This window comes from Pogoniulus pusillus, chromosome 33 (assembly GCF_015220805.1).
Source record: "Pogoniulus pusillus isolate bPogPus1 chromosome 33, bPogPus1.pri, whole genome shotgun sequence".
Lineage (NCBI taxonomy): Eukaryota > Metazoa > Chordata > Aves > Piciformes > Lybiidae > Pogoniulus > Pogoniulus pusillus.
The window spans coordinates 2,641,430-2,784,746 of NC_087296.1; the positions used below are offsets into that span (position 1 = coordinate 2,641,430).

At 47.7% G+C, this 143,317-nt stretch overlaps 1 protein-coding gene across 1 annotated transcript; it reads right to left on the bottom strand.

Annotated features, from left to right (window-relative positions):
- Nucleotides 1-305: 305 nt before the first annotated feature.
- On the bottom strand, nt 306-61,615 carry PREP (prolyl endopeptidase). The gene is made up of 15 exons (XM_064170221.1): nt 61,364-61,615; nt 59,014-59,088; nt 55,530-55,663; nt 53,324-53,454; nt 50,852-51,061; nt 49,921-50,042; nt 43,188-43,293; nt 36,901-37,092; nt 28,284-28,481; nt 25,997-26,100; nt 14,821-14,957; nt 9,763-9,857; nt 6,532-6,663; nt 3,112-3,268; nt 306-1,135 (listed from the first exon to the last, which is right to left on the bottom strand). Exons 1-15 carry the CDS (start codon nt 61,562-61,564, stop codon nt 841-843), a joined length of 2,289 nt encoding a protein of 762 aa, XP_064026291.1. The 5' UTR covers nt 61,565-61,615; the 3' UTR covers nt 306-840.
- Nucleotides 61,616-143,317: the final 81,702 nt, after the last annotated feature.

The window sequence follows — 143,317 nt, forward strand, 5'->3', positions numbered from 1 at the left end:
CCTCCAAGCTCATTCAGTCCAACCTAGCACCCAGCCCTGTCTAATCAACCAGATCATGACACTAAATGCCTCATCCACTCTTTTCTTGGTTCTTACTGTTACTATTATCACATGAGTATAATTGTTATTATAATTCTCATTATTATTAGACTATGTAGAATAAGAGTCTGAGATTTCTTCAGCTCTTGCAGCTTCCATTTTGCCTCTCCTGCGTGGAAATAAACGACAGAAGAGAAAACTGAAGCCTGTCTGGAAAGAAAGAACAATTTAACCACATTGTTACTATTATAGAGAGTGTACTACACTTCTCAGCAGCATGTAATAGAAGCTTTTTAATGACAGTTAATTCTCCAGATGACTCCCTCTTTAGGATTTTATGGGCAGCACTGACCACCTTCAATTTACATTCTTAAATAAGCTCCTGTGTCAATGAAGTATGCTCACAGTCCTCATATGTAGGGCAGTGCTCACATGTAATTATGGGTGATCTGGGTGAGCTTATAGGTGTAAAATGCATTAAAATTGTTTACAGGAGAGAAGTTCACCTAAGCACTAACTCTGCCATCTAAAAGGTTCACCACGGCACTGACAGCAGCTATTTACCTCAACATGCTCGTCAAAGGCAGGCAGTAGAAAAGAAAGTCAAAAGAAATGCCAAAAATAAAGAGAGAAACAAATCAAGAGGGAAGCACAGAGGATCAAAACTCCACAGCAGGTTGGGTCAATAAAATATTAAACTGCAGTTCTTAAATGTAAGTACTAGAGGGAGGAGCAGTCTGCTTGGTCTGAGCTGGTGTTAAAGCCCTTGTTCGCTAGAGGAGGCAGGGAGCAGCTCGCTGCCTACTCGATCCACTCCAGGTTTAGGCACCGTGCTATAAAAGCAAACATATCTGAGACCTCTTCAATGACTTTAGCAGTTGGCTTCCCTGCCCCGTGCCCAGCCTTGGTGTCGACGTGGATGAGGAGGGGGTTGGTCTGCTTGCGGCTGCGGCCCACCACGTACTGCAGGGTGGCGATGAACTTGAGCGAGTGCAGAGGCACCACGCGGTCGTCGTGGTCTGCGGTCAGCAGCAGCGTGGAGGGGTACTGGATGCCATCCTCTTCTGGCAGCTTGATGTTGTGAAGTGGAGAGTACCTGAGAAGAGCACAGAGGCGTTCACAGCTTTCATCTGCCCCCTCAAGATGCGACAAGAAGATTCTCTCATACTGAAACCACAGACTGGTAGAATGGTTGGGCTTGGAAGGGACCTCGAAGGTCACAGAACCATAGAATAGGTCAGAGTTGGAAGGGACCACAAGGATCAGCCACTTCCAGCTCTCCTGCCATGGGCAGGGACACCCTACCCTAGAGCAGGCTGCCCACAGCCTCAGCCAGCCTGGCCTCAAACACCTCCAGGGATGGGGCCTCAACCACCTCTCTGGGCAACCCATTCCAGCCTCTCACCACTCTCATGCTCAACAACTTCCTCCTCACATCCAGGCTGACTCTCCCCACCTCCAGCTTTGCTCCATTCCCCCCAGTCCTGTCACTCCCTGATAACCTGAAAAGTCCTTCCCCAGCTCTTTTGTAGGCCCCCCTTCAAATACTGGAAGGCCACAATGAGGTCACCTTGGGTTATTATTATCATTATCATTTAGTTCCAACCCCTTGCCAAAGAATGGCTTAGGTTGGAAAGGACCTTGAAGATCATCCAGTTCCAACCCCTTCCCATAGGCAGGCTGCTCAAGGCCTCATCCAACCTGGCCTTGAATAACTCCAGGGAGGTTGTGGAGCACAGAAGCACAGAATCTCCACAACCTCCCTGGGCAACCTGTGCCAGTGTCTCAACACCCTCACTGCAAAGAACTTCTTTCTAACATCCAGTTTACATCTCCCTCTGCCAGTCTAAACCCATTCCTCCTCATCCTGTCATTACAAGACCTTGACAATAGTCCCTCCCCAGCCTTTCTGTAGCCCCCTTCAGATACTGGAAGGCCACTCTAAGGTCTCCTCCAAGCCTTCTCTTCTTCTCCAGGCTGCAGAGTCCCAATTCTCTCAGCCTGTCCTCATAGCAGAGCTGCTCCAGCCCTCTGAGTATCTTCATGGTCTTTTCTGGACTCATTCTAACAGTTCCATGTCCTTCCTCCCTGCCATGGGCAAGGACACCTTCCACTACAGACCAGGTTGCTCAAGGCCTCCACACAGTGGCATTGTTGGTACCACTGAGAATACAGCTCTCAGTTGCATCCATCAGAGCTGCACAGAATGGTAGGGGTGGGAAGGGATCTCTGGAAATCATGGAGTCCAACCCTGGAGCTGGTGTGTGGCAGTGGCTGCAGCTGTCTGGCTCTCAAAGGTGAAGTAAGAACCTCTCTTCAGGTTCAGAGAGCAACATGCACACATCTCATACAACACCAAAAGGCAGCAGGAAAACTGCAGCAAAGGCAGTCCAGCCCTCATCCTGCTGGTGAACAGGGCAAAGAAGACTTCATGCCAGCACATATGTGTGGTGCAGGTCTGCATGTCAATGGCTTCCTCAATCCTGGAAACAGCTTCTGCTGGTAAGGCACTAAACTTCCCCCCTCCTTAGCATGACCCCAAAGGAACAGCACGCAGGAAACTGAAGGGAGACCTGTAAGTCTTCCTGCTTTCACCAGATCACCTTCAATTCCTGGCTTTTGAGCAATAACCAACCAGAATTTCCTTCCTTTGCAGCAGAACTTTGGTGTTCTGCTGTTCCATTTCTACAAAGGAATTCTATCCACACTGTCTAAACTCATTCCCAGTGGCGCTTGCCTCTCCTCCGCTGTAAAAGACAAGAAACAAACAATTTCTGTTGTGGTTCACTTGAGAATATTCTTTTGGGACAGCCCACAGGAGTCCCTATTCAGAAAGAAAACCTTGCAGGTTGTTAAAACTGACAGTGCAAAGATCTGTGGAAAGGTGACCAGCTGTCTCAAGAGGGCTCTGAAGATAATTCTTCCACGTCAAAGTGACTTTGGGAACGCTGAGCTCCCCAGACCCAGCGTGGGAAAGGATGAAGTAACTCTACAGAACAAATATTGATCATGCCAAGCTGAAGCTGCTGAGCAGAGGATGCTCTTTGGAAGCCTTGATTTCAAGTCACTTACTTGCACAGCCACTCAAACTGCTCTTTGCAGTCGGAGCAGCCATAGTCAGTGGTCCAGGCGTGGCCAATAGTGTACTTGTGGAACTTGAGCATGTCCATCACTCCCACCTGGGCAATGGCACAGCCAAACAGGTCAGGGCGCTGGTTAGCACAGGCAGCTTGGATAGGAAAACAACTCTGTTAGCTTTCATAGCTGAAAGGATTGGGAGCTTCACAGTGAAAAAACATACACTGCACTGGGCTGGAAAGGACCTCCAAAGGTCATCCAGCCTGACCCCCTTGCAGTAATCAGGGACAGAGAATGGTTTAGTTTGGAAGGGAGCTCAAGCATCAGCCAGTTCCAACCCCCTGCCATAGGCAGGGACATCTTCCACTAGAACAGGTTGCCCAAGGCCTCATCCAACCTGGTCTTGAACACCTCCAGGGAGGTTGTGGAGCACAGAAGCACAGAATGTGATCAAAGATTCAATCACATTTGGTGATTCTGTGCTCCACAGCCTCCCTGGGCAACCTGTGCCAGTGTCTCACCACCCTCATTGTGAAGCACTTCTTCCTAACATCCAGTTTCAATCTCCCTTCTGCCAGTTTAAACCCACTCCTCCTCACCCTGTCATTACAAGGCCTTGTCAATAGTCCCTCCCCAGTCCTCTTGTCCCTCCCAGTCCCCTTCAGATACTGGAAAGCCATTCCAAGGTCTCCTCAAAGCCTTCTCTTCTTCTCCAGGCTGAAGAGCCTCACCTCTCATAGCCCAAACAAAATAATCTGCCTGCTCTAGGTTAAAACCACTGCCCCTTGCCCCTTTCCTTCTATCTCCTCATTTCTGTCTGCTGGGAAAATGGATTCTTTATTCCCATTCCCTGCCTCCTGCTCACCAGGATGTTGCTATGACATGACCTTGCTTGCAGCTCAGCCAGAACTTTCAAAGGACCTTGGCAAGAGCTTCTGAGTGTCCAAGAGTGACTCCTCACCTAGATCACTACTACAAGCACCATATGCTGCCTGACTCCTCCCCAATAGCAAGATGCAACTCCAGCCTGCAAAATCATTCCTTGTATGTCAGCTATTGTTTATTGGTCTCCATTGGTTTACTCCCGGGAGAAGTCAGATTTACTCATCTGCAGCCTGTGGATCACCATGAACCCTTTAGAAATTGGCATTACCCTTGCCCCCTTCTGCTCCTCAGATACTCAGGCTTTAGCCTGCAGTTTCATTCTGGAGCCTGCTTAGGATCTGGTGTGTGCACCATCTGCTCCTGGCAACACTCTGCTTCTCATCTGACTGATTCCAAAACCCCTTCTGCTGATGCTTCAGCTTGAGTCAGCTCCTCAGAGTATTCCCCAGGAAGAGAGACTCTGGTGCAAGGAACTCCCCATGCTCCTTGGGAGGGAGCATCAAAGCAAACAGACCATTTGCTTGTGCTGCTCTTCAGTGCTCCTTTCACACCTCACTAACCTTCAAGGCCCACAGATCCTCTGGCCAGCTTCCTGCTTCTGATGTGCACAGAATGCTGACCTTTACACTGTAAGCAAATAGCTCATTAGTGTCCTGTGGTCCATCAGTCTCTGCTGGAATTTAGCCCAGCCTCTTCATCTGAATGTGATTCCTGTTTCCTAAAGGATGTGATTTTATTTCTGGTCATCTGTGCTGACTCTCCCTGAGTCCTTCCTGAGCCATCTTCATACAGAGTGCCTTAAGGAGCTGTCAGGTAAATGCTCTTTAACCTTTCAACTGAAGCTCTCCTTCATATTATTTCCTTTTGTGACCATAAATTATATTCTGGTAGGAAAGAAAAGAATCCCAAACCAAACTATCACAACATTTAATCTGAGCACTCCTTATTGCAGTGTCTCCTGAAGCACTGTGTGCTGCTCAGGGTTTTGCAAATCATTGCTGTTGCTGGCTCCCTAAATAGTTACTTCAGCAAGAAGTCCCTTGTGGAGACACTCAGCCATTGCCACTGCACCCCTTTCATTAGCTATAATACTTAATTTTATGCCTCAATAAATGGGAACCTTTTGCTCCTCTGTACATTGAGTTTTACAACTCACCACAAAATGAAGACTTCAAGCCCTCAAGAACTGTTGGTGCGAGCAAACAAGAGGTCAGGCACAGGCATGAAGGAGATTTTCAGCCCAGGGCTGTGCTGCCCTGCTCGGCTCTGGGATCACACTGCAGGACAAGGAATTCTTGTTTCGCAGCTGAATGAGCCAAGAGCCCAGGGCTCTGCACCCTTCAGAGACACCTCCTGTTAGCCTGACTCAAAAGGAAACAGTATTTTGGAAGAGTGACTGTGCTCTTCCTTGCCAGCTTTGTCTGCAGTCAGTGAGCACTGAGGGCACCTGGCAGCAGGTCCCCGCACACAAAGCACGAGTTATGCTCACTAGGGCTGCACCAACAACTACTGCAAAGTTCTGTTCTGCTCTGCTGAAAAAGCACTTTGAGGAATTTCCTCAATTCACCTAATTCCACCCAGTGAAGGAAAATCTCTGCCTGGCTCATTAAGAAGATGGAAATCCACCTGGACTGTAATCCACCTGCAAGTGCGAGGGAAGGTTTCTAACCAGAGATTATTCAGAGCAGGGAGGTCTGGATTCCTGCCACTCAACTGCCACTGGAAAGACAGCACAGAGCCTCCTGCAGCACAGGAGGCTCCAGCTCAACACAAGGGGGAACTTCTTTCCTGTAAGGGTCCCAGAGCACTGGAGCAGGCTGCCCAGAGAGGTTGTGGAGTCTCCTTCTCTGGAGCCTTCCAAGGCCTGTCTGGATGTGCTCCTATGTGCCCTGAGCTAGACTGTATGGTCCTGCTCTGGCTGGGGGGTTGGACTCTTTGGGTCCCTTCCAACCCCTGACATCCTGTGAGTCTGTGATCCTGTAATCCTAGAATGGCTCAGGTTGGAAGGGACCTCAGAGATCATCTCCTGCAAGCTCCCCACCATGGGCAGGGACACCTCTCAACTAGAACTGGTTGTCAAAGGCCTCATCCAACCTGGACTTGAACACCCTCAGGCAGGAGGCATCCACAGCCTCCCTGGGAAATCTATTCTGGAGTCTCTTGCTGGGGAACTTCTTCCTCAGCTTCAGTCTAACCCTGCTCTACTTCAGCTTCAAACCATTCCCCCTTGTCCTGTCTCTAGACACACTTATGAAAAGTCCCTCTGCAGCCTTCCTGGAGGAAGGCAGATCTAGGCCTCCCCTGAATCTTCTCTTCTCCATGCTGCACACCCCCAGCTCCCTCAGCCTGGCCTCACAGCAGAGGCACTCCAGCCCCTGCATCATCTCTGTGCCTCACCACTCTCTCAGTAAAGAAGCTCTTCCTCAAGTCCAATCTAAACCTCCCCTGGCATTCTGGAACTTCTGAAACGAGGCTCTCTGGTTACTTTGACCAACCCAGCAGCAAACCCAGGCCATGAGCAGTTCTTACCAACCAAGAGGCCTCCATTTGAGCCTCCATTAATAGTCAGCTTCTTCGGGGACGTGTAGCCTTCCTTGATGAGGTATTTGGCAGCACACTGGAAGTCATCAAAGCAATTTTGCTTGTTGGCCAAGATACCACCTAGCAGACAAATAAAACCAATCAGTTGATGCCATCCAATCCATTTGATACCCATCCCTTCAAGACAACCACTGCAAAACTACCTGGGCACAATTCCAGTTCCATGAACCTCTTAATAATTGATGTGGGGCTCGGAAAGACAGCAAAACTGAAAGATTCTTTCAACACAGAGAGGGGATAAGATGGTTCTGTCAATAACTGTAAAGCTTTCAAAAGCTCTGAATAATACATACCTGACACCACTGAGTGGGTGCCAGGTTCCTAACCAGTAAAATTAAAGCTAAAAGCTTTGCATTGCTAAATACACACAGAATGACCACATCCAATGTACTGGAGGTTTGCTCTAATTGGACTTTTAACAGCACTAAACTCAGTGACAGCCTCTTCAGGCAACAAAGCTTCAACTTCTAAATCCAGCTGTATAAAAGAAGCACTTCAATATTCTAGAGGTAGAATATGTGGCTGGTGGTTCTGTCCTAGTGTTTGTTTCCACAGCTGTATATCATAGAAGCACAGAATCAAGCAGGTTGGAAGAGAGCTCCAAGCTCAGCCAGCCCAACCTAGCACCCAGCCCTACACAATCAACCAGACCATGGCACCAAGTGCCCCAGCCAGGCTTGGCTTCAACACCTCCAGGCACAGAGACTCCACCACCTCCCTGGGCAGCCCATTCCAATGCCAATCACTCTCTCTGCCAACAGCTTCCTCCTAACATCCAGCTTAGACCTCCCCTGGCACAACCTGAGGCTGTGTCCCCTTGTTGTGTTGCTGGTTGGGCTCTGCTGTCTAGGCTGGATGTTAGGAGGAAGCCTGGCTGGGGCACTTAGTGCCATGGTCTGGTTGATTGGCTAGGGCTGGGTGCTAGGTTGGCCTGGATGATCTTGGAGGTCTCTTCCAGCCTGGTTGATTCTGTGATTCTAAGACCACAGCAGATGAGCACACTGGGACCACAGAAAGTCTCCAAATACGTGGCAGGAAAGGAGAAATAAATCCTATTCTTTGCTCCAAGTTGTGGTTTGGTGTAAGCTCAGGATCCTAGCTACAAAAGTTCAACCTAAAAAAGCAGATTTCTGCATTGCTCCAGGAATTACCACAGATAGAGCTGTTAGTGTGGAACTGCAGTGACAGGCTTGGGTCAAAATCATGCAGGAAATAGGTGGACCAAAGAAGCATTATGGTATTAAGATAAATTTTATTAAGCCCTATTACAAACCAATTGTCAAATGAAAATGAATGAAGGATGCTTGGTCTTTAGCAATAATATCCTGTTATCTGCAAGCACAGAGAGCTTCTATTTCTGAAACTATTACACATTTAACTCAATTGTGAGGAAATGATCCAGCCAGAAAAGTTAGTGCAGATGAAATAGTAAAAGCAAGATGTAATGATCCAGGAATATTGTTTTGTCTGATACAAAGTTATTTTAGGTTGCTCCCAGGGCAAATTGCTGCACCAGAAACACCATTGTTTTGGTGCATTTGCCTTGCTGACACCTCCAGCAGCTTATCCATCAGATTCCTGGGATGGGAGTTTGACAGCACCATCAAATAATGCTGGGTGTGTTACAGACACGAGCAGGGCTTTTTGCAGCTTCTTCCTGCATCCAGTTCTGGAGCTCCTATTACAGGAGGGATGTGGAGATGCTGGAGCATGTTCAGAGAAGGGCCAGGAGGATGCTCAGAGGGCTGCAGCAGCTCTGCTGTGAGCACAGACTGAAAGAGTTGGGGCTGCGCAGTCTGCAGAAGAGGAGGCTCCCAGGTGACCTCATTGTGGCCTTCCAGGATCTAAAGGGGGCTCCAAAAAAGCTGGGGAGGGACTTCTTAGTGTGTCAGGGAATGCCAGGACTGGGGGGAATGGAGCAAAGCTGGAGGTGGGGAGATTCAAGCTGGACATGAGGAGGAAGTTGTTCAGCATGAGAGTAGTGAGAGGCTGAAATGGGTTGCCCAGGGAGGTGGTTGAGGTGTTTAAGGCCAGGCTGGCTGAGGCTGTAGGCAGCCTGCTCTAGGGTAGGGTGTCTCTGCCCATGGCAGGGGGATAAGACAAACCTGGGATAAGGCAGAGGGGTGGAAAGGAGGTGGAAGGGTGGTTGGGAGCCCCTCCTGTGGACCCTGGTTTCTGGGAGGGCTGCTGTGTTTCTGTATTACCTTTAACTTGACTATTTCTGTCTATAGCCATAAATATTGTAACTATCTGCTTGTATCTTGTGCTAAGCTGTGACTACAAAGCTTCATTCCTTAACTTCCAGATTGGCTGAGCTCAGTTTGGGTGATTTCATAAGAGTAGGGGGGTGGGTAACTCCCACACTGTCACACATGGGAAAGACACAGAGAGAAATGCAGCACAGGTGCTAGGAAACCAGGACAAGTGATTGAGAGGATTTTGTGAGGGAGGGACTCGCTTCCCCTGCAGCTTAGAAGTCAGCTTTAATGAGTCAAAATGGTCAAACACTTGCCCATAAGATGCTGAACTCCCTAAGAGAGTGTGGAGGGAAGGCCTGGCGCTGCACTCATGGAGCTGATTGTTTCTATGTGCACTTCACTCACACTCACTGACTACAGCAGAAAGATCTAGTCCCAGACTGTGCAGAAGCAACCTGGAGGAGTCACATTCTGAACTCAAAACTTCCCATCTTCTGTAAGGCTCTGGAAATGGTTGGGGTTTTCTGTGTGCTTGTGATACCCAGGGAGCCTGAACAGTGTTGTTGCCTTGGGGATCTAGAACTGTGGGGCACCTGCAACTAAAGAAAGTGAAAAAGCAACAGAGACAGACACTGTTTTGGTAATCAGCTCGAGATAAAGAGCTGCATTTGCAAACCCTCTGAGGGACTGCAGCTCACTTCAAAAGAACATCAATAATCTTCTTGGAAAGAAAACACTGTGTTTGTGCAAACCTCCTTTTGAGCAGCTTGCAAAACTGAAGTACTCCAAGGAAAACCATCAGACAAACCCAGACAGTGCACAGACCTCATGTGTGAGCAAGGAAAACACTGACTTTTTTAGAGAGTCAGGGCAAAAGGAGATGGAAGAGGGAGCAAAGAGAAACTGTTGTGCTGGTCCTTGCTAAGCCTGCAGGTTTGCTGCTCTGCTGAGCCTGCTTTACCTTTGTGCCAGGTCTCTCCGTATTCGCCTCCGCCCCTGATGTTCGCCACTGCTAGGACCCCCCCCAGGTGTCGCACGAAAATGAGCCTTGAGACACTGAAAAAGGCAAAAGGTACAGGGTTAGCTCCCCCAGCACCAATGACAAGTGGAGAATGGAGTCCCTTTTAGTGACAAACCTGAGTAGCCAGGCTTTTTCCAATGGTTAACTTATCACAGAATCAACCAAGTTGGAAGAGACCTCCAGGATCATCCTGTTCAACCTCTCACCCAGCCAATTAACCAATGCTCCACGAGGGAAAGGAACCAGTGCTGGCCCATTCTTCCTCCTTTAGCTCTGCACTGCAGAGGAGAGTGACCAATGGCTCTGGCTAACAGAAAAGTGCTTCTGGCTAACAGAAGACTCCCCCCAGGACATGCCTTTATTATCTTCAAAGCCTTCAACGTGGGGCCTGGAGCTATGCATTTCCACTGGATCCCCACAGCCTTCTGAATTGCTCCTCTGCTAAGGGTCATAGAATCACAGGATGGTTTAGGTGAGAACAGACTTCAAGGATCATCCAGTTCCAACCTGCAGAGTCCACCACTTTTTCAGAGCAGAAGGGAGGTCTCAGCCCAAATGAAGAAAGCAAAGAATTAAGGCATGAGATCACCACTTCATGTTGGCTTATGAGCAAGTCTTTCCAACTTCTGCTTAATGTACTTTCTTTTTGGGACCCTTCTAAAACTGTATTTGCAAAGAAAAACTCTGTTTCTGCCATCGTTTTGTGCCAGGCCCTGCAGTCAGGTTCTGGCCAATCCCTTTCTTATTTGTTTTCCACTCAGCACATTGCTAAATCCAAAACAAATAGCAAATAAATAAATAAATAAATTTACATCCCAAGTTCTGCCTTCTTGAAAAGCTAAAGCAGCATAATTTTAAATGCCAAAGCACCAAAGCTATTAAGCCATCTATATAAAAGGAACTGAAGTAATTTATTTAACCATTAAGAAGAGAAATAGACCTCTGATCTGTCGAGGCAGTAGCTTAACAAAGCAGAAGCTGAGGACAGCAAACCACACAAAACACCAAACAGGCCAATAAAAGATTAGAATTTAATCCCAACAAGTCTTTTTCCCCCCTCCCTCTCCTCTTTTTTCCCTCTAGTAGGTGTAAATTTCATGTTTACTTGAAATCTTTGCTCATACAAAAAGCCACTGACTGCAGAAATTAATCCTATTCGACCACGAGAGCAAAGATTGGGAGTTTTCACCTGTTAGTCCTCCTTATCTCCTCCTTGCTGCTTATCAGGAAGGTCTTCAAAGTCTGCATATGGATGCAGCATTAAACCAGAACAATGTGAGGAGCAAGAATGCTTCACAGCATGGCTGCTCTGCTGCCAGCTATCACAGCTGCCAGAGGAATGCAGGCTACTGCACTGGTGATGGGGAAAATAAACTCCCAGTCACTGAACTTGGTTTTCTGTGGAGCAGGAGGCAGTGGTAACAAAGGACCAGACTAATCTTGTCCTCTGCAGATTAATCTCTCCAGACTAATCTGTCCTCCCCTGGCTGACCTTTCTGTAAGCTTACAGCCTCTTCCTCCACTGTTTCTCTGTTGAAAGGGTTGGTACAAGCTGCTCCTGCAGTAGTGAGATGCAATTTTATAACCAGCTGCATTCCAGGATACAGGAGAAATTGCCTGTCCTGCACCCAAGGCACAGACAGAGCCATGATGGGAAACACAATGGTCCCTGCAGGGTAATTAGCTGCATGTGAGGTCATTAGTGTTGGGGCTGTGTGATGGCATTTCCTCAGCAGCTCTGCCAAGCCACTGGTGTCAGTTCCATCAGCTTTCACTTGCACTTCATGCAGGCTGTGTAATTGATGACAGTGCTCTAGCGGGCACCACACTCCAAAGGCTACCAAATGCAGCTCTTCAGTCCAGAGGAGCATATAAAAGATGCAAGCTTGCACTCCAAAGTAAACCACCACTGTAACTGGCTTAATGGCTTTGGCCAATCATTGTCACAGCTATCTCTGGATCCTCCAACCTATTGGTTTGGTTCTGCTGCTTCCACTGAGAAAAGAGCTCCTTTTTTTCGTGTGTGTGTATGTGTGTTGGGAAGAGAAATGAAATGAGAAGCAACATCACTTTCTGATTTCTAAGCAGAAATAAGCTCCCCAAGCAGTGAGCTGACTCATGTTAATGGATTCAAAATAGTGGTAGTGGCTTGGAGGAATAAAGGACAGAGACAAAGCACTGGGAAGGAGAGGATGCAGGGCTTTGGGGAAAGCTGCAAGAGCCTGAAGCTCAGATGAAAGATGAGGTCTGTTTATACTCTTGTGTGGCTGGCTTGCTTGCTTCTTGGAGGGGTTTTGGTGTGCTTGCTTATTTGGTTCTTGCTTGGCTGGTTTTCCTGTTTGGTTTTCTTTGGGGTTTTGGGGTTTGTTGGCTTTTTTTTTTCATGTTTGTTTGGGGAGGTTTTGTGTTGGTTTTGTTTGTATTTGCTTTTTAGCCCCCAGGGAAATCATGACTGCATTTCCACAGCCTCAGGATCAGGTGAGTGATGTAGAAAAGCTCAGTCTTGACCATCCTGTGGCTGCTTTCTAACACTGTTGTCATCTACACCCAAAAAAACGATCAAATGGTGGTGTTGGGCTGGGGCTGGAAAGCACTTGGAGCTGGGAACTCCCTGTGGAATACTGCACTAGGTAGCAACAGGGATGCAGTCAAACACTGCTTGAATCTGCCAGGTGAGCAGGGAAGATGATGCCTCTCTGGCATAAATCCTCTGCCATAATCTCCTGGGCTGCCTGCTTCCTCACTGAGCAACAATTCTCAGGTTATTAACCATAAAGATGCATTTGAAGGCTTTGGTTTTCCTTATTTTACTTTCAGGAAGGCTGAAAGGGGCTGGAATGATATTACAGGAGAGACTGAGCAGGAGGAGTGGCTGATGGTGGTTGATTTACACTGCCAGTGGGATAAAGCACTTTTGAGCTGGAGCTGACTGATTGTCCTCTCTGCATTTATTTTTAAGACAGTGTTGCAGATTTCTGTTCTTGTTTTATTTCATGGGCTTCAGGAAGACACAGGTCACTTTCCCTACCTCCTGCCTTCCTCTCTTCTGACTATCATCTGCATCCTCTTGCTGCTGTGTGCTGGACTCCTACAAGAGTCAATTTTTAACTTGCCAAATCACAGAATGCTAAGGGGTTGGAAGGGATCTCCAGAGACAAAGGGCAAAAGCCCACCAACTCTCTTCTGTTTGGATCATTTTCTGCCATTCTTGCAGTGTAAATCAGCTTAGAAAAGGCTCCAGCAAGCACCCAGCTCAATGGGTGGGAGGCAGGAGGAGGCACTTGGAGATACCTTCTCCTTTTTGCCAGCAGCCAGCTCTGCAGCGTGTGAAATTCTACCTTATTTACCTCAAGAAAAGAAAACATGCTTAAGTTTTATCCCAGTTTTCAGCATCTACAACAAACTGCAATAAATGAATGCCCGAGTCTACTCTAAAAAGGGATTTAAAACCTGTTCTGATTATGTAATTGTGTCTCTCTCAAAAAAAAACCAACCCAAACACACAGGAAATTAAAAAGTGTAGCTTTACAAGGCAGATAAAAAAAGCTGTCAGATAATCAGAGAACACAAGATGAAAAGCCCATTGTTAGACAAGAGATTTGCCAGGAAGGATGAGGAACTGTAAATGTCATTTAGAAATCCAATCAACAGTGACCCGGGAAAGCATTACAACGGGTCCTGAAATGTGCTGACTCGAGAGCAAGGCTGGGAGCACCTAAACTTAATAGGATTGTTTTGTAATGGATTGGCTTTGTGTTCTCCTAACAGCTGAGAAACTGCTCTCCATTCAGCCCTCTCCATTCCTGTTTTCCCCTGCCTCACCTAGGAGGAGTATTTTTTACTTCCAGCAGACAACCACTGCCTCCTGCCAAGACGATTCAGACTCCCTTGCTGAAGAAAAGCCTTTTCTTTAGAGAGATCATAGAATCAGGCAGGGTTGGAAGGGAACACAAGGCTCATCTAGTTCCAACCTGCCATGGGCAGGGACACTCTACCTTAGATCAGGTTGCACACAGCCTCATCCAGCCTGGTCTCAAACACCTCCAGCCATGGGGCCTCAACCACCTCCCTGGGCAACCCATTCCAGCCTCTCACCACTCTCATGCTCAACAACTTCCTCCTCACTTCCAGCCTCACTCTCCCCACCTCCAGCTTTGCTCCATTCCCCCCAGTCCTGGCACTCCCTGACAGCCTAAAAAGTCCCTCCCCAGCTTTTTTGGAGCCCCCTTCAGATGCTGGCAGGCCACAAGGTCACCTGGGAGCCTCCTCTTGTGCAGACTGCACAGCCCCAACTCTTGCCGTCTGTGCTCACAGCTGCAGCCTCTGAGCATCCTCGTGGCCCTTCTCTGGACATGATCATCTACTGAATCAAGCTGATGGCTTTTGAGGGCTGCAAAGCTCGTCTGGCACACAGCATTTTTGGTTTACAATGCTTTGCATATGCAGAGGCTGTATTATGTGCACCTCAAGGCATAGTCATCTTTCCTCTGCCCTCATCATAGGGGCAGGATTTTGCTTCTGAAGTAACCTCCTCAAAAGTCTAAGATGGAAATGCAGCCAAATGTTAAGTATTTACAATCATTTCAAGAAATATTTTACTTTCTAGGCAGAGGTAGTTGTGTAGCTTGTAAAAAAGGAAAGCTTCCCATGTTATTAGCTCAACAAAGGACTCAAATCCTACTTTAATATATGTCCATGTGCTTTTCTGTCAAGCTCAGTGACAGAGCAGGAAGAGGTCATGGTGTAATCCAAAGAAGAGTGCAGCATTTCCTTGCTCTGACAGATTTCTTCTGTGACCCCAGGCAAATCCCTTCAATTCAGAGCTAACAAAACAGACAAATGATGCCTGGACACTGATGTGCAGTCCTTATGGCCCCCAACTTGTTTCTCAGGGACCTTAAATGCATCACTTTCTCAGCTCTATGGCCCACTCTGCCTTCAGTCTGTGAAGAGTTTTTAGTACTAGATGCTTCAGAAGATATCAACCAGCCTGCTTACCTGTAGCTTGGTGTAATTGATATGTTGAAGCCTCCATATCCATACAAGAAGGCAGGATGAGAGCCATCCAGTTTAATTCCTTTCTTGTGAATAATAAACATTGGGATCTTAGTACCATCTTTGCTAGGGTAGAAAACCTAGGGCAAGAGAAAAAGAAAACTGAAATGCTGGTCTTAACTCTCCACAAGTGGTGTTAATAATCTGAGGTGATCACTGCTATCATGCCCAGGTCAGGTGCAGTGATGGTCATCACCAGCTCTGGGGAATGTAACAAAATGAGACAACACAAAGGGTCTGACAGAATCATTTCTGTGTGTTACCAATCAACTCTACAGACAAGGAAGTGAAGAAAATGCTGCAAACCCAAGACACATCTCTGCAAGGGAAGGCTGGTGGTGTGGAAACACAAGAACTGCATGGGCCATCCTATTTTTAGAGGTACAGCTGAACCTCCCCAGTAACATGAACCTGTGCAAGATGTTTATTCTGAGCACTGCCTGTAATGTGAAACATGGAAAGCCACATGCCTCGTGGAAAACAAAATCATCACATTTCATTTGAGTTAAATCAATGCTAATGGAACCTGAGAAAACAGCAAAAGAAGCCACATCGACCTCCAAAGGCTTCATCAAAAGCTGGAGATACCAATCCAGATCCAAGTCAGTATTTTGCAGTTCATAGATTCATAGAATGGTTTAGGTTGGGAGTACCTTAAAAATCATCTAGTTCCAACCCTCTTGCCATGGGCAGAGACATCCTCTACTAGATCAGGTTGCTCAGAGTCTTATCCAGTCCATCTGTGAGTATCTCCAGGGATGAGGCCTCAGCTACCTCCCTGGACAATCTGTGCAGTGTTCCAACACCCCAACACTTGTTGCTAGCATCCAAACTAGATTCCCTCTTCTCTCGTTTCAGACCACTGCCCCTCACCCTGTCACTGCAGGCCTTTGAAACAGTTCCTCTGCAGAACTCACTGCAGCAGAACATGAGGAGTTTTCATTTAAGTATTTAGCTGAACTCCGTAAAATGAAACATCTGATGGACAGGAGAGTTGCTGAGGCTGCTGCTGAGGAGCTGCAAATGCTCTTCTCTACGATGCCATCCTTCAGCTTCTGTTCTTGCTGGCACACCAAGTGAGCACTTGGCCCTCCCACATCTCCAGCAGCTTTCTGATGCTGGACAAACCTTGCCAGGTGATTCAAGGCTGCCATTACTGCTTCTTTCTGAACAAGAGGTTCTTTCTGTTACAGTTGATGCTAAAACAACTCCCAGAAAATTGACTTCAGAAGGGCTTTGTAGAAGGGATTATAATGACAGGACAAGGGACAACGGTTTGAAAGTGGAGCAGGGGAGATTTAGGCTGGGTATCAGGAGGAAGTTCTGCACAAAGAGAGTGGTGAAACACTGCAACAGGCTGCTTGGGGATGTGGCTGAAAGCTCATCCCTGGAGACATTCAAGACATGACATGGCCCTGGGCAGCCTGATGTAGATGGAGGTGTCCCTGCTGCCTGCAGGGGGGTTGGACAAGATGACCTTGGAGGGTTCCTTCCAACCCAGTGCATTCTGTGACTCTGTTACCATCACCAGTTAAGATTCAATAACAAACCACTAGGTGAAAGCTCCACACAAGAGGTGCAGGTCCAGGTGGAACTTGCAGTGTAAGAGTTTGCACTGCTATCTTTGCTAAAATAATGATCACCTCTCCTTCCAAAATTAGCAAACGTGAGGGGGGCTGGAAATTCAGTGAGACACAGAGATAGGTGAAGCTGTTTAAGCTCCTCCAAACAAGGCCACTTTCAACAACTGATTCATCTCACCTTTAAACTAGGGGATACCTCTGAAGCAAGCCCAATGGTTTATTCATATAACCAATAAAGGGCTGCAGATCTATCTCAAAGATTAAGGTAAACTGGAAAGAGCAAGCCCTAAAAAGAATTTCCCAAGGTGGTGTTTGATGCCTGATTTTAGAAGCTGTCAGCTTTTACAGCAGTAAATGCTCATAAAAGGGTACTACTGTCTACTGCTTTATCAGACAGGAGTGATCCACTTGTACTGGTCATGTTCTATTGCTCATTGCTCAAATACTTTCAAACAGACTCATCCTACTAATGCCATTAGCACATGGAAGAGAAGGACAAAGATTTGAGATGGAAAAGGATGGAGAACAAAGCTTCAGACACATGGTTATGAATGCTGAACCCCACCATTCAAGGAGGCATACCCTAAAAATAAGCACTTTCAGCCTCTAGGAATGCAGCAGCAGAGCTGTGTGGTTAACAGGGCACACTGCTGCTGCCTGCAGCCCTTCCTGCTAACCTGGGAGCAGCACAGCAGCCCTGCAGGAGCTGAGACTTTGTCTCACACTGCTGTTCCTATCTGCCACATGGCAGAGCCAGAAAGAATCACTTCCAATACAGATTCCAGAACCTGAGGCATAATTTTATAGCTCCCATTCCTCTTCTTAGGACCCAGGGAGAACGCAACCCTGTTCCCAGCTTTACTCCTTACTAGAAGGCACACGAAGGTTAGGCTGCACAAGCTAGGCGAACAGCAGTCTCAGTCACTCCTCTTCAGTGCACACAGCTGTATTATTCTTAGCAAGCTCCTAGTGTTGCTAAAAATGGCTCTCTCAAGCTCTCTTTCAAGATTAGGTAGCACATACCAGAGATAGCAATTCTTGCCATGTGTGCCTGATCAAAAGCAGGTAAGGCTTACCCTTGGCGTTAGATTGACATCCACTGGGGGAAACACTGAGGAACTTTACAATGAGCAACTAAAAAGGCATAGAAATCATGCTGGAGTGCTGATTAAAAAGGCATGTTCAGCGATTTAGGCTTAATTACACGAAGACAATGCCTTTGTGAGCTTTGTTCCAATGTCTGCTAAGTAGTTTTACTGAAGCGATTCCTTTGAGTTTGAAACAAAACAAGGATGGAGCAATTGTGAAACTTAGCAACTGTTTCTGCTTCTAGGCAAGAAGGATGAGAGGAAATGGCCTGGAGCTGCACCAGGGGAGGTTTAGGATGGATATCAGAAGAAACTTTTTCCCTGGAAGGAAGTTCTTCACAGTGAGAGTGGTAAAACACTGGAACATGTTGCCCAGGGATGTGTCCCTAGGGACATTTCAGACTAGACTTAATGTGGCCCTTGGAGGCTGGCTCTAGTTGGAGGTGTCTCTGCTGACTGCAAAATGGATGGACAAGATGACTTTGGAGGGTGCCTGACAACCCAGTGCAATCTGTGAGCCTGTAAAAGGGTTCTCAAGGGCTGGAACAGGCTCCCCAGAAAGTTGATTGGATCCTCATTCCTGGAGGTGTTGCAAAGAGGCAGAGAAGTGGTGCTGAGGGACGTGGTTTAGCACCACATTGCTTAGCCAGGTAATGGTTGGACTTGGACAATCCTGAAGGTCTTTTCCAACTGACACAATCCTAGGACTCTGTGATTCTAAGGGCCTTCTTGCAAGGCTGCTGCAATTCCACTGCCACATCATTGGAGGCATCACTGGAGATGCCCAACGTCCCACCCAGTCCCGGCACCCACTGGCACAAAGATGGATGCACAGTGTTGAGCAGCCTATAAAAGGGAATAACTACTCCAGTTTCTATTTCTTGGAGCTGCTATCAGGCCTCTAGTTTCAAATAAAATGTTTCCTTCATGAAGTGCAAGATGGAAGATTTTTCATCACAGTTACAGTAGCATTTCTGGTTTGAGATCTGGGGAGGAAAAGCATACAGGATTTGTAGTGAATTACCCAACCTCACACTCGTTTACCATGCAAATACTTTGCTAGAGGCTCACCATTGGGAAAATCCAACTCAGCTCGTTCTGACAGATGTCTGGAAGAGTAAACTTCAGGGAGTAACTCCTGGAGAAAGCTTTCTTACACAGCAGGGAATAGAAACCTGAATTCAGGTACAAAGACAACGGTGCCCAAGGCTGAACAGTGCTATGGCAACACCTCCCACTGACAAATCCTCAGAGCTGCTGCTCAGGGCTTCAGAAAGGCAAGCCACAAAGACCCTGCCCTCACACCAGCAAGTCTCAACACCTCGGCACTGGCAGGCATGGGGAAACCTTCTCCTTGAGACGCTAGGGCAGAAGAAAGCTCATCAGCTCAAAGAGCATCATCCCTTCCTTCCACAGCCCATTCGATCTCTCACCATCTCCAACTTACAAAACCCTGATACTAGCCTGGGGCTGAAGGCTGCACAGCACACAAGCAGCAAAATGCTTTATGTACTGCAGCAAGGGCTTGGAGCCAAGCAGAAGACCACCAGTAGCCACAGCCAAGGGCCACCTGCAAAAGCAGCTCTTGCTGACCACCAGGTTTTGTACCCCTGTGTAAAGAACAAGCCAGCAGCTATCAACAGCTCTCACTACAGGCCGGCAAAGCCACGGGATCTGAGGTTTCCTTTCTGCAGAGGGGAATCCTCATCAATCTTCTTTAAGCTTCTTAAATTAGCTTCAAAGCAATTTTGTGTGGGCTGCAAAGCTGCTTAATATAAAACTGGACAGGGGCCAAAGTAACTCAGATTCGTGCAGGTAAAAGCCAGCGAGAAGAACATCTACCAGGGACATCTGCACAAGCACGATGGAAATGAGCAGGAAGCCTTTTAGGAGAAATTGCTTCATCACCCACTGGGACAAAAAGCAGCCTCATGCTGACAGAGGCAGAGTGCCAGGAGATGGTCTTTTAGAAGAAATGCCTCTTTACTAACTTCAGCTGCCTAGCTGCAAATGGCTGCAGGGAGCTATCTCCCAGGGTGGTGGGAGAAGGGAGGGGAAGGCGAGAAGAAAACAGAGCTGAATGTTCAGAGAGCCTCCAAAACCACAGCAGAAACTGCTATTTCCTGGGGAGAAAGTGAACTGCTGCCTGCCTGCCTTCTCCCTGGAAAAACTGACATCCTTTCAGAATGCCTGAATATTTTGTGGGGTCTTTTTACTGCTTCTGGTGAGGGTGGACAGGAGCAAAGTCTCCTGAAGGTTCCCACTCACGTGTGTTCATCAGAACTCCTGGTGTTTAATTTGTCCTCTCTCTGCACTATGTTTATTGGTCACAGCTCTGATTTAATCCATGTCATTTCACATTGGGTTCTAAGAAATTCTCAGGGAAAACAAAATAATGGAGCCTAGGATAAACTTGGGATCAAGTATGCCAAATTAGATCTCCATTCACTAGAAGAGTGGAAACCAAACCACTGTGAGCTCAAACAAATGCCCTACAGAGCAAGGCATATGAATATTTCCCATCGAGTTTCAGTTCTAAGCCTTCTCTCACAGGCTTAAAACAAATGAACATCTTTTGTAGTATCTTGAGCATGAAGGTTCCACAACTTTACATTTTAAGAAGCTGTGTCCAGTTCTGGGCCCCTCAATTCAAGAGAAATGCCGAGGTGCTGGAAGGTGTCCAGAGAAGGGCAGCAAGGCTGGGGAGGGGCCTGGAGCACAGCCCTGTGAGGAGAGGCTGAGGGAGCTGGGGGTGTGCAGCCTGCAGCAGAGGAGGCTCAGGGCAGAGCTCATTGCTGTCTGCAGCTACCTGAAAGGAGGTTGTAGCCAGGTGGGGTTGGGCTCTGCTGCCAGGCAAGCAGCAACAGAAGAAGGGGACACAGTCTCAAGCTGTGCCAGGGGAGGTCTAGGCTGGATGTTAGGAGGAAGTTGTTGTCAGAGAGAGTGATTGGCATTGGAATGGGCTGCCCAGGGAGGTGGTGGAGTTGCCATCCCTGGAGGTGCTGAAGCCAAGCCTGTCTGGGGCACTTGGTGCCATGGTCTGGTTGACTGGCCAGGGCTGGGTGCTAGCTTGGACTGGCTGAGCTTGGAGGTCTCTTCCAACCTGGTTGATTCTATGATTTTTCAGTTCCCTGCACACTTAACAGGAATAACCAATCTAATGTTAAAGGCTCACAAAGCCTATGTGACGATCCAAATGGACACTGAGCCTGGTACTGGGTATTGTTCCCCCCCCAGCTCTATGTTCTGCTATTGTGCTAATTCTTCCCAAGTGCTCTCTGCACTCCTCCATCCCAAACCACATGGCCACTGTTCTGCATTCTGTTGAACAAAAGCTCCCCATGTCCTCAGCTGTGCAAGAAAGGGACAAATCAACCCCTGACATCTGGCCACTAAACCAGGGTTTTCACTGGATGGGTGCAGAAAGCAATGCAAAGTCCTGGAACTTCATCTTCTTACTTGGAACTGAGAGATCTGTTTTCTGCTTGGGATGCTCAGGGCCTGTTATTGTTTGTAAGAAATGCTGGTCTGAATTATCTTAAGTGCATTGAATGGGACTGCTTAAATAGAATGGGTGGAGAGCCAACTGCCACTCCCCTGCTCACTCAGGCATAAGGATTTCAAAGCTCAAGAGCATGTAAGGTCATTACAGGAAATACTTCACTTGATACTCCCCTAGACATGAAGTACTTCATGCTGACAATTTACCCCTTAAAATAGAGAGTGGCTGCAAACAGGCACCATTTCTTACCCAGCCTCTTTGCTTCCAAGCAATGCAGGACCTTAAACTGAGAGGGCCACATCTCCAGTTAGTGCTTCTTCACTACCTTGCAATTAGAAGAGGTAATGGCAGATTAAAGTGGTGTGTGCTACAACCAGATGCCAAGGGTGTGAGATGCTAAAGTCACATAGGCAAGCAGCCAGCACTGCCACAGTTGTCACTGTGATTTTGTTGATGTCCTCCAGAGAGAGACTGCTGTCTTGGTGCCAAAGCACAGGCAGAGAGCAGGGCTGAGGACTTCAGTCTTCTGCCTAAGAGCTCTGAGGGAAGCAGCTCATAGCTCCATTTCCCCCTGCAAGAGGGCTGGTGTGTGCCATGCTGTGTGGCAAGCACCTCAACCAGGTCGTTTGTTCACACTCCCTCCTCCCCTCAGCCTTTCTTCATTTTCTTCTTTACTGCAATATGGAACCACAAGGAAATCAAAGGAATAAAATGGAAACAAACTACAGCAAGCAATCTGTCTGCCCCAAGTATTAATTCTACCTTCATTCTGTGACATGAAGGCAGGATTCAAACTCCAAATGCTGTTAGAGGCAAGGAAATAAAGAGACAAAAACCCCAATCCCATCTTGGTTGTGCTGAATTCTCAGGAGGGGGAAGAAAATGATGCCAAAACAACTTAGTCCCGTGGAGGAAAGGGGAGAACTCTGTTTCTGCTCAGAATCATTGTAAAAATGCCTTTCTTCTCTGCCATGGGAGTGCTTTTTCTCAACTCCAAGCTACTCAGTTTCTCTCCAGACCCCAGAGATCTACTCATACACACATAGATAAGGGAAAGAAAGAAGATGATCATCTCTGTAAGTACACTGAGAAATAAAACAATGCTAATACTTGCACTGGTGAGCTTTCACAGGACACTGCTTTCCTCTGCTGCCCTCTGTCCCTTTTCACTGGGAGAATCCAGTGGAATGGCAGCACCAGCACTGGGGAGAGCCAGGAATAGCACCGCGCAGGTGCTGCACACAAGTTTCTCCCGCAGCTCTGCCAATCACCCTCAGGTCTGACTCATGGTCTCGGAGTTGTGTTTTCCTGAAACAAGGATTAACCACTGTGCCAAACTGTGTGCTGTGGAGCTCTGCTAGGATTTACAGTGACCAATTTTCCCTCTCAGGGACTCCTAACTTGAAATCAGGGCTTGAAGGTGGGGGTGAAAGATCAAACAAATCAGATTGCTCCTGAAAATTACTTTGAATCATAGAATGTTAGGGGTTGGAAGGGACTTCTGAAGATCCAAGTCCAACCCCTCTTCCAACAGAGGATGACCTAGGACAGGTCCAGGAACACATCCATATGGGTTTTGACATTCTCCATGGGAGGACACTCCACTTTAGGACACTCCACATTGTCTCTGGGCAGCCTGCTCCAGGGCTCTCACAGCAAAGAATTTTTTCCTCACAACGAGGTGGAACTTCCTAGGTTCCAGTTTGTATCCACTGCCCTTTATCCTATCACAGGATACCATTAAATAGAGCCTGAGCCCTTCTTGACACCTTTCATTTATAAACATCAGTAAGGTCCCCTCTCAGTCTTCTCTTTGAGACTAAACACCCTCAGTGTTCTCAGCCTATAAAACAAATTCCTGCAAAAGAAAGAGGAGAAAATTCATCCTAGCCTTAAAAAAATCCTCCTTAAAGACTTGTCCTTCTTTCATCTCTGCAACAATATCTAAACAGCAGCTGCTTTTAAATCACACCAAGTTGTAAAACCCTGTTGTGTTGTGAATGCTATCATTCTTCTGCCAGAGCTAATCCAAAGCCTGTCTGTCAATAGCAGCCTCTATTTCTGGCACACAGCAAATTATTTTAAGGGCAGCACTGGAAGGTATTCAAAGAATGGCAAAAGGAGCCAAACAACATTTTGTATTGCTGCAATTCCAACACTTGGGAGCCTGCCTATCAGCTGAAAAGTAGGTGAGTTGTGAGCCAGGCAAGAAGGCTGCTTACTCAGGGCTGAGTGTTGCTGGGAGGTGTTAACACGGAGAGGCACATACCAACCTAGCTGGCAACTTGGTTAAGAGAAGATAAAGGCTTTTTATTTCAAGCAGCAGTTAGTTATGCAGCCAACAGCTTACGGCAAGTGTCATTTGTAAGTTCCTGCCAAAGTGTGTTTGCCTCCTGCAAAACTCCCCCCAGGCTACTTCCCAAAGGAGTCTGACACAGTGATGGATGGAAGCTCACAGGGAAGCAACCCCAAATCTCAAGAAGCATTTGGCAGGGGAAGTTATGAATCCAACTTAATGTGTCATTGAGCAAAAGGAGCCAGGGTGAATTTGTGATGTGTGGCAAGCATCTCAAACAGCCTGACTTTTTCCTGAAGGTCACAGAGCCTTTCAAGGCAAGGGCACATGCACCAGCTACTGCTCAGCCTGTGGGCTTGCAGGGCTCCACAGAGCCAACCACCTACAGGCATGCTCTCAGCCTGCTGTAAATGTCAGGTGTGCTGAAACAGCTCTCCCTTCAGTGCAAGATAAAGTGGCTAATCTGCCCTTTCTCTGGGCTGCCAAGTGAAGAACTTCACCTCAGGTACCACACAAAGCAGCTGCTCTACCATAAATACACACAGCGTTGTAAACTTTATCACTAGTCCACACTCACACTGCACAGCAGCTCTGAAATGCTGTGAGTGGATCTGAAAGAGCAAAACCCAAACACTGTGGTGTTTTCCAGCTGCCAGCAAGTCAGGTTTCACAGGCAGATGACACCTTCCACTTCAGCTCAGTTCTCCTGCACTCAGTTATGTTCAAAGGCTGCTAAAGAACTCATTAAAGTTTCATGTATGCTATACAAAGCTTGGAAGATTGCTACTCTTAGTAGGTGTTTCTCCAGATAGATGAGGACAAAAAAAGGAAGAGCCTTGGCAGGAGAGCTGCCTTTTAAGGACAAAGATCAGGGCAGAGTCAGCAAAGTTTTTCTATACTACTTAGCAAATTCTGATGGAAACTGAAACCATGAAATCAGTTCTGCAGTGCTGCTCATCCTCCTCTGTTTGGCAATTTCTGCCTGTTCTCAGCATATCTCTTGCATTCCCAATTTTGAGTTTCCTTCCTGGTTCCCTGAGCTTTGCAGAGGCTTTCACCCAGGCTTTGATAAACTGCCTCCTCCAAGCAGAAGCATCATCAAAGGTCCAAGCAGGACCCCACAAATGTAAAGGCAGGCTGGACCCTGGCAGAATTGTGCAGCACTGGCAGGCTGAGCTACTACACAGGGAAGCAGACAGTCCCAAAGCTGTGCCTGGCAAACAGCCTCCCTCACAGCTCAGCTGAGATTTCTCCACATATTTGAAGCATATAATCATCATCATCATAATTTGATGTTAGGAAAGGGTTCTTTAAGGTGAGGGTTGTGAGACACTGGCACAGGTTGCCCAGGGAGGTTGTGGAGCACAGAAGCACAGAATGTGATTGAAGGGGCGAACAGCTGGGAGCTGTTTACAACCACCTCATGCACTCTGCCTTGCAGAGAACCTCGACTGTCTATGTGCAGAGCCACAATTAGAAAGAAGAAATCAAGAAAAACACCTCATCTGCTCTGGCAGACTCTAAGCCATGCTGTCACACTCTTGCTTAACTTTACCTCTTAGGTCATCTCTCCTTTTCCCAAGCTAAGCTTATTTAAGTTCCACTTTAGGCACTGCATCTTCTTGTACCTTTGTCTATAAAGAAAAATTCTGCATTCTACTTCTAGTCTCCTACACAGAAAGCAATTAAACCACTTTGCACTATTTGCCTGGTGGAAGAAATACATAAATATGGAGAAGCAGCAGCTTGATGCCAAAACAAACATCAAATAATAGAGTAAACATGGGGAAAAAACAGAGAAGACGCTGTTGTAAAATGCAAGATGGTTGAGGACTGAGTCTGCCCCAGTTATTTGTAGTGGCATTTCCAAATCTTTCTGACAAGACTTGGTGGAATTCCTTCAGAGCACACACAGAGACTTGCAACCCAGGAGCTAAGGGAAGCACTCTCACCCTCAGTAAAGTGGAATTCCATTGAGCTCTTGTCTAAGTCACAGAATCACAGAATTAACCAGGATGGAAAAGACCTCTAAGATCATCGAGTCCATGCTATCACCTAAGCCTTCACATTAACTAACCCATGGCACTAAGTGCCTCACCCAGCCTCCTCTCAAACACCTCTAGAGACGGTGACTCCACCACCTGCCTGGGCAGCCCATTCCAATGCCAATCACTCTCTCTGACAACAACTTCCTCCTAACATCCAGCCTAGACCTTTCCTGGCAGAACTTGAGGCTGTGTCCCCTTCTTCTGTTGCTGCTTGCCTGGCAGAAGAGCCCAATCCCACCTGGCTACAGCCTCCCTTCAGGGAGCTGCAGACAGCAGTGAGGTCATCCCTGAGCCTCCTCCTCTGCAGGCTGCACACCTCCAGCTCCCTCAGCCTCTCCTCACAGGGCTGTGCTCCAGGCCCCTCCCCAGCCTTGCTGCCCTTCTCTGGACACCTTCCAGCACCTCAACATCTTTCTTAAACTGAGGGCCCTAGAACTGGACACAGCACTCAAGGTGTTTCCTAATCATTGCTGAGCACAGGGCAGAAGGACTTTCCTGGTCCTGTTTGCCACACCATTCCTGACACAGGCCAGGATGCTTTTGACCTTCTTGGCCACCTGGGCAAGTGAGCACAGCAAGGCAGCAGGACTCATGTTTCTTACCTGGACTGTCTGGTAAGCTGAGGGATCAAATCCTTTCACAGTCACTTCTCGGAAAACTGTTGGCTCCAGCTCCTCTTTGGTCAGATCACAGTGATATATAATACCTGAAACAGAGTGCAAGCTTGTCAGCTCTCTGTATGGCCAGCATCACAAGGATGCTGGTTTAGGAACTGTCATAATGAATGGCAAAAGTAACTCAGCAGGGTGAAAAAGAGCAGCTGCAGACACAAACTACAGAATTTCTAACAGCTATATTGTGCTCAAGGAAAGCTGCACAGAAAGAGTCATTCTCACTGCCCATATGGAGCCAGGCATCCAAAGTGGGTTAAGCAAAGGGGAAAATCAACTTTGTGTTCATAAAGTTACACAGCACTGTCTGAGAATGATAAACTGGAAAGAAAGAAGTATGAAGTCAATTTTAAAACATCTCATCTAGAGCTGCCAGACTGAGGATAAATAAATCAAGAACTTCACTCAGGCCAGCCTTTTATTTTTCTTTGTGACAATAATATTGTGAAATTACAATTCAAACAGGCTCCCAGAGAACTGAAAATGCTGAGCAGCCACTTGAAATTGTGGCAGACAGGCACAGCTTACCTATGGAAATGAAGACAAGTGACCTCTAAGGGTCGTCTAGTCCAAACTCCCTACAGTCAGCAGGGACATTCTCCACTAGATCAGGTTAATCAGAGCCTTGTCCAGCCTGACCTTGAATAGCTCCAGGGATGGGGCCTCAACTACCTCCCTGGGCAACTTGTTGCAGCATTCAGCACCCTCATGGTGCAGAACTTGTTCCTAAATCCCATTTCAATCAGCTCAAGGTACTGGTAACCAGGACAGGAAGGTTGCCTCAGCTCACTGCTTCAGTAGGCAAGATCAGAACATGACAAACTGTCCCAGCTCACTGCTATTGTAATTCAAACAAGAGCACAGTTCTGACTGGGGCTGACATCCCAGTGTGGCTCAGGGGGGTGTCTGTACCACCCAATGGCTGCTTCTAGTCCACCAGGTGGGATATAAAGAAATAACTATGCAAAAGATCAAGCTGGTAAATTAGAGGTAAATGCAAGAGTGTCCTTCAGTTCCTCTCCAGCTGCAATAGCTGCAATGTTGTTTAAGTTTGCTTAAAGGAGGAACAGGAAACATTAAACATCACATTTCTGGTTATGTGAACAGTAAGATAACAGCAGGAAATTCATCACACTTATCTGATAAGCCTGAAACCTTATTTTGATTAATTGGACACAAACCTTCCTAGCAAAGCAACCTACCAGGAGTATTACACAGCCATGCAGCAGTGAACTAAACAGAGCTAAAACACAGCTCTGAGTTCTAAGAACATTCTATTACCACCTCATGATTCATGACTACTCACAACCATGGAAGATGAGAAAGATTCTGGAGCCTCTCTCATTTCTCCATATTTGAATCCTGTCCTGTTTCAGCTATTGATTGTGTGGGCCATAAAGAAATAAGAAAGAACAGCAAATACATTTTCATCTCTTACACTGCCTTGAGAACTGCTCTTTTCCTATTCAGAATCCTGGAGTATTTACTGGTGTGCCACACTGGCATCATGCCATGCTCTGGGCAGCTCTGTCTCTGCAGGATTGTGTAAAGAGGATTTTCACTGCAATCCAACACCATCAAGAGTTGTAAGGATAGACAGTGAGGGTGCCTTAATGAATCATAGAATCAACCAGGTTGGAAGAGACCTCCAAGCTCATCCAGTCCAACATATCCCCCAGCCCTATCCAGTCAACCAGACCATGGCACCAAGTGCCCCGTCCAGTCTTTTCTTGAACACCTCCAGGGATGGTGACTCCACCACCCCCCTGGGCAGCCCATTCCAATGCCAATCACTCTCTCTGTGAAGAACTTCCTCCTAACATCCAGCCTATGAGTCTATGCATAAATGAAAGCACAAAACTGTCAGAGAAATAACACTTGTAACTTTCATTCATGTGAATGACAGTTCATGAACAGTTGTCTTCAACAGCATTTTTAAACATGTCTTGCTGGATGGAGCAACAGCTGTGAGAATGCTACAGTTACGTCACTAGTACAGGCCAGTCTTGAGTAATGTCTCACTGCAGGTCTCTCAAACAGCAGTAGCCAAGTTCTTCAGGCTGCCTGGACCAAGGACTGGGACATTCTGAAGTGCACAACTCCTACTTACTGCACGGGGGGAAGCAGTTTTATCTGCATCTCAGACATATCTAATACCTGCTGAACAACAGTAAACAGGGAAGATATTGTTGCCAGGAAAAGGAAACCCCAATCTTACCTGGAGATAGAAAGGAAGTAAACTGATAGAATATTTCTGTGTCCTTCTTCTGGCCACTGTATCCCACAATACTGCCAACTTCTAAGGGGAAAGTCTTCAGGTGTGCACCAGTAGCCAGGTCATGAAGCTGCAGGATATTCTTCACATCATGTAGATAGCACAAAACCAGGAAGTTGGACCTCACACAAGCAACCCACTCTGCAGAGCATGGAAAAGGAAAAACAAAGCCATGGAAAATACAGTACAAAAAAAACTGTAATGAAACACAGAATGTCTTAGATTGGCAAAGCTCTTCAAGCTCCTCGAGTCCAATCATCAGTTTCACACTGACAAGTCCCTGACTAACCCAAAGCTCTCAGCACATCTCATCACTATGAATTGCTATGTTGGAAAGGACCACCAGGAGCATCCAGTCCAACCTTCATCCCAGCAGCCTTCATCACCAGACCACAGCCTCAAGCACCACAGCCACTCTCCTCTTAATACCACGCTGTAGAGTCCTGCTCAGCAGGAATCAGTGTGCTGGCCCCATGTCTAAACCCTTGGAGAGCAGAGCTCCTAAGAGCATCACATACCATGTGTTGGAGATCTTGGGGAGACCTTAACAAGACCACATCCACTCTCCTTTTAAACACCTCCAGAAAGAAGAAAACATTCAGACATGACCTGATTCTGAAATTCAGGAAGCCTGACACTTTCACATCTAATTCCAGTGCAGAGGAAACGTAGTTTTGCTTCAACAAAGCCACCACTTCAGCAATCTTTATTTGAAAATGAATATGCAATGATCCTGAATGCCTCATCTGATGAAGCCGTGCAGTGTAATGGATGTTTGATGAGGCAGTTCAATGATGCTTTTCTTTAAGAGGCTAAGGACATGATTACTTTACTTCCACAGGATGAAGAGGCATCACTCTTTTATTAAGAAGACTCAACTGCCCATGGGTAAGGCTGCTGGGCTACATGGGGAGGCTGAGGGAAGATCTCTACAACTCCTTAAAGGAGTGAAGTAGGGGTCAGTCTCTTGTCTCTAGTATCAGGTGATAGGATGAGGGCAAATGGCCTGAAATTGTACCAGGGGAGGTTTAGGTTGGATTGTAGCAAAAAATTTCTCCAGTGCAAGAGTGGTCAGGGACTGGAGCAGGCTCCCCAGGGAGATGGTGGAGTCACTGTCCCTAGAGGTGTCCAAGAAACTTGTGACTATGGCACTATGGGACATGGTTTAATGGCCATGAAGGTGCTGGGTCGATGGCTGGATGCTGATTTTAGTGGTCCCTTCCAACCTTCAGATTGAAAAACCTAAGAAGCAACAATATTAACTTCCCACCACATCTCTGCTTTGCAAATCAGATGCTCTTAGCAGAGTGAATATAGCAAATGAGAGAAGACAACACAAAATAGGTTGGATTGGATGATCTTGGAGGTCTCTTCCAACTTGGCTGATTCTATGAAAATGTTTTTAAAGCACTCCATGAGACTTCAAAACCCAACTTCATGTGTGTGTAACTGCCAACTGCCTCCAAAACTTACAGCAACAGAAGCTCCACAGAAATACAGAAGTCAAATAGAGCAAAACATTGAAGCAGGTTGGCAGAGCAGAAGAAAAGACACAGCGACCCCACACTTACACACAGAGCAAGCTAAACCAACACTGAATTATTAACAGCAGCTATTTTTTGACTAGAGGCTACCAGCAGAGTCTCTGCTACTGCCATGCTCAGCACTGAGAGCTGCAGTTTGCTGCATGAACAGTCATGCTCCTTGCTTTGCAGAGCACACCCTGCATGCCTCTCTGTCTCCTGCAAGCTTTTCAGACTGTCTGCTTGCAAACTTCAGGTGCCTAAAGGCTAAAGCTGGTCCCTTTAAAGACAACGGACAGCATCTTTTGAAACAGTCTGAGGGGAAAAAAAAAAGGTTAAATCCTCAAACCAAGCATCTGTGCCACTAACCTTAATTACTTCTGACAGTTCTGACCTTTCATTTCTGCAGCAGCAGCTACAGCACGCTCAGTGGCCAACTGTACAAACAGGCTTTGACAATGCAGGGTGAAATGTTGATGGAGAACATGCCAAGCTACAAGAGCTAGGCAGCCCAAAGTCTTCAGCTTAAAAACCACAGAGTTCCTTGCCGTACAATCTGCTTGTGTGCCCACCCAACAGTGAGCACTTCTCACTGGACAGGCAAGGCTTTAACTGGAAAACACTCCTGGAAGGTCATTTGGTTTTCTTCAGTCAGCACAGACACTGACCATAACCTTCAGTGTCTCTGCAGCTCAACAGGTATCCATTGTGATCTCAACTAAAATCACCCATAACCACCACTCCAATCTACTCCTGGGCAGAATGGCAAGCAAAGAATGAGCAGTTTAGAGAACAAAACACAAATCATTTCCAAATGTGAGTAAATGTTTAGAAGCCCTCACAACATAAAGCAGCCCTCACAACATAAAGCAAGTCTTCTCTCTGAGATGCTACCCTGAGTCACAGCCAGCTCTGCTGCACTTATGCAAAAGCTCCAGCCAATTTCAACCAGACAACAGTTTTATACCCCACATCCCCTCAGTATGAGACACACAAACAGGAAAGAGTCAGGAGAGCAAAGCTGTTCTGGAGCTGCAAATACCAGGAGCAAGCTTCCATAAGAAACCCACAGGCTTTAGTCATCTGTGACTGCTGCAGGCTGGTTGTGATAAACAGAGGTAACAGAGACACAAAAGCCCTGCCAGGGCAGGAGAACAATACTTTCAGACACATGCATCTGCACCACATCCTCTCCCCATGTCCCCAGTGACTGAGGGACTGAATCTGACTTGGCTAGATCTTAGGGGGTGCTTTTTGTTGCTGGGAAACACTGGAGCTAAGCCACATCCCAGTTGGTTTGCTGGGTTTTATCTCCACATTTCCCAGCAGAAGCTGATCAATCTGGTCAGCTGCACTGCAGCCAGCTCCCTCCTCTCTGCCACACTTCTGCACTGTCTCCATGGGGTGCTCTCTCTGGGCTACACACATGAAGGATTATGTGACTGTTCTGAGGGCCACAGAACTGCTCCTCAGAACAGTCACATAATCCTTCATGCATCTGCTTTGCAACTCACAGTCCTGAGCGTGTAAAGCTAAGGGCACTCTGAAAACCACCACAGGGCAAGGGAGTGAAGGAGATTCCTGAGGGCAAGATGCTGCTGAGGGAGCTGGGGGTGTGCAACCTGCAGAAGAGGAGGCTCAGGGCAGACCTCACTTACAGTCTCCTAGCTGCCTTTGAAGTAACCCAGCACAACTACTTGTAGCTGTGTGGTCATTTACAGCACTACTTGAGCCTTAGACCTGAATCTCTCCTATGATTCTATTCTAGGCTCTGTGAAAATTGAAAGTAACACTTCATAAGTAAACTCCAAAGAGGAGGAAATGAGTCTCCTCACACTCCAATATGATCTGAAGCCCTTCTTAAATTTAATTTGAAGTAAATGTCATTTATTTCCTCCCCTCAGCTCACTGAACAGAGATCTGAATTTGCCTCAGCACTGTGTGAAGTCCCTTGTAAAGCAAGGCATGTACACAACCTCAGGGCAGGAACATGTTTGGCTTTCCCAAATCAACAAGAGAAGGTCAAAGCCAATGGAAAAAGTCTATCTTGAAGAATATGTTGAAGAACTCAACTGCCATTCCCACTGCCTTGCAGGCAGGTGTGTTTATTTCTTGGTCAGATTGTATTAGCTCCAGCATCTTCCCTGTGAATGCATCACAATACTTTGTGGAATTTCTTTTATTTTGCCACTTGGGGCCACTGGCAAAGCCTCAGAATTCTTAATCCTGAGTTTATAGTTCATAAATCTCTTTTTATGTGCACAGTGCAGCTTTAGAATCCACGTCAACACAGAGAAATGAAGGTGGCCATGGCAGATGGCACTAGAGCAGACCTCTGAGCCACACAAACATACCCAACAGGGTACATCTGTCACCCAGAGCAGCACTGACTGCACTGCTTATACAGAAATTCCAATACAGGCAAGTACCACTTCAGCATGGATGTAAAATGGGACAAGCAGCAGCACTCTTTTACCCTCTGGATCACTGCTGCCCTGGCTCTTGCAGAAGGCATTTCATTACATTTGTCATTTCTGGCACACAGAATATCAAATTGACTTCACTGCAAGGTTTTCATTACACTGCCACTCAATACAATGAATTACCAACTGCCTCCTGCTGAAATTATGGCTTTCTAAACTACATCTTGGCATGATTAAAACACGACCTAAAGACAAGCTTGCTTGCTGACTTCCTCGAGTGAAGGAGAGGGGGTTTATTTCATAGAATCAGAATCAAGCAGGTTGGAAGAGACCTCCAAGCTCAGCCAGTCCAACCTAGCACCCAGCCCTAGCCAATCAACTAGACCATAGCACTGTCTCATCCAGTCTTGTCTCAAACACCTCCAGGGATGGCAACTCCACCACCTCCCTGGGCAGCCCATTCCAATGCTAATCACTCTCTCTGCCAACAACTTCCTCCTAACATCCAGCCTAGACCTCCCCTGGCACAACTTAAGACTGTGTCCCCTTCTTCTGTTGCTGCTTGCCTGGTAGAAGAGATCACCACCTCTGAACACGCTAAAACTCTTCTCTTATCACTGCAGGCCTTTGCAAACAGTCCCTCTGCAGCCTTCTTGTAGCCTACTTCAGGTACTAGAAGGTTGCTATTAGGTCTCTCCAGAGCTGAACAACTCAAATTTACTTCACTGTAGCACTAAGATCTGCTTATAGCTCACTGCCTGATAGAGACACTTGCAGCTGTTAATTCAATCCAGTTGCTTCAGGTACCACTCTGAGAAGGCAGAGGCAGAAGTGGATATATGACTGCTGCTGCATCTGAATGTGCAGCCAGAGCAGCAGCTTAATGGCACACAACAGACTCCTGAAAGTCACTCTGATGGTTTTATATAATAGATTATGTTTGTCTTCAAGTGTTTAAGAGGTGAATGCCTGTGGTGTTTACAGTCTGAAGGCCACTGCCTTCAGCAAACCCATTTATCTGAACTTCCAGCTTGCCACATGCAGCTCCTTTTCCCTTTGTATAAGGCTGGCACAGATAGGAGTGTCTCACCCACTGCATTTTACCTTTTTTGCATGTACACAAACAGGAACTCATCACAACTTTGCCTTTAGAACAAAACCAAAAAGGAGTTGCAGTAAATATCACAATGTAGTGAAAAGCAGATGTGGCCTTTGTCTTCCTGGGAAGAAATTGTGTGATTCTGTGAATACACAGCCAGTCCCTACACATCCACTGCTCAAAGCTCCTCAGGCTGCCTAGATCACATCTCAGGTCAATCCACACATATTTCATGTCAGTATTTCTGTCCCACTCTATCTGGACACTCACCACCCCTCAGTCAATTCTTCATCTTGTTCCCGTGTCATAAATTGCTGTCCCTCAGAAGTTAATTATGGCTCCACAGGCTGCCAGCAACTTTGCATGCCATCAGAAACTAGAATTGAAAGCAATTTTTCACTTAAACCTATTATCTGCTTAGAATCAGAGAATCAACCAGGTTGGAAGAGACCTCCAAGCTCAGCCAGACCAACCTAGCACCCAGCCCTAGACAATCAACCAGACCATGGCACTAAGTGCCTCACCCAGGCTCTGCCTGAGCACCTCCAGGGACAGCGACTCCACCACCTCCCAGGGCAGCCCATTCCAATGCCAATCACTCTCTCTGGGAAGAACTTCCTCTGAATACCCAGCCTATGCTTCACTTAAGATGCAGAAAGTTCCTGATTCAAAATGTTCACCATCTTAAGACTTGTGCCTCCCCAGGCTCTAATTTGCTGGTGTGGTGCTTACCAAACTCCATGCAACGTTCCAAATGCCAGCCATCTGCCATGCCACTGCAGCTCTAGGAGTGCTCAGTCACCATTTATGTTGCACTTTGGGACATACTTTGCTAGGTTGTGGCAGGAACATTGTGAAATGCAGACAGAAACAAAGATTTTTTTTTCCAGGTGTCTTGAACTATCTGAAGGTAGGTTATAGCCAGGCAGGGTTGGGCTCTTCTCCCAGGCGACCAGCATAGAACAAGGGGACATAGTCTCAAGTTGTGCTGGGGAGGTCTAGGCTGGATGTTAGGAGGAAGTTGTTGGCAGAGAGAGTGATTAGCATTGGAATGGGCTGCCCAGCGAGGTGGTGGAGTCACCATCCCTGGAGATGTTCAAGGAAAGCCTGGATGAGGCACTTAGTGCCATGGTCTGGTTGATTGGCCAAGGCTGGGTGCTAGGTTGGACTGGCTGACCTTGGATGTCTCTTCCAACCTCGTTGATTCTATGATTCTGTGAAAAGCAAAATCTTAGAAGGAATTTGAAATAGTAGTCAAAAAGGTTTGTCCCAGGGAGGAAAGACAGAAGGCACTGTACAGACACTATCCAACCACCCAGAAAATCTAAATCATTCTACAGGCTTCAGTGGAAGAGGAGCAAACACAAGAGAGGTTGTATAAAGGTAAAATAGAAAAATCAGAGTCTTTGTGAAGAGCTGTAATTATGGCAGTCCTATAAATCATCATTTTATCTTGTAGAGAGGGAGAACAGGCTACAGAAATGCACACAAATATCTGTCAAAAAAAAACCCAGCTCAGGGCCTTTTCTGGTTTATCTGAAACTAATTCACAGTGCTAACAAAACTCTCTCTAAAATGATAGGATCAAAAAATCCCAACGAACCCAAAGCCTTGAATTATATCAACCCCAAAGATTTATCTTTTGAACTGACTTTTATCCTCAAAAAATTCCACTGCCTTCAATTTTCCTGAGGCTTTTTTTTCAAGTGCTGTGTACTCATCCCCATACAACGGAAAATCTTGTCTCAAACTCTGACCAGCTCTGCTCACAGTGTGCTGCACTGTGCCAGGTTTGCTCTTCCTCCTCTTTCTGCTTACAAAGTCCCTCTTGCTGCAATCCTTCACTGTCTAGTAAACCTTCACTACACTGACACGAAGCAGGAAAATGCTTTCACATCCTACAAACACAGAATTAAACCAAGGACAGATGAAGCAATCTCAGTGTGGCCACACAGGACGCTAGAGAGAGAGAGAAAAATGGATCCTGAACATCAATTCTTTTTTAATCTCAAATCCTAAACAAAGTTTAAACATAGGAGAAAAAAGGTTTGGCCAAGATTCATAGAATAGTTTGAGTTGGAAAGGACCTTAAATATCATCCAGTTCCAATCCCCTGACATGGGCAGGGACACTTCCCACTAGATCAGCTCACTCAAGGCCTCATCCAATCTGGCTCTGAACATCTCCAGGAACGGAGCATCCACAACCTCCCTGGGAAACCTGTGCCAATGTCTCACCACCTTCACTGTCAAGAATCTCTTCCTAACCTCCAGTCTCAACCTGCCCTGCTTAAGCTTCAATCCATTCCCTCTTATTTGTTACTAAAAGCCTCTTCCTGGCTTTCTTGTAGCCCACTTCAAGTACTGGAAGGTTGCTGTAAGGTCTCCCTGGAGCCCTCTCCTCTTCAGGCTGAACATCCCCAACTCTCTCAGCCTGTCCCCATAGGGTAGGTTTCTGCATTCCTCTGATCATTTTCATGACCACCTCTAAATGTGCTCCAGCAGCAGCATGTCCCTCTTATGCTGGAGGCATCAGAACTGGACACAGTGCTCCAGGTCTCACCAGAGCAGAGGAGGAGAATCACCTTTCACACATGTGCCAGCTTGAGGCTAATTGGAATATTTTAATGAGAAGAATTAGATTCTAGGCTGTGAAAAGGAAACAATGGTAATGGCTGCTGCACTCAGAGGCTTGCTGAGATGTAGGAAAACAAGGACACAAACATCAGTAAGACAGTGTGGATGTCTCTCTTTCGAGTGCGTGTTTCCCTTCTGCTTGGATCTGAGTAACTAACCCTTCTGCTTCTAACCTCCCTTGGCCACCCTCCAAACTCACTTTGCACATAAGGCACACTCTGGGATAAGGGTGGGAAGAAGGTGGAAGGGTGGTTGAGAGCCCCTCCTGGGGACTCTGGTTTCTGGGAAGGCTGCTGTGTGTCTGTATTACCTTTAACATGTATATTTCTGTCCAGAGCTGTGCATATTGTAACTATCTGCTTGTATCTTGTGCTAAGCTGTGACTGTTCAGCTTCATTCCTTAACTTCCAGCCAGCTGAGTCTAGTCTGGGTGATTTCATAAGACTCCCAAACCATCACACCAAGTCTGGTGAAATGACATTAAGTTATCCACTGTTGCCATTCTATGGCCTGTCTCTAGAACGTCCACCCCTCCACTCAGAGTTTCTACTTCTAATTTTCTCTGTTCTGAATATTCTTATGTCTGAAGTAGATATCAGCTCAAATGGCCAGGAAGCCCTCCTGGGGACTCTGGTTTCTGGGAGGGCTGTTGTGTTTCTGTATTACCTTTAACTTGTATATTGCTGTCTATAGCTGTAACTATCTGCTTGTATCTTGTGCTAAGCTGCAAATATAAAGCTTCATTCCTTAACTTCCAGCTGGCTGAATCTAGTCTGGGTGATTGCATAAGTTGGGAGGACAGGGAACTCCCAAACCACCAGAACACAACAGAACGAAAAAAGCAAGCTAGAAAATCCTTTAGGTGACATCAGCTCTTACCTAGGACATCTCTTTCATGTTCAGGGACAAGAACTTTCCACTTGGCCTCGTCGGGGTCGCTGATGTCGATGTTGATGAGGCGGTAGTTTGGAGAGTGGCGGTTTGTCTTGAAGGTGAAGACTGTGCCCTCATTGGTGACATACTCATATTCAGCCTCAAAGTTATCAATCAGCTTCACCCACTGAAGCATTCCTGCAGGAACAAACACACGACCTTGAACTTTGCTTCTGCTCCTTGCTTTTGGTCTTGGCTTTTGAGCGCGACCAAAGCGACTGCGCAATCAATCTGCTCGAGGAACTCTCTAAGGTTTGCCTCAATAAAGCAGCACAGCAGCTTGTTTTATCACATTAAAAGCTGAGCAGAATAATGGAAATAGATCATAGCTGAGCTGTAATTAAGTTTATTAAAATAAAGGAAAGAGAATAATTGAGGAAGCAGTGAGGTAGCTAAGGTCATTTTAAACCCATTAAATGTAATAAGAGAGCATAAGCAGGCTTAGCACATTCATAAAGCTTGTAACTCTTAATTGCCATTTTGGTTTAAGGAGAACTTCCCTGTCTCTACATGCAAAGTGATAAATTAGTCAATTAAAGTCTACTTCTCGTGCTACATAACACAAACTTCCCAGAGAAGCCAGTCATAGAATCACAGAATGGTTTAGGTTGGAAGGGACCTCAAAGTTCAGCCAGTTTCAACCCCCTCATCATAGGCAGGGACACCTCACACTAGAACAGGCTGCTCAAGGCCTCATCCAATCTGGCCTTGAAGACCTCCCTGGGCAACCTGTGCCAGTGTCTCACCACCCTCACTGCAAAGAACCCTTTCCTAAAACCCACTTTCAACCTCCCCTCTGCCAGTTTAAACCCATTCCTCCTCATCCTGTCATTCCAAGACCTTATCCATAGTCCCACTGCAGCCTTCCTGTAGGCCCCCTACAGTCAACTCAGTATCTCACCCTCTGAGTGAACCAACTGGATGTTAAACTTGAAGTTTTGCTTGAGGTCCTAAGTTTTGTCCTTCTCTAGAGATTTTATGTCAAAGAAAAAACCCTGCCAAGTGCCTCCAGCTACCCGAAGTTGTACAGAGAACCCTGCTTTGATGCACAGAGCATCCAGCTACAGTGAACTCTGACATCCAGCAGGGAAAGTCTTGTAAGAAATCTAAGGAGGTACTTTTTGCAAGGACCTGTAGTGATAGGGTGGGAGGGGATGGATTGGAGATTGAAAAGGGTAGATTGAGACTGGAGATTTGGAAGAAATTTGTGACAGTAAGGGTGGTGAGACACTGGAACAGGTTGCCCAGGGAGGCTGCTGAGGATGCTCCCTTCTGGATGTGTTCAAGGCCAGGTTGGATGAGACCTTGAGCAATCTGGGCTAGTGGGAGGTGTCCTTGCCCATGGCAGGGGTGGGGGTTGAACTGGGTGATCTTCAAGGTCCTTTCCAACCCAACTCATTCTATGAATTTATGAATCCAACTTCGTTGTGTTTGTACTGAGAGGGCTCTCAGTACCTTGCAGATGATGGATGGTTGCTACTCAGAGCTTGTGGGAAGTTAATGTCTCTGCAATTTACAAAACAAATAAATGGCAGGAGGCAATATTTATTCCTTTCAGTTAAAAAGTTCAGACATGTCAAGATATACCAAAGATTAGCCCAGAAGAAAGAAATCAAGCACTTAGGAGCAGAGATTACTAAATCACTTTCAAGGCTTCTATTTTACTTCCATTTGGGTGATTGCTCAAAAGAGAAGATGGATGCTTTGTTTGGAAAGAGTTAGAGCTCAATGACCTCATGTGGCAACTGTTGGAAAACAGTAAACAAAGGTGATCTCTCACCAAGCGTTCTCCAACAGACACAAAGCACAAACACAAAACCCACCTGGATGTGTTCCCGTATGACCCCATCTAAGTGATCCTGCATGACCTGATCTAGGTGATCTTGCTCTGGAAGGAGGGTTGGACTGGATGATTTTTCAAGGTCACTTCCAACCCCTAATGTTCTGTGATTCTCTGATAACTTCAAAACCAACTTCCTGGCAGATGCTATTGGTAAATGACATGTGCAGCCAGCAGCAGCATCAAGATCTCCCTGCTCAAATTAACAATTAGCTACTTAGCTTTATTGCTAGGGATTTGCCTCCACTTGAAAAAAACAAGACACTGAAAGCCAAACTGAATCACAGAATCACAGAATCAACCAGGTTGGAAGAGACCTCCAAGCTCAGCCAGTCCAACCTAGCACCCAGCCACAGCCAATCAACCAGACCATAGGACTAAGTGCCCCAGCCAGGCTTGGCTTCAACACCTCCAGGCACAGCAAATCCACCGCCTCCCTGGGCAGCCCTTTCCAATGCCAATCACTCTCTCTGACAACAACTTCCTCCTCACATCCAGCCTAGACCTGCCCTGCCACAACTTGAGACTGTGTCCCCTTCTTCTGTTGCTGCTTGCCTGGCAGCAGAGCCCAAGACCACCTGGCTACAGCCTCCCTGCAGGTAGTTGTAGACAGCAATGAGTTCTGCCCTGAGCCTCCTCTGCTGCAGGCTGCACACCCCCAGCTCCCTCAGCCTCTCCTCACAGGGCTGTGCTCCAGACCCCTCCCCAGCCTTGCTGCCCTTCTCTCAACACCCTCCAGAACCTCAAAATCTCTCTTGAATTGAGGAGCCCAGAACTGGACATAGCACTCAAGGTGTGGCCTGAGCAGTGCTGAGCACAGGGGCAGAAGAACCTCCCTTGTCCTGCTGCCCACACTGCTCCTGAGCCAGCCCAGGATGCCATTGGCTCTGCTGCCCACCTGAGCACACTCCTGGCTCATCTTCAGCTACTTCCTACCAGCACCCCCACGTTTCTTTCTTCCTGGCTGCTCTCAGCTACTCTGTCCCCAGCCTGTAGCACTGCTTGGGGTTGTTGTTGCTGTTTGGAATTGCCATTTAAGGGCTGTGAAATTGTTTTCTCAGCCACTTCATTGTTGAGGCTTCCACATACTTTCTCCAACTGAAGTTGGGGAAAAAATTAAGTGATTTTTCTCTCTCTCTTTGCTAGGGAACTAGCAGAATGGCCTTGTTTCAATAGCAAAGTTTGAAATGACTTTCAAAAATCCCCACAATCACAGAAGACTCTTTCCAAAGAAGAGCATTCTCCTTCCCACCACATTCCATTCTACTTTCCAGCCTGTCTGCAGACTCCTCACTGTCCTTTTTCTCTTGTTCATTTTCATTACAATGGTTTGGATGCACTTTTTCAGGCCATGCAGCACAGAGTGACTCATTCCTTTGATGTTACTCTATATAGCAACTCTTCATGGCTTTTTCCCCCCCTTGCTTCAGAGGAAAGCCTTATAAATTTCAGAAGCAAACCAAGATTCAAAAGGCCAGGCAATCTCCTTTTCAAAAAGGGGACAAGCATCACCTTTGTTTGTCCACCTTTCCTCAAAGTGTGTGTGTGGAGGAACAAAAAAAAGACAAAAGAACAAAATCAAAATGTTTATGGCTGACAACTCTGCTCTTCAATTCCTTCTTGCAACCTGTCTCTGCCAGTCCAGCACAAATCAGTTCCAGCTGACAATGAGTAAGCAACCAGAAAGCTGTGAACTTCAGTTGTTGCTCCATTTTTAGTGCATTTTTCCAAGCCACTGGTTTCAGTCATTTTCCACCAGCTACTTTTCTGGTCTAGGTGTCCTCCCACCACCTCACACTGTTCCCACCAGACAAAACCTGCCAGTCTCAAAGAGGCCAGCACCCAAGGTGAGTCCCTACCACTGTCCTCTCATCTCCAGACTCTTTGTACCTCCAACTTACTCAAACTCATGTTTAGCTTGCAGGCAGCACAGCTGCAATACAGCAACCCAGGTGGTCATTCCTCTTGACTTTTTGCATTCCAGAAGTCACAGCAGCATTTCACAGCTTCCATCTGACTAGAGCTCAGAAACCAGACCAATTTTATTCTGCTCCTCATGCTGCCTTACACTCCCCTCCTGCTCTTTTCCTCTCTTTTCATGCTTCAGCTCCCCCAGGAAGAGGAAAGTGGAGCTCTGCCCAGAGCTCTGAGTCAGTGACTCACAAACCAGCTCTGTGCTGCTCACAAGAGGATTCTGATTTTTTTATAAGGCTTCCTAGCTGCTACCATCCCACAAAATAAAGGTCAATAGTAGTAAGAACAACTTCAACAAGACCAATTGGCCATGTCATGCTGGTTTAAGTTCATAGCCAAGCCTGATTAAAGAGCTTCAATTTATTTCTTGTTGCAGACCAATGGATTCATGAGTAAATCCTCTCTTCCCTGCACCAAACCACACACTGAAAAGAATAAACAGTCAAAGCTGACAATCCAATCAAGAAGAAACCATCTTATTTCTCAAGAAATGAGAGGAATGAAGTTGTTCCCAGGCACATAAGCAGTAAAAGAGCTGCTAACAAGGACATGCCTCTGGGTTTTTCAACTTTTTGAAGACAGCTGCCACAGAATCAACGAGAGTTGAGTTGTGTTCTAGGCAAAGAATCACAGAATTCAACAATCCAATATTCTACAAGTATAAACCCTATGATCAGTAGAACACCACCAATGACAGCCACGTGGAGCAAAATATCACACTTGAGCCCATATCACTGAGGTTGAATCATAGAATCAAACAGGTTGGAAGAGATCTTCAGGATCATCCAGTCCAACCTAGCACCCAGCCCTACACAAGCAACCAGACCATGGCACTAAGTGCCCCAGCCAGGCTTGGCTTCAACACCTCCAGGCACAGCAACTCCACCACCTCCCTGGGCAGCCCATTCCAATGCCAATCACTCTCTCTGACAACAACTTCCTCCTAACATCCAGCCTAGACCTCTCCTGGCACAACTTGAGACTGTGTCCCCTTGTTCTGTTGCTGCTTGCCTGGCAGAAGAGCCCAACCCCACCTGGCTACAGCCTCCCTGCAGGTAGTTGTAGACAGCAATGAGGTCTGCCCTGAGCCTCCTCTGCTGCAGGCTGCACACCCCCAGCTCCCTCAGCCTCTCCTCACAGGGCTGTGCTCCAGGCCCCTCCCCAGCCTTGCTGCCCTTCTCTGGACACCTTCCAGTACCTCAACATCTCTCTTGAATTGAGGGGCCCAGAACTATACTCAAGGTGTGGCCTGAGCAGTGCTGAGCACAGGGGCAGGAGAACCTCCCTTGAAAAGCTAAACACACAGAAGCCAGAGGCTAATGCAACTAGAAGGTAAGGAAGGAGCACTGAATGAATCTATATTTGAAATACAAGTAGGCATTTCTTCTGCAATAACACTAATGGTACAAAGCAAAGTTGTGTTACTAAGTTAATAGAGACTTCTTTTTCATTTCCTAGTATTTCATGGAGGGAAAAAAAATATCTCTAAGCCTGGTGCATTTTTTTGTCAAAAATGGGAGATCAGCACTTGAGAGAAATGAATTTTTGTAATGTAAAAATCCATTAAACCCATAAAAGCACTATCAATGCAGAAGGAGATGGAATACAGACTGGTAAGGCTGTTTATAGTATCTCAGTTTTTCCCTGTGAACTTTTAAACACTACAGAACTAAAGCTGGAGTCTTCCATCTACTGACACATGAGAGAAAATGAAATGCTAGCAGAAGCAGGGCCTCTGCAAGAGGTTAAACAGGAGGTTAAACACTGCACAGATTTAGAGCTCTATATTCCACATCAACAACTTCACAGAATCACAGAGTGCAAGAGGCTGGAAGGACCTCCAAAGCTCATCCAGTCCAACCCCACTGCCAGAGCAGGATCACCCAGACCAGATCACACAGGAGCACATCCAGGCAGGTTTTGAATATCTCCAGAGAGGAAGACTCTGGAGCCCTCTTCCAGGGCTCTGTCACTCTCATTCCTTCTCATGCTTCCATGAAAATTCCTACACCTCAGCTTCCACTCATTGCCCCTTGCCCTGGCACTGGGCATCACCCAGTAGAGCCTGGCTCCAGCCTCCTGCCACTCACCTGCACAGCTTTATAACCATTGCTGAGGTCACCTCTCAATCTCCTCTTCTCCCAGCAGCACAGCCCCAGCTCCCTCAGGCTCTCCTCCTAAACAGAGCTGTTCCATTCCCTTCAGTATATTTGTGGCTCTGTGCTGGACTCTCCCAGGCAGTTCTATGTCCCTCTTGAACTGGGGGAGGGGGGCCAGAACTGGACACAGTACTCCAGATGTGGCCTTATCAGGGCAGAGCAGAGGGGCGGGAGAACCTCTCTCAACCTACTAGCCACAGTCCTTCTAATTTCAAGTCTTAGATTGGCTTAAGATGAAGCAAAACCAGCAAAACACATACCTGTGATACCCTGAGGCTCTGCCTGAAGATCACAGTACCACAGCCTGTTCACGGGGTGACACCCTTCTCGGATTGACATCAAGACATAGCGACCATCCACCGAGACCTGTGAGGATTTACAGGAAAACCAGAGACAATTCATCCTCTGGGAACACAAAAATGCAGTCCAACTTGAAAAGTTAGGCCTAAACCCCTAGCAAAAAATCAACTGGTGCTGGTTAGTTGAGTGAACAGACATGGAAATGTAAGGAATGCAAGAACTCACCAGGAAGCCACACTCATGGCTGACACCAACAAATCAAGTGTAGCCTGATGACATATGAAGACAGGCTGGAAGAACTGGGGATGGTAGCCCAGAGGAGAAGGCTCCAGAGAGGCTTCAGAGCTACATTTCAATATCTGAAAGGGACCTACAGGAAGACTGGGGAGGAGCTGTTTAGAAGGGCATGCAGTGACAGGATGAGAGGCAGTGGTTTGAAACTGGAGCAGGGGAGATTTAGGTTGGTCATCAGAGAGAGGTTCTGCACAATGATGATGGTGAAACACTGGAACAGGCTGCCTGGAGATGAAAAAACACCTCAGGAAAAAAAACATCAAAGAGGGAAAACATTTAAAAAAGGAAAGAAAAATAAACAGATAAAAGGAAAAACAGAAAGAAACAACAAAGCAAAGCACCAAAAACCCCTACCAAAACCTACCAAAAACCAAACCAAAGAACAATCCAGGAAGGGAAAGAAAGAAAAATCCAAACAGAATCAAAAGGCAAAAAGAGCAGCAGTGCCTTTGCCAGACCAATCTCTGGGGCAGCTCACTGTGCAACTGCAGCACTGGCTGAGCTAAGAGCCTGCAGCCAGCAGCTGGGAAGATGAAGAGCAGGGGCAGGGCCTGCTGCAGGCAGCTGAGCTGGCAGACACTGACTGACAAAGGTGGAACTGCAGCCTGAACACCACTGACCCTTCTGTGCCAGACAAAAGCCTGGCTCCAGAATGGCAACAGGAAACTCAAGTTCCCAGCTAACGTTGGTGTTATTCTTATGCTGCTACATCGTCTTCATCCAGCTGCAACCCTTGCTCTTGCTCCAGACACTGACACACTGGAATTTCATAGCAGGGCTTCACACAACTCTTAGAATGCATTCATGGCTCTGCATAAGGGAGACAGCTGTAACGTCAGAAGTGACAGCTCGGAGCAGAATCCAATTCTCTTGGTTTCCCACATCCAAGCTGAAAGGGAAACACAGCTCAGGCCCTTCTCTGAGATCTGGAATGCCAGTCAGCCTGCATTTCCCTCGCTGAAATCACTGCTATTATTTCAAGCACCACCCACTGTTAAAAGGTGGGGGAGGTTATAAAGCAACTGAGGATCTTAAAATGACATTTAGGTTCTGCCAGAATAGGACAGGGGAGATTCTGTAGCCTTTCAGCTGGAGCTTTTAAAGCCCTTCAGCATAACAATGATTTTATTGGCATAACACAGCACTAATCCCTAGCTCAGTGCTGGTAAAGGAAGGATTATTTCCAGGAGCTGATGTTGGGATGCAGTTTGTAGCTTCACTGCTGCCACTGAGTCATTTGGCAATTCTGAATCTGTGATTACAGCTGTTCTGGCTCAAATGTTTGCTGTGACCATCTTTACACCACACAAACCCAGCATCATGAGAGCTGTGCTCCCAAGTACTGGTCCTCAGCCATCCAACTCTTCAAAAGAAGATGTCTACAGTGAAGTTTGGGGTTAGAGTGGAGCATTTTGAGGGTTTTCACTAGCAATTTTGTTTCCAGTTTTGTCTCTATTTTGATGAAAAGTAACCACTGCTTAGGAAAAAACAATCCAAGAGATGAAGTGGTTTACCTGTAACTTCACTAAACCGATGGATATCAAAAGAGGAAAAAGTATTTAAAGCCTAAAGAAGTTTTCCAGCTACTTAATTTCTTTCATTACAAGATCTCTGTAATTCATTATACCAGCCCTATAAAGAACTCCAAAGGGTTATGTGTTGTGCAGCAATGATCTGTGAGGATCCACAGCAATGCTCCTGTTTGTCTACAAGCAAGCACACTGCAGACCAAAAATTCATGCATCATTAAAAATGAAAAGAAAAAGGATGAAGAGGAGAAGGCTGTCAGCTTCTCAGACTTTATGTCTTACCCCTCAACTAAAACATCAATAGCAGAGACATTAAAAAGTGCTTTGCTTCCCAGTGCAGTGCATGACAACAACCCCACTGAATATTAATATTAGCTCTATGAATATTAGCTGGGTTATCAGCACTGCAAGATTCAGGAGAAGGAAGAGCTTTCTATTTTTAGCTCACAAATAGTGGCCCCTTGAGGGCACAGAGGCAACTAGACCAAGGCCTGCACTGATAGGACATCGGGCAATGGTTTGAAATGAGAGAAGAGGAGATTTAAATTGGATGTTAGGAACAAGTCCTGAACCATGAGGGTGCTGGAACACTGGAAATGGTTGCCCAAGGAGGTAGCTGAGTCCTCATTGCTGGAGATAATCCAGGTCAGGCTGGACAAGGCTCTGAGCAGGTTCATCCAGTGGAGGATGTCGCTGCTGAGTGCAGGACTAGATGACCCCTGGAGGTCCCTTCCAACCCATGCCATGATTCTATAGACACATATCAGTCCCTTGGAAGCCAACCAGTTAAAAGTTTTACTACCCTTGCCCTTGTTATTATTAGGTTGGGGGAAAAAAAGAAGCCCTAATCACTGTACCTTTTATTTGTCACTAACAAGGTATTAAAAACATTAAGTTATTAGAGACTATGTCTGTGTTGAGGCACAGATAAACCAACTCCTCCTTTAACTGCAGACATTAAAGCTGCAATCATCTACAACCTGAGCTGCACCTGTGGTTATCTGGCAAACTCCTGCTCTCCATGCATTACTGCCCCTTTGCATGGGGCACAAAGCCACTGCCACTGCTATCCAAAGCATTGCCAATTAAACACAAGTGAATCACAGACAAAAAGAATCAAAGCTCACAAAACTGACAGAGAGAATCAAAGCTTTCAGAGAAGGTCAAAGTAGCAACTGGGAATTCAGTCCTGGGAATATCAAACTATCCAGAGATCCCTAGACCACGCTTATGAGTCACTTCAGTTGCAGCAGGGCTCCAGCCAGCCCTGCTCAGAAGAGGAACACAGCAATATGCCTAGCTCCATGCATTCCCATTCTTAAATCTGGCACAGAGGAAAATCAGCAACCCTCTGAGGTGACAGACAGACATCACACTCTTAATCATGTGGCTGCCAGCCTGCCTTTGAGTGCAATGAAAGCACCAAAGCGTGGGGAACCCCTCACAGCCCCACCTGCAGCCAGCAAGGCTGCTGTTTAATAATGGGGAAGTTCTCCAGACCTATTGCCAGGACAATAGGAAGGAATTCATGGCAGGCTTCTATCCCAGATGAGGCCTTGCCAAAGGCAGTATAAAGCTTTAGAAGGTTCCTCCAGCCCTATCTGACAGCCAGCAGGCAGGCTCACTTGAGCAAGATGACAACATTTTGAGCCCTTCCCCTTCATGTTGCTCACACTGACCCTGCAGATGCTGTGCTTCCACATTCCTGCAGGGAAAACTCACAATAGCCAGCACACATCTGGCACAGCTCACTCCTCTGTGCTGTGCATTTCAGTTGCAAGATTATCTCCCAGGTTGAGAAGCACTGATGTGAACTGACAGCTCTAAACATCACAAAAATCAAGTCAATGCAAGGACTACCCACAGTGTTTGTCAGACAACACCAGGAAAACTTGTCCTTGTTCTACTGCTGGCAGAACTGGGATGCTCTAGAGGGCTTCCCTCACCCCCTCCTTTCTCTCCTGTTTACTTTCCTGCCAGTACTGCAGGGATTTCTAATACTAGCGACTGTGAAAGGCTCTTACATAACTTATTGCTTAGCTGTGACAATAACAGGCTGGCTGTGACAGAGAGACAGGCTCTGGGAGTGTGGAGAGGAAGCAAACAATGTCACCTCAACAGAGCAAGCTCCTCTTCTGCAGAGCAGCTAGGACATTGCCAAGGGTTTAAAAATCTTCATCCCAGGCTGCCCTCTACTGGGATGTTATTCAAACCAACTCCAGCCTTCTTCCTAACTCCTACAACCTTCACCATCCAGGATTCTGTGCCAGGACTATGCTTTCCCTAGCCAAAGGGATGGGGTTTCAAACACCTCCCTGGGCAATCCATACCATTCTCACCACTCTCATGCTCAACAACTTCCTCCTCACCTCCATCCTGACTCTCCCCCTCTCCAGCTTTGCTCCATTCCCCCATCCTGTCACTCCCTGACAACCTGAAGAGTCCCTCCCCAGCTTTTCTGTAGGCCCCCTTCAGATATTGGAATGCCACAAGAAGGTCACCTGGGAGCCTCCTCTGCTCCAGCCTGCACAGCCCCAACTCTTTCAGTCTGTGCTCACAGCAGAGCTGCTGCAGCCTCTGAGCATCCTCCTGGCCCTGATCTGGACATGCTCCAGCATCTCCACATCCCTCTTGTAATAGTGGCTCCAGAACTGAATGCAATACTCCAGGTGGGGTCTCAGCAGAGCGCAGTAGAGGTGGAGAATCACCTCCCTCGTTCTGCTGACCACACTTCTGATGCAGCCCAGGATCTGGTTGGCCCTCCTCTATCTCACCATTCCTTGACCTGTTGGCAACTCTTTTACTAATGCAGGATACTGCAGGGTCACACTACTGGCTCATGTTCACCCTGGTGTCCACCAGGACCCCTAGATCCTCTTTGGGCACACTGTTTTACAGCTATGGGGCTCCCAGTGTGGACTGGTGCGTGGACTTTCCCCTGCAGCAGGACATTGCATGGCAGAGGAGTTGGAACTACATGATCCTTGTGGTCCCTTCTAACCCTGACTGATTCCACGAGTCTGTGATTTGGTAGCCCTTCTTTCAAAGCTTCTACTTGACTAACAACAGCTTATTTGCTGCTAAGCAATCCATTCAAGTGAAGAGTATGGAAGTGCCCTTAGATTTTTATGCCAAGCCCATTCTCAGCACCATAGATTTGGTCTAAATGAAGCACAGCAGGGACTGGTGTTCAATGTGTAATAAGGGGGAAAAAAAGACTCTGATGCTCTTATTTTGTGCATGTTGTCTTCTAAATGGATTAAGCTGACCAAAGCTTTATACAACCCTTGTTTGCCCTAATCAGTGACCTAGTTTCTTCTCTCCACTGAACACACACACCCCCCACACCCACTGCCTGCAGTGCACCTGAGATCACTCAGAGTAACATCATTTGCTTGTGCAGTCTCTGAAGGACCAATAAGGCCAAGGGTAAGGTGCTCCACCTGGCTGGGGCAATCCTAGATACCAATCCAGGCTGATGATTCAGGGAAGGGTAATGCTTGGAACTGAATATTCCAAATCAGGGTAAGAACATTTCACACTTATCAAAAGTGTCAGACCAAAAGAGACTAAGTGAATTGATTGAATATGGTAGCTAGGAGAGTACAAAGCATTCCAACAGCTTTTACATCAGTTAATGGTGAACAGAATGAGCACCACCATATTCCAATACTGTTATACCTACTATGAAGAGTAAAATCCACAGTTAACTACCAAACTGAAGGCCTTCTGAATCACTGAAGTAGAGCAGAACAGAGCATTGGTTGCCTATCATTTTGGTTCCCTGGGACTCTGCACAATACAGCAGGAGTTCAACAAAATAAGCTGAAGAAATCAATTCCAGCAGTCACTTTTTCCATCCCCAGTAACAGTCCACACCACATTTGTGCTGATAAAGCTTAGAGGCAAACTGAGAAGTCTCCAACTGTGCACACAATGTTAACAGCTATTAACCTGCAGGTCTCCATTCTTCCATTAAGTAGAAAAGACAAATTTCATTTTCACAGAAGACAGCATAAAAATAAATCTAAAGAGAATAAAGAAATGGCAGGGAATACCCAGACATGCTTTTTGTGCAGGCAGTAAAGGCTGGGGCTCAACAGTGACTAAGACAAAACATGAACAATGACATATTGTCCATCAAATGATCCATCTCTGTCCTGGAATGTGTATCAGGCACAATGTCCTCACTGAAAGACATTCAAAAGGGTGTTGATTGTGTCCTTACAGGCTCAAGGACTGATTTAAAACAAACCAGACAAGCCTTACTTTCAACAGTTCTTAGCTGAGGATTCTTGGTTCAAGGATCAACTCCTCAGTGCTAACAAAAAAGTATACTGAAAACAAAGAGTTCTACTTTTTGCTTACTGTCAGCTGCTGGAGTCTGGAAAACTGAACATGATAGACCTGATGGACTGGGTCCAGAGAAGGACCATGAAAAAATGGGGCTGGGATACCTCTGCTATGGGGACAGGCTGAGGGAGCTGGGGTTGTTCAGCCTGCAAAAGGGAAGGCTCCATGCAAACCTAATAGCAGCCTGCCAGGGTGCTACAAGAAGGCTGCAGAGGGACTGTTTGCAATGGCCTGCAGGGACAAGATAAAGGACAATGGTTTGTAATGAGAGCAGAGCAGACTTAGATTGGATGTTAGGAACAAGTTCTGCACCATGAGGGTGCTGGAATACTGCAGCAGGTTCCCCAGGGAGGTAGTTGAGGCCCCATCCCTGGAGATATTCCAGGTCAGGCTGGACAAGGCTCTGAGCAGCCTGATCTAGTGGAGGATGTCCCTGGGGATTAGATGACTTTTGCAGGCCCCATCCAACCCAAACCATACTATGATTCCATGCCAAGCTTCAGGATGTTTACCATACCTCAGCTCCACCCATCCACTTTGGGTCATCAGGAAATTCAGCACATAGGATATCTTCTGACTGGTTAGTACCTAGTACATGGTAGTGCAGCTTTTGGTGTAGATTAGTGGAGGTCTCAGTGCCTAGTGAAATGCAGATATTTAAACCAATTAGTTCTCAAAGAAATCCAACAGCAAGCAAATCCAAGTGCATGAAGTGCTAATTGATTTTGATAACGTTTTTGTTCTAGCAATGTGTTCCAACACTTGAGCTTCTGAACTACAAACACGTTTAAAAGGAAAGACCACAGGGTGGACATTGAATGTGCAAGCTTGTCAAAACCATAGGCTGAAGAAGCAAACAGAGGCAAAATCCAGGCTCTTCCCAAGGTTTAAGAAAAAAGCACAGCTCCAGAATGCATTTTTCTGTCCAGTGACTTATAATAAGAGCTGTTAAATTCCTTCCCTACTGATGCTCCTCAGCAATTCTTTCCACTTTGTCTGCTGTTCCTTCAGTTTTGCTAGCATAAACATTTTGTGTTTCCTGGCTGTGAAGCACAGATGAATTCATCTGGTTGAGTTAACAAAAGCCTTATGCCTCAGACTGCCATTCATCAGCTCAACCTCCCAGGCCAGTTCACCTATGCCCACACAAATCCATTAGGGAAGAGATCTAAGTAAGCTGTCACCATATATCAAATTCCAGCCAGTAACAGCCTGCAGGAAAGTGCAGTAAATTACTGCAGAGAAAAAAGGAGCAGCAAACTTCTAGGAGAAAGACAGGGACAGGCAGACAGAAGGATACTCACACTGAGTACTGCCTGTGGTCATACAAGAGATCCTTTGGGATATACACCAGTAGAAGTAGTCCTTTCTGCATTAAATAGGAGAGCTAATGACCTGTGCCTCCAATGTTCTCCCACATCCCATGCAATCAGCCCAACCACACTTACCATCACTCTTTCCATCTTGTTTTGGGTAGCAGTTGTAGAAAATGCCTTTTCCATCGTGGGTCCAAGCCATGCAACTGAATTTAACTCTTTCCAGCACATCTGGAAGATCCTCAGGACCTTCTACTTTCATAAACTTGATAGTAACCCAATCAGAGCCACTAGAGCTCAGGCCATACGCAAAGTATTCACCATCTTCACTGAATGCATAGCCTAGGAAAGTGGAAGCAAACAAGATGAGTGAGGTGAGAAGCAGCACATGGAATCAGTACTTTCAAGTAAGAGTTATTCTGCCATGTAGCTTTTCACTATTTTCTACACCAATGAAAGAGAGATGGAACTGAGGAAGCAGTTAAAAGCACTGTGGTCACTGAGCACAGAGCAGAGGAGTTATTTCCTAACAGGCACTGCAAGCAACTCCATCTGCTACCATTTGGGATTCACAGCTCTTTTCCAGAGCCTGTGGACTGCACACAGATCTGATCACAGGATGTCAGGGGTTGGAAGGGACCCAAAGACATCATCCAGTCCAACTCCCCTGTCACAGCAAGATCACACAACCTAGCTCAGGGCACACAGGAACACATCCAGACAGGCCTTGAAAGGCTCCAGAGAAGGAGACTCCACAACCTCTCTGGGCAGCCTGTGACAGTGCTTTTGGGCTCTGACAGGAAAGAAGTTCCCCCTTGTGTGGAGCTGGAACCTCCTGTGCTGCAGCTTCCATCCATTGCTCCTTGTCCGCTCCCAAGGAGCAGTGAGCAGAGCCTGTGCCCCCCTCCTCGCCCTCAGATAGTTATAGACATTGATTAAATCCCCTCTCAGTCTTCTCTTCTCCAGACTCTGGGATCAGGCAACCACACTCCAAGTTTTTTGCACCAGCAACATCCACTGGTAAGGAGTTCTGCAGATGCCATGAACTGTCCCTTTCTTTTGTCTGCCTGGGACTCTGCTTATGCTGCTTTCATTGCAGAGCCCTCACTCTTGTCAGAGGAAAAATGATTACTGGCCAAGCCCTGTTCACTCTCTCCAGGCTCCTGTGTGCCACAAACAATGCTATTATACCCCTGCTGAATTGTCCCTTTCCAAGCTGATCCATCTGGGCACAGTCCATTTGCTCCCTTTGCTCCATGCCCTTGATTGTTGCTACTGCCCTCCTGTGAACTGCACTGCAGCTCCTTCTGAGCTGAGGGGACAGCAACTACATTTAGGATTCAATGCAACTGTACAGCCCAACAGATTGCCACTGTAATGATGTGTTCTGTTCTCTTCTCTATTTCCTTCTGAACAATTTCTGATAGCCAGTGTTCTTGTTTGGCTGCTACCAAGAACCAGGCTGACATTTTCATGAAGCTAGTACAGCCTAAGAATTGTTGCCAAGTGGTCATGGCCAGGTCAGAGTTGTGTCCATCCACTCCTCTACAAATGAGGTTAGGATTGTCTGTGCCCTCTGCATCACTCAATTTATCTGCACAGAGACTTCACCTGCTGATTTATTGCCCATTCACTTTTGCTAAGGCCTTCCTGCAGCTCCTCAGTCATTCTTCAGCCTTCACCTGGAATAGTTTGCATCAACACTAAACTCCACTGCCTCACTGCTCACTCCTTTCTCTATAGCACACTGAGCAGTGCAAGTTCCAGCACAGTCTCTAACAGAGCTCTGCTGGTGATTTCCACTTGGACAGCTCATCACTTATTCCTGTGTGTACCTTTAAATCAATTATTAACCACCACCAGGAGCTTTGCCTCTTGTTCCATGGCTGTTGCTTCACTAAGTGCATTTTGGAAAGAGTCTGTCAGAGCTTTTTAGAAACACAGAAAGACTGCACAAAGCCAATTCCTTTTGCTCACAGTTTAAGGCAAGACTTCTCACTAACAAAAAAGACAGAGTAATTCTTTTCAGCCAGGCCACACTTGAAGTATCCACTAAATCTATCCTCTGTTTTTATTAACTGGCCTTGAACAGATATAAAGGAATTACAGGCCCAAGAGTCTTGCTTCCAAAAGAAGCCAACAGGAAGAGAGAAACTGAGCAGCTAACACAAACTGAAGCTCTGGTGAACACAGGGAATTCTGTGAGTTGTATAGAAGTTAGCACTAATGTACTGTGTTCCTTCACAGCCTCTCACTTGAACTGGCTGGCTTCTGTTAGAGGTGTAGAACACAATTCCAAGAGAATCAGTCAAACAAAACCAACAACTTCTTTTTTCCTTACTGTGGACAGCCTGAAGATCTGTTCAGGTTTCAGTGGAAGCTTGTTAGAGTTGTTACAAAAGACAGGGAGGACCTGAACTGAGTTAACTATGATTACAAAATAGATTTGGAAGTGTTCTTCTGATGCAGTATACACCTCTAGGAAAGGCTGTTGGGACTTCTTTGATTACAACAAGCCCCTCCAGCCAGGTGAAGGACTGGAAGTCATTCCCAGCCTCTGCTGAAGCCCCAGACTTCCTCAGCAGGAACCTCTGCCTCACTAACCTCGCAAAGCCACAGTGCCATCATCAGAAAGCTTATTTGGATCAAGAAAAACTTTGGCATCTGCATCCAAGGAGTCTTGCACATACAGAACTCGTTGATTCTGCAGTCCTGAGTTGTAGAAGTGAAAGTACCTAAAAGAAAACAAGAGGGGAAAGTAAGTAAACTGAAATGGTTTCATCTCCCAAACACTTTGGGTGTTTTGAATAGAGAATTACAGATCTTTTTTAGTGAGGGATATTCTTACATAAGACACCAGAGAGCAAAGAGAGATCACAGGCTCACAGGACTGGAGTAATTAAAGGTAAGAATTGCTAAGTGCTGTGGAAAGTTTACATAGTTCTTCAAGCCTTTCAGTACCTGAAGGGGACTACAAGAAGGCTGCAGAGAGACTGTTTGCAAAGGCCTGCAGGGACAGGATAAGGGACAATGGATTGAAATGAGAGCAGAGCAGATTTAGACTGGATATAGAACAAGTCCTACATCATGAGGGTGCTGGAACACTGGGACAGGCTGCCCAAGGAGGTAGTTAAGGTCCCATCCCTGGGGATATCCAAGATGAGGTTTGACAAGGCTCCAAGCAACCTGATCTAGTGGGGGATGTCCCTGCTGACTATAAAGGGGGGTTGGACTGGGTGACCTTTGAAGGTCTCTTCCAAGCCAGTGCATTCTATGATTCTATGATCAAGGGCAGGGTAAGTAACTAAGTTCTAAGTTTTACTTCATTTGGTGGAGCTCTCTTCATCTTCTCAGACACCAAAATACAGAATCACAGAATCAGTCAGGGTTGGAGGGGACCCTAAGGATTACCTAGTTCCAACCCCACTGCCATGGGCAGGGACTCCTCACACACAGAAACACCTCACATATACAGGGTTTTGTATGATTTTTAAATCACTGTGGTTTAAGTTCAGGGCCTAGAGTAACACTTAGGAAAAAAACAAAAATACATTCAAAAGTGAAGTGTTGTAAGCTAAAACAAGCTAAGCTTCTGGCATAAACTCTCTTCCTGGAGGACAGCCAGCTGCATAAAATGAAGACTTTTTATTTCTAGTGGACTCTATCCAACACTATCACAAACCCTTCTGACACATCATGTCTCACCAGCACTATTCTGGACAGCTCCCCTGCTCCTAAGCTTAAACCTCACACTCCCACACTTGGCCACATCAGTGGTAACTTCAATCAACATTATCTTGGCTTCACTCCCCACAATATACTTTGACAAATGCACACAGACTCTCCCTCCCTTAGTAACAAGCATTCACACCCTTCTCACAGCACGGGAGAGGTAACTGAAGAGGAGCAGATTTCCCTCAATATCCATGCAGGAACGATGAAGCAACAAGACATCTGCTCCTCCCTGTGGATGCCAGCAAAAGGACACTTGGCACATCTGGGTATCTACTTAACAAGGATGAAACAAACTGAAAAGACTGAAAGACACTATTTGTGTTTCCCACCATTAAGAAGGGTTGTTTGTTTGTACTACCTCTTCTTTTCAGCTGCTAAAAGAGCCTTTACATGCTACTGAGTTAACCAGCAGTTTCATTCCTTTTCTGCCTTTCTCAAAGACACAAAACCGAGTAGCAGTTGCAGGCTCCAGACCTTGGGTAAGCCACAGAAGCACTCTCTTCACCTAGCCATGAATTAAACCAGGGCTACAAAGAGGAATTGGAATATAGCAGGATTTCTTTGTTCCTTAGAAGACAGATCTTTTTGCTTCAGTTGCCTTAAGTCCTCCATGTGATTACACCCTTCTTTCACATGGGAATTCCCACTGCTTTTCACTGGTTGTGACTAAACAACAAGCCTACAAGCTGCTCAAAGCATGACTAACCTACGAGGAGCATTGTAGTACAAACTCAGAACAACAACGCACACAAGAGACCTGTGCTCTTTTCAGGAGGTGCATTTAACTGTACTGACAGTGACCAACCCTAAAAGGAACTCCTCGAAGTCCTACTTCCACAACAGTTATCCTACAAACTTGGTGGAGTTCTGATAAAAATCACAATTTGTCTCATAAAAGGACAACAAAAGACCAAGGAGATAAAATGACTGCAGACAGTCAAGCACCTTGTGCTCTGCATCATGCAACCACTGACTTACTCTTCCTCCTTCCCAACTAGAAGGCAATAAACAATTTGTTTTCCTAACTAATAGATGCTTTTGCCTTGCTCCACATTCATCACCATTCCTCACATACCTTTTTCCTTTCTTGAAGTGGCAACTGTACTTAGGATAATCGTAGAGCTCTGTCATGCGCTCCTTGAACAGTCCTCTGACAGGACACTGCTCCAGAAAGGGAACTGTGATCTTGTTCTGAGCCTCCACAAATGCCTGAAAGAAAGCAATCCCCCCGCCCAACAAAAACAGACATGAACTCAAGTGTCACAGACATCTTTCCCCTCATGTAGGTTGAGCAGTGTCACGCCCTGAGTTTTGCTTACTGCATTAAGCCACAATACTGCAATGAGACTGATCCTCTGTCCTGAGTAACATCTCTGCAGAGCACACACTGGGGTATACTCAGTGGTTCAGCCAAGGTCAAGCTAGATTCCTGCCATTCCTCTTTAAAAACTCCTCTGTGTTTTCCTCAGTGGCACAGGAAAGCTAACTTAGAGCATATACCCAGAAACACTTTCCTTCATCACAAACATCACTCTATGATAAATACTTCGGGAACCAGATGAAAGAACAGAGTCCCACAGGCTGCACTTTCATTTCAGGAGCTGTGAAGGGCTGTAACATGACACAAAAAGTCTCACCCACCATCTGTGTGTGTTCATCCTAACAACACACACGATCAGTCCCAGTCAGTATTTCTTGGAAAGGCCAAAGTACTGTCCACGGACCAGCTCTTGGTTGTAAATGGCAAGAATACCTCATCTCTGAGAACAGCACTTGGAGAAGTCCTTGAACACTTCACCCTCCAGTTACAAATGCTCAAGGACAGTGGTCAAAGCCATCACCACTCCAGATGCTTCTCAGAGGCTGCCACTCCCATGGCACGCATGGAAAAAATAGTGCTCCCTTGGAGTTTCATCAGTCTTACTCACAGCACATGGACATAACACTCATACCTAAGCATGTTAAGATGAACCACAGCTGGCCAGAGCAGTCATGCAGGCTTTTCTGTCTCTGAAATGGAGTAGGAAGGACAAGATACTGTGTGGCCCTAACTCAGAGCCTGACACTACAATGTTGACTGTGGTTACCACTCCTGGACCTCAGTGCTTCACTTCCAGCCTGACACCCTGTCCACTAATCTTTTGCTTCCACAGATCTCCTTCCCAGAAGCTGTTGTTTCAACCTGTCCTGAAACTACCCCACAGTAAGCTGATGAATGCATGCTCAGAGCCATGCTCACCACTGGGCACAACCCACAGCAGGACCATGATCATGTCCCACAGCTTGTGTTCCACGCTCTGCAGCTGCTGGACAGAGAACCTGGCACGTATTTACCAACTCATTTGTTAACTCTTCAGGTGGAAAAGACTGGAACATGAAACTCTTTCAAGTAGCCTTTTACAGGTGTTGCACATGGCAAGGAGTGAGCAGATGGGACAAGAAGGGAGAGACCCCCACTGTTATGTGCCTCACCACCACAGGAGCACACAGCCAAGAGCTGCATTCCATGCCAAGCTGTGTTTTCAGAGACTTGACAGGCCAAAAGCTAAGAGAGAAAATGCATCAATCATGGTCAGTCTCCACTTGAGAGGTGTTTGTTCCTGGCTAACAAAACATACAGTGCCTGATAAGCTTTAAGCACGTGGCCACAGAATCAGTAATGCCCTAAGAGCACTTGGCTAAGTGCTGCAGTGTTGAAGAACCCAGGAGCTGGTTACACACAGGCCACCACTCAAGGATGGCACAAGAAAGCAAGCACTACAGCACTGAAAAGATCAGATACAAAAGACTGACACAAAGGAATGAGGCCTTCTGGACCTTCACTCAAACCTAGGTTCTCTGTATCAGTTGGGATGGAGTCAGGAAACAAGCACTTGAAAAAAAGAGGTGAACACATGGCTGAGGGAAAGGTAAATTTTCACTTCTCCCTTCGAGGAGACAGAGAAGGCTTTAAAATCCAGCACAACAGCACAGCACATCCCAGTGGCAAGTCCAACAGCATGCTGCCTACACGTTGTCCTGCTCTAACCCTTCCCCTCCGTGTCAGATGAGGAAATAACTTAATCAAATCAAGCTCAGAATGACATCTATCTGAACTTCTTCTCTCTAAATGGAAACACAATCACTTCGCTGACCACCCGCACAAAGCCCCAGACACCACCTGCTCCACAAACCACTTCAAGTGCTGTGCTAGTTCTGGAGAAAAGAGGTCTTACTAAAACCTGCCTAAAACTACCCATTGTACTGGAGAGGCACAAGTACTTCTCTGTGGCATTCAGTGGAGCAGAAACTGGCACGCAGCTTTGTGTGGCTGAGTGCTGAAATGTCAGTTTAAGAACACGGGGGCTGGTCACACACAGGTCACCACTTGAGGATGACACAAGAAAGCAAGAACTACAGTACTGGAACAAAAGGCAATGATACAAAAAGATGAGAACTTCTAGACCTTTACTCAAAGCCAGCTTCTCTGTATCAGCTGGGATGGAGCCAGGAAGTGACCAGCATTATCTAACCAGCATTATCTATCAATAAGGTTACCAAAGTGGTCAGGGCATACTAGAACCGTGCATCACTCACTGCTAAACTGCACAGCCACATCTCACCCCACCTGTTCCCATTACTGCTATTCAAAGAGAAGACAAAACCTCCTCTTTGCAAGCATCTGTTGCACAAGAGCATGCTCACATCCTAACCACTGCACCCACATGTGAATAACTACTGATTTTGCTTTAACAGCAACTTATTTTTCCTGTTTCCACTCAGCATGCACTGAAGATTCCAAGCCTGTCTGTAAAAGTGAATGCCACTGCCACCTGAAAAAGGAGATAGCAATTAGAGGTTTTTTGAATGAGTTTCACCCAGGAGACTCTAACCCAGCTTGGAAACTCTGTTCTTACACTTTTGAGCAGGAGGTTGCAGTCATGTTCATGAAGCAATGTATAACTGCAATATTGCTCCAGGTAAGGTGCAGGAACAGCTGTCAGCAGAAACTCTCACAGGAAACAACTCCATCCACCACGCTGACCTAAACAGATGCCTCCCAGGCCTACAGGGGGGCACAGAAATGAGGGAAACTAGGAGGACATCCACTAGACAGACAGCAAGGCTTTTAGACCTGGAACTACCCAATGGAATAAGTATTAGAGAAAGTGGCTCACAGTTGTTATTTTTCAGGATCAGGACCAGTTCCAGCAGCACAGCCTAGCTACACCCAGCTGCAGGCTGAAACCACTGCAGCATCCACAATCTGTACTAAAAGCCACTAACAAAGCCTAACTACAGGATGAAAATGGGCTTGGCTTTGAGTTTTAGAAAAGGATTATTTTTTTGGTACTCTTTTCCAACCATTTAATTATGGTAACTTTAGATGTACTTAAGCCAGTGGATAAAACACTCCAAAATCAGAGTGTTGCTCTTTATCATGACCACACAACCTTTTCCTTCAGTAATTTGAATGCTCAAGGAACGCAAGAGAAACGAGGCCTTTGTTTTCCAAATTCTGTAATCTAGGTCATACAGAACCATGTCAAAAGAGCCACTGCCATACAAAGCAAGGTTACCTTTGTCTGTTCGCTGTCAGGATCTTCAAGCCAGCAGTATGGGTCACTTATTTTACACCCATGGTAATCCAACACCTGAATTTATGAAAGACAATGTATTAAAAGAAGGACCAAACTCTGTTCTTCAGGGAATGGTAGTCTTTCAGGATCAAGGGTATTTGGAATTCCACAGAAGCATAAAGAAGAGACAAGCAACACTTTGCTCCTAGCTGAGCTGTTCATATTGCAGTTCTTCAGTGATGGCACTAAGGCTGCAGAGCTGTACTCAGAAAAATCACAGAGCACCAAAGGAATGCAGAACATCAACAAAAAAATGTCTTGGTGAAGTAATAAAAAACCTCCAAGGACAAACCCAAACCACCCAAAACCAGGTGTACAAATCAGATCACAAATTGTGACTATTAGAAGCAGCCAAAATACGCTGCTGGTAACACATCTGTCGTCTCTGGTTTAGCCCTCTCTACCATGGCTGCTCACATATTTGTGAGTCAAGTACATATATGTATGTATCATAGATTCAGACACGTTGGAAGAGACCTTCAAGCTCACCCAGCCCTAGCCAACCTATCACCCAGCCCAGGCCAATCAACTAGACCATGGCACTAAATGCCTCATCCAGTCTTCATAGACTCATAGAATCAACCAGGCTGGAAGAGACCTCCAAGCTCAGCCAGCCCAACCTAGCACCCAGCCCTAGACAATCAACCAGACCATGGCACTAAGTGCCACATCCAGGCTTGGCTTCAACACCTCCAGGGATGGCGACTCCACTGCCTGCCTGGGCAGCCCATTCCAATGCCAATCACTCTCTCTAACAACAACTTCCTCCTCACATCCAGCCTAGACTTCCACCAGAACAACTTGAGACTGTGTCCCCTTCTTCTGTTGCTGCTTGCCTGGAAGCAGAGCCCAACCCCACCTGGCTACAGCCTCCCTTCAGGTAAGTTGTAGAGAGCAATGAGGTCTGCTCTGAGCTTCCTCTTCTGCAGGCTGCACACCCCCAGCTCCCACAGCCTCTCCTCACAGGGCTGTGCTCCAGGCCCTTCACCAGCTTCCTTGTCCTTCTCTGGACACCTTCCAGCACCTCAACATCTCTCTGCAATGGAGGAGCCCAGAACTGGACACAGCACTCAAGGTGTGGCCTCAGCAGTGCTGAGCACAGGGGCACAAGAACCTCCCTTGTCCTGCTGCCCACACTGCTCCTGATACAGGCCACGATGCCATTAGCTCTGCTGCCCACCTGGGCACACTGCTGCCTCATCTTCAGCCTACTGTCCACCAGCACCCCCAGCTCCCTCTCTGCCTGGCTGCTCTCAGCCACTGTCCCCAGCCTGTAGTGCTGCTTGGGGCTGTTGTGGCCAAAGTGCAGAACCCTGCACTTGGCCTTGTTCAATCTCATTCCATTGGCCTCTGCCCACCCCTACAGCCTGGCCAGGTCCCTCTGCAGGGCTCTCCTACCCTCCAACATCTCCTCACCTCCTATCTTGGTGTCATCTGCAAGCTTACTAATGATGAACTCAATGCCCTGGTCCAGATCATCAGACAAGATACTGCAGAGGATGGAGCCCAGTACTGCTCACCAGGGGACACCACACGTGGGAAACAGATCTCCTGCTTTCGCCCCGGTATACCAAGCAAGGTGAGCTCCCTGCCGTCACAGCTGAATCCCTCTGCCTTGCACTTAGATATTAAAGGAAGTACTGAAGTTTTTCCAGCGTTGGCTCGGGTCGGCAAACCGTTTGGTTTAAATCTCACCTTAGTTCCATAAACAATCCCCAGACTGGGGCCTAAACCCCAATCCCTTGCAGGAGGAGGGGAAAAAGCCCAGAACCCATTTCAACCCAATTCCCACTCTAATCCTGGAGTACCGAGCGGCGGTGGGAAGAGGACCCGGAGTGCTTCCCTGATGTGCCGGCACACGGAAATAGCTCCCCCTGCTCCTCTGTGCCCCAGCGCAGGTGGAGGCCTGGCCGTGCCTGAGCCACGCCGCGCTGCCCGATCTGCGGCCCCCGGCGCCGGCTCGCTACGGCCCTGGCACCCGGAGCTCCGCGGCCCGCCCGGCACACGCGGGACGTGCCTGCAGGTACTGACGGCCACGAACCCTGCTTCCCACAAGCCCCCTGCGGCCACCACGGCCCAGAGGAGTTAAATCTCGAGATCCTTCCAAGGGAGCATGCCGGACCTAGAACGGGCGAGGCCGAACAAAGCCCTGCAACCCGAGACAGCCCTGCACCCGCCCCCGCGGCGGCCCTCCGCAGCTCCCAGGGGGCTGGCGAGGGACGCCCCGCCCGCGGCCGGGCCCGGCGGCCGCCGCACGCCGCGGGACTGCTCCGGCGACTGCCCTACTCACGGCGGTCTCGTCGCGGTACACCTCGGGGTACTGGAAGGCCTGCATGGCGGACGGCGATGGAGAGAGGCGAGGAGAAAAAGAGGAAGAGGAGGAGGAGGAAGATGAAGCAAGGCGCGGAGGCGGCTGCGGGGCTGGCAGTCGGATCGTGGCGGCAGCCGGCAGCAGGCTTGCAGCGCGGCCCAGGCGGAGCAGAGCCGCCATACAGACCGCCCCCGAGCGAGGAGGAGCCGCCGCTGCCCACCCCTGCGCCGAGAGCGGCGGCGGGGAGGAGGCGGACACTGCCCCCTGCCGAGAGCCGCCGCGCAGGCACCGGCTGCCCGCGCAGCACCGCGCTGGCGGGCGCAGAGCCGGGCGGGGCTGTCGCTGTCTCCTCCTGTCGTGCACTGCTCCGGCGAAAGGGTTGTTTGCCTCTCGGCGCCCAGCCAGTGGGTTTCACCTCCCCTGTAATAAACGTTAAGCCATACAAATACAAGCGAATCGCAGGGGCTTAGTCTCCAGACTGGGTGTCAGTGTTGGTCTGCTCGAGGGCAGGAGGGCCCTGCAGAGGGATCTGTGCTGGAAGGTGCCCGGAGAAGGGCCACGAGGGTGATCAGAGGCCTGGAGCACCTCTGCTATGAGGAGAGACCGAGGGAGTTGGGGCTGTTCGGTCTGGAGAGAAGGAGGCTCTGAAGTCACCTTTCAGTATCTTGAGGGGGCCTACAAGAAAGCTGGGGAAGGACTTCTTAGGCTGTCAGGGAGTGATAGGACTGGGGGGGATGGAGCAAAGCTGAAATGGGGAGGTTCAGACTGGGTGTTAGAAAGAAGCTCTTCAGCATGAGGGTGGTGAGAGCCTGGCAGGGGTTGCCCAGGGAGGTGATGGAAGCCTCATCCCTGAAGGTGTTTTAGGCCAGGCTGGGTGAGGCTGTGGGCAGCCTGATGTAGTGTGAGGTGTCCCTGCCATGGCAGGGGGGTTGGAACTGGCTGATTCTTGTGGTCCCTTCCAACCCTGACCGATTCTAGGATTCTGTCTGAGCAGGCTGGGTTGATGAGCCCAAGGTTAGTTGTAGGTGGTTCAACAAGGCCAAGTGCCGTGTCCTGCACGTAGCTCACAACAGCCCTGTGCAATGCCATGAGCTCGGGGCAGAGTGGCTGGAAACTGCCCAGCAAGAAACGACCTGGGGGTGCTGGCAGGCAGCCGGCTCAGCATGAGCCAGTAGAGTGCCTGCGTGGCCAAGAAGGACGCCAGCATCCTGGCCTGGAGCAGCAACAGTGTGACCAGCGGGAGAAGGGAAATGATCATGTCCCAGTACTCAGCACTGATGAGGCCCCTCACTAAAAGGAGCCCTACAAGGAGGACATTGAGATGCTGTAGCAGGTCCAGAGAAGGGCAGAGAAACTGGTGAAGGGCTGGAGAACAGGGCTGGAGAGGAGCAGCTGAGGGAGCTGGGGTTGTCTAGGCTGGAGAAGAGGAAGCTGAGGGGAGACCTCATTGCTCTCTACAGCTACTTGAGAGGTTGGAGTGAAGTGAGTGTTGGTCTCTTCTCACTTGTAACAAAGAGCATTGGCAGTAAGGTAACTGCCTGAACCATCAATGATCCAAACCATTTCAGAAATGTCATCAAACATTTAGGGAGTCATGGAATCATTTAGGTTGGAAGAGATCTTTAAGATCATCCAGTCCAGCCATTCTCTAACTACCAGGTCTGGTGCTAGCCCATGTCCCTCAGCACTGCTCGTCCCTCAGGTGCCTTGTTTAAGCACCTCCAAGGATGGGGATTCGACAGCCTTCTGAAGAAGTTTCTTCCAACATCCAACCTAAACCTCCCCACGGGCAACTTGAGGCCATTTCCTCTAGTTCTGTTGCTTGCTACTATGAGAGGAGACCAACACCCACCTGGCTCCATCCTCCTTCCAGGTGCTTGTGGAATCATAGAGTTAGGCAGGTTGGAAAAGACCTCTAGGATCATCGAGTCCAACTTATCAATTAACCCTTCTCATTAACTAACCCATGGCACTAAGTGCCTCATCCAGCCTCCTCTGAAACACTTCCAGGGACAGTGGCTCCACCACCTCCCTGGGCAGCTCATTACAGAACCAATCACTACTTCTGTGTAGTGATTTGTGTTACTAACATCCAGCCTAAACCTGCCCTGGCACAGCTTGAGGCTGTGTCCTCTTGTTCTGTCACTGGGTGCCTGGCAGCAGAGCCCAACCCCACCTGGCTACTACCTCCCTTCAGGTAGCTGCAGACAGCAATGAGCTCTGCCCTGAGCCTCCTCTGCTGCAGGCTGCACACCCCCAGCTCCCTCAGCCTCTCCTCACAGGGCTGTGCTCCAGGCCCCTCCCCATCCTTGCTGCCCTTCTCTGCACACATTGCATCACCTCAACATCTCTCTTAAATTGAGGGGCCCAGAGCTGGACACAGTAAGAATGTGCAGGTTCTAGTTGCCAAGTCAAAATTGTGCCTTGATTCCTCACTCTTGATGAGAAGCTGCCACCTCTAAATGGGCATCCTGTGAGGAGGCTGAGGGATTGTGTGCTTATGAGGAATAAAGCCAGCCCTAGAATGATTGCTGAGTGATGTAACAGTGTTCCTCAGCCCAATTTACATCCTAGGTAATGCTTACACAGCTTCTTGCCTCTCATCCTTTCTCTTTTGGTCATTTTTTTCCCCTTCTTGTTTCTGTGTCAATCTTCTCCCTTTGCAAAGCAGCAGCACCCCTTCTGTTGTGCTGCTGGAGAACACACTACCAGACAGGCAATGCCTGGGCATGCCCAGTGCTGATAAAAACTTGCTAACTGTCTGAGCAGCTTGCCCAGGTAAATACCGGCAGGCAAAGGCTGCCACCTTCCTGTCTGGAGCCTCCCAGATAACATTACGTATGCAGACGAGTCTGAATCAGAGGGAGAATGATTAGCTCCGTAGTTGTGCAGAGCCTCTGAGCTGTACAAACAAGCTGGACCTGCACACTGTGTCTGAACCTTTGGAGCAGGCTGGCTGCAAATTCAGACTCCTGGCATTGGAGGCAGTTTGGCTGGAGAAAACATCTGCTTTGTCAACATGAAGATGTTGTCCAGCACAAATCTATTCTATCTTTGTTCAGAATTTCTGGATGTTTAGCAGCTTGGTCAGACTTGCAGGTAGCTCTGACCAGCTGTGCATCCAGTTAGCCTGGTCATTTCCATATTCTCATGGTAGATCAGCTTGATGTTGTTCTAGGTGGCCAAGAAGGTCAGCAGCATCCTGGCCTGGATCAGGAATAGTGTGACCAGCAGGACCAGAGAAGTGTTTGTCTCCTGGTGCTCATCACTGATGAGCCCACACCTCAAATAGTGGGTTCTGCTTTGGGCCCCTCACTGCAAGAAGGACACTGAGTTGCTGGATCATGTTCAGAGAAGGGTGAAGGGTCTGGAGAACAGGTCTTAGGAGAAGCAGCTGAGGGAACTGGGCTCGTTCAGCCTGGAGTAAAGGAGGCTGAGGAGAGACCTTCTTACTCTCTACAACTCCTTGAAAAGAGGTTGTAGTGAGGTGAGGATTGGTTTGTTCTACCAAGTAACAAGTTATGGGACAAAAGGAAACGCCAGGGGAGGTTTAGGTTGGACATTAGGATAGTTTTCTTTACTTCAGGTGTGGTCAGGCACTGGAACAGGCTGCCCAGGGAGGTGATGCAGTCAGTGTGGCTGGAGGTGTGGACATGGCACTCTGGGACATGGCTTAATGGCCGTGGTGGTGTTGGGTTGATGGTTGGACAGGATGCTCTGGGAGGTCTTTACCAACCTTAATAGTTCTGTGATTCTCTGCATTCACCTAGAATCTCTGGAGGTCCAGAGGAGGCCACCAAGCTGCTGAGAGGGCTGCAGCAGCTCTGCTCTGAGGACAGGCTGAGAGAGTTGGGGCTCTGCAGCCTGGAGAAGAGAAGGCTTCCAGGAGACCTTATAGTAGCTTTCCAGTATCTGAAGTGGGCTACAGGAAGGCTGGGGGGGACTATTGACAAGGTCTTGTAATGACAGGATGAGCAGGAATGGGTTTAAATTGTCAGAAGGGATATTGAAATTGGATGTTAGGAAGAAATGTTTGCAGTGAGGGTGGTGAGACACTGGCAGAGGTTGCCCAGGGAGGCTGCAGAGCACAGAAGCACAGAATGATCAAAGATCACACTCAGTACTTCTGTACTCCACAACCTCCCTGGAGGTAGTCAAAGCCAGGTTAGATGAGGCCCTGAGTGACCTGTTCTAGTGGGAGGTGTCCCTGCCTATAGACAGGGAGTTGGAACTGGCTGAGCTTTGAGGTCCCTTCCAACCTAAACCATTCTATGATTCTGACTTTCCATGAGAGCATCTAGAGACAGGACAAGGGGGAATGGTTTGAAGCCGAGGGAGAGCAGGGTTAGACTGGAGCTGAAGATGAAGTTCTTCAGCACGAGGGTGGTGACTCTGGCACAGGCTTTGGATGCCTCCTCCCTGGGGGTGTTCAAGGCCAGGTTGGATGCGTCCTCGAGCAGCTGAGTCCAGAGGCATCGCTGCCCATGGCAGAGAGCTTGGAGAAGGTGATTAGATCTCTTCCAGCCTAAACCATTCTATGATTTCTCTTCAGCCTCACCAACCCAGCAGAGTCCAGATAGGATATTTTCTGAGGTTTGAGGATAAGCTGCTGAGTAAGGAAAAGCTTCTCTTTTATATATATGTAATGAAAAGGTTTGAGAAGGTCTCAGTAGCCCTTGTAATCTTATCACACTCCCATCTTAGCATGAATGTGACAATATGAAAACCAGACACTGATATTCATTAGACATCTGCTGATCACCCACTCATTAGTAAATCTCTCCCAGCTTAGTCAGCATCTCCACAGTGACTCACGGCAAGTCGTGTAATGATTCAGTAGGAAGTGACCTCAGCATCCTTGTCAGGGAAGAGCTGACAGAAAAGAATAGAAAACAAAAAGATCAAGCAGCAATTTTTTGGTTTCCTTTGCCTTTTCAGCCTTTCCCCACTCCACCATTAGGATTCAGCAGTGATGGAGGGTTTTTTTTGCTGTAGAAAGAAGGCAGCTCTGTACCTTCACTCCTCTTTGCTTATATATATTCTTGTACATATGTAATTATTTCATTTCTCTAGTTGTAACACAAGAGTTCTGCTGTTTAGACACTTACCGACAGATGTCAGCAGAACCTCAGTCTTTCACTGTCATGACCATGGGCTGAGGTGTACAAACAACTCCAGTTTCAGAAGGAAGAGCCAGCAGTGCCCTCATGCAGCCCAGAAGCTAAATCATGTTCTGTGGCCAGCAGGGTAAGAGAGTTGATTCTGCCCTTTTAACGCTGCTCCTGTGAGACCTCACCTCAAATAGAATCATAGAATCAACCAGGTTGGAAGAGACCCTCAAGCTCATCCAGTCCAACCTAGCACCCAGCCCTACACAATCAACCAGACCATGGCACTAAGTGCCCCAGCCAGGCTTGGCTTCAACACCTCCAGGCACGGTGACTCCACCACCTCCCTGGGCAGCCCATTCCAATGCCAATCACTCTCTCTGCCAACAACTTCCTCCTAACATCCAGCCTAGACCTGCCCTGGCACAGCTTCAGCCTCTGTCCCCTTGTTCTGTTGCTGCTTGCTTGGCAGCAGAGCCCAACCCCACCTGGCTACAGCCTCCCTTCAGGTAGTTGCAGACAGCAATGAAGGACACAGAGCTATTGGAGCAAGTCCAGGGGTAGCCATGAAGGTGATCCAAGCGCTGGAGCACCTCTGCTATGAGGATAAGCTGAGGGAGCTGGGGGTGTTCAGCCTGCAGAAAAGAAGACTCTGGGGGACCTCAGAGATGCCGTCCACTACCTGAAGGGATCCTACAGGATTCCTCCTCCCTGGAGGTGTTCAAGGCCATGCTGGATGAGGGCTTGAGCAGCCAAGTCTAGTTGAGAGATGTCTGCCCATGGTGGGAGGTTGGAGCAGATGATCTGGGGTCCCAGCCTAAGCCATTCTAGCATTCTGTGAGTCTATTTGAGTCCTGTTTTTAGAAGCACTGTGTCAAGAGCAGAAGTCCTGTTGATTTTCTGTGAATCTTTGATTCTTGAACCACTTTCATCGCCTCTACTTACTCTAAATTAATCAAATGGGAAGAGAAATGCTTGGGGTTTTATTAGTGTTTGCTTTTGCCTTTCTGAACTCTACTTTTTGTTGTTGTTGTATGCTGCCAAAGTACTTTATAAGCTGATTTCTGTCTTTGGGCATCAAAACCAACTAAGATAACCTTGAAAAGGACAACGCAGAACCAATTTCCAGCCTGTAGACCTAAACCCTTTTGCCAACATCCAAGTTAACTCTGTGGTGGAGACATCTCACATTGTCTTAGCACTCATCCTGCAGAATCCCATCCTCCCTGACTTGCATGCACCAAAAGCCCATCTGCCAGTACCTGCTGTGCTGCCTAGTGTGGTCAAAAATGCCTAGTGCCAGGAGCTCAGGTCCTCTCCCCTCTTTTCCCTGCCCTTGCATACCTGCACACTCAGCTCTTCCCTCACATCCAGCATGAAGATCTCCCTCTGGGTTTACTTTTCTTGCTTATCACAGTCTCAAGAGTAAAGTGCTCTGCAAAGTTAAAATCTGTTGTGGAGCACAAGGGCATTTGACCCTGACCACAGCCTGCTGTTCCTTTAACAAACAATTAAGACATTCCATGTGTGACTAAATTTGAAAGCAAACCCCAGAATTAATCTGCTTGTTTTAAATGAGGATATAAATAAGAACCAGCCCAAGAGATAAGCCAAAACTTGAGAGGTTCAATAAAAGTTCAGTCCCTTCTGTGGTTTCCTAGGCAGGATCTGTTGGGGGTTTTATTTAGGGAAGAGGGTCTTAATTTAGGGGGAAAGTCTTTATTTAGGGTTCTGAGGGAACACAATGTCCCCTGGAAGATTGGAGTGTGTCTCTTGTTTCTATTTTGAGTGAGTTTCCTCTGAGCACGGATGGTACTAGAGGAAAACAGTGCAGCCAAATCCATTCTCACCTGGCACAAACCATGCTTTCTGGGGCTTCTGCTTCTAGGGTGCAGTAGCAACAAATAAAGTAGTTATAAAAGGCATCTTCTGCATAAGAAGCAGCTCAACATCTCTCTTGAATTGAGGAGTCCAGAACTGGACACAGCACCCAAAGTGTGGCCTGACCTGTGTTGAGTACAGGGGCAGAATATCCTCCCTTGTCCTACTGGCCACACTCCAATGCCAATCACTCTCTCTGCCAACAACTTCCTCCTGACATCCAGCCTAGACCTCCCCTGGCACAGCTTGAGACTGTGTCCCCTTCTTCTGTTACTGGTTACTTTGCAGAGTTTTTAACCAAATCAGGGGCAAAGTTAAGAGATGATGGAAAGTGACTCTAGCTACAGATTTTCCAAGGTGATATGGAGTGTGTGGAGTTCATCTTTCAGGGTTTGTAGGTTGAAGATTACATATTAACCACTAACCCAACTGATAATTCTATGGACAGAGTCCAGTTCTCTGTGCAATATGGCCTGGCTTGTCCCATGCAGAATGCTTTATGAGAGCTCTAACAATCTCTGCTCACAGTATATCTTGGCAAGTTGTTTTCCATGTAGGTCAACAGAGCCTTTCCCAAAGGTTTCAGCAAAACAGCTGAGGGTTTGCAGGTAGATAAAGTGAAACCTTACATGAAAACTGCTTTAAAGAAGAATTTTGCTAGGGAATAGCAGGGATCAGGCATTCCTATTACTGTTGCAAAATGAGGTCGCAGGAGACTGCTGTCTGTTTCAAAAGGCAGATAGTGCCTCCTTGTTTGATTCTTCCCTGTGTCCAGGAGGTTGCTAAAGATCAGAAAGTTTAGAGGTCAGTGAGATGATCTGACCCTTAGTAAGTGAACCCCTAATTATTCCAAGCCAGTGAGGCACTGGGGGGCAGGGATTTTCATTATTCTCTGCAACAAGAGGTTTCCACTGAGCTCTGTTGAGAGATTCCTTTCCTCAGTCAGCTCTTTGCCTGCTCAGCAATCCTATACTTGACATTCTTCTTGTGCAGATAACACAAAATCAGGCCAATGAGTTATAAACTCTGTCCTTATTTTATCACAAACCACACAGTGCACATTGGACAACTCTAAACTAGCATTCAAAAAGGGTTAGATTCTGCTTCCAAAAATGAAGCTGTTTTAAACTATCAGGCACTGGCAGAGTCTTTTCAAACCTCCAGAAGCTTGACTCAAAGGCAGCTCAAGTTAATGAGATGTTTCCTACTGACTTAAAAATGTAATTCCACAGAGCTCAACACATGTTGCATGCTACAAAGGAAAAGGTGCAGTCTACTTTCAGGCATATGAGGGAGTTTTGGGGTGTTGGTTGGTTTTGGTTGATTCTTGGTTTGGTTTTGCCATGTTTTGTTTTGAAACAAGCAGATTAAAGGCTAGCTCCAAGATCCACTGATATCAAAAGGTGGAATCAAGCAGAAAATTCTGTTCTTGTAGGCAGGAAATATTTCACCAAGGTAAAATTCATAGCATCATAGAATCAACCAGGTTAGAAGAGACCTCCAAGATCATCCAGTCCAACCTGTGAGCTCTCAAATTGAGCTCACAAGTCACTTACCCAGCTGGCTAGTTTCTTCCTCACCCTGCCTTGGTCCTCTGTTAAATAGGAGCTGAATGGCCCATGCTTGCAAAGAAAGGCCCTTAGGTGTGTTGTTTGCAGTCATCCAGTGACTGTGACCTGTGCTGCTAGGCTGTAATGAATAACCTTGAGTTACTCACCTTGAGTGCTGTGTCCAGTTGTGGGCTCCTCAATTCAAGAGAGATGTTGAGGTGCTGGAAGGTGTTCAGAGAAGGGCAGCAAGGCTGGGGAGGGCCTGGAGCACAGCCCTGTGAGGAGAGGCTGAGGGAGCTGGGGGTGTGCAGCCTGCAGCAGAGGAGGCTCAGGGCAGAGCTCATTGCTGTCTGCAGCTACCTGAAGGGAGGCTGTAGCCAGGTGGGGTTGGTCTCCTCTGCCAGGCACCCAGCAACAGAAGAAGGGGACACAGCCTCAAGTTGTGGCAGGGGAGGTGTAGGCTGGATGTGAGGAGGAAGTTGTTGTCAGAGAGAGTGATTGGCATTGGAATGGGCTGCCCAGGGAGGTGGTGGAGTTGTCGTCCCTGGAGGTGTTGAAGCCAATCCTGGCTGGGGCACTTAGTGCCATGGTCTGGTTGATTGTGTAGGGCTGGGTGCTCGGTTGGGCTGGCTGAGCTTGGAGGTCTCTTCCAACCTGCTTGATTCTATGATTCTATGTTACAATAAAGCAAAGATTTCAGGCTTTAGACCCCCTTCTTTTCCTCTGGGTCTTACTTCTAGCCCAGGTTCTGAGAGGTGCCCCTTACTTTAAGAGATTTCATGAACGCAGACTAACGCCAGGGTTAAAAATGTGCAAGAACTGAGGATGTCACTCACTAAAACCCATACCTGGCTCCAGCCAGTAGCTCTGCTTGAGTTAAATACAACATTGCTCAGTCAAAATGGCTTAGCCTGATGATGAAGACCCAGGCAGGTTTTTGTCTTTCACCCATTTTTATTGCAGGCTCCTGTCTTTTAACTCCAATTTGTATGGCGGCACTGTCTGCTGCGTGCTGGTGTCCCCACAGGACCCTTTGTTTCCTACCTTTGAAAACATTCAAAACAAACAAGACCCTTTCTCTTCCCCTGGCCAATGCATGTGATATCAATGGTTATCTACCTGTGATAAGCTGAGCAGGATCATTTTACATGACTTGAAAGGGTCATCCATATCGTCAAGCACAATTAGCTTGTCTTACTCTCACAAAACAGGCTGGGGGGAGGTGGAAAAGAGAACATAGCTCTTCACATCACTCAGAAAGCAGCTCTGGGACAAGGAGATGGCCAGAAGAGACAAAAAGAAAGCTTCCAAACAACAGGCACGACAGGCTTTTGATTGAGGCCCCAGGAAGCTGTGCTGCACCTCCTGGATGTGATACCGTCTGCAGAGTCTGGCTGTGTGTTTGCTGCAGATGCCAGCAGGTTCGAGCAGGCCTGGCTGCAGGATTTGACTTGTTATTTATCCTACTTTTAAAGACAGCAAGCTCTGTGGAACTCTGAAAATCAGAGTGAAAGTTGTTTGGAGAAGATCTTCCCCAGCACAAAAAGGATGTGCAATTGTTACAGCAGGCCCAGGGAGGGCTGGGAACACCTCTGCTATGAGGACAGGCTGAGAGAGTTGGGGATGTTCAGGCTGTAGAAGAGAAGGGGACACCTTAGAGAAGCCTCCCAGTATTTGGAGGGAGCTACAGGAGAGCTGCAGAGGGACTTCTTACACAGGCATGTAGCAACAGGACTGGAGGTAATGGCTCCACACTGAAAGAAGCTCAGTTTAGATTAGACATTAGGAAGAAATTGTTCACCATGAGGATGAGGAGGCAGTGGAACAGGTTGCCAAGAGAAGTTATGAGGTTCCCAATCCTGGAGGTGTTCAAGGCCAGGTTGGATGGGCAGGAGGTGTCCCTGCCTGTGTGTCCTGGTTTGGCACAGTCTGCTCTGACAAGAAAGCAGATTCAGTTGGCTAAACCTATGACACCATGATAGGAGGTTGGAACTAGGTGATCTTTAAGGTCCCCTCCGACCCAACCCATTCTGTGATTCCATGAGTCAGTCCAGACTACAACAAAATGTGGGCTGAAATCTTGCAGAACTTGCACCACTTTCTGGTTTGGTTTTGCTTTGCAGCCTGCCTAGATCAGAAGAATGAGCTAAGAATGAACAACAACTCCAGCTGACCTGGAGGAGGATTTCACACTCTATGCATTGCTACTCCTTCAGCTCTCAAACTAAGGAATTTGACAGTGGTGCTCTTCTGAGGGGGAGATGCCCAAGTAACACATGGTGTAGGGAGTGGTGTCTGCGCTGTAGCACACCAGTATAGCCCCTCTGAGTCAGCCCTGAACCCTCAGCTGGTGTTTGGGGCTGCAGATGCCACCACTCAGCTGAAAGGGTGTTGCCCACTGGGGCTGTAGAGAGTGGCAGAACACTTGTCACAATAACAGAGCTATTAAAGGTGTGACCTGACCAAATGCCACGTCAAAGCCTTGCTGTAGCCACTGAGATTATTCCTGCAATTACATGGGACATTTTCCACTTCCTGTCTCAAATAAGGGGGCAGTGCTGCTGCCAGCAAGGTGCTGAGGTTCCACAGGAGAATGGCTGCCTGGCAGGCTGACATCACTCCAGCCTTCAGAAGCTCTTCCTGGGATCCTCTGAGGGAAAGCTTCCCGCTTAGCGTTTGGGTTGTGCTATTAATAACATGACAACTTTGAATGTGCTGCTCTCTTTCTGTGACTAATGTCAGAAGCTTTGCAATGCCAATCACTTTGTGCCTTCTCCCAGTTTAATATACACATTTAGGGTGAGAGGGCAACTTCTGGCTCTGCCAAGAGAACTGCCAAAGTGATCTAGTGGAGGATGTCCCTTCTGACTGCAGGGGGGTTGGCCTGGATGTTCCTTATCTTTGTGGCATCTTCATCATCTTTGTGGTTCTGTGCTGGACTCTCCCAAGCAGTTCTATGTCCTTCTTGAACTGGGGGGGCCAGAACTGGACACAGTACTCCAGATGTGGCCTTAGCTGGGCAGAGCAGAGGGGCAGGAGCACCTATCTCAACCTACTAGCCACAGCCCTTCTAATCCACCCCAGAATGGCATTGTCCCTCCTGGCCACCAGAGCACATTGCTGACCTTTGGGGGTTCCTTCCAACCCAAGCCTTTCTGAGATTCTGTGTGGCACTCTTCATTAACCTGCTGGAGCACCTCACTTCTGCTTGCACCAGCACAGCTCCCATGTGTTACCAAGCCCAAGCTGCAGCCCTGCAGGAAAGTGGTTGGAAATCACCCTGCACACCTGCACATGGAATTCCTCTGGCCTGTGTTAGACATGTGCCTTTGAATGAGATGAACTGAACCCCAGATCAGTGCCCATTTCTCTTCACTGCTTCTAAAAGGAGTCTTAAAAGCTAACCCAAGCATGGCAGACATCTCCTTTTGGACCACAAGTCCCAGGCAGTGGAGCAGATTCCAGCATGGCTCCATTCTGAGCTGGCAGACATCATTGGTTTTGAGGATTTGGGACCCTTCTTTTTGTTCTCTTTTTTTTTTAGAGGGATCTTTTTTTCCATTGGGAAGCATTTTGTCTTGGAGGCAATGAAATTCTCACTCAGATGAAACTGAAAGGAGAAAAATAACTGAAAAAATGCCTATTTTTTCCCCATATAAAAAACAATATTTTAAGGGAAAAAAAAAAAGAATCTGAAACCCACAGGCTCATTTTCTTTGGTAGGCAAACCCTAAAGGCTTTGAAAAGGAAGAGAAAGTCTTCCCACAAAAATTTCTGTCCTCTTACAATTATTTCCTGGTAATGGAATGAATTCTGTGTTTGTCTTTTCCCCTCTGATAAGAAAAGGCAGGTTGGAAATGCTTCAGGCTTCCATGTTGCTTCCTTCCACAGGGGTTAAAGATGAATTGCCATGTTTTGGCATAGAAATCACCGAGTCCTTTCCTCCTGCTGTCCTTTGTGCCTGCTTGAATAAGGGGGAGGTTGGCAGGGGGGTTAAAACAGGAGGCTGTGGAAGGTGAGTGTTGCTCACAAGGCGGTGAGGGGGTCTTGAGGTGCTGCTGGAGGCTGCTCAGCCTTGTGGGTGCTGTGCTGTAACATGAAGCTTGTGAAAGGTCAGTGGCTACACTCTGTGGTCTGCTCCCTGCCTATCTGTGCCATCTCTTGAAATAACAGGGACTTCCAGGACTCCTTCACCTTCTTCCCTCTCTGACTCCAGCATCCCCTCCCTCCCCTGTCTCTCTCTGGCACACATCCTTCAGCGCTACTCTCTTTTCTTCCTTGAGCTTTTCCTGTTGTCATCACAAAGACCTCTATGTCCTTTATTGTGCTGTGTGTTCTCCTTGCCTGCCTCAAAGCTATCTCTGCCTCTGGAGATGAAGTCTCTGTTAAGGGAAGGACGGGGGTTTAATTCAGGGGATGGGGATACCCAACACGGAGAGTTAGGAAGGAGAAACAAGCTGGTGCCCTGTTCGGGCAGCAAGTCCCCTGCTGCCGCACCTTCGAATTTGCCTTTAATGAGCAACTTTCTCCCTAGCGTCCCCAAACTTGGTGAGCTTCCTGAGCAGTCTATTTATGACCTGTTCCCTTGAAACTTGGAAGCAATTCATTCTGAGAGAAGCTTCCACATTGCTCTGCCAAGAGAATTACCAAAATAGACCTGCAGCATTGTTATTTTGGAGGATCCGTGACCCTTCCTTCGTCTGTTTGTGTTAGAGGCAGGGTTTTTGTTCTTCTTGTTGCTTTTTCTTCTGTGGAAGCCACTTTGTCATGGTGACAATGAGAGCTGAAAGGAGTGGTTTCAGTAATAAAAGTGTGGCTGTTTCTGTTTGCAGTGCAGATTACTTCAGGAGGACCTGCAGAGCTGGTAGAATAAGAGTTGAGGCTGGTACTGTGCTGTTGTGTGGAGCATCAGGTACTAACCAGATGCACTGCACCCTAAACTTCACTCACCTGAGGCTGGCATTTAGGGTAGAGCAGTAATTTGCTGCATGCTTCTAAGACAATCTTGCAGAAGACAAACTGACCTCTGAAGAAACTCCTGAGGATTATCAAAAATGCCCCCAGCTTCTCTTCCAAGTGTCTGGCACCTTGGGGCCCATTTCTTGCATCTTGCCTGCCCTACAGGGATCAGCTCTATTAGAAAATACTTTCCAGTCATTGAAACAGTCAGTCCTGAAGTGGCCTTCCTAAGAGAATTGTGTGGGTAAGGATCCAAAGTGACTTTTAAGGTAAATATATGGATGGGATTGCGTGGCAAGGGATGATGAACCCAGCATGCAGAATCACAGACTCACAGAAGCATGCAGGGTGGCAAAGCCTCTCAGCATCACCAAGTCCAACCTAGAACCTTACTCTACAGGATGCACCTTAAACCATAGCTCTCAGCACCACATCCCAACCACCCTTGAACACATCCAGGCTGGGTGACTCCACCAGCTCCCTGGGCAGCTCATTCCAGTCCATGACCACTCTCTCCATGGAAAACTTTTTCCTGATGTCCAATCTAAACCTCCCCAGTCTCAGCTTGAGGCCATTCCCCCTTGTCCTGTCTCCAGTTACCTGTGAGAAGAGACCATAAAGATCAACTTTTGAGCCATCAGGCTTTGGCTGCTTAATTTTTGAGCCTTCTGAGCAGCAGAGAAAGTAGATCTCCATGCTTCACAAGATGAGTTGTGCCACACTAATGCTGGCTGCTTGCAGAGACCAAAGGGTTTTTTGCCTTCTTCTTTGATATTAAGATTGGCTCCCAGGGTGGTTTGGGCTTGAAACCATTTCTTCTTGCAGCAATACACACTGCTTGCAGTAAGAAAAGGATGTGCTGAGGGGTTCAACCTGGGACATAGAGTAGTCAACAGGTTTGACATCAGGAAGTCATTTTCCCTCCTGCCATCCTGGAGAGGTGTTTGGGGGGCAGTGGAGGCTGCTTTACAGAGGGGCAGATAAGTAATTTCCTGCAACCCTGTGAGCAGGCAAAGACAAACAGGAAGTTATCAGGGATCTTGATATCTCTTGCTCCCTTCTTGTGGCACTCCACAGTCCCACAAGAAGGGAGCAAGTCTTCTTTTTTTTGTTCCTGTGGTCCACCAGGAAATAGATGGCTTGTGGTAGCTGGAGACATGTGGAATCCATGTGCTCTGCATCCTTTTAGACCTGTGCTCTGTACTCCAGCCTGTGGGGTAGCCTTAGATCCAGGCAGTAAACAAATGGAAGGCAAAAAAGATAAAGGGCAGAACTCTGCAGCAAGCCCAACCCCTTTGCTGTGTGCCTCTCCTCTTGGGGAGAGGACAAGAAAACAAACAGCACATGACTGACATGAGCTGTGCTGCTCAATGTGTTAGGGACAGTTACTCACCAGCTTATGATGGGTGAGCTGTGGGACTCCAAAGCACAGGCTGGGATAAAGAGAGGCAAAGTAATATGGGTAGAGAGGTCAGTGTCTAACACCACTAATATTTTTAGCCTGCTTAGCATGATTTCCTTCAGTGCTATAGACAGGAGAAGCCAGAGGTGAATGCCACTGTTAATAAGCAGTGCCTATCTCCCAAGGGAAGCAATGGATGCCCCTACACAGGGTGGTTTCAAGCCTCAGCTTGCCAGGCTGCTGGGCCAGCTCATTTCAACTCCACCATCACCTAGAAAAGTTGGAGCAGATGATCCTTGGGAGGTCCCTCCCAACCTCTGTGAGTCTGTGATCGTTTATTGATCATTTCTCCTATGAACAAGTCTGCTTAAAGGCACTTGGTGCAAAGTGTCACTGCCTGCCAGAGATCTCTCCGTTTAATGCTTGAGGAGCCCTGAGTGGTTTGCAAGTCAATTAAACACTGATGGGATGGAGATAAACACTTCCCATTGAGACATGTCACATCAGCCTTTCTGCTTGGTCGCACTGTGTCATTTGATGCACCCAAAGGCATTCGAGTGACACAGCACTGGCTGGGACATCCTGGCACAGGCTGCCAAACATCCTGAGGCACGTGCAGATGGGGAAACAGTGCTGTAGTCATACCAAGTGGCACAGAGGGCAGAGGGAAGCTGTCACAGCTACTCTCAGAGCACATCAGCACACAGGCAGAGCCTTGGTGAATGCATTTGCTCTCTGAGGAGCAGCATGCAGGTAAATCATAGCATCACAGGCTCACAGGATGTCAGAGGTTGGAAGGGACCCGAAGAGATCATCCAGTCCAACCCCCCCGCCACAGCAGCACCACACAATCTAGCTCAGGGCACACAGGAACATATCCAGACAGGCCTGGAAGGTCTCCAGAGAAGGAGACTCCACAGACTCTCTGGGCAGCCTGTGCCAGAGCTCTGGGACCCTTACAGTCAAGAAGTTCCCCCTTGTATTGAGCTGGAACCTCCTGTGCTGCAGCTTCCATCCATTGCTCCTTGTCCTATCCTGAGCAGAGCCTGTTTCCCCCCACCCTGTGTCCAATGGTCATGGAGATGCTGAGTTGAAGGTTGTGCTTCATGATCTGAAAGGTCTCTTCCAACCTTAATGATTCTATGAAGTGCTGAGGGAGCTTAGATTGAACTATGAAGCATTATGTCAAGATAGGCCTTCTAGGCTGCCACTGTGGTATCACAGAATCATAGAATCATAGAATCAAGCAGGTTGGAAGAGACCTCCAAGCTCATCCAGTCCAACCTATCCCCCAGCCCTAGACAATCAACCAGACCATGGCACCAAGTGCCTCATCCAGGCTTTTCTTGAACACCTTCAGGGATGGTGACTCCACCACCTCCCTGGGTGGTAACACCACAGCCTCCAGTCTCTCTTTCCTGGTCCCTTGTGTGTGCTGCCCTGAGAGTTACTCTGGAGGCTGATGGAAGGCAGGAAGTGAGGTGCTGTTGTTTTTTGTCTGTGTGTGTGTAAAGCTTTAGTAGACTAAACCAGCAGGGTCAACAATGGGTGAAATTAAAGCACTTCTAAAAATGAACTAGACAAGAGGAAACAATCACAGGGCTGCAGTTGGGAGGAAACCAGCACTGGGTGGTTCAGTCGCTAACACAATGAAGGAGACAGCTCACGATGGAGCTTCTGAACCCTTCCCGCTCTGCTATTCCCAAGCTGTCCAGCCTTGTTTACTTGCCTGGAATGGTGCCACAGACACATCCTGATAGCTCAGGAGTGATCCTTGGTGGCTGCTGTGAGAAGTAGACCATGGGCAGAGGGCAGCAGTAAGTGGTGTCTGCTCCTTTTGAGGAGCCCAGCAGTGAGCACTTTTATCTCCCTGGGCTGAGGCAACGCCTTCAGTCCAAAAGGAGCTGCAGGAGCTGTGATGAGCTGCAGCATCAGACAACTTCCATGATTTCTTAGGTCTGCTCTTAGGCTCACAGGATGTCAGGGATTGGAAGGGACCCAAAGACATCATCCAGTCCAACCCCCCCACTACAGCAGGACCATACAGTCTAGCTCAGATCACAGAGGAACACATCCAGACAGGCCTTGGAAGGCTCCAGAGAAGGAGACTCCACAGCCTCTCTGGGCAGCCTGTGCCAGTGCTCTGCCCACAGCCTCAGCCAGCCTGGCCTGAAACACCTCCAGGAATAGGGCTTCAACCACCACCCTGGGCGACCCATTCCAGCCTCTCACCACTCTCATGCTCAACAACTTCCTCCTCACCTCCAACCTGACTCTCCCCACCTCCAGCTTTGCTCCATTCCCCCCACTCCTGCCACTCCCTGACAGCCTAAAAAGTCCCTCCCCAGCTCTTTCATATCCCCCTTCAGATGCGGGAAGGCCACAAGAAGGTCACCTGGGAGCCTCCTCTGCTCCAGCCTGCACAGCCCCAACTCTTTCAGTCTGTGCTCACAGCAGAGCTGCTGCAGCCTCTGAGCATCCTCCTGGCCCTGCTCTGGACACGCTCCAGCATCTCCACATCCCTCTTGTAATAGAGGCTCCAGAACTGGATGCAGTACTCCAGGTGGGGTCTCAGCAGAGTAGGGAGGGAGAATCACCTCCCTGGCCCTGCTTGCCACACTTCTGATGCAGCCCAAGATCTGGTTCACCATTAATCAAACAGGACAAAGGAAAGGGAGAGTCATTTTTTTCCCTGCCATCTCAAAAAGTTTCTGATAAAGGTCACTTAAAAACTTTCATTCAAAAGCCTAAATATAAAACCCCAAACAAGCAATAAAGTGGTTTGCAGCTCCTGCTCTGGAGAACTTGTGGAAGCATCATAATGCTTTCATCTGGCAGATTTTATCACATGAGGTGAGTGAGAGCAGGAGAGGTTCTGCATGCAGAAAACCATGCAGACCACAAGCATGTCATCAGAAATTTAACACATAATTATCCTTTCTCTCTTTTTTCTCTCTCTCTTTTTTTGTCCTCTCTTCTTTTTTTCCCCCGTTTTCTGCAAGCATTTTAATTGCAGTTGCAAGAGCCTGAGGAATCCTGCCTGATAAGCTTGTTTTTCTGCTTTAAAAATACCAGCCAAAGTATTCTACACCAAAAGTCATTACACTAAATGCTGGGGATTATCTCTGAAAGTAAGTGAATGTAGAAGGCAGGTGGAAAGTGAGTGCCAGGAGGCTGCAGCCAGGCTCTGCTGGGTGATGCCTGATGGCAGCACTAAGGGCAATGGGTGGAAGCTGAGGCAGAGGAAGTGTCATGGAAACATGAGGAGGAATTTTTTTCCCTGTGGGGGTGACAGAACCCTGGAAGAGACTGCCATGGGGGGTTGTGGAGTCTCCCTCTCTGGAGACATTCAAAACCTGCCTGGATGTGTTCCTATGTGATCTGGTCTAGGAGATCCTGCTCTGGCAGGAGGGTTGGACTGGATGAGATTTTGAGGTCCCTTCCAGCCCTTGACATTCTGTGATTCTATAAGATAATGACAGTAGGAAATGATCTCATTAACATTTGTTTTCTTACTGCACCTCCTCTGTTGCCATTTCTCGTTTGCATCCCACCAGAAAGCTGCAAACTGACTGTTGGCTGTGGCATGAGAGTCAGAGAAGCAATGGATGGAAGCTGCAGCACAGCAGGTTCCAGCTCAGCACAAGGGGGAACTTCTTTCCTGGAAGGGTCCCAGAGCACTGGCACAGGCACAGAGAGGTTGTGGAGTCTCCTTCTCTGGAGCCTTTCCAGGCCTGTCGGGATGTGTTCCTCTGTGACCTGAGGTAGATTGTGTGGTCCTGCTGTGGCAAGGAGGTTGGACTCAATGATCTCCTTGGGTCCCTTCGAACCCCTAATTTCCTGTAAGCCTGTGATTAAGCTTGGGAAAGACTTCTCAGATCAAGTCCAGCCATCAACCCAGCACCACCATAGAATCATAGAATCAGCCAGGTTGGAACAGACCTCCAAGCTCAGCCAGTCCAACCTGTCACCCAGCCCTAGACAATCAACCAGACCAGGCTTGGCTTGAACACTGCCAGGGACAGTGACTCCACCACCTCCCTGGGCAGCCCATTCCAATGCCAATCACTCTCTCTGGCAAGAACTTCCTCCTAACATCCAGCCTAGACCTCCCCTGGCACAACTTGTCCCCATGTCTATATATTTTTTGAGCACCTCCAGGGATGAGGACTCCACCACTTCCCTGGGCAGCCTGTGCCAATCCCTGAGCACTCTCTGAACAAAGAAATGTTTCCTATCTCCAAGCTAAAGCTGCCCTGGTGTGAAGGGCATCCTGGCACTCCTGCAGGGCAGAGGAAGGCACTGATGGCTTTGTGACTCTCAGGGCAGTCATGTGCCAAGGAAGAGTGGAAGCTGCAGGTGAGGCTGCAGAGCAGCAAGGTGCCTGCTCTGCCCTTCCCAGCAAAGCCAAGTGCTGGCAGTGATGCAAGAACTCTGCTTGCAGCCTGCCAAGAAAGTGTTCACTCTTTCAGTGTTTCGTTGCCTCACCCCCCCTGCTCAGCTGCCGATGGCACTCCTGCTCCTGAGAAGTGATCTCCCCAGCACCAGGCACGTGTCCCTCAGCACACACAACACCCACTGGTCCTGCTTTAATAGCTGGGAACAAAATGTTCTCTCTAAATATAGGTTGGCAACGAGGGTGGTGCAGAGCAGCACTGGCCCCGGGGCAGCTCAGAGAAGGGGAGCAGGGGAGGTGGGGATCTTCCTGCAGCTCTTGGGCTGCAGGAGGGTGCAGAGGGTGACCTGGGAGTGTCTGAAGCTGTGTCCTTTTGCTTCTGTCCAACTGGGCTTCCCTAGCGGGGAAATCCAAGAGGAAGATGATGAAGGAAGGCTCTGCTGTCTCTCCATCTCTGCCCTTCTCTGATGGGAAGCCCTCCAGGAATGGAGGTAAATCTGCCATATGTGCTGCCTGGAGAATCCAGGCCATGGTGAAGGGGGAAAAAGAGCCACCTGGAGCTGGCTTTCTGGAGCTCATTCAAGAGGCTGCATTAGAGTTTCCCCTCCTAGAATCTGAAAAGAGATTTCTGCAAGCATTGCCGTCATCCAGTTCATCTAGTTCAGCACAAGCTTTTGGTTCTCCTGAGGAAGATGGGCATTCAGAGAAAAAGAAAAAGCTTCCAAAGAGTGCTTGTGACCCTCCCCAGCTGGTGACAGCTCTGTATGACTGCAGGATTTGCAGGAGAAACCATGGCACTGCAATGGCTGATAGGCATTTCACCACAGCTTCCTCCAGCCAGCACCCCGCTTCTTCATACCTCCCCTCTTTCTTCCCTCCTCTTTCCTTGCCATTGGAGTTTCTCCCATGATTCCTGCCCTTTCCTTACCTTTCCATGCACCTAATCTCCTCCTAATTAAATCCCATCCCAAGAAGCAAACTCCTTTCTCAGTCGCTCTTCTCTCTGCTTTCAGTATGTCCATCCTTCTTTATTCCATCACCAGTTTGCTTGCATAGACTAAACCAATCTGTTGAGCTGGAGAAGCCAAATATGCCATGGTTCTGTGAAGTCCATCTGGTTTTCCTCCTTTCTTCCCCTCTTTCACCCTCTAGCTGGCCCTGATCCCCTGAACCTCACCAACACAACTGCTCTTGGCTTTGTCAGCCCCACACAATGAGATGCCCTACAGAGGCTACCTACCAGCTGTGCTTCCCTGTTTTGTTTCCTCCTGTTTTCATTGTCTCTCTGGGTTTTTGTTTGTCTCCTCTGGCCCATTTTTCATCCCAGACCTCTCTCTGCTTCACTCCACCCTTGCAGCCTCACCTTGGAGGAATGCAAGCCAAATACCCATCGGAGGCTGGTGAACTTTAAAAACCCACAATGTTCAAGTGGGTTGGAAAGTAGACAAAACAATTTCACCCATCCCTTCTTTAGGACCCTGATGAACAGCTCCTGGGTTGGTGTGCAGGAGGATGTGCTGCTGCATGTCTCTCTTTCATAAGGGAAGACACTGGAATGTGGCAGTGCACCAAAAAGCCTGTTGGAACACGGTTTGTTAGAAGGACACCCTGGATCCCCCACAGACATCTCGTAGACAGAGCTCCTCAGCTCACCTCCTTTGCTAGTGGGCACATGGAAAGAGCAGGATGAGTCTTGTTGATTGCTTAAGTGGGGGTAATTTTTTTTAGGGTAGTGAATAGGCTGCTTGGCAAATCTGCTTGGCCCAAGTTGCAAATCTGTCCCAAACAACCCAGCAGAGCTTTGTTTGTGTGAGCAAGAAAAGGAGGTAGAAAACAGGCCCTGCTTTGTATTTCCTTGCTTTTTAGAGGCTGCCTAAGAAAGACATGGGTTTGGCCAGGGAAGGGCAACCATGCTGCTGGAGGGTCTGGAGAATAGGTCTGGAGAAGTGGAGGCTGAGGGAAGTCCTTCTTGCTCTCTGCAACTCCCAACACCGTCATGGCCACTAAGTCGTGTCCCCCAGGGCCATGCACACACATTGCTTGGATACCTCCAGGGGTGGTGACTCCACCACCTCCCTAGACAGCCTGTTCCAATGCCTGATCACTTCTTTCCTTTAAGAATTCTCTTCTACTACCCAGGAAGGTAACACAAAGCTGTCCTAGCACACCTGAAAATGAATGAGGGAGATGAAGTGGGCTGAGTGGCCTTTAAAACACCCTGCCTGTGGAGCTGGAGAGGGAGGTGGATTTTCAGTTTAGAAAAGGGAGCATGAAACAAGATTTACTGCTCTGGGGGGGAAGGCACAATCCACAGAGATCAGAGAATCACAGAATTAAGCAGGTTGGAAAAGACCTCTGAGATCATCGAGTCCAATCTGTCACCTAACCCTTCTAGTTAACTAACCCATGGCACTAAGTGCCTCATCCAGCCTCCTTTTGAACACCTCTAGGGACAGCAACTCCACCACCTCCCTGGGCAGCCCATTCCAATGCCAATCACTCTCTCTAGGAAGAACTTCTTCTTAAGACAAATGATTTAATAAGACAATAACACAATCCCTGAGATGCTTGTGAGGAAGGTGAGCAGAGAGCCAGCAAGCCTGCTAAAATGAATGTTTGAATATCCATCCATCACTTTTCTCTGGGAAACAGAGGAGATCTTCTTGGTGTGTGTAGATACCTGAAGGGTGGGTGTCAAGCAGAAGGGGCCAGGCTCCTCTTAGTGGTGTCCTCGGATAGGCCAGGGGCCAAAATGAATGCTTCATATTTTGATGCCCCATTTTAAAGCTCCTCCATCCTCCTTCCTTTGCTGTAGTAGATGTGTCAAGCATGCCCTGACTGATTTAGCTTTGTCTGTCTGCCTGCTGAGGACTAGAAAGCTCTCATTCACACAGAAATGCTGAGTTAATAATGATGAGGTGCTGAAAAATTTTTGGTTCACATCCAGGTCTGTCCTTCTGAAAAGGAGACCCAAGGCAAGAGCTGGAGACTGAGAAGTACAACATTCAGATTCACTTTTTAACCTCACAAGGGGTTTTGTCCTCATTTCAAAGGAAATTCTGCTCAGTTACACTCATGGAACTCCAACAATCTGAGGATGTAACCTCGTGGTTCTCAGTCAGGCAAGGCTCCCCTTGACTCAGTGATTTCCAAGGCGCTGGCGCCTGAGGATGAATGGCAGGATGTGATGCAGCTTTAGGGGCATGAGGAGCTCTCTGCTGAACTCTACTTTCACTGCTGTTTTGTTTGGTTTTACTTTATTTTGCTTCATTTCGTTTTATTCTCTTGATGGGCACATCAGGGATGAAAAGATCCTGGCTGGAATTCATGCAGCTAGAGCTCTGCCACCCGAAACACAGAGTCAGCCAGGTTAGAAAAGACCTCTGAGATCATTCAGTCCATCCTAGCACCCAGCCACAGCCAATCAACCAGACCATGGCACTAAGTGCCTCATCCAGTCTCCTCTTAAGCACCTCCAGGGATGGCAACTCCACCACCTCCCTGGGCAGCCCATTCCAATGCCAATCACTCTCTCTGACAACAACTTCCTCCTCACAGCCAGCCTAGACCTCCCCTGGCACAGCTTGAGACTGTGTCCCCTTGTTCTGTTGCTGGCTGCCTGGCAGAAGAGCCCAACCCCACCTGGCTACAGCCTCCCTGCAGGGAGCTGCAGACAGCAATGAGCTCTGCCCTGAGCCTCCTCTGCTGCAGGCTGCACACCCCCAGCTCCCTCAGCCTCTCCTCACAGGGCTGTGCTCCAGGCCTCTCCCCAGCCTTGCTGCCCTTCTCTGGACACCTTCCAGTACCTCAACATCTCTCTTGAATTGAGGGGCCCAGAACTGTACTCAAGGTGTGGCCTGAGCAGTGCTGAGCACAGGGGCAGAAGAACCTCCCTTGTCCTGCTGGCCACACTGCTCCTGAGCCAGCCCAGGATGTCATTGGCTCTGCTGCCCACCTGGGCACACTGTCTCCATATGAACTGTCTTGGCAGAAGGTGAAAGATAAGATGGATTCATGGAATAGCTTTTCTCCACACCTCAACCATGTACAAAGTATGATCTATGGGGCAGTTAGTGTCATAAACCAGAGCTGTGGTATCATTGCCTTGACATTATCTCCCTTGCTACCCTTGAACTGCAGAGACTTAATGGCCTTCAAATAAATGGTATTTAAACAAACCACTTTTCAAATGATCCTGTGCAACCTATTTAATCATTACCAGGAGTAAGTGGTCCTTGCTAAGAACAGGATTTTCCTGGCTGTGCAAGCCATAGCCAGTGTGCTTAGTCCCTGGGGATCAGAAGTTGGTTTAACAAAACTTAGAGTGCATATGCATCATCTCACCAATTTGAATGAAGATTCTGTAGCTTCCAATCACAGCTTGATTATTAGGAGTGTTCTGTAGACTGCTGAGTTTAAAACTACCAGAAGGGAGGCTGTAGCCAGGTGGGGTTGGGCTCTGCTGCCAGGCAAGCAGCAACAGAAGAAGGGGACACAGTCTCAAGCTGTGCCAGGGGAGGTCTAGGGTGGATGTTAGGAGGAAGTTGTTGTCAGAGAGAGTGATTGGCATTGGAATGGGCTGCCCAGGGAGGTGGTGGAGTGGCTGTGCCTGGAGGTGTTGAAGCCAATCCTGGCTGGGGCACTTAGTGCCATGGTCTGGTTGATTGTCTAGGGCTGGGTGCTAGGTTGGGCTGGCTGAGCTTGGAGCTCTCTTCCAACCTGCTTGATTCTATGAGTTTAAGCCAGACTTTCCACCAGTTAGCCGTACAGTTACTCAAATCTTTCTCTCCCTCTCCCTGTCTGTAATATTTGGGATATATTTCATCTTAGCCTTAAATTTAGTATTTTGCAGGTAGGGGCCAGCAAGATAAGAACTTCATCCAGGACTGGGACTGAATTCAGCAATGGCTTCGTGTGCTGGAAATAAGATTCCCCATTCTTGATCCAAATATGCAATGAGTCATAGTGGTCTCTGTGGAACCAGAGTGAATCTGAGATGAAACTGCCTAGATTGAAAAAAAACAAAGAAAGAAGGAAGGAAAGGAAGGAAAGGAAGGAAAGGAAGGGAAGGAAGGGAAGGAAGGAAGGAAAAGCTGTGTGGAACTGCAAGGATTCCCCCCCCCCCCCCATGTAATTTCACTACTGCAGCAACACCAGAGTCCTCTGAGCATGAGTTTCTGCCTGTAACCCTGTCCCTGGAGAGCAGCGGTGGTGCATGCCTGTGCTGTGTATCAGCCCTTTGAAGGCTGTAACAATATTTCCCATCCATTCTCGTTTTCCCACTCTATTTTCTCTTTCCTGTTTCAGCTTTATGTCTTCTGCCATCATCATTCATCTGAATGGGTAGCTGCGGATCTCAAGCGCTGGCATTTATGTGTGAGATGTAGCAAGCTGGGAAGTCAGATGGATTGCTGCAAGCTGCAAAAGAAAGAAGCTGTTATCTAACACTATCCAGCGCTCCATATGCTGTCTTGCAGGTGTCCCTTTATGTGCTCCACTCAAGTACTTAATGGCTCTAACCTTTTGCATAAGCACTGTCAGATTTTCTTTATCTGTTTCTATCATCCTGTCCACCACCCCGCAAAAGTATTTCCTGCCAGCCAAGTGCTCTTCATGCCAGCCTGAGGAGAGCTTTTCCCGTGCAAAGCCAGCTTGGTGGAGGACCAACTTCCCCCCCTCCCCCCTGCTCTGAAAGCGAAGCCAAGGGGCAGAGCATTCACAGAACTAACCAGGGTGGAAAGGACCTCTAGGATCGTCGAGCCCAGCCTAGCACCTAACCCTTCTAATTAACTAACCCATGGCACTAAGTGCCTCATCCAGCCTCCTCTTAAACACCTCCAGGGATGGTGGCTCCATCACCACCCCGGGCAGCCCATTCCAATGCCAATCGCTCTTGCTGTGAAGAACTTCTTCCTCACATCCAGCCTAAACCTGCCCTGACGCAGTTTGGCATCCAGGTGCGGTCTGGCAGGTAGTTTTGAGGCCAGAGGACTAGCTCCAGTTCAGGAAGGGAAGCAAGGCAAGCTTTTTCCTCACCACGAACGACTTTGCCCGAAGAGCTCAGTGGGCTCCAGCCGCCCAAGCGCTGCCGCAGTGCCGCTCGTCCGTCGCTAGTTGGTGCTGACGGCAAAGAGACGGGACGCGACGGGACGGGACGAGCCCAACCGCCCTGGGCTTGCAGGTAAACTGCCCTTAAATTAAGCAGCTTTCCCAAAGGCAGGAAAGAAAAACATTGCAAGTTGCAGGGCAGGGATCTAGGTAGACCATCTGCCAATCCTTTGTTTTGCTATCGAGTCATTTGTCATCTTAAAGAGGTCCTAAAGCTTGCGCCTGGTTGTGAGGATGTCACTGGTGGAGCTGACTTCCCCGGGCCGGCTGGCGTTACAGCTTCTCCTACAGCGTCTTGCCCTGAACGTGTTGCTTGTTTGACCTTCGGGGAGATGACTTTGCCAGCCCTGAGGTTGAAACCTAAAATAGAATAAGCTGTAATACCTAAGGTTCTGGGCAAGGTTTCGGTTTTAATGCTAAATAGCCCTAAATCTGTCCTTAGTAAGACATGAATCATTGTGTTTAGAGTCACAGCTACAGAGGGAAAGCTCAGCACAGTCTGCAAAGCCAATTCCCTATTAAAATGGGAAACTGCAGCTCCTCTTCCAGTCCTAAAACCTGAGACCTGATACTGGAAAGCCATCACTCTCTTAACACAAGTGCCAACTGTCTGACCAGGCAGGAAAACCTGCCACAAGGCTGCTTTCCCTTTTCCCCTCTCTGATAAAAAAAAACCTCCTCCAAACCCCAGCTCTTCCATGGCCAAGGCATTCAAACAGGTTTTATCTCCTACTAGGTGGGTTGTTGTGTGGGTTTGGATTTTTTTCATCCCCCCCCAAGGTTTGTTTGCTCTGTTCCCTCCTCCCAAGCCGTGTTCCTCTGGTACAATTGATAAACAAGGTCTTTTACTGCTACAGGCAGCCCACTCCTGCCTAATACAATAGCAGGCAAGGCTTGGCAGGACTGCAAAGTGCAGGTGTTTGGAGCATTGTGGTCATCTAAACCAGATGCTGAGGGGATGGAGCACCTGTTTCCCTTCTTTTCCACGCTGGAGAACACAGCCCTGTGCAGGTTACAGCAACAGCCTGAAATTGATAGCACTGCTGCAGTTTCCCCTTGACAGGCTAACAGAGATGTACCATCTACAGCTTTAGCAAGCACTCCTCTGAGTGCTCCTCCACATGTGCTGCTTTATGGTGGGGTTTTTCCAGAAGGCAGGCAGAGGTGGGTCTGTAACTTCATTTCTCTCCAGATTTCTTCTTTTGTCTTTAACTGTACCCTGGCATTAAAAAAAAAAAAAGGAAAAAAAAAGTTGATTGATTGTTTTTATAGCACTAACAGCAGGAAAATGAAACAAAAAAACCCCAACCCTAAAACACATCCAAAATGCTTGGTTTTATTTTGACAGGTTCCACAAATATCTCCTTTGGATGCAGAAATGCAGTTGCAGTGCTTGGTTTGGGATAGCTGACTCACTGCTGGTGCCTCTACTGATGTAGAAGGAATCAGGATCTTATACTGCATGGTCTTCAAAATCATAGAACCATGGAATCATAGATCCATAGAGTCACAGAATCATAGAAACACGGAGTCATAGAACCAAGGAGTCACAGAATCATAGAACCATAGAATCACAGAATCATAGAACCAAGGAGTCACAGAATCGTAGAACCACAGAATCATAGAATCCACAAGAGGCTCCTGATGCTTTGGTATAGTCACAGTAAAATGAAGACATCTTGCTTTCACTGTGATTTCAGAGAGTCACAGCATAGTGGGGACCTCTGGGATCATTTAGTCAAACTCTCCTGCTGCAGCAGGATCAGCCACAGCATGTTGCACAGGAGCATGTCCAGGTGGGTTTTGAAAGCTTCCAGAGTAGGAGACTCCACAACCTCACTGGGCAGCCTGGTGCAGTGCTCCCTCACCCTTGAAGTAAAGAACTTCTTGCTTTTGTTTGAGGAATATCACAACAGTTTAGCTCAGGGTGGCTCACAATCATCGATCATCTCCAAGCAGAAGATATAATCATAGAATCAAGCAGGTTGGAAGAGACCTCCAAGCTCAGCCAGTCCAACCTAGCACCCAGCCCTAGACAATGAACCAGACCCTGGAACCAGACCCCAGCCAGTCTTGTCTTGAACACCTCCAGGGACGGCAACTCCACCACCTCCCTGGGCAGCCCATTCTGACTGAGGTCATTATTACAGTCAGGCAATGGAAGTGCTTCAGAATAATCTCCTATTTTCAGGGGTGGAAAATGCTACTTGAAACCACGTCTACACAGCAAAGCTGTTTGTGCAAGCACCATCTCCTCTCTTTTCTCTCTCACACAGTGCATTTGCTCTCACACACTGAGCAGCAGAGGTGCAACCAAGGCTTTCCCTGGAAATCAAGGACAGCTCTTCAGCATTTCCAGCAGCTTTTCTGATGTTTTAATTTCAGAGGGATTTGACTGAGAACAAGCCAGGCACAGAGGCAACAATTCAGTTGCATCGTGATATATGTGCTCACCTTGGAGCAGGGCTGAAATTGCTGCTGGCTTCCTCAGTCCCGAGCCCAAGCCATGCATAAGGCCCAAATCGTTTGGGATAGACTGGGATTTTTCCTTTGACTCTGCAATTCACTCTGCAGACTTCTAAGGAGAGCTCATCATTGCTGCTGCTTGGTAGATCCAGGTTCCTTTTTCTCATGTCTCCATGGACAAGGTGCACACGCTCCTGTGTTTTGGACACTTAGAGCTGCACAATGATTTCCACCTCTCCTAGGTAGCTTTTTATTCCCCATCAGCTCTGACGTATCCTTTGGTTTAGCCCCCAACAGTCCCTGTACAGAAAAACCCTGCCTGAGGTAAGAGCAGCAATACTCAATCCCCTCTCCCCTCCCTGCCCTGAACAGACAGCATAAATGAGCCAGAAAACATTTAGAATCAGGGGAAAAAAAGGGGGGGAGGATTTTGGCAACTGGTGTCAAGTTTCTGTAAGGAATCAAAAGGAAAATCAAGGGGAGGAAGAAGGAAAGGTTACAAAGCAGCAGTCCGAGCTGGAATCACAAGAGAAGGGAAAGGCAAAAGAGCAGCAAGTTGGAAGGCAGATAGGCTGGGCAGAGACTTCAAGGTCTACAAAAGCTTGCTTGTGTCTGTTGGGGTTTACATTCTCCTTGCTTTATTAGACTAATAGGGGTGAAATAGAAGTGGGGGAGATGAAACCCCCTGATAAACAAGGTACCTTTTATTTTGTGTTATTGGAACTGGTTTCACTTATCTTCAGGAATCTTTCTCTTTTTCGTGTGTGTGTGCTCCTTAATTTGTCCTTGAAGTCCTGTATCTAATCATTAGTTGAGCAAGCAATAATCTATCCTGCCCCTAGCCCCTCCACCCCTTTTTTATGGCCAACTTTAATCTTTCAACTCAGTGAAAAACATGTTTCCCTCTCTCCCCACCCCCCTCCCCTCCCCATCATAACTCGTTTAGCAAAAGTTCCCTTTCATGTTTAGATTGCACAGATACAATGGCTTTCCTGCAGCCTCATGCTGCAGAAAGGAATTTACATTAGAAAAAAGAAAGGGGGGGGGGGGGGGGGAAGGCAAAAAAAAAAAAAAAAAGCAAAAATGAGGCAAAAAAGGAGGCAAAAAATGGGGGAAAAAAAAGAAGGGGGAAAAAAAAGGAAAAATAAGAGGGTTTTTTTTTAAATGAAGCAAAAAAAAGGAAGAACAGAGAGCCAAAAAAGGGGGGAAAAGAAGGCAAACAAAAAGGGAAAAAAAAAGAAGGGGAAAAAAAGAAGGAAAAAAAAACAGGGGGAGGAAAGGAAAAAACAAAGGTTAAAAAAAAGAAGAAAAAAATTTAAAAGGGGGAAAAAGGAAAAAGAAGGCAAAAAAAGGCAAAAAAGGCAAAAAAATAGGTAAAAAAAAGGAAAAAAGGAAAAATGGATAAAAGAAGGGGAAAAAAAGGGGAAAAAAGGAAGGAAAAAAGGAAAAAAGAAGGAAAAAAGAAGGAAAAATAAGGGAAAAAGGCCAAAAAAAAAGAAAAAAAAAAGGGAAAAAAAGGAAGGGGAAAAAAAAGGAAAAAAAGAGGGGGGGGGGGAAGGAAAAAAAAAAGAAGGGGAAAAAAGGGGGAAAAAGAAAGAAAAAAGGGGAAAAAAAGAAAGAAAAAAGGAAAAGGGGGGGGAAAGGAAAGAAAAAGAGATTTATGCTAGCATCAAATTTCCATTTGAATATGGAGAGCTAATAACATGCATATGGGTTGGGTTGTTTTGGGGGGGGGGTTATGATCATTGTTATCATTTGAAGGTTTAAGTTATGCCATAGGCAAGAGGAAACCTGGAATCTGTGGGACTGGCAGGGCTCAATGAATAAGCTGATCTGGATTTCATTCACAACCAGCAGCTCACACGGAGGGAAAGGGCTGCTGTGCCTGGCCAAATCGGAACTGGAGTAAGTGCCAGGATTTCCTGATTTGTTTACATTGCTCAAAACCCTTTTTTTTCCCCCTGGACGAGGCTAGAATTAGACTTCCCTTTCCACTTTTGGCCCTTTCCAGACTATTCTTGCTTGACATATTCTCTCCTTTTCCCTGTATTCTCCTTTGTTCCTGGTCTCAGCTGGCTCTTTTGTCTTGGAAAACGGCGAAGGCAGTGAAAGATGTCAGCCTGGGATAATAGTGATAATGCATCCAGGTTTGCTTGACAGCAGAACAACACCACAGGCTCTTCCAGCACCCTGGGGCACACTGTGCCTCTTACAATGGTTGTGTGTTTCAGGGTGGTTTGTATGCAGTGCTTGGGGATATGGTTAAGGTGAATCTTGTCTAGAATGTTTATAGGTTGGACTTGGTGATCCTGAGGGGTTTTGCCTTGTGAAGAAGGTTTATAGGTTGGACTTGGTGATGCTGAGAGGCTTTGCCTTGTGGAGAAGGTTTATAGGTTGGACTTGGTGATGCTGAGAGGCTTTGCCTTGTAGAGAAGGTTTATAGGTTGGACTTGGTGATGCTGAGAGGCTTTGCCTTGTGGAGAAGGTTTATAGGTTGGACTTGGTGATGCTGAGAGGCTTTGCCTTGTGGAGAAGGTTTATAGGTTGGACTTGGTGATGCTGAGAGGCTTTGCCTTGTGGAGAAGGTTTATAGGTTGGACTTGGTGATGCTGAGAGGCTTTGCCTTGTGGAGAAGGTTTATAGGTTGGACTTGGTGATCTGGAGGGGCTTTGCCTTGTGGAGAAGGTTTATAGGTTGGACTTGGTGATGCTGAGAGGCTTTGCCTTATAGAGAAGGTTTATAGGTTGGACTTGGTGATGCTGAGAGGCTTTGCCTTGTGGAGAAGGTTTATAGGTTGGACTTGGTGATCTGGAGGGGCTTTGCCAACCTGGATGTTTCTGTGGCGTGGGGAGCAAGCAGGAGCAGTGGGCTGCAGCCATAGTGTCATAGGGTAAAAGAGGTTGGAATATCCTCAAAATGGAACAGCTCAGCCAAAACTCTCCTGGTGAGGCCTGTCACTGTGCTGATCAGACTGGGCCAGTAAATCACCTTTTCATCAGCTGACTCTTTTCTCTGGGCCTCTAAAAGCATCATTTTCCCTGCCAGTCCTTCTTCACTTTCACTGCCTTACTGTACTTTGCCCATTGTCTGCAACCACTGCAGTAACTGGGTTGGGAGACCTTCTCCGTGCCTTTGTTTACAGCCCTTTGATCATCCCAGAGAAAGAAAACGCTGGAGCTGGACCTAAGCCATTGTTTTGTTCAGGTGACGAGCCCCCCAGGCTGCAGCCTGTGACAGGAATCTGCAGCAGGGCTGCTGGCAGGCAGCTTCGAAGCTGATGGGAAGTGCAGCAGAAAGAACTCCTGAGAGCGTGGGCTGAGTGCTGAGCAGGGTGTAAAGACCCCACTGTAGCCACTCTGCCACTGCTGGGCAGCAACCTGAGCTGTTGCTCCTCGACAACAGTGTCACAGCAACACATTAGGGAAGTTTTCCATGGAGAGAGTGGTCAGGGGCTGGAATGAGCTGCCCAGGGAGGTGGTGGAGTCACCCAGCCTGGATGTGTTTCAGGGTGGTTTGGATGTGGTGCTTGGGGCTATGGTTTAAAATGAATCTTTGTGAGTAGGGTTCTAGGTTGAACTTGGTGATGCTGAGGGGCTTTGCCAGCCTGGATGTGTCTGTGGTTCTGTGACACTGAGCTCTGAGCATCCTGATCTAGTTGAGGATGCTCCTGCTGAGTGCAGGGGGGTTGGACTGGATGACCTTTGGAGGTCCCTTCCAACCCAGACCATTCTATGATTCTGTGATTCCATCAGACCTGTGCAAAGGCTGATTCTTCACTTTCTGTTCTCAGCAACGTTGAGCTATGATGGATTCTTTACAGTAAGGGTGGTGAGACACCTGAGACAGGTTGCCTAGGGAGGTTGTGGGTATCCCTTCCCTGGAGGTGTTCAAGGCCAGGTTGATGAAGCCTTGAACAACCTGGTCTGGTGGAAGGTGTCCTTACTCATGACAGGAGGTTGGAACTAGAAGCTCTTTAAGGTCACTTCCAATCCAAGCCATTCTATGAATCTGTGATCCTGTGATTCTCTGATTCTCTTATTCTGTGACTCTATGATTCTCTTATTCTCTGATTCTCTGATCCTGTGATTCTGTTATTCTCTGACTCTCTGGTTCTCAGATTCTCTGATCCTGTGATTCTGTTATTCTGTGATTCTCTGGTTCTGTCATCCTGTGATTCTATGTTTCTGTGATTCTATTCAGGCCCTTTTTACCTCACACCTAACTCTTGCCATCAGAGAGAGCCCTGTGAATGGTTCATGCTTGAAGGGAATGCAGTGGTGAGGAGGTGCTGTGGCAGGCAGCCACCTCCAGTGCAGAAGCAAAGCGCTCAGCGTGAGGAGAGACAGGGTGCAAGACTGAATGTCTGGGTTTCAAACAAGCCAGGTTCTCAGCTGCCATCACTTTGCCTTCTGCCAGTGCAGCCATGCTGACTGACACCCACTGATGAACATGTGTCTGGGAGGGCAGGGGACAGGGCAGTGCTGCAGCAGAGCTTCGTTTGAATAGGAAAAGGAAGCGAGGGGGAGAAAGACGAAGATAAAAGGGGAAGGGAAGGAGAGATGTGATCGTGGGACTCAGGAAGCATGAGCTGCAATGTGTGGCTGTGGGAAAATGATTAGCCAAGATTGCATCAGGCTGGACACCAGTTCTGCAGTTTGTGCAGCACCTTTGTGAGATCCCACGCTGAGATACTGAGCAGAATGTGTGTGGCTGGATATCTGGAGCAAGTCCAGGCAAAAGGCCAAATGTGATCAGTCATCTGCGTTTGCTGGTGCTGTGTGCTGGTGTTTCCTGTGCAGTCATTGCAATAATTGCCTGCTTGGGCTGCTCCAAATTCCGCTTTTCAGCTTCAGATATCTGTGTCATGTTCAGCTGCTCACACTGTTAGGTGCTTACCCACTCGTTTGTAGCACATTGCTTAGTCTGGGGGGCCAGAAACCACTGTTCCACTTGTACTCACCAGATGGAGGCATGAAAGAGAGAGATGGGCACAGCTACGTGGGGAAGAAAGAACTAACTCCTGAAAAAGAGAGCAAGGCTCTGATTCTGTGAGAGGTGGCAGAAAACACCTTTGTAGATGAAGCCAGTAGCCAGCTCCTTGCATTTCAGATCTCTGCAGAGAAGCAAGAGGTTCTAATATCTTTATTATGTTCAATAGCTTTGGTTTTGATCTGGACCAGGGGTTTGAGTCCAGTGTCAGTGAATTTGCAGATGACACCAAGCTAGGAGCAAGTGTGGAGCTGTTGGAGGGTAGGAGAGCCCTGCAGAGGGACCTTGGCAAGCTGGATGAGTGGGCAGAGGCCAATGGGATGAGATTGAACAAGGCCAAGGGCAGGGTTCTACACTTTGGCCACAACAACCCCAAGCAGCACTACAGGCTGGGGACAGAGTGGCTGAGAGCAGCCAGGCAGAGAGGGACCTGGAGGTGCTGGGAGAGAGGAGCTGCAGAGGAGGCAGCAGTGTGCCCAGGTGGGCAACAGAGCCAATGGCATCCTGGGCTGGCTCAGGAGCAGTGTGGGCAGCAGGACAAGGGAGGTTCTTGTGCCCCTGTACTCAGCACTGCTCAGGCCACCCCTTGAGTGCTGTGTCCAGTTCTGGGCTCCTCCATTCAAGAGAGATGTTGAGGTGCTGGAAGGCATCCAGAGAAGGGCAGCAAGGCTGGGGAGGGGCCTGGAGCACAGCCCTGTGAGGAGAGGCTGAGGGAGCTGGGGGTGTGCAGCCTGCAGCAGAGGAGGCTCAGGGCAGAGCTCATTGCTGTCTACAACTCCCTGCAGGGAGGCTGTAGCCAGGTGGGGTTGGGCTCTGCTGCCAGGGAAGCAGCAACAGAATAAGGGGACACAGTCTCAAGCTGTGCCAGGGGAGGTCTAGGCTGGATGTGAGGAGGAAGTTGTTGTCAGAGAGAGTGATTGGCATTGGAATGGGCTGCCCAGGGAGGTGGTGGAGTCTGTGTGCCTGGAGGTGTTGAAGCCAAGCCTGGCTGGGGCACTTAGTGCCATGGTCTGGTTGATTGTCTGGGGCTGGGTGCTAGGCTGGACTAGATGATCTTGGAGGTGTCTTCCAACCTGCTTGATTCTCTGATTCTAAAGCTGTTTCCCTTACACAGTTCATTAGCTGCCCTCAGTAGGGCTACTCGGTGTGAGTGAGGTAGCAGGAAGCAGACTGCTATCAAGGGGCAGGCTCTGCTAGAAACTCACACCTACCCTTTCTGCTCCATCAGTTCTCTGAGGCCACAGTTTCACTATTAGGCTCTGGTGGTGCTTTTTTAGATTTCCAGTTATACTTTGCCTGACAGTCACTACCTAACATGATGAGAAGCATCAAGGAAGCCTTCTTCCAGGAGAAGCAGCAGAGGGGAGGGCAAACACACATGGCTGGTGCTTTCCAATAACTGATTCACAGCTCGTGTCAGCTGGAGTTCAGTTCTCACCAGCGAGTGCCAGGGAGAAAGTCTTGCTTTAAGAAAACACTGAAACACTTCTCTCTTGTTCTCCCCCCACCCCTTTTCTTTTTCTTTTGCATTACTGATAGCTAATACAGACAAACCCACAAACCTGAAGAGCTCAGACTTCACCAAACGTCAGTCACACGTTGCTGGGAGTGACTGAGGGCTTGATGGCAACTGGTAGTTAAGTTTGGGTGTTCCTTTTTCTTGCAAGACCAAATCAGTTTTCATTTTCATTCTGTGTACTGCTCCCCACATGGTAAAAATCACCTGCTTGGCTGAGCACAAGGTTAAGGCAACCCTTTCTAAAGTGCTAACTCATGATATAGAAACATAGAATCAGGCAAATTGGAAGAGACCTCCAAGCTCAGCCAGCCCAACCTAGCACCCAGCCCTGGCCAATCAACCAGACCATGGCACTGAGTGCCCCAGCCAGGCTTGGCTTCAACACCTCCAGGGATGGTGACTCCATCACCTCCCTGGGCAGCCCATATAGGGTCTCAGGGAGTGCCAGGACAGGGGGGAATGGAGCAAAGCTGGAGGTGGGGAGAGTCAGCCTGGAGGTGAGGAGGAAGTTGTTGAGCAGGAGAGTGGTGAGAGGCTGGAATGGGTTGCCCAGGGAGGTGGTTGAGGCCCCATGGCTGGAGGTGTTTGAGGCCAGGCTGGCTGAGGCTGTGTGCAGCCTGCTCTAGGGTAGGGTGTCCCTGGGCATGGCAGGGGGGTTGGAACTGCCTGCTCCTTGTGGTCCCTTCCAAGCCTGACTCATTCTATGATTCTATGACTAGGAGCATGAATGTTTGATCTAGCAACCACCTCTGGCCCACACAAACTTCTGGTGACACTTTATAATGCAACTGACATCGAAATAATTCAGTTTCTTCCCCCTAAAACCAAAGTTTTCTGTGCTTCCTCATCATATCTCCAGGGAGAGAGAGGCTGAAAACTGCATGTGCAGGCTGCTGCCATTCCTTTCCCTCTGCCCGTGGGTGTGAGCTGGTGTGCTCCATGCAGGTCTGCTCTGGCGCTGCCGCTCCCAACCTGAACTTGATGATGCACCAAGAGTACTCTGAGTCCTCCCAGCACTGTCTGAACAGCTGGGGCTGTTTAGCTTGAAAAGAGGAGGCTGAGGGCAGACCTCATTGCTGTCTACAACTCCCTGAAGGGACATTGTGGAGAGGCTGCTGCTGGGCTCTGCTCACAGGGAATTTGAGACATAACAAGGGGGAATGGCCTCAAGCTGAGGCTGGGCAGGTTTAGATTGGACATTAGGAGAAAGTTTTTCCTGGAGAGAGTGGTCAGGGACTGGAATGAGCTGCCCAGGGAGGTGGTGGAGTCACCCAGCCTGGATGTGTTTCAGGGAGGTTTGGATGTGGTGCTTGGGGCTATGGTTTGAGGTGAATCTTTGTGAGTAGGGTTCTGGGTTGGATTTGGTGCTCCTGAGGGGCTTTGCCAGCCTGCATGCTTCTCCTTCTGTGCTTCTGTGGTTCATGTCTCCAATTTCCTGTGAGCAGAGCCCAGCAGCCTCTCCACAATGTCCCTTCAGGTGGTTGCAGACAGAACGTGCAGAGCCTGTGTGGAGTGCCAGCAAGAGTCTCCTCCTCACTCTAAATGCTTACATCTCTCTTTGTCCTTTTGTGATTACAGTAGGAGCAGGACACAACTGAGGGGTGAAAATGTGGAACTTCTGCAAATCTCCACATCTTTCCTAACTCCTTCTTGAAAGAGAAAGACCAGGATGGGACCAAGCAAGTCCACATAGCCCAGCAGCCTTTCTTTGGCACCAGCCAGCTGAGGATAGCTAAGCATGGAGTAGAAGGGAACAGGCAAACACAGCTGACCCTTCCTTGGGCAAGGCTGCAACTGCCAGCAAGCAAGAGCTGGGAGAATTTCTGAGCCAAGGGCTGCATCTGGGCTATTGTTTCTGATCCTCATCAATGGACCTATTCTTTGGAAAATTCTGGATTCCTATTTTGGCTCCATTTATATCTCTTGGCTTCCACCACATCCTGTGGCAGCAACTTGTTAATGATGCTTTTGGGTGAAAAAATGACTTGCTGCTTTTGTCTGTCAGGCACTAAACAATTAGCACACAATTAATGTGCTCTCTTGCTTGGTAGGAAATAGATGTCTGTAGATGGCTGTTCACCTCTGGTGCCTGCTCACCTTCTGTATATAGAATCACAGAATGGTTTGGGTTGGAAGGGAGCTCAAAGCTCAGCCAGGTCCAACTACCTGCCATAGGCAGGGACACCTCCCACTAGAACAGGTTGCTCAAGGCCTCATCTAACCTGGACTTGAACACCTCCAGGGAGGTTGTGGAGCACAGAAGCACAGAATGTGATCAAAGAGGGAATTGAAGAACCTGAACTTTGTGTTTATCTGTTTGCACAGCACACAACTTTCAGGACAATCTCTGGGGCCTGGTTTTGTTTAGTTGTTTTTACTAGGGAGAGTGATTCATGATTTTTGGGAGTTAGCAATACTAATGTATGTGCTTCCCAGCTCTGTCTTTGGTTTCTGGCTCCTCTCTCTTTCTCACACTTATGGCAACATGATAGCCAAGTGAAATCAATCATAAGCATAACACAACATACCCCAGTTTTTGCTGCTATGCTGCATTAGCCTCTAAGGAAAGCTCTCTCTATTTACAATTACAGCCTGCTTTGGGTTTTTGGTCTGAGCTGACACAACCCATTCAAAGATAAAGACATCAATTAATTAAGCAGTTGTTGAGATCAGAAATCTGACACCCATATGGTGTCAAATGAGTGCCTGAGAGCAGTTAGCTGCCAGGAGAAGCACATGCATCTGTTGCGAGAGATTAAAAACGAAGCATCTATTAATTGCTAGGAGTTTCTTGACTGCCTTGAAAATCATCCTGCTGAACTGATTGCCTTTGTGGTGTTCATCTTCAATGTCATCACTTGTAAATAAAGGCTGGCTTCAAAAATATCGAGTTCCAAGCAAATTCTAAGTGGTCTCTCCAAAGCAAGCACAGGAAGCTGAGCTGTGAAGAGATACCACAAAGCATGTGCTCTGGGTTGGGGTTTGGGTTTGTTGTGTTGTCTCTCTTTTTTTTTCCACTGCTAGGAACTACATAAAACCAGATGTAAGCAGGAGAGAAACGTTGCCTGGTACAACAATGAGTAATAAAGAGTAGCTCACAATCATAGGATACAGGAGACAATAAAGAATTGTGTGTTCCACCTCCAAGGCACAATGACAACTGTCCACTTCTTTCCACTGGAAGTGCATTGGCAGAATGGTGATTCAACAGAGATTCCACCTCAGGCCTTTCATGTCACTTTCCTGTTTTCATGCACTCAGAAAACAAGAAGAGGTGCAGATGTGAGGAGCACACAGGCTGTGTCTCCCTGCACCCAAGGAAAGGATTGTTTCATGGCACACAATGATCTGCTTAGCGCCAGCTTATTTTTAATGCCCTCCAGTCCAAACCACACGTGCCAGGGCAGGGCTGAGCCCAGAGTCAGACCTGGCTGCTCTGCCCTCATTTCAAACCGTTGTCCCTCATCCTGTCCCTGCAGGCCTTTGCAAACAGTCCCCCTGCAGCCTTCTTGTAGCTCCTTCAGGTCCTGGCAGGCTGCTGGTAGGTCTGCATGGAGCCTTCTCTTCTGCAGGCTGAACACCTCCAGCCCCCTCAGCCTGTCCTTGTATCAGACCTGCTCCACCATGTGCATATCTTTCCTATATTGAGGGTTCCAGAGCTCAACCTTTTTGTCTGCATCTTTTCCACTCTCCTGTAGCTTCTAGAGGTGCAATGAACCAAACTGCAGTGGAACTGCACTCTCCAGTCAAAACTACACATGCTGGAGCAGCGCTGAATTCATAGGCTCACAGGATGTTAGGGGTTGGAAGGGAACCAAAGAGATCATCCAGTCCAACCCCGCTGCCACAGCAGCACCACACAATCCAGCACAGATCACACAGGAACACATCCAGACAGGTCTGGAAAAGCTCCAGAGAAGGAGACTCCACAACCCCTCTGGGGAGCCTGTGCCAGGGCTCTGTGAGCCTTTCAGGAAAGAAGTTCCCCCTTGGATTGAGGTGGAAGCTGCTGTGCTGCAAGAATCCAAAGTCAGACCTGTCTGCCTCCACCAGGAGTCTTGATGCAAAAGGCAGTACTCCTGCTAACCCAGCTGGGGACATCCTTTCTTCTGCACCAAGGGCTTGGCTTTTATTTTTATGAGGATATATATTCTGCTTTGCTCCACACGTAGCAGGAAACCAGGCAGGATGGAGAGAGAGCCTACAGCAACAACCCTCCAGTGAGGAGGCAGAGCCTGTGCACATGTCCCTTTTAAGGAAAACATTCCCCTCCTCAGCTTAATAAACATCCTTCTACAGGTGTTCAGAAAAGAACAGGCCAGGAAGCCCCTCACTGCCAGGGCTGGGGAGCACACTTGGGGTTTGTGGCTGCGAGGCAAGTGGGGCATGGACTTCTGAGCAGGGAGTGTCTCCTCACTCCTCCAAGGCTCAGGCTGAAAGCCTCTCCCCCAATCTCTCTGCTCTCTACCTGCTGCATCACCAGGTATCTGCAGCAAACTTATTTGGAGGTTACAGAATCATAGACTCAATCATGGAATCAATCATCAGACTCTTAAGATCATAGGATCAATCAGAATCATAGGATCAGTCATAGGAGCACAGGATCAGTCATAGAATCATAGGATCATGGAATCAGTCATAGGATCACAGAATCAATCAGAATCAGAGAATCAGTATGGTTTGGGTTGGAAGGGACCTCCAAAGGTTGGAAGGGACCTCCAAAGGACACCCAGTGCAATCTCCTCTGCAGCAAGCAGGAGCATCCTGAACCAGATCAGCAAAGTTGCTTTAGAAACCTTCTCCTCACTTCTTCTTGCAGAAGTTGTCTGCCTGTGCTCTGTAGGAAGGGCAGTAAAGAGCTGCCTGAAGAACTCTGCCTCTGGGCCAAACCTGGAGCTTTCTGGGCATTTCTTGAGAGCAAATCAGGACCAGGCTACTTCACACCAACAACATTCTCCACTCAGTAGTGGACAATCAGACAGAGCAGGCAGATCAATCAATCTTCAGAACACTGATATCAAAGGCTAGAACAAATCTGGAGAACCTTGCAGACATTTCTGCCTCCTGCACTCAGAGGATGATTGATGACACTTCTGTCTAAGCCTCAGCCTCACAAGCTAAAGCAAGAGACTGAAGGCAATCAGTATTTCAGGGCAATAACTACCCTGCCACAAGCTTCCCATTGGCTTTGCTCCAGAAGGGAAACTGCAACAGCCAACAAGATTATCAGGCCCATCGCTTGAAAGGTCTCTTTTGGGGAGGAAATGTTTTATCAAAGTCAAAGTTTGCTGGTTTGTTCCTAAAAAAAGGAAAGTTCCACCTCCCTTCCCCCCCTCTTATTTTCCCCCTCTTTGTAGTTGTTATTTAAGTCTTTAATTAAAACCATCCCCTTCTCATGTAGGGAAGAACCTGTGGAGTCACCAAACAAGCTGGATAACGTAGGTGTAACAGGAGGTGGTACCCTCCTGTTTTATCCTCAGTAGAAGTTTCCAGGGATGTGCCTGGATGGAAGAAAATGCACAAAAATAATTGCCCTGATGAGGATATTGACCACATTGGGCAAAAATAAATCTTGCAGATGACAAAGCTGTTATCCTTTCCATTCATCACTGCTTTCCCAGCCACAGCAGAAGTTGACCTAGTTTAAAAATAAAGCAAATTACCCTGATTAAGCTCTTTCCTCTTATGTGGTTCCAGGGATAATGATTTTTATGCTAATGGTTGAGGTGTTTGAGCACAGTTCCTGCCTGGTGGAGTGTCACAGCTCCACCACGAGCAGTCAGAAGCTGGAGGAAGAAGACAAAGTCCCCTTATGAAAATAGGACATGAAGAAACATGGAGGAAGCCAGCAGATGAGCTATGACATTTGATGGTTCTCCTCATCCAAATACCAACTCAGCTCTCTCCTTCCAATGCTCCTTGCAATCTCCTTTCCTGGTGACATCCTCTGAATCCAGCAAAGGGCAGAAAAATGAAACTGAGTTAAAAAATGCCAACCGAGTGACTGAATGCTAAATCCCAAACCTGCCAGCTCTGTCTGAACCCAGCAGCAACAACAACTCTGGGTACATTTCTGGGAAGGTAGAATGGTATCACAGGCTCACAGGGTGTCAGGGGTTGGAAGAGACCCAAAGAGATCATCCAGTCCAACCCCCCTGCCACAGCAGGACCACACAATCTAGCTCAGGGCACACAGGAACACATCCAGACAGGACTGGAAAGGCTCCAGAGAAGGAGACTCCACAACCTCTCTGGGCAGCCTGTGCCAGGGCTCTGGGACCCTTACAGGAAAGAAGTTCCCCCTGCAGCCCCCTGTGCTGCAGCTTCCATCCATTGCTCCTTATCTGACAACCTGGGCACTGCAGGCAAATGCAATTCTCATCCACCTCTTTATCCAACTTGCCAAAGCAGCAGCAGCAGCAGCCAGGAATCCTTGCGAAGCACACCCAACCCAGCTCTGACTTAGAACAAAAGCAGGAGCATTTTCAGCCCCAAGACTGATTTTAGCCTAATTTTCATTCTCCTGTGGGTTTGGGCATCTCTCCTTTGTTTGTATTCCATGGACACCTCTCCTTCCTTTGAATTCCAACTGCAGACATTGAGAGAAGTAGGAAAAGCTGTGTGTCAATATCTTCTGTAGCAGGATGAGGTGAGGATGTTTAAAGTGAGAGCCTTTTGATCATTTTCCATCTGTTACTTAATTAGCTTGGCTCTTTTCTCTCCTTTCTTTTCCTTTCTTTTCTTTCCTTTTCCTTTTGTCTTTTTCTTCTCCTTTCTTCTCCTTTTCTTCTCCTTTTCTCTTTTCCTTTCCTTTCCTCCTTTTCTCTTTTCTTTTCTTTTCTTTTCTTTTCTTTTTTTTTCTTTCTTTTCTTTTATTTTATTTTCTTTTATTTTCTTTTCTTTTCTTTTCTTTTCTTTTCTTTTCCTTTCTTTTCCTTTCTTTTCCTTTCTTTTCTTTTCTTTTCTTTTCTTTTCTTTTCTTTTCTTTTCTTTTCTTTTCTTTTCTTTTCTTTTCTTTTCTTTTCTTTTCTTTTCTTTTCTTTTCTTTTCTTTTCTTTTCTTTTCTTTTCATTTCTTTTCGTTTCTTTTCGTTTCTTTTCTCTGTTTCTTCTCTTTTATTTTCTATTTTTTCTCTTTTCTTTTCCTTTCCTTCTTCCTTTCCTTTCCTTTCCTTTCCTTTCCTTTCCTTTCCTTTCCTTTCCTTTCCTTTCCTTTCCTTTCCTTTCCTTTCCTTTCCTTTCCTTTCCTTTCCTTTCCTTTCCTTTCCTTTCCTTTCCTTTCCTTTCCTTTCCTTTCCTTTCCTTTCCTTTCCTTTCCTTTCCTTTCCTTTCCTTTCCTTTCCTTTCCTTTCCTTTCCTTTCCTTTCCTTTCCTTTCCTTTCCTTTCCTTTCCTTTCCTTTCCTTTCCTTTCCTTTCCTTTCCTTTCCTTTCCTTTCCTTTCCTTTCCTTTCCTTTCCTTTCCTCTTTTCCTTTCCTCCCCTCTCCTCATTTGCTGCCTTTGTTCTCCACCACTGCTGCATTCATTCCCTGAAGTTTCACTTCACCTTGCCTGGTTTTCCTGTCTGCAGCTCGTTGTGGGATGCTTTTGGTGATGCGAATTAGCTCAAAACAATCTGTGCCTTAATTCCTGCCTTCAGACTTGTTTGTCTGGACGGGGAGATGGCCACGACCAAACAAAGTAACAGCAAGGAGGGAGAAACCTAGCACGGTTCTTCCATATTTGGCCATCCCAGCTGTCACTTCCAGCATTGTTTATGAAGCTCTTTCTTTGCCTGCCTGGCTTTGATCCACACACGTTGTCAGTTTGGAGCACACACGTCCTGTCACATGGGGACTGTGTGCCCCTGACCACTAAACATGCGGCAATGCGATTTATAGAGAGGAGCTAAAGCAGCAATTAAGGAGAGCAAGAACTACAAACAAGACAAAGGAAATTAGGCAGGAAGATGAGCTAAATCTGCTCAGGATACAGGATACCAAGGCAACTGCATTGCATGTTCCTTGTCCCTTAGGCACAAGCGAGTGACATGAAATTCAGCCAGGGCAAGTGTAGGGTGCTGCAGCCAGCGGGGAGTAATGCCTGCATCAGGGGCTGGCCTGCTGGAGAGGGGCTTGGGAGTGCTGGGGGACAACATATCCCAATCCAAAATGATGAATTCCAAGGCTCAGCAGCTCAACCAAAATGCCACTTGCAGGACAAATCAGAAACTTAAAGCAAAAACTGAGAGTGACAGAGAAGCTGCATACAACTGGAGCCAGAATGACTTGCAAAGAGGAGTCATAGAATCATAGAATCAAAACAGATTGGAAGAGACCTCCAAGCTCAGCCAGTCCAACCTAGCACCCAGCCCTACACAATCAACCAGACCATGGCACTAAGTGCCCCAGCCAGGCTTGGCTTCAACACCTCCATGCACAGCGACTCCACCACCTCCCTGGGCAGCCCATTCCAATGCCAATCACTCTCTCTGCCAACAACTTCCTCCTAACATTCAGCCTAGACCTGCCCTGGCACAGCTTGAGGCTGTGTCCCCTTGTTCTGTTGCTGGGTGCCTGGCAGAAGAGACCAACTTCACCTGGCTACAGCCTCCCTTCAGGTAGTTGTAGAGAGCAATGAGCTCTGCCCTGAGCCTCCTCTTCTGCAGGCTGCGCACCCCCAGCTCCCTCAGCCTCTCCTCATAGGAGCTTTGGTTTGCTTTCCTTAGCAAACACTGAAGGGAATCCATGGTAGGTTAGAGCTTTTATTTGCATGCTGATATCCTGCCCACAGGTAGGTCTAAAGAGGACACCTGAGCCAGCAATGCACAGTGCAGTGCAGCCAGACTGCAGCAGCAGGTGAAGCTATCTCCAGCCCCAAAGCGGCTAACCGAGGGCTGATGTAAAACAGGGAGGAAACTGCCTGCTTTGTCTTCCCGAAGATTGAGGACTGAAGCAACTGTTTGCATAGCTAAGAAGAAAGGCTGAAACACAGCACCTGCAAACAAGGCAGCAAAGTGAAAAGCCCCAGGCTGGAGGCAGAGGAGGGAGAGCTGCGGAGGAATGTGTGACCTGGAGCGCTCAGATACATTGTGGGGAGCCACGGGTGGCAAAGGCACCGTGACTTGATGCAGCCCATCCATCTTCTCACCAGTGGGGTAGACAGAGAGGCTTTCAGCCTCTTCCCAGTTTTCTCCAGGTGCCTGTTTGTTGGGGTTGCTCAGCCTGGAGAAGAGCAGGCTCTGTGGAGACCTTACTGTGGCCTTTCAGCATTTAAAGGGGGCCTACAAGAAAGGTGGGGACAGACTTTTGAGCGTAGCACTGCTGCCCACAGGAGAAGGGATAATGGTTTTCAACTAAAGGAGAGTAGGATTTAGACTAGGAAAAGGAAGGGCAGTGAGACATTGGCCCAGGCTGCCCAGAGAGGAGGTAGATGCCCCTTTGCTGGAAACATCCAAGGTCAGGGCACTGGGCAACATGATCTAATTAAAGATGTCCTTGCTCACTGCAGGGAGGTTGAACCAGTTGACCTTTAAAGGTCCCTTCCAACCCAACCTCAAACCTTACTGTGAGTTTATGATTGTAAGGTCGTGGCATGTAGATTTCATATTAAGAGAGAGTTGAAATACACATGATCACTTAATTTCTGTAACCTGTTCACCTTCCTCACCACTTCCCATCTCATTTTTTTTCTGTTATTGTCCTTTCTGCTTAAAATACAACCAAAAAAAACCCCACCTAAACCCCCTACTGATCTCTTTCTCCACCGTTCCTCTGATGTATTTGCATGTCAATGTCCTTATCCCTACACAAAAAATGTGCACCATAAATAGTTTTTTTATGAAGGAAAAGCAGCCAAGTGGAAATCCTTCCTTCATTCTAAAGATAATAGCTTCGTTTGTTTACTGCTTGTGCTGTTGATCTTTTCCAAGCAGGGCAGCAAATCTGCTCTCTGTTAGGGGAGTGCAACCCTTCAGCAGCCAGAGTTCAGTTCCTATCCCAGGGTATCTTTCCACCTTCCTACTTCAGTGAAGCTGCTCACAATTAACTCCTCTGGATGTGGAGATCAAAGTAGCATAGCCTTTCATTGATTGCCTCGGGGCTGCACTCAGATGGCCTGGATTCCACCCAGCTCCACGGTGCTTGCTCCACACGGGGAGCTGCTGCCGCTGCGAGGAGGGGAGGCAGCCTGGGGCGGGCAGTGGTGGGAAAGGTTGTCCATGGACCCCCAGCCCTCAGAGTTATAGACATTGATTAAATCCCCTCTCAGTCTTCTCTTCTCCAGAGTAAGCAGCCCCAGGTCCCTCAGCCTCTCCTCTTCAGGCAGTGCTCCAGTCCCCTCATCATCCTCTTAGCCCTCCACTGGACCCTCTCCAGCAGATCCCTGTCCCTCTTCAACTGGGGAGCCCAAAACTGAAGGTAGTACTGAAGATGAGGTCTCAACCAGGGCAAAGTAGAGGGGGAGGAGAACCTCCCTTGATGTGATGGACACACTCTGCTTCATGCACCCCAAGATCCCCTTGGCCCTCTTGGCCACCAGGGCACATTGCTGTCCCATAAAAATCCATTAAAGATGGAGCACCCACTAAACACAACCCAACCAGGAGCACCCACTAAACACAACCCAACCAGGAGAACACACTAAACACAACCCAACCAGGAGAACACACTAAACACAACCCAACCAGGAGCACCCACTAAACACAACCCAACCAACACTCTCACTGCTGTGCACTTCTACAGGGGAACTTAATGCCAAAAAGCCATGGCACTAATGCCTTAATTACTGCCTTGGCAGTGGTCAGGATGACACCAAAGCATCAGACAAGTGGCATCCTCTCCTCAGATGGCCTAAACTCTTGTTCAGTTTCCTGGGCAGGTCATAATTTTTCTCCCAGGAGTTTTACATCTGTGTTTTCACACCAGAGACTTCCCCAAGCTCTTGTTCCCAAGGCATCCTACACAGGGCTGTAGCATTTGGATGCCTTTTCCCTCCAAATGTGTTTTTGTCGTGAGCAGGGGGTTCAGAGGCAATCAGCTCCTGTGTCTCAGCAAGCAAACTCTGAGATCCATTCTGTGCCTTGGACTCAGACAAAGGAAAGATGCTAGAGGGGTCTAATCCCTCTGCTGCCACTGAGGAGGGGGACATGGCCTTGCAAACCTTCCAAACAGGAGCATTTCATTGGAAATATCTGACTTAGTCAGCAGAATCAGCGTTTTAGCTCAGAAAGCCTTAACACAGGACTAGTTCTTGCCAACCTTCCTCCTGAGCCCCCACTCTGCCATGACCTCCCTACCCTGCCGTACGCCACAGGCATCACCCAGACCTAAGTCTCGAGTATCAAAGGCTCAGACTCCTCCAGAAGAAGATTGCCTAGCTGGAGCCAGCCATTACAACTTCCTCCTCGTTATGTAGCTTGCAGGAACGAGGTCAAGCAGAGAGAGTCAAAAGCAGGACTGCTCAAATACAAGATCCGGGAGCACATTTAACTAATGTGCAGCCAGAAAGCAGCTGTCAAGAGTTTAATATGATTTGCTGTGCTCTTGCTGCTCCTCATAAAACAGCCTCCTTGAACAATGGAGTGGTTTAAATAGAGGTTTTGTTTCTAAGCTTTCTGAGGGAGAAAGTGCCAAGTGATTACAGCCCATCCAGCTGATCTGTGGGACGATCTTCATTCTTCGTGTCAGGCTTTATTTGATGTCCCTCTCACGCATTTCAAAGCTTATCTCCTCAAATGCCAAAGCAAGTCACTTCCTGCACCATCCAAATCATAGAATCATAGAATCAGCCAGGTTGGAAGAGACCTCCAAGCTCAGCCAGTCCAACCTAGCACCCAGCCCTAGCCAATCAACCAGACCATGGCACTAAGTGCCTCATACAGGGTTTGCTTCAACACCTCCAGGGACGGTAACTCCACCACCTCCCTGGGCAGCCCATTCCAATGCCAATCACTCTCTCTGTCATGGAATCAGTCAGGGTTGGAAGGGACCAGAAGGATCATTTAGTTCCAACCCCCCTGCCATGGGCAGGGACACCCTACCCTAGATCAGGCTGGCTGTCAAGAACTTCCTCCTAACATCCAGCCTATACCTCCCCTGGCAGAGAGAAGATGCTGATCAGAGGTACAGGAATGCCAGACTCGGTAGTTGGACTCAATGATCCTGAAGGTCTTTTCCAACCAAAATGATTCTCTATGAAAAAAGTAGAGTAGTTCAGGCAGGGTAAGGCTCCCTCTCCAAGGATCAGATGCTTATCCAGCCCTGAGCCACATAAGCCAGGCTGCTTAGGCCTAGGAGCACTACAGCCTTAAGGTCAGCAAACAAATGAAAACGAGCACAGAACCGTCCCGAAGGGGACAGTAAATCAATTATTAATACATCCCTGATACAAAGCTTCAGGCTTTCCTGAAGTCTGGGTTTTCCCTCATTTCCTCTGGGGGATTTCTGAACAGCTGGATGAGTGGGATAACTTGGCTTCAGGATGCTTTTCCTGTACTGGCTCCTATGTTTGCAATCAAAAAGGGCTCAGGATCACAAAGACCGTTCCGGTCGGCAGAACAATCCTCTCCCCCAGGTGTGGAGCAATCTGATCCGCTCCACAGGCCACGTTCACTGCCATGTTGGGGTGATACAAACCAGTCATAAACCTGACCTGTCTCTGGAGCTGTGTAGAGCAGCCAGAACAGGGCTGCTCTGCAGTCATCAGTGTTATATATTGCATGCACTGGAAGCCCCCAAAGAGCTCTTCTTTTTCCATAGCTCTCTGGACCTTCATGAAACCCTGCCTGATACCACAGCCTTTATCACTGTAATCACAGACATCAGTACAAAATGGAGCTTCTCTGAGCCAAGTTATTCAGCTGGCCCAGCTGCTGTGAAATTCCCCAGAGGAAATGAGGGAATACTCAGAACATGAAGAAAAAAACCCAATAATCTCCTTTGTAACCCCCACTCCATGCTGCAGAAGCAAGGCTGCAGTGGGATGATGCACTGCCACCATGGGCTGGAGCTGCAGAGGCTGGCACAGGACCAAAGCCAGAGGCTGCTGCTTCCTGGAGGTTGGTTGAGGCAGAAGTCACTAAGCTAGTGAGCAGAGCAGCAGTAGAGACTCAAGGGCCTCTCTCTCAGCCTCTGAGATCTTTGCCACTAGCTGGACTAGGTCAGCAGAGAGCCTCGCAAATGTGCTACCTATTCCTTGGAGGCCCTTGTGGTTCAGGCTCTAATCCATTCTACTGCTGCCTGCCAGAGGAACTTCCCTCAGTGCTGCTAGGTATTGGAAGGGATTACACAGGCACAGAACCTGGGTTAAAAACCTCTACACCACACCACACAGCTCACTACAGGAGCACTGCAGCTCTAGGAGAGCAAACAAGTGTGGAGCACTTCCTGACTTGTTTGCTCACTTAGAGCTGCAGTGCTCCTGTAGTGCACTCCTGTAGTGTAGGGAGATGAATTGTTTGAAGAGTCTCTGCTGTATGGGCTTGGCTCACACCAAACCATTCCTGGGCACAAGCTGGAAGTTGGTGGGGTCAGAGACTGCAGGTGATGGGAAGCTTGTGGGCAGCTGTCCCACTTTGGAGACAGATGGACTTGGCCTCCCTAGCAGACAGCAGTGCAGGTGATGCTTCTTTTCCTAAAATGGAAATCACTGAATCAGGCAGGGTTGGAAGGGACCACAAGGAGCAGCCAGGTCCAACCCCCCTGTCATGCCCAGGGACACCCTACCCTAGAGCAGCCTTAAACACCTCCAGGGATGGAGCCTCAACCACGTCCCTGGGCAGCCCATTCCAGGCTCTCACCACTCTCATGTCCAACAACTTCCTCCTCGTGTCCAGTCTGACTCTCCCCACCTCCAGCTTTGCTCCATTCCCCCCAGTCCTGGCACTCCCTGACAGCCTAGAATGTCCCTCCCCAGCTTTTTTGGAACCCACTTCGGATCCTGGCAGGCCACAAGAAGGTCACCTGGGAGCCTCCTCTGCTCCAGACTGCACAGCCCAAACTCTTCCAGTCTGTGCTCACAGCAGAGCTGCTGCAGCCTCTGAGCATCCTCCTGGCCCTGCTCTGGACACACTCCAGCATCTCCACATCCCTCTTGTAATGGGGGCTCCAGAACTGGATGCAGTACTCCAAGTGGGGTCTCCCCAGAGCAGAGTAGAGGGGGAGAATCACCTCCCTGGCCCTGCTGGCCACACTTCTGCTGTGCTCATAGTGATTTACCCACTGGGACTACCTCAGCTGTTCTGGGCAGGCAAGAGGCTGCATATAATTCTGGTGTTAAAGATTGCTGTGTCTATAAGGAAGGAAATGTGTTGCCTGTCAGCCTGCTCAGAGTCAGCTTTAGCAGAAGATATATGTATGGAAGAATGGGTTTGCTCAGAGCAAACAATGAAGTCTCCAAAACTAAGCCAAAATGAAATTGTTTAGACTCAGCAGTAAGAAGCCTTCACAGCTTTCCCAGTCCCCTAGATTGCTTGCTAGGAAGGTCAGATATGACCACACTCAGGTAGGCTACAAACATCTTTTGCTCTGTTTAGGACATCTCCTGAGACCACCTCGAGCAGTTACTTACAGCACTCCTTTCCCATTACACTGTGCAATATCCTACTTCTTCTTCTCCTTTCCTGTTTACCTGCCTCATTCCCTATGTTTGGATGCTGAGGAGTTGCATGGCAACGTAGGGGATGAAGTAACTTCCTCTTTTCATCCCTTCAGCTTCTGAGGTAATTTCCTTCCCCCATCCACTCAGCATTTCTGTCACATATGCTACTTGGCTTTCTTGGCTCTCCTCTGCTTTCTCCTCTTACAGCCAGATGAAGACACCTTGGCAAGATGCAGGAGGAACAGCACTCTAGTAGGAATGCTTTATGTGTAAAAAGAGTGCCCCAAGTGTGCTTGCATTTATAGAGTCACAGAATGGCCTCCAAAGCTCAGCCAGTCCTGACCTCATGCACTCAGCAAGGACATCCTCCACCAGAGCAGCTTGCTCAGAGCCTTGGCCAGCCTGACCTGGAATATCTCCAAGGATGAGGACTCAGCTACCTCCCTAGGCAAACTGTTTCAGTGTTCCAGCAGCCTCACGGTGCAGAACTTGTTCCTAACATCCAATCTCAACCTGCTCTGCTCTCATGTCAAACCATTGTCCCTGCTCCTATTCCTGCAGGCCTTTGCAAACAGCCCCTCTGCAGCCTGCTTGTAGCCCAGTTCAGGTCCTGGCAGGCTGCTGTTAGATCTCCCTGGAGCCTGGCAGGGTAGGTCTAGGCTGGATGTTTGGAGGAAGTTCTACATGGAAAGAGTGATTGGCATTGGAATGGGCTGCCTGGGAAAGTGGTGCAGTCGCCATCCCTGGAGGTGGAGGAGGCTGGATGAGGCACTTAGTGCCATGGTTTGCTTAATTAGAAGGGTTAGGGGATAGATTGGACTCAACGATTCTAGAGGTCTGTTCCAACCTGCTTAATTCTGTGATTCTGTGTTGGCAGAGAGAGTGATTGGCATTGGAATGGGCTGCCCAGGGAGGTGGTGGAGTGGCTGTGCATGGAGGTGTTGAAGCCAAGCCTGGCTGGGGCACTTAGTGCCATGATCTGGTGGATTGTGTAGGACTGGGTGCTAGGTTGGACTGGCTGAGCTTGGAGGTCTCTTCCAACCCATGACTCTATGACACCCCATGTACCCCTAGCACACAACCACTGGTTTTTTTTCCCAGGGCAAGGGTTTGGCCATGTCAGGGAAGCAGCACTTCTGATGCTCTCTCATTGCCACATTTTCAAAACCCTCACAGCCCTCCAAGAAGATTGATGCTCTTCTTTTTTAGTCAGCAACAAACAAACATGTGTTCCAGGGAGAAAAAATAAGAGATCTGTTCCTTTTCTTTCTGTAGTCAGTGTGACTTTTCATGGGAAATGTGTCCTGGGGATGATCACAGCTTTGCTACCACCAAAGATAATGACACTTCTTATGAATCACTCCAAACAGTGGGGAGAAAGCATGTGGTGATTTTTTGAACCATCACAACACAACTCAAGAGAGGCTGAAAACAAAAGGCATTTGCTGTTCCTGTATGAAAGCTTTGTTGGGAAACCATCATGCATTTGCTGTCCATGTGTGAAAGCTTTGTTGAGAAACCACAGAATCACAGAATTAACCAGGTTGGAAAAGACCTCTAGGATCCTTGAGTCCAGTCTATCTCCTAACCCTTCTAATTGAGCAAACCATGGCACTAAGTGCCCCATCCAGCCTCCTCCTAAACACCTCCAGGGATGGTGAATCCACTACCTCCCTGGGCAGCCCATTCCAATGCCAATCACTCTTGCTGTGTAGAAATTCCTCCTAACATCCAGCCTAGACCTCCCCTGGCACAGCTTCAGACTGTGTCCCCTTGCTCTGTTGCTGCTTGCCTGGCAGAAGAGCCCAACCCCACCTGGCTACAGCCTCCCTTCAGGGAGCTGCAGGCAGCAATGAGCTCTGCCCTGAGCCTCCTCTGCTGGAGGCTGCACACCCCCAGCTCCCTCAGCCTCTCCTCATGGGGCTGTGCTCTAGGCCCCTCCCCAGCCTTGCTGTCCTTCTCTGGGCACATTCAAGCTCTTCAACATCTTTCTTAAACTGAGGGAGCCAGAACTGGACACAGCACTCAAGCTGTGGCCTGAGCAGTGCTGAGCACATGCCCATGCTGTCCACAGTGCCTGCCTGCAGCTCCAAACAATGATTCAGCTCTGGCTATGTGGAGTTGTGAATATTTTAATGATATTTTTTTCCCCACAAAGCTTTTGGCACTTCTGCCTCTGAGACTATTCTTTTTAAACAGAGCAAAAGTTCAAGCAAGTTTTTCAGAAGGAAAAAAACAAATCCCAAGGGTTTTCAATTCAGTGAGACACTTGAAGAGCAGTTTTGAGGCTATCAGCTACAGGGCTTTGCATTTCAAGCTCCTCTGCATTTCTCTGAGGACATTTTCCAGTACAATGTGTGTGTAAATGCAGCATGAGAGGGATGCTCCAAAGGCTGTTTCCTGTTTCTTTCTCTTTATGGGGGTCTGTGATGGTTTGGGAGTTATCTGCTCCCCCCCACTATTAGTCCAACCTAAATCTACCCTGTTCCAGGTTCAAACCATTAACACTCATCCTATTGAATCATAGAATCATAGAATCAAGCAGGTTGGAAGAGACCTCCAAGCTCAGCCAGTCCAAACTGGCACCCAGCCCTACACAATCAACCAGACCATGGCACTAAGTGCTTCAGCCAAGCTTGGCTTGAACACCTCCAGGCACAGCAACTCCACCACCTCCCTGGGCAGCCCATTCCAATGCCAATCACTCTCTCTGCCAACAACTTCCTCCTAACATCCAGCCTAGACCTCCCCTGGCACAGCTTGAGACTGTGTCCCCTTGTTCTTTTTCTGCTTGCCTGGCAGAAGGGACCAACCCCACCTGGCTACAAGGCCTTCAATCAGTCCCTCCCCAGCCTTCCTGTAGGTCTCCTTCATGCACAGCAGAGGATGTTCCCATCCATGCCTGGCTCCTGCCTCAGGTCTGTATTGTTTTGGGGCAGTTTAGCTTCCACTGGCTTGGCGCTCCAGTTGCAACAGACTGTGTTACACAAACTGGGTTGTAGTACGCTTGTAGACAGCCAGCCAGACTGTAAGGGTCTGACCCTAGCTGTAGGATGCCATGACTCACACCTGCCCTTGGGGAAGGCTGCTGGGAGTTTCCTCTCGTCACCTTCCTGGAAAACCATCAGGATTGAGCACGGTGCCAGCTGCTCCCAAGCTGCCAGACAAGTGGTGAGACAGTCTCGGGATGGGAACTCCATCTCCCTTTATGGAGGGTTTCACACATGCAGATTTGTGTCACCCACACAAGCTAGAAGCTGGGGGACCCCTGGGAAGAGCCTGGCCTGGCACCTCTCCACGGGTGAGCTTTCCCAGCCAGCCAGCAGCCTCAGCCAGGCTGGCTCTCCACACTTAGCTTCCAAAGGGGAAAAGGGAGAATGTCAGCATTTGTCCTGGTGCCAGGTTTCTGTTTGCATGGCTGAGAACAGTATTGACCCTTTTAGCCCTGCAGTGGAAGGTGATGCCCAGATGGGCAGCTGCCCATCACCTCTATCCTAGGCTATGGATCAGCAGTTCCCAAGCTTAATCAGCTTGGCCACCCCAAAATGTCCTAGTGGAAGCACAGACTTTTAGGGTGGCCAACTTCAGCTGAACACTTCATTCTTACAATTTCAGTTGTCCAAGAACCTGCAAAAGAGAAGCATGGATCAGACATTTAAAAGCCTGGGAGATGGACAACAAACATAAACCTTAGGATGAGGAGGAATGAGTTTAAACTGGCAGAGGGGAGATTGAAACTGGATGTTAGGAAGAAGTTCTTTGCGGTGAGGGTGGTGAGATACTGGCACAGGTTGAAGGTGGTGAGACACTGATACAGGTTGCCCAGGGAGGTTGTGGAGCACAGAGGCACAGAATGTGATCAAAGATCACATTGGGTGCTTCTGTGCTCCACAATCTCCCTGGAGGTGTTCAGGACCGGGTTGGATGAGGGCTTGAGCAACCTGTTCTAGTAGGAGGTGTCCTTGCCTATGGCAGGGGGATGGAACTCTATGATCCTTGAGGTCACTTCCAAACTAAACCATTCTATGAGTCTAAGTTAGGAAGGGTAAGCTTAGGTGTTTCTGTGATCCACAACTTCCCTGGGCAACTGATTCCAGTGTCTCACCACCCTCACTGTAAAGAACATCCAGTTTCAATCTCCTCTTTGCCACTTTAAACCCATTACCCTTTGTCCAGCCCCCGTACACAGCTCGCACAGGAACACATCCAGACAGGGCTTGAAAGGCTCCAGAGAAGGAGACTCCATAACCTCTCTGGGCAGCCTGTGCCAGTGCTCTGGGACCCTTACAGTCAATAAGTTCTTCCTCATATTAAGGTGGAACCTGCTGTGCTGCAGTTCCCATCCATTGCTGCTTGTCCTATCCCAGGGCAGAAGGCAGAAGATGATCTCAAAGGGACTTGAATTCATTTCCCTTTACATTGATCTCCAAATTTCCTCTTCACTCTTTCTTTTAAACACTCTTTAAAGTTAAAAAGCTAAAGACTTTTTGTTTGTTTTGAATCAGAAGTTGAAATCCCAATGAAAGGTTATTTCCATCCAGCTCTGAGGAATTTGCCTTCCTTTCCTGTGAGCAAGTATGGATTTTCCACTTCCATCTTCTCAGATGCTGCACATCGTGGCATCGAGTCAGCAGCTTTGCAAGACATCAGATGGGTCTTGTGTCCAAGATCTGGTGATGGAAAATCTGGAAAGCAATATTTCATGTCTCTCAGAAGGCTGTTTGTCCTCACAGAATACTCAGCTCTTTAGCCTCGCAGCACTTACCCATTCCTAATGTGAAGAACACCCAGCCAGGAGGTAAAGCATGGAGCTGTAATGAATCATTTGTTTCTTTTATGGGATTAAGTGCATGGCTAAGCAAAGAAGAAGTTGCATAATACTCTGATTTATGGGGTTTATTTTAACCAAAAAGAGGAAAGTGACAAGGAAATGAAGAATATATAGAGATATATATTTAATATAATGGCTTGTTCATGTTTAGTTTCCTTCTTTGAAGACTCCACTCCAAGCACTGCCAGTACAACCAGCAGAGCCTGCTATGGGACCACTCAAACTTGGAGGAGAAAGGTGGACATTCCCAGCCAGGTTACTGAAGTTCTCCTGTTTTCATAACTCACAGCAACCAGAGCCCATAAGAAGCTCCCATCCAGCACACTCAGGCCCCTGCTTAACCATGGAAGAGCAGACATCAAGTTTCATCCAGTGGATGTTACCCTGAGCAGGACAGCAATAGTCTCAGAGGTGGCAGCAGGTCCACCTAAGCTTACCCTTCCTGACTTAGAATCATAGAATGGTTTAGGTTGGAAGGGACCTCAAAGCTCAGCCAGTTTCAACCACCTTGCCATAGGCAGGGACACCTTCCGCTGGAACAGGTTGCTTAAGGCCTCATCCAACCTGGCCTTGAACACCTCCAGGGAGGTTGTGGAGCACAGAAGTACCCAATGTGATCAAAGATCACATTCTGTGCTTCTGTGCTCCACAACCTCCCTGGGCAACCTGTGCCAGTGTCTCACCACCCTCACTGCAAAGAACTTAGAATCATAGAATCACAGAATTGCAACCAGGTTGGAAGAGACCTCCAAGCTCATCCAGTCCAACCTAGCACCCAGCCCTGCCCAATCAACTAGACCACAGCACTAAGTGCCTCATCCAGGCTTTGCTTCAACACCTCCAGGGACAGCAACTCCACCACCTCCATGGGCAGCTCATTCCAATGGCAAATTACTGTCTTCCTAACATCCAGTTTGAATCTCCCCTCTGCCAGTTTAAACCCATTCCTCCTCATCTTGTCATTACAAGACCTTGTCAATAGTCCCTCTTCAGCCCTCCTGTAGCCCCCTTCAGATACTGGAAGGCCACTTCAAGGTCTCCTTGAAGCCTTCTCTTCTCCAGGCTGAGAAGCTCCAACTCTCATAGCCTCAACAAGATAAGGCTGCTCAGAGCCTCAGCAAGCCTAATCTTGAATGTGCCCAGGGATGGGATCTCCATCAAAGATCACATTCTGTGCTTCTGTGATCCACAATCTCCCTGGGCAACCTGTGCTGGAAAGAACTGGAAAGAACCTCTTCCTAACATCTAGCTTAAATCTCCCCTCTGTCAATTTAAACCTATTACTCCTCACCCTGTCATTACAAAACCTTGTCAGTATTCCACCCTAAGCCCCTTTCAGATACTGGAGTGCCCCTTCAGACACTGGACTTTGTGCCATGACAGTTGGCTAAGTGTAGAGCTTCCCAGCTTCCCAGCTGGGCTGGGAGAAGAGGCATCAGAGGGGTGCAGAAGCTTGGGCAGTGAAGGGCCAAGGAGTATTTACATTGATAGTTAGGCAACACCACTACGTGCTGTGGGCAAGGAGGACACAATGCCAGCTCTGGGAGTTACACAACTGTGGGGTTGGGTTGGGTTTTGTTGGGCTTTCTCATTTTGTTTTGTTTGGTTTGGTTCTTTTTTTTTTCCACTCAAGACTTTGTAGTTGAGGCTTGCAGGGTTAATAAACAGCCACCAGCAGCAGAAGTAATGCTGAGGAGAGAAGAAAAGGACAAGAGGAACATTTTGGGCTGCTTAGAGCTGTTATTCTGCTCGTAGTCCAGTAAGAGAGTGAGAGGTCTTCTGTGCCTTTTGAAGTCCAACACTGTGTTTCCAAATGTCTTGGTTCTAGTTTAAATTTCCCAGAGACTCAAATAGTTAGGTTGGACTGGATGAGCTTGGAGGTCTCTTCCAACCTGGTTGATTCTGTGATTCTATAGTTAACAGAACCAGTGAGAATTTATAGGATGCTTTTCCCTCTTCCCCCTTTTTCTTCAAAGAAAAGGAATTAGATGTAGGGAGGAAAAGGTAAAACACACCCAGATAGAGTCTCACTTGGATTTGGAAGTTAAAAGAGAAAACTTTAACAGTAGAACCGCAAGGAGCAGCCAGTTCCAACCCCCCTGCCATGAACAGGGACACCCTACCCTAGAGCAGGCTGCACACAGCCTCAGCCAGCCTGGCCTTAAACATCTCCAGCCATGGGGCCTCAACCACCTCCCTGGGCAACCCATTCCAGCCTCTCACCACTCTCATGCTCAACAACTTCCTCCTCACCTCCAGCCTGACTCTCCCCACCTCCAGCTTTGCTCCATTCCCCCCACTCCTATCACTCCTTGAGAGCCTAAATCTCTCAGGTAGATGGACCTTTCTATTACCTGCCTGCAGAGTCCTGGACTTTCCCACTTGACTTATCTCAAGTCTGCAGGAAAAACAAGAGAAAGTCTTCCACGCTGAGTGTGAGCCCTGGCAGCTGCAGCAGTAAGTGCTTGCTGAGACAAGCCTGCCCCAGCCAGGCTCGCACACGCACCAGCAGCACTCCCGGCTCTGCTTGCTTCATATCCCAAACGAGTGGCTAATTGCTTCATGAGCTAATTATGAGAGCTTCATGAGCTATGTGTGAGAGTACGTAGACACTGCCTTTGCAGGCTTCTGAAAATAGATCTTGTGCATTCAAAGCCAAGGGAATGGTCTGCAGAGGGCTGGGTGGCACAAGCCCCAGGCTCTGCCATCTGCCCTGGGCTACCTGCTCGTGCTGGGGCACAGCAGCACTGACATTGGCCCTGCAAACACTCCTGGGTTGGGGAAACTGGGGATTAGTGTTGGGGGAGATGAATTTAAACACCAGAGCAATGCCAAACTTAGATCCTGGCAAATTCCCTTCTCAGTAATGCTGAATGTCCAGCCAGCCCAGGCTTTGCTGGAGGTCCTGTTCCTCAGGGCTGCTCTCAGCCATTCCCCACCCAGCCTGGAGCTGTGCTTGGCATTGCATCCACCCAGGTGCAAGACCTTACACTTGGACTTGTTGAATGTCATGAGGTTGTCCTGGGCACGCTTCTGCAGCCTGTCCAGGTCCCTCAGTGTGGCTTTTTACCCAAGACCAGGAGGAAAAAAAATCAGATTGAAAACAAACAATCAAAAAATCAGCTCTGAAATATGTCTTTGCCACAAATCCTTAGGGGGTTCAGTTCATCAGGGGAAGATTCAACACTCTAAGATTTTGCCAGTGTTTGGTGCTTGAAGCTGTCCCAAACCAGCAGATCAGCTGAGAGTTGAACAACTTATGGCCTGGTTTTAGACACACTTCCACTGGCTTCAGCTGTGTTTCTGTCAGCCTTTGGACTAGTGTCTTTTATTTCCCTGGTAATTGATTGTCTCAGGTTCATGCTAAACCAAGACCTGGCCACCACCATAAATGTGTCTAGGAGCTGTGGTTCTGAGTGTAGTGTGAGTGTGCTATGGAGTGGTCCAAGAGACAGGCACAGCTATGTGCTATTATTTGAGATCAGAACTCCCTGATTTCACAGGATCACAGAATTAACCATCTGGGAAAAGAACTCTGAGAACATCCAGTCCAACTTATCAATTAACCCTTCTAATTAACTAACCCAAGCCACTGAGGGCCTCATCCAACCTCCTTTTAATCACCTCCAGGCACGGCGACTCCACCACCTCCCTGGGCAGCCCATTCCAATGCCAATCACTCTCTCTGCCAACAACTTCCCCCTAACATCCAGCCTGAATGATAGTCATAAACACCCATGTGCTTCAGGGTTGTTTGGCTGTGGTGCTTGGAGCTATGGTTTAAAGTGAATCTTGCAGAGTAGGGTTATAGGTTGGACTTGGTGATTCTGAGGGGCTTTGCCAACCTGCATGTTTGTGTGGTTCTGGGATTAAATCCCCTCTAAGTCCTCTCTTCTCTAGGCTAAGCAGCCTGTGCCAGTGCTCTGGGACCCTTCCAGGAAAGAAGTTGCCCCTTGTGTTGAGCTGGAACCTGCTGTGCTGCAGCTTCCATCCATTGCTCCTTGTCCTATCCCAGGGAGCAGTGAGCAGAGCCTGTCCCCCCCCTCCTGACCCCCAGCCCTCAGAGAGTTATAGACATTGATTAAATCCCCTCTCAGTCTTCTCTTCTCCAGACTAAGCAGCTCCAGGTCCCTCAGTCTCTCCTCATCAGGCAGTGCTCCAGTCCCCTCATCATCCTCCTAGCCCTCTGCTGAACTCTCTCCAGCAGATCCCTGTCCCTCTTAAAGTGGGGAGCCCCAAACTGAATGAAGCACTCAAGATGGGGTCTCGCCAGGGCAGAGTAGAGATGGCCATAAAGAGGAGACACTTTTGCTACTCTCTGCCTGCCCAATGCATCTCCAGCAGAGCTCCTCACTGGAGGGTGGCCCTGGCTTACCAGAGCAGATACTCATTTGTCCCAGAAGAGGTTGTGTGGTCCAGGTGGCTGGATCTGGAGCAGCCTAAGCAGCCTCTGTGTTTCTGGGAATCCTCACTGCCTTGGCCAGAGCAGTGGTGGTGGGGGGGCTGCTGGCAGAGCAGCCCCACAAACAGAGGGGAAAAGCAAGAGTGTCAGGACTATTTTAATAGAGGATTCTAATGGGAGTAAAAAGCATGTTGATGATTTCTTTCATGTGTTAATGCCATTAGCTACCTCAGGCACTAAGCGTGGGGAGTACCAGTAACTGAGAGTGCACTGAGTGGGGAATGAATCATTTGATTTCATGTTTTCTAAAGCAGCTCTGTTGTTCTCATGAAATTCAGCCTGGGCAGCCTTGTCAGGTTTCAATTAGTGCTGGGAGCTCTGGTTCAGAAAAATGAAAAAATAGAGATAAAAATAAAACCCTAAACTTGCTCCATGATGTGTTACTAGAAATTGGACCAAGGGGTCCTCCCAGGGCCCTTTAAAGTGGTTGGTGTCATGAAGGGCAGTAAGAAAACAACAGGACCACAGCAGGGGGACTGCTGTTGTGTCCTGCCTCCTTGTGAGGGTGGAGGCAGAGAAAGGTTCCTTATGTTTCTTCATGGCCAGGCCATCCAGCTGGGAGGCTTCTCTTAGGGCAAAATGCCTCAGGTTTGAACCTGTGAAGGGTTTGTGCCACTTTTTAAAGAAAGACCACTGAGAATATTTAGCTTTGTGGAATCATAGAATCAGCCAGGTTGGAAGAGACCTCCAAGCTCATCCGCTCCAACCTAGCACCCAGCCCTACACAATCAACCAGACCATGGCACTAAGTGCCCCAGCCAGGCTTGAGCACCTCCAGGATCAGCAACTCCACCACCTCCCTGGGCAGCCCATTCCAATGCCAATCACTCTCTCTGCCAACAGCTTCCTCCTAACATCCAGCCTGAACCTCCCCTGCCACAGCTTGAGACTGTGTCCCCTTGTTCTGTTGCTGGTTTTGGACTCAGTGATCTTGAAGGTCTTTTCCAATCTAAGAAATTCTGGTTCTGGTTGCCTGGGAGAAGAGACCAATCCCCACCTGGCTACAGCTTCCTTCAAAGGGTGAAGCACATCAGAGCTGGAGATGAGGACTCTGTAAAGCAAGAGTGAGCACAGCAGCATTGGCTTTTGTGCTGAACCTGGCTGGCTGCATTCTCTGTGGGAAATGTAGAGCAGGAACAAGTCTCAAGGGCCCTGGAGAAGGAAAGGTAAAACCCTCAGGGTTACACTCTCAGCTCTAAAAGGTCTTCAAAACTCCATATGTGTTCTAGTGGGAGATGTCACTGCCTGTGGCAGGGGTTTGGAACTGGATGATCCTTGAGATCTCTTCCAACCAAAACGATTCTATGATTCTCCCCTCCTCATGTGCCTGACAGTCCAGATCCAGAGAGAAGTCAGTCATAGAATCATAGAATGTTAGGGGCCAGAAGGAACCTCTGAAGATCATCTGGTCCAGCCTGCCTGCCAGAGCAGGATCACCCAGAGCAGGTCACACTGGGCTGCATCCAGATAGTTCTTGAATATCTCCAGAGACGGAGACTCCACAACCTCCCAGAGCAGCCTGTTCTAGGGCTCTGTCATCCTCACAGGGAAATAAACCTCCTCCTCAGGTTCACAGGGAATTTCCTATGTCTCAACTTCCACCCATTGCCCCTTGTCCTGTCACTGGGCATCACCCAGCAGAGCCTGGCTCCATCCTGGTGATCAATCAACTGGGGACCTGCAAGTCCACCCCAGGTGCATGTTTCTGCTCCGTCCCTATCATAAGCCCAGCCAGGGAGGCAAGCTGGCTGGAAGCTCACCGTTTTGCTTTGCAGGGTTAATCTTTACCTGGCTCAGTCCTGAGAGCTGGCTCACAGTCCAGACGAGCTAAGGAAGGGTGAAGCAGCAGCAGTGGCTAAGCTTGGCTTTGGCTTCCAGGGAGCTGATCTTTCCCCTCTGCCAGTCATGCTGCAGCCTTGAGCTCTGCCTTGCCCACTTCATTTTGCTGAGCAGACCTAGGAGTATCAGCCAGTTCCATGGAGAGTGAAAAGCTCTTCAAGAGCAATATGAAATCTCCTTGAATAAATCTTAATGGGCAGATGCCTGTCCCTTGGCACGGACCTAATTAGTGAGCCATTTAGTTACTAAGGAGTAATGCTCTTAGGGATGCAGAGCTGCCCCTCTTTAATCTCTGTAAAGAGCCTGGGGACTGTACCAGAGCTTCAGAGCCTGCAGGGCAGCCTGCACCTAAATGTGAATGGAAAACAAAGCTTTAAGAGGTCAAACCCAAAGTCTCTAAGCTCTGTACAAGAGGGAGATAAACAACAGTGGCACAGATGTGCTGAAGCAGAACAATCCATGCGCTTAAGTCAGTTGAGCCTGGAGGAACCTTCCTGGGAAGTCAGTGGATATTTTATCAGTCTTATTAGTGTGATTCCTGGAATTCTCTGCTGGGGCTGGCAGTGAATATTGCCAAGCAACTTCAGTGCAGGGTGGGATTCAGCAAGGAGTCATCTAAGCAGTTAGGCAATAACTGCAGGTATTCATTTCAGCACTTACAAGCTGCCAGTTAAATGATTTCATTTTGCTTTCTAGCATGCAAAAATCGGTGTGAACACCACACATGGACACACTCAGGTATAGGCATCTGCTGCTTCCCCTCCCTTTTGTTTTATGCAATGGAATACAATGTGATCTCCTGGGAAATGCCATTACCTATGGTGGAATTGTTACTAGAGGTGAAGATGAGGTTTTGAGGACTGGGTATACAAACACCACAACTCTTTGAAGCTGTTAAGGGCAGTTTGTGGGACTGACAGCAAGAAGTTCACCTTCACTGCGTGCTCAGCCATCACTCCACTGCTGAGTTCTCAGCTGGTGTAGGAAGAAGAGCAGGAGAGATGTTCAGAGGCATGAAAAAGGGCTTAATATGAATAAGGATGAGAAGGGGTGAAATGGACTCTGGAACCTCTATGACCTGATGTAACAACACTTCGTGCCTCCAAACTCCTGCATCTTGTTCCCACTCTTCCTTACTTCTCACTCATGTCTAGACCAAAGGCTGAACTTGGGATACTTTTACCACAGCATCTGTTTGCTCGGGAACTTGACTGAGCACCTTCATTACTCTCAGCTTTTTCTGTCTGAAATGTGGTCACTGCATCAGCTCTGCAGCTCTCAGCTGCTTTGCTCATCTCCACCGCGCTTGCTCCTGACTCATGAGAAGTGTTGGCTCATGAAGCCTCTGGTGGCTTGGCTACGGTGGCTGCCACTGCACACTGCCTCAATCCGTTTTCATCTGCGCTCACATCCAACCAGCTCACAGCGTTTGCTTTGTAGTTGTGGTGCAGCAGCCACAAACCCTCTCTGATGCGCTATGAAATCATGTGTTTGGAGCTGCTGCTTTCCCTCGGTGACTTACAGCAGGAGCAGAACTTTCTCAGCCTCAGTGAAATAAACCAAAGTGAAATAAACCAAAGTGAAATAAACCAAAGTGAAATAAACCAAAATGGAATAAACCAAAGTGAAATAAACCAAAGTGAAATAAACCAAAGTGAAATAAACCAAAATGAAATAAACCAAAATTAAATAAAACAAAGTGAAATAAACCAAAATGGAATAAAACAAAGTGAAATAAACCAAAGTGAAATAAACCAAAATGAAATAAAACAAAATGAAATAAAACAAAGTGAAATAAACCAAAATGGAATAAACCAAAGTGAAATACACCAAAATGAAATAAAACACAGTGAAATAAACCAAAATGAAATAAAACACAGTGAAATAAACCAAAATGAAATAAAACAAAGTGAAATAAACCAAAATGGAATAAACCAAAGTGAAATAAACCAAAATGAAATAAAACAATGTAAAATAAAATAGAATAAAATAAACAAAAATTAAATATACCAAACCAAAACAAAATAAATTAGAATAGAATAGATCAAAATAAACCAAAACCAGAATAAAATAGAATAAAATAAAGCAAAATGGAAGAAAATAGAATAAAATAAATCCAAATGGAATAAAATAGAATAAAATAAACCAATGCAAAACAAAATATAATTTAAAAAATTAAATTAAAATTAAGAAAATAAAATAAAATAAAATAAAATAAAATAAAATAAAATAAAATAAAATAAAATTAGAATAGAATCAAATAAAATAATCATTACAATAAAATAACACAAACAAAATAAAATAAAATAACACAAATAAAATAAAATAAAATAAAATAAATTAAAAATAAATTAAAATAAAAAATAGAAGAGACTAAAATAAAATAAATTAAAAATTAGAATAGACTAAAATAAAATAAACATTAAAATAAAATAAAATAAATAAAAATAAACCAAAACCAAAAAAGGCAAAATAAAATGAAACAAAACAAACCAAAATAGGATAAAATAGAATAAGATAAATCAAAATAAACCAAAACTAAAAAAAAGCAAAATGAAACAAAACAAAATAAAATAGAATAAAAGAAACCAAAGCAAAGCAAAAAAAACCTAAATAAATTTTTAAATAAATAAAAATTAAATTAAAAATAGGACATAATAAAATAAAATACAAATTATAATAGAATAAAATAAAATAAACATTAAAATAAATCAAAATAAACCAAAACTAAAAAATTTAAAAGGAAGTGAAATAAAGTGAAACAAACCAAGCCAAACCAAAATAAAACAAACAAAAACATTAAAATGAAGCAAAATAAAATGAAATGAAACAAAATAAAATTAAATGAAACAAAATAAAATGAAATGAAACAAAATAAAATGAAACAAACAAAATAAAATTAAATAGAATAAAATAAACCAAAATAAACCAAAGCAAAGCAAAATGAAAGAAAATAAACAAAAATAAACCAGAATAAAATGAAACAAACCAGAACAAAACAAAATAAAATAAACCAAAATAAATGGAAATAAAATAAAATAAACCAAAATGAAACAAAAAAAAAACCAACATAAAATGAAATAAAACAAAATAAACTGAAATAGAATAAAATAGAATAAAAGAAATGAAACAAAAGAAAATAAACCAAAATAGAATAAATCAAAATAAATCAAAGCAAAATAAAATAAACTGAAATAAACCAGAATAAAATGAAACAAAAGAGAACAAAGAAACCAAAATAAAATCAAATAAAGCAAAAAAAAAATTAAAAAAACAAAATAAATTGAAATAAAACAAACCAAAATAGAATAAAATAAATCAAAATAAACCTAAGGAAAAGAAAATAGATCAAAATAAACCAGAATAAAAAAATAAATAAAACAAAACAAAAGAAACCAAAATAGAATAACATAAATGAAACAAAAGAAAAGAAACCAAAATAGAATACAATAAATGAAACAAAAGAAAAGAAACCAAAATAGAATAAAATAAATGGAACAGAATAAAACAAAATAAATCAAAATAAAATAAATGAAACAAAAGAAACCAAAAATAAACCAAAATATAGAAAAAAATAAATGAAACAGAAGAAAACAGAACAAACAAAAATAGAATAAAATAAATGAAAGAAAAGAAAACAAAACAAACCAAAATATAGAATAAAATAAATGAAAAAAAAAAAGCAAAATATAGAAAAAAATAAATGAAACAGAAGAAAACAGAACAAACAAAAATAGAATAAAATAAATGAAAGAAAAGAAAACAAAACAAACCAAAATATAGAATAAAATAAATGAAAGGAAAAAAAAAACCCAAACCAAAATAGAATAAAATAAATCAAAATAAACCAAATCAAAAGAAATCAATCAAACAAACAAACAAAACAAAATAAAATTGAACAAAACAAAATAAACCAAACCAAACCTCCAAAGTGTCAGGATGTGAAGTGCTGGGCAGTCAGGACACATTGAACCTGAAATATAACCCCACAGGTGCCAGTCTTGCCAGCAGTGATTGGCACCTCTCTGTTTCCCAGGCACGCACACAAACTGAGCTGATCTGCTCAGCCTTTCTTCTGCACGGAACGATTCCATTGGAACTTCAGCCTGATGAATGAGGGAGCTGAGCTGAGGAATGAATGGCTGTAATCAGATTAGAAGCAGGAGGACTTTCGTGTTATAATCACCAGTGCCTAGAGAAACAGGGAGACGTGGCAAGAAACAAACCAAATGCTTCCTTCCTCTGATATGGTTTGTAGAAGTGATTATGCAAAGGTACCCGTTTGAATACAGGCACCTTTCTCTCTGCCTCTGCTTGTTAGGATGGTGGAATGAAGAAGAGGTTTGGACTCCCAGGAAAAGAGCTGCAGGTTGGGCACTGAGTGGCTGGAGAGCAGCCAGGCAGAGAGGGACCTTGGGGAACTGGTAGAGAGTAGCTGAACATGAAGCTAGCAGCAGAGCCAGTGGCATCCTGGGCTGGCTCAGGAGCAGTGTGGGCAGCAGGACAAAGGAGATGCTTGTGCCCCTGTGCTCAGCACTGCTCAGGCCACACCTTGAGTGCTGTGTCCAGTTCTGGGCTCCTCAATTCAAGAGAGATGTTGAGGTGCTGGGAGGTGTCCAGAGAAGGGCAGCAAGGCTGGGGAGGGGCCTGGAGCACAGCCCTGTGAGGAGAGGCTGAGGGAGCTGGGGGTGCGCAGCCTGCAGAAGAGGAGGCTCAGGGCAGAGCTCATTGCTGTCTACAACTACCTGAAGGGAGGCTGTAGCCAGGTGGGGTTGGGCTCTTCTGCCAGGCACCCAGCAACAGAACAAGGGGACCCAGGCTGAAGCTGTGCCAGGGCAGGTCTAGGCTGGATGTTGTTAGGAAGTTGTTGTCAGAGAGAGTGATTGGCATTGGAATGGGCTGCCCAGGGAGGTGGTGGAGTGGCTGTGCCTGGAGGTGTTGAAGCCAAGCCTGGCTGGGGCACTTAGTGCCATGGTCTGGTTGATTGTGTAGGGCTGGGTGCTAGGTTGGACTGGATGAGCTTGGAGGTCTCTTCCAACCTGCTTAATTCTATGCTAAGAGGATGCTGTCTGCTTGCTGCCAGAAAGCTGATGGCATAAGTGGGGAGCGAAAGGAGGATTCCCTCTGCCAGATGGGTCCCTTCACAAGAGAAAAAAACCAAAAACAAACCCAAACCAAACCCCAAACCCAGACAGGATTAGCCAAACTCTTCTTATCAAGGGAGAAGATCACTGGGAAACTCATGAGGCAGGCTGGTCAGGGGGGACCTGCCAGCCCACACGCTTCGGAGCAGTTCTGAGGAAGGAAGTGAGTACGAAGCGTCAGGATCCAGCGTCCGCTATGAGCTACCACAAAGATGAGGCAAAGAGAGTTCTGTGTCAAACCAGATGTAAAGCATTTCACTTTTCTTTAGATGGGGTTTTTTCTCTCCCCATTCTGGTAGATAAGAGAATGAATCACTGGAATCTTTGTTCTCTCCTTTTCTAAGCAGTGGGAAGGGAAAGTTGGTTGTTTCTGACAGGGTCTGTGTTTGCAGCGGTTTCTTTCTGCATGCTTCCCTCCTGCAAGACCAGCTGCTCTCTGCCAGAGTCCAGAGAACACAACTGCCTCACCTAAAAGAGGACAGACCTACTTCTAAATGAAACTTCTTATGCTTCAGCTTCCATCATTGCCAGCATCACCCAGCAGAGCCTGGCTCCAGCCTCTTGGCACTCACTTTCACATCTTTATAACCATTGCTGAGGTCACCTCTCAGTCTCCTCTTCTCCCAGCAGCACAGCCCCAGCTGCCTCAGGTTCTTCTCATAACAGGGATGTTCCATCCCTTTAATCATCTTGGGGGCTCTGTGCTGGACTCTGAGGACTACTGGACCTTCATAGAATTGCATAGAATTTCATAGAATCAAGCAGGTTGGAAGAGACCTCCAAGCTCAGCCAGTCCAACCTAGTACCCAGCCCTAGCCAGTCAACCAGACCATGGCACTAAGTGCCTCATCCAGTCTTTTCTTGAACACCTCCAGGGATGGTGACTCTACCACCTCCCTGGGCAGCCCATTCCAATGCCAATCACTCTCTCTCTGCCAACAAATTCCTCCTAACATCCAGCTTGTACTTCCCCTGGCACAACTTGAGACTGTGTCCCCTACAAGGCCCTGCTTAGCCTGCTGGGATCAAGGGAACAAAATACAGCCTCATTCCTATGCTACTGCTCTACAAATAACAGCATCTCTCACCCAGACCACATCAGCAGTGAAAAACAACAACTCCACATGCTTGGCTCTGAGTTCTCTGGAAAAATCTCTCAGTTTGGGCTTGGATTTTACCACCAATACCACTGACTGGAGTGAAAAGCCAACTTTTGGCATGCAGAGTATCATTGTGGTTGGTATAGCTTTCCTTAACAACATGTTCTGGTGCTCAGCAGCATGCATTGCTGGCTGGTTTTAAGTATTTGACAAGGAGAGAGAGGGTAGCTTTGTGTCAGGGATTAAAGCAAAGCTTTGCAAAGTCCTCTGTGTGCAGTTCTGCAGCCCCCAGCACAAGCAGGATGTGGAACTGTTAGGGCCAGTCCAATGGAGGGACACAAAGATGCTCAGAAGGCTGTATCAGCTCTGCCATGAGGACAGGCTGAGAGAGTTGAGGCACTTCAGCCTGAAGAAGAGAAGGCTTCCAGGAGACCTTGGAGTGGCCTTCCAGTATCTGAACAGGGCTAAAGGAAGGCTGGGGTGGGACTGTTTGCAAGGGTTTGTAAAGACAGGAGGAGGAGGAATGGGTTTAAACTGGCAGAGGGGAGATTGAAAGTGGATGTTAGGAAAGGATTCTTTGCAGTGAGGGTGGTGAGAGACTGGCACAGGTTGCCCAGGGAGGTTGTGGTGCACAGAAGCAATCAAAGATCACATTGGGTGCTTCTGTGCTCCACAACCTCCCTGGAAGTGTTCAAAGCCAGGTTGGATGAGACCTTGGGCAACCTATTCTAGTGGGAGGTGTCCCTGCCTATGGCAGGGAGTTGGAACAGGATGATCCCTTCCAACCTAAACCATTCTATGTTTCTATCAGTTACTACCCCCAGCCTAGCTAGAGATACCCTCCAAGGCTGCAGCAAAGGAAATCCTGCAGCCTGATGGTCCTCAAAACAGATCCTTTCTCTTTTTCCCCTCCTCTTTTGTTCTCTGGCAATGTGTGGAAAGAGAGGAAGAGCTGAAGAGAAGAAAATAAATCTGGACACAGTTTGGAAGAAAGAATAATAACAATTAAAGAGAATCAGTGTGAGTGTATTGCACTAATATTGATCTGTTTGTATTGTAATGGCGAAGGACAACATCTCCTGAAAGACCAAGCAATAAAAAAGGACAGTAAAAGCTCAGTGCTAAAATGGTTGTCCCTCAGGGGCTTGGTCATGGAATCATCCCCTGCTGAAGACTTGCCAACAACAGGGATTTTCCCATCTTCCTCTGGCTTGTCAGATGCAGCAGGAATTTCCCTGGGAAGGCAGTGAGAGGATGAGGTTCACTTACAGAGAAGCTGACACACAAGCACTGCAAAACCTACTTTACCACTTGGCAAAGAGGTGTCAGTGCTGTTTCCCTATTCCGAGCTGCAGGAATTCACATCCTCATTTTATCTATAGGCACTTTCAGATCTCACACACAGAGCAAACTTCCCTCCCCTTCTGCTTCCCAGTTTATAGTCCACAGATGCACTTTGGTCACTGGGCCACTCCAGCTTAGCAATCAGCACATTTAGATTCCAAGCTAAGGACTGCTCTGGCGGGGGGGTTGGACTGGATGATCTCTTTGGGTCCCTTCCAACCCCTGATGTCCTGTGAGCCTGTGACAGATATCTCAAGGAGAGCAAAAAGACACCAGTCAGGCCTTGGCTCTGTGACAAGATGCTGCCTGGCTTCTAGAAAGTTACTTCTGATCTTTGGCCCTGACCTCCAGAAAGTTACCTGTGATCCTTGGCCCTGACCTCCAGAAAGTTACCTGTGATCCTTGGCCCTGACCTCCAGAAAGTTACCTGTGATCCTTGGCTCTGACCTCTAGAAAGTTACCTGTGATCCTTGGCTCTGACCTCTAGAAAGTTACCTGTGATCCTTGGCTCTGACCTCTAGAAAGTTACCTGTGATCCTTGGCTCTGACCTCTAGAAAGTTACCTGTGATCCTTGGCTCTGACCTCTAGAAAGTTACCTGTGATCCTTGGCTCTGACCTCTAGAAAGTTACCTGTGATCCTTGGCTCTGACTTCTAGAAAGTTACCTGTGATCCTCGGCTCTTACCTCTAGAAAGTTACCTGTGATCCTTGGCTCTGACCTCCAGAAAGTTACCTGTGATCCTTGGCTCTGACTTCAAGAAAGTTACCTGTGATCCTTGGCTCTGACCTCCAGAAAGTTACCTGTGATCTTTGGCTCTGACCTCCAGAAAGTTACCTGTGATCCTTGGCTCTGACCTCCAGAAAGTTACCTGTGATCCTTGGCTCTGACCTCCAGAAAGTTACCTGTGATCCTTGGCTCTGACTTCTAGAAAGTTACCTGTGATCCTTGGCTCTGACCTCCAGAAAGTTACCTGTGATCCTTGGCTCTGACTTCTAGAAAGTTACCTGTGATCCTTGGCTCTGACCTCCAGAAAGTTACCTGTGATCTTTGGCTCTCCCACTCATAAAATAAAGAGCACAGTACTTCTTTCCTCTTACCTTGTCTATCTAACCTGATAGTCTTGAGCTTGGGCACTTTCTTGTATATGCCTCAGTGCTGTGAAGCTGTTAGCAAAGATCACATTCTCTGCTTCTGTGATCCACAGCCTCCCTGGGTAACCTGTGCCAGTGTCTCACCACCCTCACTGCAAAGGACTTCTTCCTAGCATCCAGTTTCAATCTCCCCTCTGCCAGTTCAAACCCATTCCTCCTCCTGTAGTTACAAGCCCTTGCAAACAGTCCCTCCCCAGCCTTCCTGTAACTCCTTTCAGATACTGGAAAGCCACTCCAAGGTCTCCTGGAAGCCTTCTCTTCTCTGGCCTGAAGAACTCCAACTCTCTCAGCCTGCCCTCATAGCAGAGCTACTGCAGCCCTCTCAGCATCTTGGTGGCCTCCTCTGGACTGGCTCTACCAGTTCCATGTCCTGCTTGTGCTGAGGGCTCCAGAACTGCACACAGGACTCTAGGTGGGGTCTGAGGAGAGCAGAGCCAAGGGGCAGAATCCCCTCCCTTGCAACTTTATAGTCCACTGGCTGTAGCAGCCAGGTGGAACAAGGATGTCTTGGCCTCTGGTCCTTGATTCCAGGCTTTAGTAGTTTACCCAGTACCTCTAAGTCACTCAACTGACTTGGAAAACAAAAATCACACCAATCCCACACCTAACTCCACTCTGAATAAGAACTGAGGTTAACCTGGAGCTGCTGTGGAGTGGAAACCTTTTCTCACTGCAAGTTTGGTGTCGTATGCCCTTGCTGCCTTGCATGGACAAACCCAGAGCTCTTTCAGTGTCTGGATGGTTGTGTAAGATAAGGGCAATGATCACATACTGCACACTTGTAACTCTTTTTATGGACAGCTTACATAACTCCTTAAAAACATCCATCCATGCTCACAACATGCCTGGGAGGTAGATAAGGTTTATTATGCACACAAACCATTATTTATTGTGGACCAAGAGACACTGCTCCCTTGCTGGTACACCAGAGCTAAATTACTTGCCCAGGCAGAGCCTGGAAGGGTGCTCTGGGTTGCTCCAGACCATGTGTTCCATCCCCAGGCCAAAGCAGTGCTTTCAAAGTTATGTTCAACCTGGCAAAGATTAAAGCTATGCCACTGGGACCAGTTCTGAACTGCTGCTTTACCACAGCGTGGAGGAGCGTGGAAGAGGAACTCCACAAGAACTGCATCCAGTTCTGGAGCCACTATTACAAGAGGGCTGAGGAGATGCTGGAGTGTGTCGAGAGAAGGGCCAGGAGGATGCTCAGAGGCTGCAGCAGCTCTGTTGTGAGCACAGACTGAAAGAGTTGGGGCTGTGCAGTCTGCAGAGGAGGAGGCTCCCAGGTGACCTTCTTGTGGCCTTCCAGTGTCTGAAGGAGGCCTTCAAAAAATCTGGGGAGGGACTTTTTAGGCTGTCAGGGAGTGCCAGGACTGGGGGGAATGGAGCAAAGGTGGAGGTGGGGAGAGTCAGCCTGGAGGTGAGGAGGAAGTTGTTGAACATGAGAATGGTGAGAGGCTGGAATGGGTTGCCCAGGGAGGTGGTTGAGGCCCCATGGCTGGAGGTGTTTAAAGCCAGGCTGATGTAGGGTAGGGTGTCCTTGCCCACGGCAGGGGGGTTGGTACTGACTGATCCTTGTGGTCCCTTCCAACCCTGCCTGATTTTATGAGTCTAACTCTCAGCTGCTCTCCAGTGTGCAGCTCAGCTCCAACGCCTCCCCAGGGCTGAGCGCCGCTTCTAGACTGCACGATGAGTCAAGGTATTGTGGCTGAGACTGCAGGCATTGGCTCTGTCACCAAGCAGACAGACAGACAGACAGACATTCAAAGAAACCACAGCCCTCTGGGTTCTCTGCCCTTGTTTGCTTAACCAAAGCGGGGCTGTGCGCCTGCGCAGCCGTTTCTTCTCACCCCCTGTGCAGACAAATGCTGCTCGACACCTGAGGCTGGTTGGCTCTCAGAAGTGCCTCTGGAAAGATGACTCAGAGGAGAAGCAGCAGGAGGCTCCTGTGGCATCCATCCCAAGGCAGGAAAGAGCATTCCCTCTTACTGTAAGTGATCTAATTATGTTACTGTAAATCTCACTCTCACATTTTCGGCTACCTCCTCATCAGCTCTCAGGCAATGCTTATGTAACTGTGGAAAGCTTCCTACCAACCAGAAGATTCCTGCTGCATGCCAGACTGTTTGCAGAAGGCTTGTCTGTGAGCGTGGGCAGGGAAGGGAGAGTCCAGTGCCAAAGACTGAAAGTGGCACCTTCCCTAAAGGCCACAGGTACATGGATTTGTGTGCCAAAGTCCACCCTGAGGTTGGGCTTATAGCAACTGTGAAGGAGCAAAGAAAGCTATGTTGTTTTCTTCAGGATCCATCCTTTTAGATGAATAGAATCATAGAATGGTTTAGGTTGGAAGGGACCTCAAAGATCATTCAGTTCCAACCCCTTGCCATAGGTAGGGACACCTCCCACTAGTTTTTTACCCCTAAGGCTTCAATCCAGCAAAATATCCCCTTCTCCTTCTTGTCCTCAGTCTAACTCCCACCACTGACCCCACCACTAAGACTCCTGGCTCTCCTGGTCCTCTACCTAAACCTTCCCTGGTAAGTTCTCCTCTAAAAGTCAGCTCATCTCACATAGATCCCTCTTAACATAAAAAGAGGACACAGGACATAGAATTAACCAGGTTGGAAGAGACCTCCAAGCTCACCCAGTCCAACCTAGCACCCAGCCCTACACAATCAACCAGACCATGGCACTAAGTGCCCCAGCCAGGCTTGGCTTCAACACCTCCAGCCACAGCCACTCCACCACCTCCCTGGGCAGCCCATTCCAATGCCAATCACTCTCTCTGACAACAACTTCCTCCTAACATCCAGCCTATACTTCCCCTGGCACAACTTGAGACTGTGTCCCCTTCTTCTGTTGCTGCTTGTCTGGCAGCAGAGCCCAACCCCACCTGGCTACAGCCTCCCTGCAGGTAGTTGTAGACAGCAATGAGCTCTGCCCTGAGCCTCCTCTTCTGCAGGCTGCACACCCCCAGCTCCCTCAGCCTCTCCTCACAGGGCTGTGCTCCAGGCCCCTCCCCAGCCTTGCTGCTCTTCTCTGGACACCTTCCAGCACCTCAGTATCAACCTGGTTGATTCTATGATTCTATTTAATATTTTTCTTTTAATCTCTGCTCTGTTCAGAGTGGAACTTGGTCTGGAGCAGAGGTCCTACAAGGAGTGGCTGAGGGAATTGGTGTTGCTGAGTCTGGAGAAAAGGAGGCTTAGTTTTCCACCATCCTTCCAAATGTGTGAATATGGTGCAAATTGGCACAGGGCTCTAGATTCTTTGGCTGGTCAAGGCGTGGAATACAGCTAGAAAAGGCTAACTGTAAAGAGATGTCTTAAGACATTATTCCAAAGGTAAGCACAGATAACCAAGGGAGTGTTTAATCTTTTCATTTGCTTATGAGAGACCTATGTGCAGTGTGTGATTTTACATCAGTTGGCTAAAATGAGATGAGCACACTAAGGAGATGCAAACAAGATCAAATGTTTCGTTTTCAGCAAAGAAAAGTCAGACCTGGTTTCATCAAGCACATCCTCATTGAAGTAGGCTGAGCATAACTCTTGCTTTTTCTAGCTGAAGCAGGGTCACATTTGAGGACTTTACTCAGAAGATACTAAGATCATCTGCATGAACTTTGGTTTTCACTTAGCTGAGAAGATTGCTGGGATCAAATGTCCATCTAAGCACTTGCTGCAAAGACTGATGGATAAAACACACTCACAGCTATAATATTGCTCCAGCTAAGGCTATGGAGGCACAAGAAATTCCATTTCCAGAGCAGTTCTAGGAAATCAGCGTGTATGGAGGCACAAGAAATTCCATTTCCAGAGCAGTTCTAGGAAATCAGCGTGTATGGAGGCACAAGAAATTCCATTTCCAGAGCAGTTCTAGGAAATCAACATCTACTTTGTCCTGAATCAGAGTGAAGTGACTGGAAAAGAGAAGCCCTGTGCCCCAGTGCTTTTGTTTCTGTGACAGAAAGCAAATGGTAGCTTGAAAGTTAGAAGAAGCTTGGAGAAAACACCTCCTTCCCCCACTTAGCTTTCACTCCAAAAGTGTTGAAATGGAATATTTTGACCTTCTCACAATACTTCTTCCCAGTTTCTTCCCCCCCCCCTCCAAACCAAAAGGTTGTGAGAAAATCAACATGCCTGGGAGAGCAGTTTGGGTTGGACAAAGTGGCATTTTCTGATGGAAAAAAAAGGCATTCCATTGGAAAAATGTTTAACCAGCTCTAGCAATAACTCTGGATTTCACACTCTGGGCTAAATTCACAACCCTTCTTCACCCTCTGAAATTAACTGGAACACTTGGGAAGTAAGGAACTAATCAGGGGAAAGAAACACCCTCCCAGTATGGTTTGGAGACTACAGGGGGAGGGCTACTGGAACAGATCCGCATGGGCAGGCTGCTGTATGAGTTCCCAGGGTGTCTGCTCCCCACCAGCCCAATTACAGGATCAGAAGCAGATTTGTAAGAGTCAGATTTTGATTTTCTTTAATTCTTTTTTTCTTTTCCTGAGGAAATAGCTTCATTTTGTTTGGTTTCTTGCTGTTCTTGGCATGAGAGTCATGTTTTATGGGTATGAAATACAAGTCTGTTTTGACACTTGCAGAGACAGCACAGAGGGGAAACATCTTCCTAGCTATGAAGTGAAGTTTGTGTGCCTTGTAAAGAGTTTTTTATTGCTCATGTAGTATGAAAGGAAAGAAAATTGGTTGCCCAGATAAGTTATCTGTGTCTTGCTGTGTGCTTTCCTCTTTCTTTCAGAACTGGAACCTGGCTCACCAAGAACATATGATCCTTTCATGTGCAGCAGCACACAAAGCAGCAAGCAAGCACCTGAAATCTAACTACATGCAGCAGTTCTGAGTACATTCAGTGTAGAGCTGGGAAGCTGTTGAGCCTGGAAAAGAGGAGGCTCAGGGCAGAGCTCATTGCTGTCTGCAGCTACCTGAAGGGAGGCTGTAGCCAGGTGGGGTTGAGCTCTTCTGCCAGGCAAGCAGCAACAGAACAAGGGGACACAGTCTCAAGTTGTGCTGGGAGAGATCTAGGCTGGATGTTAGGCGGAAGTTGTTGTCAGAGAGAGTGATTGGCATTGGAATGGGCTGCCCAGGGAGGTGGTGGAGTCACCATCCCTGCAGGTGTTTAAAAGGAGGCTGCATGAGGCACTTAGTGCCATGGGTTAGTTAATTAGAAGCTGCTGGGTGATGGGTTGGACTGGATGATCTCAAAGGTCTTTCCCAACCTGGTTAATTCTGTGAATCTGTTAATATCCAGTCCAAACCTGGGGCTTTTCCTCTGAGGTTGTGTGACCTGGTTGGTTCCCTTGCTGTTAAATCTTTCACGTACAAGGGCACACATTGCTCTGTGGGCCTGCAGGTTTGGAAATGAGCTCCCTGAGAGCCTATTGTTCAGCTGGTTTTCTGTCTGTCAGACAAGCTGTCCCTCTGATCTATGGGAAGCAGCTCTGGGTGATTTATAAGCACTTGTCCCATGCAAAACAGTCTGTGGTCAAATCTTGTGTACGTGGCCCTCAGTCTTTAGAAGGGATCTAACCACATCATTGACCATTTCCCCCTCCCCAGTGGCATGCAGAGAAGACCACATTCATTCAAAGCTTCATAAATCTGGGGCTTTATCAGTCTGAAAGTCGATTGCCAAACTCTTCACTGCCCTTCCAAAGCATAGCCTCTCCCTGCACATTTTGAGTTGTAGCCTTGAACAAAAGCTCCCAGTCTGCAAAAATGAGAATGGCTATGCCTGTTATTTGTCCAAAGTTTAATAGATCTTATTTGCAGAGGCCATGAGATTATTGTCTGATGAGCTTAGAGTCTGAGCATTATCTCTTAGGAGGCTGTTTGTGCATGTGGACCTGAGCTGACAATCTGGGCTTTGGAGAACCCTAGTAAAAACTGGGCTTTGCTGGATGCCAGTGATTCAGTCCCAAAATATGAAGCATGATAAACTGAGAGGAAAAATAAGTTAAAGGTCTCCCCAGTGGAAACCACACTTCAGAGGAGTCATCTCAGCACCAGCTTTCAATATTTGCTGTGTGGCTCTCAGACACCCTCTCTGGGGTGGCTGGAGCAGAAGTTTGTGCTGTCTGGGCATTGCTTAGCAGTTCAGTGGAACAGGACATCTCTTCAAGACCTCCAGCTGCATCCAGCTCCCTTCAGCACTGTGATGGGCTGGTGAACTGCCTCAGGAGTGAGCACCTCCCTACTGCAGTAGTGATGCTCAACAGCTTACCTGGGGAGGACATCCACCACTGTCATCACCACAGACCTGCTCATGCTGAAAAACTGGCAGAGGGGCAATTAGATTTACCTCACCCCAGCCTACTGACATGACTAAGAGTCTTTGTTTAAGCACCGTTGAGGATGGCTGAAACCTCACTTAAAGCAATTTATCTTAGTTCTGATCACACTGGAAAGTTGCAAACTGGTTAGGCTGTTACTGGTACTTCTGATCTGTAGCACATCAGGGTTAAAGTGCTTCTGAGAGTGGGCTGGGAGAGCTGCTCAGGCAGTGTGTATGCAGCCATGCAGCACAGGGTGAATGTCTTTTGAACATATTTACCTCCCCAGGGGGATTTCAGAGCCAGTGGGATCGCTGTGCAGGTACCTGAGTAAGTGTGATGAGATGAATTCGTGTAACTGGCTTGGTCCTGTGCTGTGGTATGGTGATGAGAAGCAAAAGCAAAGCACAGAGTCTGCTGAGGCTGCCCCTGCTGATGGAGAAGCTTCTCAAACATCTTAGAAAAGCCAACACTTGCATCCATTCCAAGTGAAAACTAGCAAATGAGTGCACCAACATTAGCATACAACCCAGGCCCACCACCAGAGTCCTGATGAAGCTCAAGAGGTGCTCGGGTGAGGATGAGAATCTTCACAGAATCAGAGAATCAGCCAGGTTGGAAGAGACCTCCAAGCTCATCCAGTCCAGCCTAGCACCCAGCCCTAGACAGACCATGGCACTAAGTGCCCCAGCCAGGCTTGGCTTGAACACTGCCTGGGATGGTGACTCCACTACCCTGGGCAGCCCATTCCAATGCCAATCACTCTCTCTGCCAACAACTTCCTCCTAACATCCAGCCTAGACCAGTCTAGATCACATTCCGTGTTTCTGTGATCTTCCACCTCCCTGGAGGTGTTCAAGGCCAGGTTGGATGAGCCCTTGAGTGACCTGTTCCAGCGGGAGGTGTCCCTGCCAGGCACAGCGAAAACGCCCTGAAGCATCCAGACCCAGAATCCTAGAAAGAGTAGCTGACCTCATCAAAGAGCTGTGGCTAATGGGAAAAAACCCCATGGGATGTCTCTCTTACACACCAGATCCCCCCATGGCCACAGCCTGCTCCCAGACCTTGCCTATCTTTAAGACAATCTGCTCTGTCCTGCCTCTTCCGCGCTGCCCTTGCAGCTCAGTGCTGTGCTTCCTGCAGATTTCCTGACGCCCTGTGTCAGCCTGACCTTCTCTAGTGGTAGTTGATCGCCCAGCATCTGGAACACAATCTTCTGCCACCATCTGAGCTTCCTTTCCTCGGCCCTGCCTGTACCTTTGCCAAGCCCAGTAAGCTCAGGAAAAGTCCCTTCTGAAGCAGCTTCTCTCACTGGTTGTCTTCCTGCAGCCGTACTGCACAGCTGGGGTGACAGCAGTGGGTGGAAAACCACAGCCAAGGCTTCTTGAATGGTGCTGGGGCAAAAATGGTGCTGTCTGAATGCATGTCCACTGCCCCCTGAGCAGCCCCTCTGCAGACCTGCAGGAAAGCCTCACAGTGCAGCAAGCTGGCAGCTCCTGGCAGTCTTGGCTGTTTGAGTCAGCTGCTCCAAGGGGACTTGGTCATGGCACAGGGAAAGAGAACTGATGGGATTTTGACCTCAGCCCATGAAAGGCAGTGCTTTAGTGAATTCCTCTGGGAAATGCTCTGTGCACACAGCTATGGGGAAAATCCACCCCATGTGGAAGTAAATATCAAAGGGGAAGTTTTATGGCTGCTTAAACAGGGCTGGGGCAGTGGGGCCAAACGGTCTGGCAGCTCCTTCAAACTCAGCCACTGATACTTCAGCTGTATCTTCTTGGCCTGTGATTTTTGTACTAGGGACCTCCAACAACTCTCCCATCCAAGGACCAGACAGATCTGAGCTGCTTAACTTGGAGAGCAAGTAGGTCTGAGTCCAGCCAGGGCAGAGCAGCCAAAGCTTAGAACAAAGGATTACAGAGAAAGGATCATAATAAGTACCAAATTTTCTCCTAGGAATCATTCATCTTGAGGATGACACAGGCCTTCTGCAGGGCCTGCTTCTCCTTAGCTTGAAGCCTCCAACACATCAGCTTTGGGGAACAATGTCTCCTTTTCCTCTTCTTTGGGCCAGACAGTGGATGCTGAATCTTTCAATACTCTGCATTGCCTCCGCATCACCTCTTGCAGATGAAGTGTGGCAATACATCAAGTCAGAAGCTGATTTAATTTGCTCTTCACAGTTTAAAAGCCTTAGGCTTCTCCCAGCTTCACACATCCTGACACTCCAACACATACCACGCTCCAGAGCTACACTTCTGATCAGTGCAACGACTGCGAGCACAGCAAACCAAACTCCCTTCTCAGGCAGCGACTGCTGATAGCTAATGGTGGACTGGCAGTGGTGTAATCAGGGATAGATGTTGCTCCAATGTGTTTTTAATACAACTAGAGAGACTCAGGCTATTTATTATGGGAGTCATATAAACAAGTCATTCAAACAAAATCCTCCTAATTTTACAGCAGTCTAGACATGTAGTGTATTGCAAAGCCACGGCTAAGGACAGTCTCATTACAGTTTTTATCCTTGTTCCCAGTTCAGAGGAGAACTGAGGATAAATGTGGCAGTCTGGCACCTAACATATTATCCCACACTACCTAAGAGGAGTGTCAGAGTCATCAGCAAAGCCCTTTGATTCTGACGTGATAAGAGAGGTTTATTTCATGTTTGCTGTGCTGGGATAACGTTGGCTTCACTGTGTTCTGCCAAGTTTGCACACTTTCTGTGGGAACCCTCCTCATTCCAATGAAATGGGATGATAGGAAGCATTTTATTAGAGCTTACTGGAAAAATGTGCCATAAGTGCCAAGGAGCTGGGACTGTTGTCCAGCTGGCTGGAGGCAGATGATGCCTGAGTTACAGAAAGCTGCAGGACTGCTGCATGGAAATTCCCATCTCAGCAGGCGCCTGGAGCCCCAGGCTCGAGCACCTTCCATGAAACCCTCTTCTTCCTCTTTGGCCACAACAGCCCCAAGCAGTGCTGCAGGCTGGGGACAGAGTGGCTGAGAGCAGCCAGGCAGAGAGGGACCTGGGGGTGCTAGTAGACAGTAGCTGAAAATGAGGCAGCAGGTGGGCAGCAGAGCCAATGGCATCCTGGGCTGGCTCAGGAGCAGTGTGGGCAGCAGGACAAGGGAGGTTCTTCTGCCCTGGACTCAGCATACTCAAGAGTGCTGTGTCCAGTTCTGGGCTCCTCAATTGAAGAAAGACATTGATGTGCTTGAACATGCCAAGAGAAGGGCAGCAAGGCTGGGGAGAGGCCTGGAGCACAGCCCTGTGAGGAGAGGCTGAGGGAGCTGGGGGTGTGCAGCCTGCAGCAGAGGAGGCTCAGGGCAGAGCTCATTGCTGTCTGCAGCTCCCTGAAGGGAGGCTGTAGCCAGGTGGGGTTGGGCTCTGCTGCCAGGCACCCAGCACCAGAACAAGGGGACACAGTCTCAAGTTGTGGCAGGGAAGTTCTAGGCTGGATGTTAGGAGGAAGTTGTTGTCAGAGAGAGTGATTGGCATTGGAATGGGCTGCCCAGGGAGGTGGTGGAGTTGCTGTGCCTGGAGGTGTTGAAGCCAAGCCTGGCTGGGGCACTTAGTGCCATGGTCTGGTTGGTTGTCTAGGGCTGAGTGCTAGGTTGGACTGGCTGAGCTTGGAGGTCTCTTCTAACCTGCTTAATTCTGTGATTCAGTGATTCACCAGTCCTAAAGAGCATCTAGGAAACATGCTGTAAGTGTTGCCTTAAGGACACAGCAGGGTTTTGAAGAAGTGAGGCTGTGCAGAGCTGGTTGTCCTCCTGGAAGCTCCTGGTGCTCCCAGAGACACAATGGCAGTACGATGCTCATGTACCTCTTTGGGGCATGCACCATCTTATCTCCTGGGGGGCTGTGTGAACTGGCACACAGAGGTCAATGCTACCCCCTTCTCAGGCTTCACACATGCCTTCCTTCTTTTGGTTTGGTGTGACTGAGTCTTGCCTTGCAACCTAGAGCTTAGCTCAGAGCTCTCTGAGCAGAGTCAATGACATCTGGAAGTAGAAAAGGCCTCCCAAATATTTATGAGATATGTCAGCAATTTCCAGATCACTGTTTTCCCCCAGAGTCTAACCTGAGACTTCCTTACTGCTTTTTCAACTCCTTGCTCTTTGTTTATTCATGAAGGCATTTCAGTAATTAAAGTTTATGAGGAATATTCTAAATGAGGGAATCAAATTAACCTCAAGAGACAGCAGACAAGAAAACAGAGGAGTCCTGAGGAGAGATGTGAAAGAGGAGACTGGGTGTGCTATCTCCTTTTCTGGCATAGGAAATGCCATGGTGGGGAAGGCAGGCAGGGATTGTTTGTGGGAGGAGGCAGTGGAAACTGCAGCCACCAGTGGCTGCGTGGTAGGAATGAGAAGCATTAAGAGGAGTCGCACGCTATGTCTTGTAAGATGCATTATTGGGCAGAGCATGGATGGAAAGATAAACTGAGATGGAGGGGGGGGGAGAAGGCTTCTCAAGCTACTGGGAAGAGGTCCTGGTTGATTGCCAGAACATAAATATTTTAAATGAAGTGCAGGCTCCACTAAAGCCCTGAGAGTTTCACCATCAACTTCAGCAAGGCTGAAATGCCACTCTTTGTGCTTCCTTAATAGTTCAGGGGCATAGCATGAGAAAATGTCAAGATACAGACAGGCTGCTGTGAAAGCTCAGCATCCAGATTCACAGCCAGGTTCCTACACTTAACCTGACTCAAAGAACAGGAGCAAAGCAGAGAGTGGTGGATTGAGCAAAGGCACAGCCAGATCTATCGCTCAAACCCTTCAGCTAGAAGTAGCCCTGTCTTGGAGCTCTGAGCTCTCCTTGGGCTGAGAGAGGAAGCACAGATAATGACTCTCATCCTGGACCAGAGATCATTAAAAACAAGGTAAAGTAAGCAGGTAAAAAAAAATCCTGAAGTAGCAAGAAAATTTAGTTGTTCTTCTTGTGTCTGTCCTTTTGCCACTCCCAATTTCATACCAATGACACAATATCAGCTGCCACAGCTATTCCAGCTTAAACTCTCCAATTTCCTCTTCTCCTATGTATTGACACTTTAATACAAATGATGCATATAAGTCATGATTCAGCAAAGTGCCTCCCCTTCTGTGAATCTGTGGGATACAGCTGTGTAAATGATAAATGACTGAGCTGGGAAAAAATGAGGGACAGGATTTTGGGAGAGGGGAAGAAAAATGGAAAACACATTTCATTTTTCTTTAATCTGAGATGTTTTATCTACCATAAAGTATTTACTATTGGCCTTGAGGCAGGGAAGTTTCATGGAAACATGAGGAGGAATTTTTTTCCCTGTGAGGGTGACAGAAAACTGGGATGGGCTGCCCAGAGGGGTAGTGGAGTCTCCTTCTCTGGACATATTCAAAACTCACCTGGACATGTTCCTGTGTGTTCTGGTCTAGGTGGTGCTGCTCTGGCAGGGGGGTTGGACTGGATGAGCTTTGGAGGTCCCTTCCAGCCCCTGACATTCTGTGATTCTATAAGATAATGACAGTAGGATATGATCTCATTAACATTTGTTCTCTTACTGCATCCCTTTGTCGCCATTTCTCATTTGCATCCCACCAGAAAGCTGCAAACTAACTGGTGGCTGTGGCACGAGAATCAGAGCATCATTAAGCTTGGGAAAGACCTCCCAGTTCACATCCAGATGTCAACCCAGCACCACCATTCCCGCTAAAGCATAGACTCTAGGTGGTGCTGCTCTGGCAGGGGGGGTTGGACCGGATGAGCATTGGGAGTCCCTTCCAGCCCCTGGCATTCTGTGATTCTTATTTAGCTCTTTCATCAATACTGCAGCGTGAGAAGTGTTTCAAAAGGAAAGGCTGACCTCTCTGTGCCATCCTCCTCTCCACCTTGTTGCTGAATGCAGTTGCAGTTTGTCGACGAGCTGTGACGCAGCCCTGGCTGTCTGCATCAGTGACCTAGCACTACTCATAGCATCAGAAGTTAGGCATCCTTCATGTCTTTTACAACCTCGTAGTGAAGTCAGAGGGAAAGAAAGTCTGCGTGGGGAGTGGAAGAGAGGCTCTGGGAGTTCAGATGCATGTGTGCACAGAGCTCTCTGTAGCATGTAAACTGTCTGCAGACGTTTAGCCAGCGTACAAACAGTCTTACAATGTGTTTGCGTTTTGCAGGCCAACAAACACTCATCATTAAATCAGCGAGGCCAGGCAAGATGTCTGTAACACAGCAAGAGGCACAGCAAAAGCAGCAGCAACAGCAGCAACAAACTCTCCTCTCGCTGCCTGCAACCAGGCTTCCACAGCGCTTGCCCCTAGCAGGCTGTCTTCTGACCGTAATAGCTTTGGCCTAGAGGAGAGAAGTCATCAGCTCAAACGCTGCTGCGTTGATCACTCTCAGGAATAAAGATCAGAGGCTGACTAAGGGCCTTGGGAGCGGAGCTTTTGCTCTCGTTCTTGCTCACGCAGGCAGGCAAGGACGCAGCAGAGGCGCATTTCATCCCTTGGTTATTGACGCAGGCACGCCGCAAGGAGAGGTCCTCGCCGCGCACGGGCTCAGCTGACATGTTACACAAATGTCTGCTGCCTACAGCACAAGCAAGGAAACGGACTCATGTTTGTTATTACTGAATCAGCAGCAGCCTAATGGATTAAAAACATCCTCTTTTCCACCCCCCCTCGCCCCCGCCCCTCTCTCCTGTTGGGAAAGTGGCGGTGTTGTAAACTCTCCCTGCTAGAGAAGTGGGTGGAGATGAAGCGACTCATGACCTTCACCATCCATGCCATCCCAGTCTCTCAGGTTAGGTCTCCTGGCCAGAACCCAACCCCCCCCAG

Coding starts and splice junctions, on each gene's coding strand:
- PREP (XM_064170221.1), bottom strand. CDS start 61,564: ATGGCGGCTCTGCTCCGCCTGGGCCGCGCTGCAAGCCTGCTGCCGGCT. Junction 53,455..55,529: donor CACTTCAAGAAAGGAAAAAG/GTATGTGAGGAA, acceptor GTTTTCTTTTAG/GTACTTTCACTTCTACAACT. Junction 43,294..49,920: donor AGTGGATGGGTGGAGCTGAG/GTATGGTAAACA, acceptor AAATCCTCACAG/GTCTCGGTGGATGGTCGCTA.